The sequence below is a fragment of the Schistocerca americana genome, chromosome 6 (genome assembly GCF_021461395.2).
Source record: "Schistocerca americana isolate TAMUIC-IGC-003095 chromosome 6, iqSchAmer2.1, whole genome shotgun sequence".
In the NCBI taxonomy this organism is placed as follows: Eukaryota; Metazoa; Arthropoda; class Insecta; order Orthoptera; family Acrididae; genus Schistocerca; species Schistocerca americana.
Window position 1 is genome coordinate 409,414,257 of NC_060124.1, and position 144,179 is coordinate 409,558,435.

At 43.6% G+C, this 144,179-nt stretch overlaps 1 protein-coding gene across 1 annotated transcript; it reads left to right on the forward strand.

The window, feature by feature from the left end:
• Window positions 1-29,823: 29,823 nt before the first annotated feature.
• Window positions 29,824-77,335, forward strand: LOC124620176 (extensin-like). Its single transcript, XM_047146846.1, has 3 exons — window positions 29,824-30,037; window positions 33,017-33,423; window positions 77,135-77,335. The coding sequence occupies exons 1-3, from the start codon at window positions 29,824-29,826 to the stop codon at window positions 77,333-77,335; spliced, it is 822 nt and encodes a 273-aa protein (XP_047002802.1).
• The last annotated feature ends 66,844 nt before the right edge of the window (window positions 77,336-144,179 follow it).

The window sequence follows — 144,179 nt, forward strand, 5'->3', positions numbered from 1 at the left end:
ATACGATTGTTTTCGTAACATATAAGTTTTTCAGAAGCGAAAGATCAGGTTCCAGATGGTAAGTTTGCATCGGGAACTTCAGGTCAGCTGTGTTTGTGCCATGTTCAATGCAATGTTTCGTAAACATCTCGTGTTCACAGCTTCTCTACAGAAAAGCAAGAACCAATCATAGCCGTTGCACTTGCTTTACCTATAAGGAACAACATAGAAAATGTTTGTAGAATCACATATTATTTAAGTGACAGGGAGTTCACTCAGTACAAAATAGTAAGAATTAACGGTCATCATTACATTATTTTCTTCGAAAAAATACGGAACTCAACACCAAATTAAGCAACGGTGCACATGGTGGCTGAGAAGCAGTCGATGGTGTAGTTCATGAGGGTTTTCTGCTGCCCAATAGCGGAAATTTTATATAAAAGCTTCAGGAGTTATAGGATGCGAAGAATTGCACTGGAGAGGGCAGAACGGGGGAACTTGTTGAAGAGGCTAATTCCTGCAGGGCTGACGTGCCACGAGTAGACAAAGAAGATTAGACTTTTACCTGTTGTTGTCATGGCCGGTATAGAATATATTACGTTTGCCCATAAGTTCTTGTGTTTTTTTTAAAGTTACTACAAAGATAAACAAAATAAGCTAGAAATCAATCAATAATGTCATCTCCGTTATTGTTTAAAACTTCTTCCCAACGTTCTTCAAGCTGTTTAGTGCCTCGACGGTAGAAATTGCCTGGGTTCCTCTCGAAGAAATCGTCCACCCAAGTGTCTAATTCCACGTCATTACTGGCCGAAACACCACACAGTGCATTTGCGGGGTATCCGAACAGTTGGCAATCCGAAGGCGCCAGGGTGGGAGAAATACGAGAACATTACAGAACTTCCCAACCAACGTTTGAGTGGCTTCTTTGGCGATGTAAGGGCGTTGTCACGTTGAAGCAGAACTCCACATGCCGGTCGGGTCGTTTTTACTGGATAGCGTTGTTGAGTCGTTGCATTTGTTGGTCTTGAAGTTCCACATTCACTTTCTGGTTCCGATCAAGCAGTTCGTCTTTGAGGTCGAAATCGCCGTCTTTGGATCACTTAAACTAATTTCGGGCTGTCCTAAGAGACATTACTCGTCGCCATACACATAACCCTCTAGCGGCTCATGAGGCTTTGGCACCTTGGTTAAAGGCAAAAACCAGAAGATATCGAAAATGCCCTTTTGAGTTGACTTTACACTCCATTTTAATGACCTGAAAAGAACAGCAAATAGATCAGTATAAAAAACTAAACACACTATTTTGTAGAGCGCATCATTGTCTATCGAACAACAAAAAAACAGCTTTTCCAAAACATTTTACTTTTCACAAAGTATTTTCACTCAAGAAAAAACTGCAAAGGTTATGGGGCAACCCAAGTACGCATCAGCACGCATCTTCCAGGATTTAGGGAAATGTGCCTGCTCCAGGTAATTTCTACCCAGCGCACAGGGCGCCAACTCGCTTCAAAATCTAGATATAATAGAAAAATGGATATAAAATCTTGGCGGAGCAAAAATCATAAATTTTGTGGTTTGGAATAAAACTTCGTATGTGAAACATTTTGAGCTTGAATTTGTTTTATTCAATATTTTACATTTTTCAAATGAAACATAGACGACAAACAGTTTGGATGAAAAGCGAACAGAAGCTTTCGAAATGTGGTGCTACAGAAGAATGCTGAAGATTAGATGGATCGATCACATAAGTAATGAGGGAGTACTGAATAGAATTGGGGAGACACGAAATCTGTGGCTCAACTTGACCAAAAGAAGGGATCGGTTGATAAGACTCATTCGGGTTGTCCTCTGGGAAATAGATAATCAGACCTTTTTCCTCAGATGACATTTGTTTATCTTCTTCAAATATAATTTCCTGGAATCTAGAGATGAGCGAATCTGCTGATGTGAAAGTCAGTGGCATATATAATGCATTGTTTTCTCACGGGAATATTTGCACGTAAAATCTTCTCGGTAGCGCTGTATATTCTTTTTTTCTCCTGTGCATATTCAGATAGCAGACCAATAGGCAATGGAGCAGCCTCAATGATGACATATATGTACACCAAATTTATACAATCTTGTGTTGGCATGGGGCATTTCTGCAGAATATTATGTCTTGTAGCAAACTAATTGTCTACCTTATGGCACTACTGCACGGTAGAAAAATGGGGGTCCACTAAACATGCATAAATGTTGTAAGACATCGTGGTCTCCTGACCTACATTGCTTACATATTCCGCCCTCACAATCATATTCCGTACATCAAGACGCTTCATTCGAACCCAAACTCGATAAGATAAAGTCAATGTTGTATGAATTCATGTAAACGATAAGCAAATAACAAGTAAATCGCACATGAACACCGTGGTTGAAATACTCAAGGCTGGCGTACACATACACACACACACACATTCAAGACATGACGGTCACAAAAGCTTTTAGTTCGGGAGAGGTGAACCTCACGCCAGGAGGACGGTCCCTTCAGAGGACGAGTCAACCTATCTACGTCGGCCGGTGACCGCCCGTAGAGCAGACAGCGTTTGCCTGAGTGAAAGGGAGAACGACCCCGTGTTCGGCTTAAAAGTAAATTCCACTAGATGTGTGGGAGCGCCCAGCCTATGCATTCTTTACAAACATAGCACACAGTTTGAGAGGTTTTCACAGGGAGACAGCAAATGCGAAACGCCGATGCTACAGATTTCCAGATTGGTTGCCTTAAACGAAACGTCATTCTCCCATTTTAGAAGAGCAATGCTGATTGGCAGACGATATTCCTGACACCTTGAGCTGAAGGAGTAATGGAAGAGACTGAAAGATATACCCCTTCTCGTCTGGTGTGGAGAGGGGCCATTCCGTAGTCGCTCTTGGAGCAAGAACACATAACGAGAGTGTGTGCGCTCGTACGTGTACTCAAAGAGCGAGGAACAAGTCTCTCCTCAGTACTTCACTGGGAGAGCACTGCTGTCGAAGGTGAATTGGAGTGTGACTCTATATTGAGTCCTTGCGATTAAGCATTGTTCACTGTGTTGGCCACCACATTTATTGTGCAGTGTGAACGGACAGAGTTATAGTTAAATGGCTGCAAGCGAATTTTTGAGTCGCATCGCGGTGGACTGGTTATCTGACGGGTGTACCACACCAATAGTTAGACTAAGGGCGAATAGGAGTCCTTGACTTCGTCAAGGCGTAGGGAGAGTTTGATTGGAGAAGGTAAATCGAGATAGAATGAGAGTTATCTTATCTGTCAGCAGCGAGCGACACAGACAGCAGTCACAGCAGCTTACGGTATTGTGCGCTACAGCTCTTGTGAGCCCCATATTTCCTCCACAATACTACACTTCACTGCATTTCACACGTGGCAGCCTTGACCGTACCTAGCAACATTCTAATGGATAATTATTCAAGTCGAGTAGGTGCAGCTCTCAGCCATTCTGCCAAGTCAATAACAATCTTAAACTTTGTATAGAAATTTCATTAGTGAATCCTATTCTTAAGAGGTAACTTTACATTCCGAAAAGAACCCGGAAATAACTTGTTCAGTTCATAACTAAAAGTGCCATTGTAATTTCTCAGAATTTTTGCAAATAAAATATAATTTTTCGTTAGTTTGATGTTTTTCTTACACTAACTAGCATTACTCCTGTACCCAAGTATCCCACTAGTTACGTAAGAAATTTTGTGAATTTTTGTGTCATTTCCTTACAGCAGACGACTCCAGAAGATATTTAGTGCTGAAAGTTTTTCAGGCATTTCTCTTTAGAACGTTAGGAGCGTCTGTCTGACTTCTGTAGTAGTGTGTAGGTGGAAATTGCATCTTGCAGGAGCCACAGGGTAAAGGGTACATCTCAGATTAATCCGTTGCGCAGAATGACAGAGTAGCACCCACGCCGCTCACAATCTTCACACGCAGATATATTTGAATTCGTTAGCTATAGTATTAGGGTAGTAGGAGGGCCGTTTACAGAAGTGGAGTCAGACAGAGGAAACTTTGTAGCCAACGATTTCGGACAATATCGACAGTAGTTTAATTTTAAGTAGACATAAGTCATTACACCTGTTAATAACGTCGTAAACAAACCTTCTGGGATGCTATCCATCTAATTTAATCCTGACAACTGGGCAGGATCGCTGTCGAATATTAAACAGGCCACACAAACAATATCCCAAAAACATACTGTTGTCCGTTTTTTACCAACAACTGTCACAGCATGTATCATATCGATTTGTGACTGGAATGTTAGTGCAGTATTGGATAAGAAAGCATCAGTGCAATCAACATAAGACTTCCCGGTACTAAAATTGGATCACGCACCTTTCTATTTCTGTTTTCTGTTCTGCCCAGGTTTGGGAGCGAATTGTCCAACTGTGCGGCCTGTGCGGCGGATTAACTATGAGGGCCAGTATGCAGGCTAGCCTGGATCTATTTCTTTTTTTGCGGTTTCCCACATCCGAGTAGGTGAGTACCGGGCTGGCCCCATGTCTCGCTTCAGAAGGGGTGGGAACACGAAGGGCATCTGGCCTCTCTGTACCACTAACATTGCCGAAAACTAGGTTAACATGCCCACCCTGTGAAGGACGCGGCATAAGACCAGAGAAACGAAAAGAGAAAGAAGACTGTACAGTTACTTGATAATAAAGGACCAGTTAGTGTGGTGTCCAGAATTTTAGTTACGCAATGAGATATGCTAAATGTTGTGTACATAGCTCCGCGTAGTCAGCGCGTACACAACTTTCCCACTAGAGCGCGCCCCGCTAACCACAACAGCGCAGGCGCAGCGCTCGTCCGTCTCCGCACTACGAGATGGCGCTGTCTTAGAGACGCACCAAATTCTGCTTCCGCCGATCCGCGTATTAATATGTAACGCAGCCAATGAGATTGCTGCTAACATAGAACCTTTTCTCCTCGCGGATCCCACTCGTGCAGTGATACCTGAACGCGCGAGGTATTATAACAAGTGTACAGACGTCCGATCAGTCAGTCTGCATTAGTCTGTAGTCAAGTTTCAGTCTGCGCCTAATAAAATTACCATATTCCTGTACATAGCCATGAAGAGAAATGTATAGACACTTTGTCAAGTATCAGAGATATGTGAGAATAAGATTAACGTACCAAGACCAAAGGAACTTCAGATTGTCGATTGTAAACAGCATCCAGAATCAAGTTACGTAATGTCTATGTTATTTATTATTTTAATAAATGTGTGTGAAAACTAATCAAGTTCTGTTTAAAGTTGGTCACCGTCAATCTGCAACACTAAGCGTGCAAGTGGCATTTCTATCGTCTGACCTAACGGCAGAAGATAAACACGCCACGATTAAGACCACGAGACATATTGCTGACACTCGCCTACTTCGCTAGAGCGACAAGTCAAATAATCTGATGGTGTGTGTACCGAAGGTCTTACAGTACGCACACCACACTAAATATCACTTGTAAGTAATGGAAACGTGGACCTCCTGCAAGAGCTGTTCTAAGGGAAGGCATCCTTAAGAAATGGTATCGCATTCCATCTAAGTATATTTTTACGCACTCGAATCGAAATTCCAAGGTACGTTTCAATTTAATGCTCCAGGAGGTCGCAAGAGGTTATCGTCTTGCGTAGCATTTACGACCCGGAAATAAGGAAAATTCGAAAGCGGAAATTACGGCTGTTGGCAGGGGCTGGGGCCGTTTTCCGGCGCTATCTTTCCGGTCTGCTCCGGATGAAGGAGGTAGCGGCGGTGGTGGAGGAGGAGGCCCCTGTTCGGCGAGTGTCACGGCGAGTCCGCGGAGGGCACAAAGGGCCGAATATTCGCGGGGGTAATAAGCTGCCTAGCCGGCAGGGCGCAGGAGTAAAGGGAAGGGAAGGGAAGGGCACTCCTCAGGAACGTTAAATGAAACGCGCCCCGGACAAAGGACTGCTCTCACCGGGGACTCCAGCTAGTTCTAATAAAAAGGCCAGTCGCGGAAACAGAGCAAAAAAAGAAGAAAAAAGGAAAAAAAAAACAGCTCTTCCAATATCAGCCGGCATTCAGGCGCGATAGATTCTTCAGCCACCGCCGAATTCGGGTAATTGAGTTCTACCAGAAGGGCTGCAATTTGCCGGCCGAGCAACGGGACAAGAGAAGTCATTAGGGCGGCGATACGAGGCGGGGCAGAGCGCCTGCGCGGCGCTCGCCTCTGCTTCCCGCGCTACTGCTGCGCGGGATGTCGTCCAGATACTGACCGACAGACCGTTCGAGGACATCTCATCTTGTGACTCCTAACCGGCGGCTGACACCACGACTGTGCGTCTATCGCGGTTTCTAAGTTCCTCCATCACCTTGGTGAAAGATTGAATGCGACACCTTGAAGGAAGCATCCAAATCAGGTGAAATTTGCAGCATGCGTCTGTGGCGACGAGAGATGTACATGATAAGCATTTTGGCACAAGTGCACATCACGGGCGCCAATAGCGCCAGGAGGGATGGCTGACATCGAAATAAGTGTCCAAGGAATAGAAAAGCAATTGAAACCACTCAACAGAGGAAAGTCCACTGGACCTGACAGGATACCAATTCGATTCTACACATAGTACGCGAAATAACTTGCCCCCATTCTAACAGCCGTGTACCGCAAGTCTCTTGAGGAACGGAAGGTCCCAAATGATTGGAAAAGAGCACAGGTAGTCCCAGTTCTCAAAATGGGTGTCGAGCGGATGCGCAAAACTATAGGCCTATACCTCTGACATCGATCTGCTGTAGAATTTTAGAACATGTTTTTTGCTCGTGTATCATGTCATTTCTGGAAACCCAGAATCTACTCTGTAGGAATCAACATGGATTCGGAAAACAGCGATTGTGTGAGACCCAAATCGCTTTATTTGTTCATGAGACCCAGAAAATATTAGATACAGGTTCCCAGGTAGATGCCATTTTTCTTGACTTCCGGAAGGCGTTCGATACAGTTCCACACTGTCGCCTGATAAACAAAGTAAGAGCCTACGGAATATCAGACCAGCTGTGTGGCTGGTTTGAAGAGTTTTAGCAAACAGAACACAGCATGTTGTTCTCAATGGAGAGACGTCTACAGACGTTAAAGTAACCTCTGGCGTGTCGCAGGTGAGTGCTATGGGACCATTGATTTTCACAATATATATAAATGACCTAGTAGATAGCGTCGGAAGTTCCATGCGGCTTTTCGCGGATGATGCTGCAGTATACAGAGAAGTTGCAGCATTAGACAATTGCAGCAAAATGCGGGAAGATCTGCAGCGGATAGGAACTCGGTGCAGGGAGTGGCAACTGACCCTTAACATAGACAAATGTAATGTATCGCGAATACATAGAAAGAAGGATTCTTTATTGTATGATTATATGATAGCGGAACAAACACTGGCAGCAGTTACTTCTGTAAAATATCTGGGAGTATGCGTACGGAACGATTTGAAGTGGAATGATCATATAAAATTAATTGTTGGTAAGGCGGGAGCCAGGTTGAGATTCATTGGGAGAGCCCTTAGAAAATGTAGTCCATCAACAAAGGAGGTGGCTTACAAAACACTCGTTCGATCTATACTTGAGTATTGCTCATCAGTGTGGGATCCGTACCAGGTCGGCAAACTCAAGTGGCAGAATCTGCAAGAGAGGCGCTCTGCATCGAGGTGTAGCTTGCTGTCCAGGTTTCGAGAGGGTGCGTTTCTGGATGAGGTATCGAATATATTGCTTCCCCCTACTTATACCTCCCGAGGAGATCACTAATGTAAAATTAGAGAAATTTGAGCGCGCACGGAGGCTTTCCGGCAGTCGTTCTTCCCGCGAACCATACGCGACTGGAACAGGACAGGGAGGTAATGACAGTGGCACTTAAAGTGCCCTCCGCCACACACCGTTGGGTGGCTTGCGGAGTATAAATGTAGATGCAGATGTATATAAACGGCGAGCAGACGGCCGTGTGGACGTACTGGGAATGTTCTTTCGTGCGGTTGTCTCGCCTAAGCAGCTTCAGTATGCCTCGTAAAACACAGCGAGCGTCTTTCGAGCACGTTTCGGAGTTCAACCGGGAAAGAATAGTTACCTATAGAGATTGCGGATTATCCTTCAGAGAAACCGGTGATCATGTCGGACGGAACCAAGGCACTGTGTGCGGATCTGTAATCGCTGGATGCAGGAGGGAATGACCGACCGTCGGAACCGATTGCACCTGCCTAGCTCCACCACTATGCTGATGACAGCCATATTGTGCACATGCTCAGTGATGGATCACTCTGCCACATCGCAGACCATAACGCAACAAATTCGGTCTGTTGCGCAACAACCAGTGTCCGCGCGTATCATTCGGCTTCGTTTGCAGCAGAATGGACTGTCCTCAAGGCGTCCATTATTGGGTTTACCACTGAGTCAACGCCACAGGCGTTTGCGCTGGCAGTGTTGCGCTGAACGACGGACACGGACAATCGAATGGATCAACATTGTTTTTACCGACGAATCTCAGTTCTGCCTGCACCTCTCGATGGTAGAATTAGAGTCAGGAGACACGGCAGTGAGAGGCTGTTGAACTGTTACCTTACGCCTTACTGATCCTGCAACCGGTATTATGGCTTGGGGTGGTACTGGATTCCATTCCCGCACCCCCTCCCCCTCCCGCCCCAGCACACATTGCCGTGTTACATCTCTGAAGTGTTGGAGCCTGTTGTCCACCCATACCTTCGGTGCTTGCTGACGGGCATATTGCAATAAGATAATGCGCGACCCCACGTGACACGTAATCTTCAAGACTTCTTCGTCGGCTATCCGACTGCATTGCTGCGTTGGCCTCCCTGTTCTCCCGATCTCTCGCCTATCTAAGACGTTTGGTCTATGATTATGACTGGTTACAGCAGACGAATTTTGCCAATATGTGGGAGCAGCATGGACTCCACACATCAAGAGTCTCTTGGATTCAATGCCGGGGCGTGCAGCAGCGGTTATAGCCAGCAACGGCTGCGACAATCAATACCTATTTCATCATCTTCAAAAATGTTTCAAATGGCTCTGAGCACTATGGGACTTAACTTCTGAGGCCATCAGTCCCCTAGAACTTAGAACTATTTAAACATAACTAACCTAACGGCATCAAACACATCCATGCCCGAGGCAGGATTCGAACCTGCGACTGGAGCGGTCGCGCGGTTCCTGACTGTAGCGCCTAGAACCGCTCGGCCACTCCGGCCGGCTTCGTCATCTTCCTTACATCACACGGGACTGTATTTTTAATCATGTGATCTTTGTACAACTTCTGTTGTGTAAAGGAACAATCTGTCAAAATCTGAAGTCAATAACTGTCATAATTTGGAAGTTAAAAGAAAAAAAGTCGGTAAAAAACGTAATTATCCGACACTTAAAAAACTAAATCAATATATGTATGTTAATAGTTCACCAACTGTGACTATTTGAAAAGATATGATAACACCTTCAGTGTTTAGATTCAAATTTGGAAAGATCTCATTTCAGAACAACTTTCGTGATTTTGCCGTAGTATTAACTTTAAGAATTTCAAGTAGATATTTTTGTTTTCTGTTAGGGTGAGTGTGAAAGAGAGTACTTGTGTGAGTATATGTGGGACATTCGCCAATATTAAATTTTCAGTTTGTAATTCTCTATAGGAACTTGCAAGTGTTCGAGCTTTGTATCATGGGAACGAATCCACCAGTGGTTCCCCTACTAGTGGATGACGGATGTCCAAGCATGTTTGAATATGGAAGAGGCAACCAGAACGTTCGCGACTATATAGTTAAATTCCAGACGTAAAGTACAGCTTAAAGTTTATTTCATTTTATTTGTTTAACAAGAGAGTTTTGAGTTGCTTATTTTAATGACGTCAATGAGCTGAGAGCAGTGGTTGGTTCTTGCTAGATTTTGGCGCGAGCCGCGCCCTGAAAGTCAGTTCTGATTGGCCGTAATTCTGTACAGCCAATAAGAAGTGAGACGGATTGCCACCTAACGCATGAGATAGAGGGGCTTGTAGAGGCAGAGAGAAGAAGGAAGTGGTGGACTAGCTGTCGAAGGAGCCGGTCATGCTGAAAGTGTCCGAACGCATTACGTGTAAAATGAAGTGATATTGGGACTTCCGCGTTTCAGTACAGTGATAAAGGCAGCTGGTGTTTACCATTAACTATTTGTGAAATTTTGAGAGTCGAGAGATATTTTGTTCTGGAGAAAATCGCGTGCGTAAACTTTGAACTAAAAGCGTGGCGGTACTAAGTAAATTTTTTTGCTGAGTATTTATGGCGAGCAAAAACGTTATTAAAAGACAACCACTGAATGCCGAGTGCAAAAGTAAATAGCAGTTTATTGACTGTGTTACTCTCGTAAATTATTTCGGAATTGGATAGGAAACGTTCTGGCTGTTTGAGTGTGACGAGGACTGTGAACAGGAACTTTAATGATTTGAACACATGTGGGCTAATGATCTTACTTAATAGCAATAAAAAAATCGTAATGCAAGTTTAAAAGGACCTTTGAACTTAGAAATTTGAACAGCAACCCATTTCCGATTTATTCTTTAGAGTTCACAAGCCAATTTTCAGCATTTTGTACTTATAGCGGCCTCCGACGTGTAGTTAAGAAATCTCAGCGTCTTCAACACTGCTTTTCTGAGATCTCTTAAGTAGCTGCAGTCAGGAGTTACGTGTGCAGATCTGCAACAATATCGAGGTAGGTGGACAATTTATGTAGCAGAACCGCCGTCGATGCGCGAAAGAGCGCGTTACGTCGCAGACAGATTAATGTCTACAGCTAGGTTATGGCTTGCGAGTGCTCTAGTGGACATCTATAAGACGACAAGGAAGCAAACAAGCGTGAACAGTGACGTTTCTCTGGAGGGAGAGAATGATTGCTTCAGACATCCACAAGAGTTCTGTAGCCATGTCTCAGATCCGTGTTTAATTGTGTATCAGAGTTCATAGAGGGCATGGATTGGACTGAAAAAAGGCAAAAGCAGTGGGCGTCCAGCAACTGTGCACAAACCAAACAATGTCCAGCTTGTCAAAGACTTGACAATGTGACACAGGCGAATCACGTTTGATGAACTGATGAATGCAATACATCACAGGGTATCCTCCAAACTATCATCCATGAAGATTTGCAGATGAAGGTGTCTCCACAATGAGTGCCCGATTGCTTCACCATTGTGCAGAAATGGAAGCATGTTGGGATATGCCAACAGTTGGTGCAACAATACAGTGCAGATCCAGCTGAGTTCTTTGAGCGTCTGGTCACAGTCGACGAGTCATGGTTCTTCCAAAAAATTCCAGGAAAGAAAGGACAGTCTACAGAGAGAAAGCGTACTGTGAGTCTTCGACCGAAGAAGTCACGGCAGACACTATTCTTACTGCCACAAATGGCGACTGCGTTCTGGGATCAGGAGGAGATACTGCTGATGGGTTGGCTCCCTCCCATTAGGACCCTCAACAGTGAACGGTAGTGTAGTTCACTACTCTAACTCCGCCAACGCATTAAAAAAAACTGCCAAGGAAAATGGGGCCGTGGCGTTCTGCTCCAACACGACAATGCGCGGCCACATACCAGCCGTCAGGCCTTTGCCACCGTGCGTAAACTAGGGTTTACCGTGCTGCCACATCTTCCATATTCGCCGGATCTGGCTTCTAGTGACTATGCCTTATTCAACACAATAAGTTCACCACCAATGCAAACTTCGTCCAGTTGTCCACTAGTGGTGCCGGAATGCCTCTAAAGAACTGCCTGCTACGCAAATACGGTAGCTGCCAGAACGTGTACGAATACTGATGGGGAATACCTGTCATACAGCCTGTATTCTTGTGAACACAATAACATTTTAGTGTCAATAACGCACCAAGTATTGTTAGTACAATGCCTAACACAGTCACGTCGATTAAATATCTAGGCGTAACGTTATAAAGCGACATGAACTGGAACGAGTACATAGACTAATCAGCCACAACATTATGACCACCGACCTACTACCGATGTAAACCCGTCCAGGCTGTAGCAGCATCACTTGGTGAGGAATGAATGCTAGTCAGACACACGTACAGTACGTGTAGTATCAGTGTGCGTGTTGTCCGTGTATAGAATACGGAAGGCGCGCGAAACGTCTGAGCTTGACCGGAGGCAGAGTATGATGATCCAGAGGCTCGACACAAGCATTTCGGAAGCTGCACGACTTGTGGTGTATTCACTACGTGGCAAAACCAAGGACAAACCATGCCCAGACGTCGTGGGGTTGGGCGACCACCCCTCATTACACTTGTCGGTCGTCGCAGGCTGGACAGACTGGTAAAACAGCACAGGCTGCCAACTGCGGTGGAACCAATATCAGACTTTAATGCTGGGCAGAGTACAAATGTGTCTGAACACACAGTGCACCGAACAGTCCCAAAGATGGGCCTCCACAGCCGGCGATCCATTCATTAGCCATTGTTAACACCACAGCATCAGCAGCTACGACTGAAATGGGCTTGTGACCATAGGTACTGGACGTTGGCGCATTGGCAGAGCGTTACATGGTGTGATGAATTCCAATACCTTCTTCATCATGCCGACGGGAGGACACGAAGTCATCTGCAAGGGGAACAGCTCCTTGACATCTGTACTGCTCGACAGAGACGAGCTGGTGGCGGCTCCATTAAGCTCTGGGGAACATTCGTGTGGGGATCCATGGGTTCAGTTTAGCTCGTGCAAGACACCATGACGGTCAGGAAGTATCGTACACAGGTTGCAGACGACGTATACCCCCCTTCATGAAGATCGCGTTTCGCGAAGACTTTGGCATTTTTCAACACGCTTCCTTCATTTCCGTGTCCGGTCAGCTTTTTCAGAAGGTAGCAACTCCGATGGCCTTGTTGGTTCCTTCGATCAGGTCCTGTGTTGTGCAGGGTTGTTCAAGTTGAGGACAAATTAGCAGGTGGGCCGGGTCTTATGTTGTTCCGCTCTCGCAGGATGTACCTCCATTAGCTGGAAGAATGCCTCATTTTCGCATGTTGGTCTTGCATAGAGGAACGCGCACGCTAAAACGACTGAGCGATCTCCAAATAGGGTAGGGCAAGTTTCCTGGGGTTAGCTCTTCCTTTACAGGGATATCAGGTGGTAACTTGCTCTTCCACCTGGTGATGCGGTTAGACTCTGGTGATCCCTCTAGTGGTTGAGTTCTGGCGATGAAGCTCTTTCTCGACTTCAGCGACGGACTACAGCCTGATGATCATGCAGTGGATGTCGGGGATCATAAGTATGCTTAGCCCTCTCTACATCAGCAGCAACATCCCTTCTAATTGTGGGGGGGATCTATTCCAACAATCGGGTAGATTTTATCGACTGGAGTTGGCTTCATACATCCGGACAAGATTCGGACGGTCTCATTGATTGCAATATCAACCTGTTTGGTGTGAGCGGATGCACTCCACACAGGTGAAGCATACTCTGCAGCGGACACACACAAAGCAAGAGCCGAAATTCTCAGGATGGGAGGACTTGCTCCCCAGGCGGTGGATGTGAGCTTCCTCAAGATGTTATTCCGTGAACTAACTGTCAGTCTGGTGTTATGGCAATGTTTCTTGAAGTACAGAGTTTGGTCAAGAGTAACACCGAGATAGCCCGCATCTCGTGGTCGTGCGGTAGCGTTCTCGCTTCCCACGCCCGGGTTCCCGGGTTCAATTCCCGACGGGGTCAGGGTTTTTCTCTCCCTCGTGATGGCTGGGTGTTGTGTGCTGTCCTTAGGTTAGTTAGGTTTAAGTAGTTCTAAGTTCTAGGGGACTGATGACCATAGATGTTAAGTCCCATAGTGCTCAGAGTCATTTGAACCATTTTTTTGAACACCGAGATATACTGGTGTTGAACGATGCTCCAGTCGTTTGCCTTGCCATGTGACGTCCAGTTCCCGCCGACCTTCTCTATTCTTCAAGTGAAAGGTGCCATATCACAAGCCTAGGAGTGTGACGGCGTGATTAGAGGAACACTGTGGCGAATTCCGATTGACGTGCTGACCTATCAACTCGCCAGATCTGAACCCGATCGACCACATCTGAACATGGCGTCAGAGCTCATCACCCCCATCCCCCCAAAATTTACGGGCATTAGGCGATTTTTGTGTGCAGATGTGGTGCCAACTCCTTCCAGCGACCTACGGAAGTCTCATAGCTTCCACGCTACGACGCGTTATAACTGTTATCCGTGCCAAAGGTGGACATATTGGCTATTAGGTAGTTGGTCATAATGTTCTGGCTGATAATTGTAACGTCGGTTGTAGGGAAGACGAATGGTCGACTTTGGTTTATTGAGAGAATCCTAGGAAAGTGTAGCTCAGCTATAAAGGAGCTCGCTTTCAGGACACTTTTACGACCCATTGAACTCTACTCGAGTGTTTGCGATCTGTATCACGCCGGAATAAAGAATGACATTACAGTAGTCCAGGAGAATGCTGCTAGATTTGTTATTGATAGGTCCGACCAACAAGCGAGTATTACGGAAATGTTCTGAGAACTCAAATGGAAATACCTGGAGAGAAGAAGACGCTCTTTTCGCGAAAAATTATTGGAGAAGTTTAGAGGACCGGCGTTTGCGACTGACTGTAGAACAATTCTGTTGCCACCAAAGTAAATCTCGTGTTAGACAACATGCCGGAAATTAGGACACGTACGAAAGCGTATAGACAGTCCTTTCTCCAAAGGTCCATTTACAAGTGGAACAGGGAGTGGAATGGAATGACCAGCAGTGATATAAAATACCCTCCAATGTGCACCCTATCGTGACTTGCAGAGTATCTGTGTAGATGTAGATGTAGAAAATATTAATCACCCCCTTAGAAGAGCGCACTGCGTACTATGGACTGCTGTAGACGGTGTAGGATTGGTACCCCAGTGTGAGGTATCGGTAGCGCTGTTTCGCATACCACTGTGACGCTAAAGTACGATCTCCGATCATCTACAGAGAAGAGAAGGACCCTATATGGGCATGCAAATTAATTAATAATGTCACGCAACGGAAACGCCTTCTGAATGGAAATTAATAGGAGTGGCACAACCAAACATGACAATAGGGGTAGCACAGTACGCAGATACACATATTAAGGGGAGCAGGGGGAGGAGAGATCATATAATCTATAACAGAAACATTTGGCCACTATAACAGTCAGTTATTATCGTGGAGTAAAACACATGATGTGAACAATTGAATATTTGGACAAGGGGGTTCTACTGGTAAACTGTAGCTTCGACACTGGTGGGTGGACACGATAAATTCAAAGATATGCGATTAATACACGAGTACTACAAGTGATTGTAAGCATGTTTAGTAAATTACAGAAAAATAGGATCGAACACTCGTCAGATCGCCAAAGCGCATATTGAAAGGAAACTAAACATCTGCGAAGTATTAGAACAGTTGGCTCCTGAACGAGGTGGACTAAAATGGCGACCATACGGAATTGCCGACTGCAACGATGACGCATCTAATCACACTGACAACAGTGTACGATAGGCGGCGCCAGACCCTGAGTTCAGGTCCCTCCCTGCCCACAGTATTCAACCACTTTTCTGTGCTGCTGCAAGTCTCGTCTCGTCAGTCGCTCGGCAGCAAGTCTTTAGTCCATGATCTCCCCCGAGGCAAGAGTTTTCTCTGGTTGTTGTTGTTCGTCTACCTGCGACTGTCACTTCACCCCGGGTTTGGTACATTTTTATGGCAGTCAGTTCCTCTTAAAAGGGTTCTTATCTATCCCTATCCAGTCCATAGGCTTCCAACTGGGCAGTCCCTCCATCGTACTAAAAAGAGAAATGAACAGAGAGTAATAAAAGGAAAAGCCACTAGAGGTACTGAAACTCGGTTGCATTTATTATGCACCATCTGTAATCGACTATCTGATCAAGGGAAATGAGTATAAGATATTCTAAAACATGTTGGGGGACAGTACCGGAGTAGACTGGCCACGTAACACCAGGCAGTCACTTGAGCTTCCATCGCTGACGTATGTCGCGGCAGTGGAATGTTGTTTATTATACAGCGTACCTAGCAGCTTATCATCTGGTCATATATTAATACGTGAGTTGTTGCTAGCTCCAGATAGATCACTTCATGTTCTACCACTTAGACTGCCTAAATCTCTGATCTCCATTTACACAAAGATTCGAAACTAAGATAACCTTCCAAACTGAACACATTAGCGTATAGAAACATTGGAGAATCGCCACCAGACTCTGTCTGGAAGTCCGTCAACATGACTGAAACTGCAATTACAACTGGAAGGCATACTTTTAAAGCGTAGTTTTTTTATAACGACCCAAGTATTCAGTAGTGCCTACTTAACACATAGTCACAAAAATATATGTGATCTTAAATCTGCGATGTTAAGCTTAAATAGCGTCACTGCCCTAGCTGTGCCCTAAAACAGTTGATAACATTTTTCTGAGCAACTACATAGAATATCCGTGTGTCTTACTTAAACACGTTTGCTTCCAAACCCTGTCCGTCAGGAAGTGGAAGACTATGGGACAGTATAATGACACCTCTACCTCTGGGCAAGGTGAAGGTGCTCTGGACATTATCCAGTCTACTTCTGTGTCGATCGTTCGAAATTCTAAAGATGGAGAAGGCTGGTTCGCACAGAATTCTGCACTTGTCCGTCTTCGTCCAACCTATCTCATTGGAACATCATTCAGCCATAGTTTCAGCATTGCAGAACTGTACTTACGTCGTCAAATAAATGACGATAAATTATATGGAAAGTCAAAAACCTCTGGTCTCTAATACACTAATTTTCCCATATTCTCGTTTCACCACCCTGTCATCCTCTCCCTTTACTCTTCAGTTACAAGAGCTATGCGCCTACTCAACAACGATCTTGGTACATGCAGGGCTTTGCCGGAAGTGAGAATGACAGAAGCGGTAGTTCCAGATGGTAAAGCGATTAGAAAAAAATTGCATTTTTGACGCTGGTCGGGCAAGGCTTGAGTCATTTAAGTTTGCGTACTTTCCAGGGAGCGGTTGGCGTCGCAGAAAGAGTCCAGAATGGTAATGTGAGGGTGCTGGAGTCACGTCTCTGTGGGAAAGTTTTTCTATGTAAATTTTCAATTTTTACCTTACCTACATTGCAAAAAAAAAAAAAGCGAAATAATGCACATAATGTTACTTTTTTTAAATATTTTCATAAAAAACAGGAGCAGGAAAGGTCAACGAAAACTTGCGATTACAATTAAATTTGAGGAAGTAATAATGGGGCGTACAGGAGAAATTTGTGTACATAATTAGGTAGCTTTATTATTTAACATTTGATGATTGACACTTGCTGGGATATATTCATCGTAAAAACAAGAGAAGCAGTAATTTTCTTGGCATCTTTCACCCGTTATGAACGCCACATTATTACAATTAAACGGTGGTTTTAAAGTCTCTATAGAGAAATAAACTTGGTTCTCGTTTATAATAGGTTCTCAAACATTGCACAATACGGCAGCAATTGCGCATCACTTCACCAAATATAGACAATGGAATGTATTTTGATGTCTGTCTTCTCGAGGCAGGATTTCATAGCATTTGGGGGTGCGTTGGAGGGGAATCACTTTAATGCTGCAAGATGGCAACCTTTTCTGTACTGAAAAATCTCGTTTTATAACATGGATGTGTATGTATTTCCCACGAGTCAGTTAATAAAAGAAATTTGTTCTCTTGTGCGTAAGGCTTAATCATATCACTCAGTCTTTTTTTTGTATAAGACTGTTGTTAAGTTTTCCAGATTCTGATGAACCAATGACGACATTCCTATATTTTGCCAAATACCCACCGATAAAATTTTCCTTTGCCTTTCCTTTTCATGCCCTTTCTGAAAATATTAATAAATACAATATACTAAGCATTAATTCGGATTATTTACGGTTCAAGTAAAATAAAACAATAAACAATAGTTGCCATACAGGGACTCGTCCCCGCGATCCTCGAATTGTACGGTTTCCGCTGCGCCAACTGTTCCCTCGAAACTAGGCTCATATCTCGCCCAACCCACGCAAAAATGCTGTTATTTTTTTCTAAAATCCTTGTCATCTGGAGCTCCCTCCTGTGTCACTTCCACTTTTGGTCAAGCCCTACATATGTCACAAATTTGGAAAACCGATGATGACGAGTAGGCGCGGACCTCTCGTCAGCGCGAAATTAAATCAGTTACTAGGTGTTATCTCTCAGTGTTCCAGTCGGTTCTATGGAATGTGCGCAGGAAGATGAGTCGCTATGATTGTATTTCGTACCATGTCTTGGGCTCATGTAACTGTAAACATCAACCAGGATGTTTATATCATCGTTCTCGGTAATCATCTTGATGATGAATGAGCTGTGCACATACGTCTTCCAAGATAATGACAGCTGTGTTCACAGGGCTGTATGGATATTTTTCTGGTTTGAGGAACGCAACTCTCTCGATCCAGTAAATCATCCGACCTTAGTTCCACAGAAAATGTCTGGGACTACTTGGAACAACGGATGAAACATAGTGCTCCACCTCTCCATACCTCTGTGGGTCACTTGTGTTGGATAATTATTTCATCACCTTTTAAAGTTCCTCTAATTACAGTGAAAAAGATAAAAGATCTCATATCATTAGTATGGCAAAATTAATGGACTTTCAGGCACAGCCGGCCGGAGTGGTCGAGTGGTTCTAGGCCCTACAGTCTGGAACCACGCGACCGCTACGGTCGCAGGTTCGAATCCTGCCTCGGGCATGGATGTGTGTGATGTCCTTAGGTTAGTTAGGTTTAAGTAGTTCTTCGTCTAGGGGAAGAGCCATTTGAACCATTTTTTCAAGCACAGGGCAGGACAACATACTGTTGCAGCCACGTGTAGTAAGCATTGCTTCACGCAGTGGAGAATGGCAAAACAGAGGCACGCCGGCGACCGAGGTGTTGCGAAGTAGGCAGTCACAGATAGCCCTGCTGACAGCAGCAGTCTACCAACAGACTGGCGCAAGAACACACACAGACCGAGCTCCGAGTGAAGCCTGGAGAGTGGTGAGTAAGGGGAAGTGAGGCCAGCGCGCTAAGTTACGCTGCAATATACTGCGGGAGTAATAACAAAAAGCTATCACCGAGGGTAAAAAACGTCCTCCTGCCGGATGTGAATAGTTGAGCGCAGGCAGCAACAGACAGAAGCCATTAGGGAGCAGTTTGGATCTGAGGATGGACGTGGTCCGTGTCCAAATGTTCAATCTTCGTAGGTGACGATTCCAGAAGTCTGTTCCAGCTCGCAGGAGTCATCCGTTCACTGCCAAATGTCAACTTCAGCTCTGAAGGTCGGCCCGAGTTCGGTCGGCACCATGGCTGACTAACTACAGCGAGAACTTCCAGCAGGACCGGCCCCAACGCGGTCTTGGTCACAGGCGCCGCCGGGGACTGACGCCCGGATTTCACAGCAATCTGGCCCCATGGCGCGTGGTCCATGACGGGACCTCACGAACATCGCGACTGACGGCTTCCCAGCCGCCGGTGCAGTAGGCCTCGGCAGCTGACCTCACGGCGATACGGCTGCGTGGGCGGCGACGAGTTCATCTCAACCAGGGCATCCTGGCTTCAGCGCAGCACTGGTGGCCTGAGGCTCCCGAGTGCGATCAGCAGCGCATGTTCAAGGATTTGGAGGGCCTTGTAAAAGCGGGTGGGTGCGAAGATCGAGGCAACGCTGGCAGGATAGGACGGATGAGGGATTTGTAGGTGTGGAGGATGGTGGAAGGATGCAGTCGCCACGTCGGGCCAGACAGGAGTTTCAGGAGGCGGAGGCGGGAATGGGCTTTCTGCTGAATGGTCTGGAGGTGAGGGGTCCAGGTGAGGTGATGGTTGAGGGTGAGACCAAGGTATCTCAGGGTGGGGGTGAGTTGGATAGGAGGTAGAAAACATGGAGACGGAAGGAGCGGGTGGTGCAGTCTTTGATGATTGCCTGGGTTTTTGAGGGGTTGAGACAGAGGAACCACCAGTTACACCAAGTGATGAACTGGTTAAGGTGGATTTGGAGGGTGCGTTGGGACCACTTAAGGGTAGGATAGAGAACCAGGAAGGCGGTGTCATCAGCATACTGGAGAAGGTGGACAGGTGGGGGTGGCTTAGGCATATCAACCGTATACAAGAGATAAAGGAGAGGGGAGAGGACAGAGCCCTGGGGGACGCCAGCAGTGGGATAAAAGATACAGGAGTTGGTGTTGTGGAGGGTGACATAGGAAGGATGGCGCATGAGGAAGGTAGCGACCAGACGGACAAAATTGATATGCAGGGAATAGGTTTGGAGTTTAAGGAGGAGACCAGGATACCATACACGACCATAGACATTTTGGAGGTCGAGGGAAACAAAAATGTTGAGCTGGATGGAGAGAAGGTGAACGAGGTTAAGGAGTTGGTCTTCAGTGGAGAAGGAGGGTCGGAAGCCACACTGGGTAAGGCGGAGGAGGTGGTGCTCCGAGGCTGGGAGGAGCGGTGCTTATATTCACATAGTTAAGACATTCATTTTTTATTATCCAAGCAGATGTAATTTGTATACTTATTTTAGTTTTTCAGATAACAGGCTTAAATTATGAAAAATAAAGAAATGAATCACTACAGCGAAGTCCTGCAGTCGTGTTTAGAGAAGACCATAGATGTGTCAAATGTCATCGTAGGAAGTATTGTTCTACGTTGCATCTTCCTCTTTTACAACAGGTAAGTAAGTATTTCTAATTGTATTCTGACAAAGACTTTTACTCTATAGAGGAATGTGTTATTAAGCACTAGTAACACGAGTAGTATTGCAGACAGAGATGTTTACTTCTTTCTTCAAATTTGTGTTTAACTTGCAACAAGAGTAGTGAAAAAGAGGAATATCCTCGTTTTTATTAATTTCAAGTGATTGTGATTTTTAGTAATCCGTAAATGATGAGCATCCAGCTACCACTTAAACAGATATAAACAGCCTGTGAAATAAATCATTTCTCACATATTCTCATGGACACGTGTGGATTCCTTCGGCCACAGGTATCAACTACGATAGACGCCTCCCGTTCAAGGCGTTAGACCATGATTGAGGAAGATCTTCAAACCTCCTCCAGACCCACAGTAAGCCCTGCTGAAACTCAGTTAAGTGTAAAAATTTATCAAGCCACTATAGTAGTCAAAATGGCAGGCAACTCCTTCGGTCGAATATAGTTGTTTAGTGCTCAGTATCTACACGCTTATCATACACCGGTGAACCAAACCATTATGGCCACCTGTTTAATCGCGTGTTGTTCCACTCTTCAAACACTGTAGAACAGAGATTCTGCTTGGCATAGACTCCACATGCGCTTAACAGGATTCCAGAAATAGGTGCCACCACATGTCTAAGCACAGTTCAAGCAGTTCCCGCAAATTGCGGGATGGTGGTTTACGGACACGCAGCTGGCTCCCGATATGTGTTCCAGTGGGTACAGAACATGCACATTTGCTTGCCAAAACATCAGTATGAGTTCGGTATGATGCCCTCAAACCACTGTAGCACTATTCTGCAGCACCGGCAGTTATTTTGCTGGAAGATGTCATCGCCGTAGGGGGGGACTTCAAGCTTGAAGCGATGCAGGTGGCCCGCAATAATGTTCACGTTGTTTCCTGCTGCCATGATGTCTTCAGTTACCGCCACAGATGCCATGGAAGCCCAGCTCAATGTACCCCACAGCATAATTCTGCCCTCAGCATCCTGCATCTGTGGTGCGGTGCATGTTTCGTGCAGCCATTCGCATGGACGATGGCGTGTAAAGAACCAGCCACCGACCTGGTGTAACAAGAAATGCGATTCATTCGACAGACAACACGTTTCTATCGATTTACGGTGAAAACTCAGTGATGATGTGCCCAATGCAGTCATAACTGACGATGTCATTGGGTCAGCACTGCATGCAACACGTAGGGGTCGTGTGATGTGGATCTCCATGTTCAACAATGGCCTTTGAGCAGTGTGTTCAGAAACACTTGTGTCTGCACCGGCACTGTACTCTGCCACAGATCGCTGCCTATCCTGGATTACACAGTGGGGGATACTCTGACCTCTGCGTTTTGTGATGAGACGTGGTCGTCCAAAACCATGCGACCAACTCATTATTGCACCATCCTTCAACCGCTTTCCACAGGTACTCACGATAGTAGTACGCTAACAGGTGGTCAGCTTCGCCGTTTCAGAGATTCCGTTTCCAGCCGCATCGCCCCAACAAAGTGACCTTTGTCGAAATCGCTTATATCAGTGGAGTTTCGCAATAACACGAAATGGAAACTTGTATGAGTTTTCAAAATATTAGAGAAGCAATAAGTCTCAGGACAACAGAACAAGATCCACTAACCGCGGGTGCAGAAAACACTCTTCATTTTTGTTTAAATGCCACAGCCATGTTATTGTTCCCTTTGTCTTCGTCTGCTCCGATAGTGAGTACCGTTTCATGTAGGGCCTTTAAAACATTTGACAAAGTCGAATTGCGTTAATCAGTTTTTGGTCCATTTGAAATAGTGGCAATAAGATCATCTGCCTGTGAAAACTGACAAAACGCGGAACAGAGCAGACACGAATCAAGAACAGAACAAAGAGACTCATAACAGGTCCCAGAACATTTCGCTGAGCCCACAGACAATGGTTCAATAAGTGAATTGACAACGGCTCAGTTAATGTAGGAGACAGGATGGAATAAAACAGTTTGTGTAAATCAGTAGTGTAAGCTACAGTGGGAGAGAACGCTTTACTGGAGAGGCTAACCTTTTAGAAGTAAGCGAAAGAAAGAGACTTCGGTATTTTAGTCAAAGAGCGTCACAAAAGCCGTTACAGATAACGGAGTATGGGAGGGAAAAGAGGAGAGACAAAACGAGGACAAACTGCAGAAAGGCCACTATCTGTGTCGACTTACAGGAAACAATGTAGGACTCCGCTAAGAACAGCAAAAGCAACAACTGCCAGCTCGATAAGCGCAACGGAGCAGTCTCCCTGCTCTCAAATGCTACTTTTCCACCGCGGATTCAAAGTTCTCTGCAATCCTCCGTGCTCATAAATAATAATCCCAGCAAGAAGATAATTCTTTTCTGTATAGTATAGTACCCTTCAACGATTCCTGACTTACATCTGCTAGTTTTTCATCTCATGTGTTACCTGGATCACGTTAATCTCTCCAAAAAGATGGTTCAAAAGGCTCTGAGCACTATGGGACTTAACATCTGAGGTCATCAGTCCCCTACAACCTAAAACTACTTAAACCTAACTTACCTAAGGACATCACACACATCCAGACTGTAGCGCCTAGAACCGCTTGGCCACCTCGGCCGGCTAATCTCTTCACTCAAAAACCTGTACGAAAAGTCAGCTGACGCTGAATCATTAGAATAAGGTGAATGAAATACGAATTCGAACCCCAATTGATGACTTCATCCATTGTGATTGCTGCTATTTGGGGCAGAGCGTCATGGAGTGGTCATTTCTTAATCAAATCTTGGACGGAATCCTTCTTATCGTCCACTTTTATCGAGGGGTTATGGTTTGTTTCTGCTCTTAATGCAACCTTCTTGAAAAGGATTGATTGCAGCAAAAATGAGAACTATTTCAAGTCATATTGTAACAAATAAGCCCTCGGTCACAAATATTAAGTCAAAATTGACCTGGTTTCGACGCTACTATGAGCGTCGTCTTCAGAATTAGACTAACTGTACTAAAACATTAGGTATATAGTACATTAATAAAATTAAAGTTTGTACTGACTCGAAAAGATGCAGTACTTATAAGTCACATATTAAAAGAGATCTAAGCCGGAAAGGCGACGTCATGAACACTTGTGAGATGGCGAGCCGCTAAGGGCTACTCGTACTGTGAACAAGGGTTGCAACAAGAGTCAGCATTGAAATCATAGCATTTTCTTATGAGTGGCCGACGAAATCATTTCAGACGCATCGCTGCACAAAATCAGCACGTAAATACCTTAGGAGGTGCCATAAAGGGTTTCAATGAAATCATCGATCCTCTGAGGTGTTGACTCCCACGCATTTCCCAGACTAAAATGACAGTTCGTAGTGCGATGAGCAACAGGACAACGTTCTACATCTATACTCCGCGAGCCACCTTACGGTGTGTGGCGGAGGGTACTTATTGTACCACTATCTGATCCCCCCTTCCCTGTTCCATTCACGAATTGTGCGTGGGAAGAACGACTGCTTGTAAGTCTCCGTATTTGCTCTAATTTCTCGAATCTTTTCGTTGTGATCATTACGCGAGATATATGTGGGCGGTAGTAATATGTTGCCCATCTCTTCCCGGAATGTGCTCTCTCGTAATTTCGATAATAAACCTCTCCGTATTGCGTAACGCCTTTCTTGAAGTGTCCGCCACTGGAGCTTGTTCAGCATCTCCGTAACGCTCTCGCGCTGACTAAATGTCCCCATGACGAATCGCGCTGCTTTTCGCTGGATCATGTCTATCTCTTCTATTAACCCAACCTGGTAAGGGTCCCATACTGATGAGCAATACTCAAGAATTGGACGAACAAGCGTTTTGTAAGCTACTTCTTTCGTCGATGAGTCACATTTTCTTAGAATTCTTCCTATGAATCTCAACCTGGCGCCTGCTTTTCCCACTATTTGTTTTATGTGATCATTCCACTTCAGATCGCTCCGGATAGTAACTCCTAAGTATTTTACGGTCGTTACCGCTTCCAATGATTTTCCACCTATGGCATAATCGTACTGGAATGGATTTCTGCCCCTATGTATGCGCATTATATTACATTTATCTACGTTTAGGGAAAGCTGCCAGCTGTCGCACCATGCATTAATCCTCTGCAGGTCCTCCTGGAGTACGTACGAGTCTTCTGATGTTGCTACTTTCTTGTAGACAACCGTGTCATCTGCAAATAGCCTCACGGAGCTACCGATGTTGTCAACTAAGTCATTTATGTATATTGTAAACAATAAAGGTCCTATCACGCTTCCCTGCGGTACTCCCGAAATTACCTCTACATCTGCAGATTTTGAACCGTTAAGAATGACATGTTGTGTTCTTTCTTCTAGGAAATCCTGAATCCAATCACAAACCTGGTCCGATATTCCGTAAGCTCGTATTTTTTTCACTAAACGTAAGTGCGGAACCGTATCAAATGCCTTCCTGAAGTCCAGGAATACGGCATCAATCTGCTCGCCAGTGTCTACGGCACTGTGAATTTCTTGGGCAAAGTTCGACACTGCTGTCACCCCCTGGACGTTTTAATCCTTGTATAAGGATATCATGGGGCTGCAGCCCCAATGAATGTGCCCTGACCCCTTTCGAGTGTAGAACGACCGATAGTTTTGCTCTCATGCGCAGGGTGGAACAACTAGGGACTATTCAAAACCATTTGACGAAATCTGAACATGATCCAAAGCAGCAATGGGTGTTTATGCTTTTTCAGCTCTCTTGTTCGCGCCCTCCCGGGCGTGGCATGGGGAATCTAAAGTCTGTCGAAGAGATTGCCTACACTCAGGTGCTAGAGCAGCAGTAGAGTGCCACTCTGCTAAGTGGCAGTCGAAGTATCTGTTAAGTTCTGATCTCCGTCGCAGAGACGTGAAAAGAAGGGATGAAACGTGGTAAGAGGTGGTGTGACTACTTTACTACTGTGTGGCACGCCTACGGAGGAGCTGGACAGAATTGTGATGAAATTTGCTGCCAATGCGTCGCCAATAACCCAGATTACACCTCACCTCTGAGCTCTAGCCTTTTTTTAGAATGTGTCTGCATCTAGTTGTTTTAAGAGTCGCCGAGCCAGAGGACGACATCGCAAGGCATTAGGCACCTTTGAGCTAAATTTCAAACTTTTTCGTACCCGGGAGACAATTGCGAAGTTTCACAAAAGAGACACTTTAATTGTGTTATGCAGTGTAGAAGAATATAATACGTAATTACAATTCCAAACTAAACAAGTGCTTACAGATGTGAATACAATCGAATACGTTGCATAAGTCACAATTATTTGCAGAAGAATCGGAAAACTGGCAGAAGATAACTTTGGGGAAGATCATTTCATTTTCGAGAGAGACGAAGGAACACGTGATGCAGTACTGATCCTATGACATAGCATATTGGATAAGTTGAAGAAAGACAAATCTACATCTACAGTATCTGTAGATACAGGGAGAGACTTTGACAATATTGACTGGAATGGATTTACTGGGGTGAACTTTTGTAATTTTGAAGTAGGGGGGAAAGTACATGGAAAGAAAAGTTATCTAAAACCTGTACAGAAATCAGACTGAAGTTGTAAGAGTCAAAGGACGTGGAAGAGACTCTATAACTAGTTAAGAAAGGACTAAAATAAGGTGTTAGTTTATTCTCAATTTTATTCAGTCTGAGCAAGTAGGAAAGGAATCCAAGGACAAATTTGGTAAGGGAATTATTATTCACGGAAGGGAAATGAAAACTTTGATGTTTGCCAATGACATTGTGATTCCATTAGAGGTGGCGAAGGGCTTGTAAGAGAAGTTGAACGGAATGCACAATGTCTTCAAAAGAGATTATAAAATGAACAGCAACAAAAGTAAAATAAGGGTAATTGAGTGTAGTCGAGTTAAATCAGGAGATACCAAGGGAATTGTATTAGGAAATGAGACAATAAAAGTAGTAGATGAGTTTGGTTTTTTGTGCAGGAATTAACTGATTATGTCGGAGGAGAGACGACGCAAAAGCTAGACTGGCAACAGCCAGAAAAAATTTTGAAAAAGAGGAATTTGTTATGTATCACTTGAACTTAAGTGATATGAAGTATTTTATGAACATATTTGTCTGGAGTGTAACCATGTGCAAAAGTGAGACAAATACGATAAGCATTTCAGACAAAAAGAGAGCATCAGGTTTTGAACGTTACTTGCCATCACGCGAAGTGCCAGGAGTGAAGTACAGAGCAGATGGTATTAGGGTTTGGCGGTGTTTTTCGTAATTACGATGCGGTACCCTTACTGGTTTAAGAAAACACTATATGCAGAAGGATATGAATACATTTCATAGCACTGTGTACAGCGTACAGCACAAGAACGATTCGGAGATAATTATTGTATGTATCAGCACGATAATGTATTCTTTCATGAAGCAGCATCTGTGAAGTAATGGTTCTTGGACAACAACGTTCCTGCAGTGGATTGACCTGCCAAGAATCCCGACCTGAAACTAAAGGAACACTTTTGTGATGGTTTAAACGTCCAATTTGTGCCAGACCCATAGTGTTCAACATCGCTACCTTCTACGGTTTCGCCTCTTGAGGAAGAACAGACATTCAGACGCCTCATGCAAAGAGTCCCCATCAGAGTTAACGCTGTCATACACACCAAGGGTAGACACTCCCCCTATTAATCTCCACTAACAGATGTTCTGGTACTTTTGATCAGATAGTTTATGTATGAGGTGTGATGAAAAAGTAATGGTAACTTTTTTTTCCCTTAAGGAATCTTTATTTATTCATCAACATCGGCTTTGTCCCCTTCAAAGTAATCCTCTTCAGAGATAATATTTGTGCCATAGCTTTTTCCAACCCTGGAAGCACTTCTCGAACTCACTTTTCGTTATGGTGTTCAGTTCCTTTAGCGATACTACTTTTATCCCATCAATGGTGGCAAAACGACATCCTTTTCACGGTTCTCTTCAGCCTCGGGAACAGAAAGAAGTCACAGGGTGACGTGTCCGGCAAATACGGTGGCCGAGGGTACATAAAGAATTTGCTTTTTGCCGAAAAATCACGAACAAGCATTGAGGTGTGAGCGGGAGCATTATTGACATGAAATTTCCACGACTGGTTTTGCCTTAATTCTGGTCATTATTTTCGCATTGCACCACGAAAACGGCGCATAATTTCCAGGTAGTATTCCTTATTGACCGTATGACCGTATGACCATGACATGGAGTAGTGATGCACTACTCCACTGTAATCTAAGGAAATAGCACATGTGATCGAGATTGTCGAATTTTTTCGGTCTTGGCTCCTCGGGCAGTTGCTGTTGGGACGACTTGGCCGTGGATTCGATGTCATGCTCGAATACCCATGTTTCGTCGACTGTCGTAACCTTCTTTAGAAGTTTTGGATAATTTTCGACTTCATTCAACAATTCCCGAGCGATGTCTACGCAACGTCGTTTTTGATCGAAATTCAACCATTTCGGATCAAATTTTGCTTCTACACGTTTCAAGCCCAACATATTCCAAAAATTTGCTTGGTATGAGCCAAAGGATATGCTGTCGTCATCAGCAACCTCTCTGATCGTGATTTGGCGATTTTAAGGAACTATATTTTTCATTCCTTCCACATTGTCGCCAGTAATGAATGCGCTAGGTGTTATATCCTAGCCAGTAATGCCACCCGAGCCCGCTGCCAAAAGGTTGGCAGCATCAAAGTCCGGACGCCGTCCGCATAAGCAGCGCCAGCGAGACAGGAAATCGCCGCAAGTCTGCGCGCGCCACCGCTGGCTTCTGGGTTCTTAAGCGCTGGAGTCGCGAGCGCTAGGACAGTTCTGTATTCGCCGCTCAGTTGTATACTCGCCACCGAATTGTGTACTTGCTAGTCAGTTGTGTGTTCATCGCAGCAGAGTTGTTCTTTGTCGTCAGCCGACGCTGACCTAGCCGCTCCGACTCGAACTAGACAGATCTCTGTAGACACGGAGTTCACTACTGTGTTTCTGTATCTTCATTAATAAAGATAAGTACCGACTTTTATTTAATCAGAGTGTTTGGGTTTTCATCTTTCTGTTCACTGTTCCAGCGGACCGGTCGGCCCGCTATTAAAAGTGTGGCGGTGACTTCGTAAGCCGTTTCTACAGCGAATTGTTTGTCGCTACGAACACCGCCACAAAACTGGCGACGAGGCCTTCCGAACTCGTGTGCAGGGCTGGTTCAACTTGTTTCTGGTTATACTAATTATAGCGATAAAATTTTGGGGGCTGGTTTAATTTGTGTTCACTATGTCTGCCGAATTACAATAGTTGATCTTGTTACAGAGTCAGCAAATACAAAGTCTGGTGGAAGCAATCGCCAAACAAGCGGCTACTCCTCCAACACAAAAGGAACAAGCACGGGCAGCACCACCTTTCCGTGCTTTTGATGTGTCAAGAGAAGAATGGCGAGAATATTTCGCGCAGTTGCAGGCGCACATGAGTCTACAAAATCACAGGTACTGAGCGGCAACTTTATTTAATTTCCACTGCAGGCGTGGAAGTCTATCGACTACTTTGTAAGTTGTTCCCGGAATCCCAGCCAGAAGCTTTAGACTATGACGTTGTTGTCAACAAGCTTGCTGAGTATTTCGAGTCGCGAGTTCATGTGGCAGCAGCCAGATTCAAGTTCTTCAGATTAAAGAAACTGCCACATCAATCTAATGAACAGTGGTTAACAGATTTACGGGGCCTCACCCGTCAGTGCCGATTTAATTGTGTGTGTGGAGCTTCCTACAGTGATGTCATGTTACGAGACGCTATTACTCAAAACGTTGCAGATTCTCGTATTCGTGCTGCTATCTTAAAGTTGCCTGACCCGTCATTAGAGACTGTGATGAACATCATTGAAGCCCAAGATACTTTTGCCAAGCTCAGTGTGAGTTAGATCAGCCATGTATTTCTCAAATTGCCTGTGCTAAGCAAGTTATGTCACGCCCGCGGCCCCACCGGCAGAGTCAGACTATAAACACTAGCCGGCCGCGTCATGTTAAACACATTCGTCAGCCGCGTGTGCAAAATGATAGTTACGTCTTGCCCAAAGTGTGTTCTTGCTCATCCTCGTGAACGTTGCCCGTTAAGAAACGCGGTTTGTCACTTTTGTCAAAGGAAAGGACACATCCAGACTGTTTGTTTGCGTAAACGCAAGAACAATTCTAGTGCTGCCCAGCCCATGGATATTCATGTTCTTCAAAGCCAGGCCGCCCGGAAGGTCGCGTTTAAAGACTCTTCCACGGTTCGTGTGGGTAATAAACTTGTTCGCAATAAGCCACCCACCCAGCCCTCTGCTATGCAACCCAAGCTTAATTCCAACGCTGTAAAAAGTAATGTACAGACTGCAAGTGAAGCGGGAGTTGTTGTTCCACCCGCCCAACCCACGAGTTGTCGTAAGCAGCGAACACGCGCTAAACGCGCTGATTTTGTGTCTTCCGCCTCCACTGCACCGATCCAGAGACAGTGTAATAAACTATTTGTGAAGCTACGCATCCAGGATAAGACCTTCAATTTTCAATTAGACACTGGTGCGTCTGTGACTCTCATAAATAGTGGTACGTATGCGGCTATCGGCCGCCCTAAACTTTCAGCGGCAAAACATTCTTTGGCTACTTATAGTGGAGAACAAATTCCTGTGTTAGGTGTATGTAGCGTGCCAGCCACATTCCGTGGCAATACAAAAACAGTTTCATTCACAGTGCTCCGCGCTACAGACAGTGTAAACATTTTCGGATTAGACTGTTTTGACTTGTTTGGCCTGTCTATCCAAGACAATGTGTTGCAAATTAATTCTGTTGTTGTTCCTCAAGACAGCATAACCGATTTGTGTAAACGATACAGTGACATATTTAAAGACGAACACGGTTGTGCTGCGAACTTTGCCGCTCATATTACGTTAAAAGATAATGCTCAGCCTCGATTTTGTCGTGCTCGTCCAGTGCCTCACGCCCTCCGGGCACCTGTAGCAGATGAACTTCGTCGTTGGCAAAACAACGGTGTTATTCAACCCGTTTCAGCGAGCCAGTGGGCTTCTCCCTTAGTTATTATAAAGAAACCGTCTGGCAAGTTACGTTTGTGTGCTGATTTTAAGTCGACAGTTAATCCTCAGACTGTCATTGATTCTTTTCCTTTGCCTAGACCGGACGAGCTGATGGATAAGTTAGGGGAAGCTCGTTTCTTTTCCAAAATTGATCTCCGTGAAGCATATTTGCAATTGCCCCTCGACGAGCAATCACAACAGTATTTTGTCATAAACACGTCGTTGGGGTGGTTCCGTTTTCTGCGTTTGCCTTTTGGTTGTGCGTCAGCTCCAGCTGTTTTTCAGCGTTTTTTGTCACAACTTCTGGCTAATGTGCCATCGTGTTGCAATTATTTAGACGATATTGTTGTGTCCGGTCGGACGCCTGCTGAACATTTCCGTAATTTGGAGTGTTTGTTTAAAGTGTTGTCTCAGGCAGGCCTACGTTGCAACATCGATAAATGTTCATTTTTCCTTACGGAGTTGGAGTATCTGGGACATGTTATTAATGCTCAAGGCATTCATCCCTCCCAGTCACATTTAGCAGCTATTCGTGATTTGCCCGCCCCTCGCAATCTGCAGGAATTGCAAGCAGTTCTTGGCAAATTGACATATTATATTAGGTTTATACCTAATGCATCACATATTGCTGCACCGTTGCATCGTCTCCGCCGTAAGAATGTTCCGTTTGTGTGGTCAGCTGATTGCCAATCAGCCTTTCAGCAGCTTAAAGACGCTTCATTGAATGATCGTTGTCTGGTCCATTACGACCCTAACAAGCCTCTGGTGTTAGCTTGTGATGCCTCTTCTTTCGGCCTCGGTGCTGTGTTGTCTCACCGAGTCGGTAACACCGAACGTCCTATTGCGTTCGCATCTAAATTGCTAACCAAAGCTCAGTGTAATTATAGCCAATTGGACAAGGAAGCGTTGGCTATTGTGTTCGGTGTCACAAAATTCCATCACTACCTCTATGGTAGACCATTCTATTTAGTAACAGATCACAAGCCCCTGACGTCACTGTTTCATCCGTCTAAACCAGTTCCTCAGCGGACAGCTCAGAGACTACAACGTTGGGCTCTTTTGTTATCACAATACCAGTATGAGATACTGTATCGCCCTACAGCTCAGCATGCAAACGCTGATGCGCTTTCTAGATTGCCGATTGCTGCGGATGATGTCTTCGATTCCTCTGACGACTCTTGCCATCAGATTGACGCCGATGAGCATCAATCCCTCCGGGATTTTCCGATTGATTATCGTCAGGTGGCACGCGAGACAGCTACGGATCCTCATCTGAGTTTACTATTACGTTTTGTTCAACGTGGTTGGCCGTCCAAGGCAAAGGACATATCGGATCCTGTGGTTCGTCGCTATTATCCGCAACGTCATCTGTTGTCTGTTTCGCACGGAGATTTGCTGTTACGCACCGAGAATGACCAGCTTCGTGTAGTGGTTCCCCAAGTGCTCCAATCCAAGGTCCTCGACTTGTTGCATCAAGGTCATTGGGGAGTGGTCCGAACCAAGCAGCTTGCCCGCCGTCATTGTACATGGATCGGCATTGATAAGCAGATTACGCAGATGTCTACAGATAGTTCGACGTGTGCCGAACACCAAGCAGCTCCGCCTCAACGCTATTTTGAGTGGGCACGCCCTGCCGGTCCCTGGCAGCGAGTACGTATTGATTTCGCTGGTCCATATTGGAATTCTCGTTGGCTCATCGTGATAGATGCATTTAGTAATTTTCCGTTTGTTGTGCCCATACAGTCTACAACGTCTGCCCAAACTATACAGGCGTTGACTTCAATTTTTTGTATTGAGGGTCTTCCAGAAGTTTTCGTGTCTGACAATGGTCCACAATTTACCTCTGCTGAATTTGAAAGTTTTTGTTCTGCCAATGGCATTCGCCATGTTCTTACTCCGCCGTTCCACCCTCAATCGAATGGTGCAGCGGAACGTTTTGTACGCACATTCAAGGATCATATGGACCGCCTTCGTGCTACGCACTCTCGTCAGCAGGCCCTCATCACGTTCCTGTCGTCGTACCGGACCACGCCACGTGACGGCCCTTCGCCTGCAGAGCTTCTCCACGGCCGTCGTCATCGCACCCTACTACGGTTGTTGCACCCCCCGGATCGACCCGCCGCTTCTGAGCATCGCACGCGTTTTCAGCGCAACGACGCCGTTTTTTTCAGAGTTTATCACGGTCGCCGTCGTTGGGAACGTGGTACCGTGATAAGTGTCCAGGGTCGCGGTTTTTATACTGTTCAAGGTGCTACTGGGGTGCACAGGAGGCATCAGAACCAGTTGCGCCGCGCTGGCCGCCCGGATTCTGCCGCTCGTTCTTTGTCCACAGATTTGGTCCGCGGCGGGTTCCAGCCGCGCCTTCCGACAACGCTGCCGCCCCCAGGGCAGCAGCAGCAGCCGTCGCCGCTACCACGCCGACAGCCCGTCCCGTTGATGCCTCCCGCGCAGCTTCATCCGGGAGCGCCCCAGGTGGTCGCTCCGGCGCCTGCGGTCCCTCTTCAGTCACCACCGCCTTCGGAGCTGATGGACGTCGACCCCTCAGCCGGGCCGCCTTCCCAAGCGGTGGCTGTGCAGCCTGTCCTGCAGCCGCTTTCCTTGGCCACCCCCAAGGAGTCTGACACCGCAGCGCCTTGTCCGGCGCCCACTCAGCAGCCGTCGACACAGCGTCAGGAGACGCTGCCTCTCTTTGTGGGTCCCGACGCCCCGTCGCGTCCAGTACCAGAAGCTGCGCCCGTGGTCAGGCGTGCACCCTGACCTCGGTTTTCAGTCGGTGTTTCCCGAGGCCCCGCGCAGCCAATGCTGGGGTGCGGACCGGGGACTGCCACCGACAACAGTCTCCGCCCCGGTCTCTTCTGCTACGCCTGCTGCCAGACCCCTCCCCCGCCGTCGACGCTCGCCACGTCATTATTCAACGACGGTGCGGCGATTTGGGGGGGGGAGGAGTGTTATATCCTAGCCAGTAATGCCACCCGAGCCCGCTGCCAAAAGGTTGGCAGCATCAAAGTCCGGACGCCGTCCGCATAAGCAGCGCCAGCGAGACAGGAAATCGCCGCAAGTCTGCGCGCGCCACCGCTGGCTTCTGGGTTCTTAAGCGCTGGAGTCGCGAGCGCTAGGACAGTTCTGTATTCGCCGCTCAGTTGTATACTCGCCACCGAATTGTGTACTTGCTAGTCAGTTGTGTGTTCATCGCAGCAGAGTTGTTCTTTGTCGTCAGCCGACGCTGACCTAGCCGCTCCGACTCGAACTAGACAGATCTCTGTAGACACGGAGTTCACTACTGTGTTTCTGTATCTTCATTAATAAAGATAAGTACCGACTTTTATTTAATCAGAGTGTTTGGGTTTTCATCTTTCTGTTCACTGTTCCAGCGGACCGGTCAGCCCGCTATTAAAAGTGTGGCGGTGACTTCGTAAGCCGTTTCTACAGCGAATTGTTTGTCGCTACGAACACCGCCACAAAACTAGGATGTCCAGGATGGACGTAGTCTTCAACGTCTTCTCGACCCTCTTTGAAATGTTTATACCGCTCGTAAACTTTTGCCTTACTCGTAGTAGATTCGCCAAAAGCCACAGTCAACATTTCGAGTGCGATGCTGCACTTAGTTTCGTTTTTCAAGTAAAATTTAATAGAGGTTCTTTGATCCAACTTTTTCGAAAGTAAAAATTCGCCGAGCACTCGAAAACACTTAGAACCTTTTCGAGTGTCAAAAACAAACTAAAGATTCGAAACAGCTGAAAATGGAAACATACGTCATGAACATGTGTACCAACAACATGAAAAATTTTTGAAAATCGAATATATAAAGCCAGTGAAATTAAAAAAATCCCGTTACTCTTTGATCACATCTCGTATGCAGAGTTGTCTTGTCCTTATACGTTATACTGAATAAACGATTATTTTATGGCCGAGATTTTATGGAGTTAATTATTTTTATGAAGTCTATATGAACATTCTTATAAATGGAGGATAATTTATTTTCACATTTAGTCTGCGCCAATGGATCATGCAGTGCCTACAAGAGTAGATTTTTGTGGCATTTTTACGAGGGACGTTCAGTAAGTAATGCATCACTTTTTTCTGAAAGTAGCTAGTTTTGTTCCCCACTCTTTTGACTGCAAAACCCTATGTTTCAAAATAATCTCTGTTCAGTGCTACACTCTTCCGCCACATTACTGGGAAGGTCTGTAAGCCCTCACGGTCCCATTCTAGTGATCGACGTCGGAGCCAACGTCGTGCTACATCAATAATCTCCCCATCGTCCAAACCAGCCGCTGTGGACGAGCGGTTCTAGGCGCTTCAGTCCGGAACCGCGCTGCTGCTGGGGTCGCAGGTTCGAATCCTGCCTCGGGCATGGATGTGTGTGATGCCCTTAGGTTGATTAGGTTTAAGTAGTTCTAAGTCTAGGGGACTGATGACCTCAGATGTTAAGTCCCATAGTGCTCAGAGCCATTTGAACCATTTGAACCCATCATCCACGTACTGCTTTCCGCGGAGTGCATAGTTCATTGGGCCAAACAGGGGGAAGTCTGAAGGTACCAGATCGGGGCTGTAGGGTGGATGAGGAAGTGCAGTCCAATGAAGTTTTGTGAGCTCCTCTAGGGTGCGCAGACTTGTGTAAGGCGTTGAGTTGTCATGAAGAAGGACAAGATCTTTTGCATTTTTGTGGCGACTAAGAGGCTGAAGCAGTTTTTTCAATTTCCTGAGGGTAGCAAGCTACACTTCAGAGGTTATTGTCGCACCGTGAGGGAGGACATCAAACGGAATTATGGTGGCGTAAGCTGTCGCCAGCACACAGAGCGGCAAAGAGGTTGCGAAAAGATCAATAGTAGGCACAAGCAATGCGCCTATCATAAAGAGACCAAACAGAGACTGGCAAGCAACGCGCCGACAATACCCTCTCGACCGCCAGTAGTTAGATCGCCACCACCAACGGAGGGCCCAGTCAGTCATCCAGTGAGTCAAAGAGTCGAGTCATCAGCCGCAGCCCAGTCGGAGTCGCAGTCGCAGTTAGCTCAGCCTCTCGCTCAGTCAGTCAGTAGCTAGCGACCAGAGTAATGTACATAGCGGGATTTGTACTTCACCAGCAGTGAGGCTAACGTGGACTATGAAGGACACATGGACTATCTTAAGTTAATCAGCTTCGTGTTTAAGTTAATAAAGAACCCAGTGAACACATGCGTGCAGTTATCTTATAGAAAGAGGGTACCGGCCACGAAACAACATCCGCTCCTTGCTTCCCATGGTACAAGTCTACAGTGACAGTGAGACAACACAAAAGGAGTAACCGCTTCGAGTCCCAGAAGAATGGGATGAGAGTGCGGCTTTGAACTTTTTCTTTGGAGGAGAGGTGATGTGCCGCCACTCCATAAATTGACGTTCTGTTTCCGTTTCGAAGTGATGATCTGTGTTTCACCTGTGACTAAATTAGACAAAAAATTGTCACGCTCAACCTCGTAACGTCCAAGCAACTCCACACAGATGGTTCTTCGCTGATCTTTACGGTCTTCTGCTAGCCAGCGAGGAGGCAAGCGGGAACACGCCTTTGAGTACCCAAGTGGTGGTCGAGCGTGTCAACACTCCACAACACTCAGCAAACTATGTAAACGACCAAATTTCAAGTTTCGCAGAGAAGTTACAGCAAAAATTCTCCAAAACAAATATAACACCTGGAAATAATGTTGCACTAAATACAATGTTACTTCCAACCACAGAGAATGAAGTCAATACAGCTGTTCAAAAACTAAAAAAATAAAAAGTCAGTAGGCTTAGATGAAGTACCAATGAGTGTACTGAAACAATGCATAGAGATTATAAAAGGCCCCTTAACAAGTATAATAAATGAATCCTTCACATCAGGGACATTTCCAGAGCACTTAAAACAGGCAAGCGTTGTACCTTTGCTTAAGAAAGATAATGCAGAGGACATAGAAAATTACCGGCCCATTTCCCTGCTGTCACAATTCTCGGAAATAATAGAAGCAATTATGAAAGACATATTAATGAATTACATGAATAGATACAATCATTTAAGCGAATCACAGTTTGGTTTCCGAAGTGGAAAAAATACGGAGTCAGCCACAGCAGACTTCACAAATTTTGTACTTGATGCTCTTGACAAAGATGTGTGTGTCACAGGCATATTTTTGGATTTTTCTAAGGCTTTTGATACAGTCGTCGACCACAAGATTCTATTAAATAAATTAGAAGCAGTAGGAATAAGAGGGGTAACTAACGACTGGTTTCGATCATACCTAGCAGATAGGGTACAAAGAGTAGAGATAACATAGCCATCAAATAGATCTCAACATTTAGTAGAACACTTATCAGAAGCAAAATACATTAATATAGGGATTCCGCAAGGTAGCATATTAGGAGCAATACTATTCCTGATACACATAAATGACTTTCCCAGTAGTGTTGCTCATGGTAAAAAAATTCTATTCGCTGATGACAGCAATATTCTAGTCACTGAGAAAACAAGAGAACTCCTTGCAAAGAAAGCAAACGAAACTCTCAAGGAAATTTAAGATTGGTCAATAAATAATAAAGTGACATTGAACATAAAGAACATTAATGCCATGAATTTCAGTTTGAAGAGGGAAAATGACAATGTTAAGTTAAATACTGTACAGTTCAAAGAAAACGTGAGTTTCATTTCAAATAGGTACCCCACTCATACAATCATAATCGGTGGTGACTTCAGTCTGACGTAACATAAAACGTCATCCGAAATTGTGCTGAATGCTTTCTCAGAAAATTATCTTGAACAATTAGTTCATGGGCCCACTCAAAGCGTAAATGGTTGCGAAAGCATACTCGACCTCTTAGCAACAAATAATCCTGGACAAATACGGAGTATCGTGACTAATACAGGGATTAGCGACCACAAGGCAGTTTCTGCTAGGCTGAATACCGTAACACCTACAGCCATCAAAAAGAAACGCAAAGTATATCTATCTAAAGTCGTTTAAATGCTCTTAGCGCCTTTTTAAGAGACAGTCTTCACTCCTTCCGATCTGATCATGTAAGCGTAGAAAAGATGTGGAATGATCTGAAAGAGATAGTATCGACGGCAATTGAGAGATATATACCACATAAATTGATAAGTGACGGTACTGATCCCCCATGGTACACAAAACGGGTCAGATCGCTGTTCCAGAAGCAACGAAAACAGCGTGCCAATTTAAAAGAACCTAAAATACAAGAGACTGGCAACGTTTTGCAGAAGTTCGAAATACAGCGCGTACTTCAATGCGAGATGCTTTTAATAATTTCAACAACAAAACACTGTCTCGGAATCTGGCAGAAAACTCAAAGAGATTCTGGTCAAACCCCCTTAACCAAAGAAGACGAAGTAAATATTTCTGAATTCCAGTCAAGAACAACTGGTAAGATGAGAAACATAGAAGTACATATCCTCGATGTAGCAAAGCAGCTAAAATCACTTAAGGCCTCCGGTCGAGGTAGTATACCAGTCAGGTTCCTTTCAGAGTATGCTAATACAATACTTCCATATTTAGCAATTATATACAACCGCTCGCTCACAAGAAGATCCGTACCTAAAGACTGGAAAATTGCTCAAGTCACACCAATACCCAAAAACGGAAGTAGAGGTAATCCGCTGAATTTCAGGTCCATATCACTAACGTCGATTTGCAGTGGGGTTTTGGAACATGTACTGTGTTCGAACATTATGAAGTACCTCGAACAAAATGATTTATTGACACATAGTCAGCACGGATTCAGAAAATATCGATCTTGTGAAACACAACTAGCTCTTTATACTCATGAAGTAATGAATGCTATCGACAGGGGATGTCAAATTGATTCCAGATTTTTGGATTTCCAGAAGGCTTTCGATACCGTTCCACTCAAGTGTGTTCTAACCAAACTGCGTGCCTATGGAATATCGCCTCAGTTGTGCGACTGGATTCCTGATTTCCTGTTAGAAAGGTCACAGTTCGTAGCAACAGGCTGAAAGCCATCGAGAAAAACAGAAGTAATATCCGGCGTTCCCCAAGGAACTTTTAGAGGCTCTCTATCGTTCCTGATCTATATTAACGACAAAGGAGACAATCTGAGTTGCCGTCTTAGAGTGTTTGCAGATGATGCTGTCATTTACCGTTTTGTAAAGTCATCAGATGACCAAAACGAATTGCAAAACGATTTAGATAAGATATCTGTACGTTGCGAAAAGTGGCAATTGACCCTGCATAAAGAAAACTGTGAAGTTATTCACATGAGTACTAAAAGAAATCCGCTAAATTTCGATTACGCGATATGTCACACAAATCTAAAGGCTGTAAATTTGACTAAATACATAGCGATTACGATTACAATTAACCTAAATTGAACGATCACATAGTTCATGTTGTGGTTAGAGCAAACAAAAGGCAGCGAGTCATTGGGAGAACACTCAGAAGGTGCAGCAGGTCTACCAAACGGACTGCTTGCACCACGCTTGTCTGCCCTATTCTGGCGTATTGCTGTGCGGTGTGGGATCCGCATCAGGTGGGACTGGCGGACGACATCGAAAAAGTTCAAAGAAGGGGAGCTCGTTTTGTATTATCGCGAAATAGGGGAGATAGTGTCACAGACATGATACGTGGAGTGGCCATCATTAAAAACAAAGGCTTTTGTCGTTGCGACGGAATCTTCTCATGAAATTTCAATTACCAGTTTTCTCCTCCGATTGCGAAAAAATTCTGTTGGCACCTGCCTATTTAGGGAGAAATGATCGCCACCGTAAAATAAGAGAAATTAGGGTTCGCACAGAAAAATTTAAGTGCTCGTTTTCCTCGCGCGCTGTTCAAGAGTGGAACGGTAGAGAGACAGCCTGAAGGTAGTTCATCAAACCCTCTGCCAGGCACTTAATTGTGAACAGCAGAGTAATCACGTAAATGTAGATGTAGAAATGTAGATGGCACCTCTACAGACTGTATAACACATGCAAAATTTCTAGGAATGAATACTGATTCTCAATTGAAGTCGTGTGAAAACACTAAGGTACAGAATGTCTTCAGAATGTTATGCCCTTAGAATCCTCTCATCAGTGTGTAACATGCATTGTCTTTTAGTTACACACTATGATATGCACACTCAATTCCTAGCCATGGCATTATTTTTTGGGGAACAAATGCACAAAATATGAACACAATTTTCAAACTCCGGATAAGAGCCATAAGAATAATAACCAAAAATACTAGTCGAGCTCATTGTAAAGATCTGTTCAAAACACTGGGAATGTTAACTACTCCCTGTGAATACATTTACCAGTCAGTTCTAGACATCAAAAATAACATTGGTAATTACTGCACAAACAGCTCTCTTTATGGCCATGGAACAAGAGCTAGACTCAACTTACATTTATCAAGAAAAAATAAACGTAAAACTCAAAACAGTATTTTCTACCAAGGAATAAAACTGTAAAATAAATTACCAAAAGAGATTAAAGAAGTTGCAAAAATACACTTATTTAAAATGGCAGCTAAAAAGAACCTGTTATGCAATACATTTTATACAATGAAGGATTACTTAGATAAAACAGAGTACGGGTTTGGCAAAAAAGTTATACAAATAAATAAAAATAATGATTATAAAACATTCAACATTCCACGTAACACCTTCACACTATGTTTTTTCCCTTCTTTTTTCCTTTTCTAGGAAAACTTACCCCCAAGCTATGTGTAGCACAATTCTAACACTTCTGCCTCTTTCTGAGTTCAACATCTCACTCATTATAGAGGGATGATGACTCAGTTTTTCAGGATAGCAAATGGGAAGTTGTGGTACAGAAAATGGCCCAGTGATTACCAGTGTGTGTGTGTGTGTGTGTGTGTGTGTGTGTGTGTGTGTGTGTTTGTGTGTTTGTTTGTGTAGTGAGTGAAGTGTTATGAAACAATGTGTGTATAGTGTGTGCAGTGACTGATAATGAGATATGAGTGAACAGTGTGGCATTACATTATTTAATAAGTTCTTTGTAAAAAAAGTGTTGTAGATTAGGAGTAAATCTAACGATTGTCTCTAACCAGAAGTCTGTAAATGTATGTGTATAAGAATTAGCTTATTTTAAATTGGTCTAAACTTGTAAATACTTTGACATGTCCTATATCGTTGTAAAATGAGATCTACGGATGAATAAAGGTACTACTACTACTACTACTATCTGGAAGGACATCCACTTGAGCAGTGAGGTGTTTGATTGTGGTCCGTTGATCATCTCGAATGGGAGTGTCCGCATGCTCCAACACTGGTGTGTGTGGCCGGCCAGCACGCCGGAGATTGGACAGATTTGTGCAACCTTGTTGTGATGATGGCAGACGCCTCGCTCTACGACTCACCGTGCTTTTGTTCACTGTCAGGTCTCCGTAGACATTCTGTAAGGGTCTAGGAACATCTGCGATGCTCTGGTTTGTCGCCGAAAGAAACTCTATGTCAACTCTGACTGTAACACGCCTCCGTTACAGATGGCATTTCGAAGGCTGCATGTAGCGCTGCCACATAGCGAAATTTAATGAAACTATAGCGCCTAAAGCAGGAGTGTTCTATGATGTCCCACAGCAAATTCCGTATTTATTCAACCGAAAAAGAGCGTCCAAGAAATGTGTTGTCTTACTTATTAAATGTCCCTCGTAATAAGGCATACAGCTTCATTAACTGTACACTAATTTCCTTTGTTCTATCTGTACAGATATCGACAAAGTTATCCAATGTATCTTATTTTCTACAAGGAAAGAATTTAGGAGGCCATATATTACACTGCATTTGTATTTGTTGGTAGAGGTTCACATAAAATAAGATTGTTCAGTTACATATTTTCACGCTAATACGCAACTGTTACAATGAATCCTGCTACGTCATTAAATTCGATCATAGTAATGAAAATTTACAAGATTTGTGATGAAAAGTAAGTTTATTGTTTATATGGGATGCTAAACGTCTGATGTACTGAACTACCGTATCGTTCGAAAGTGGGATGTTAGCTATTTATTTGCATAATCTTGCGCCTAACAAGCATTTTACTATCAGCTTAGTTGAAGATTTTCTGGAATTGAGTAGGTCGGACAGCATCGAGATAGGTGATAGCTGGCTATGGAAAAAGCCATAGATGCTGTTTCATTCACCGTTTTTGTTGTTTGAACCATAAACTGTTTCATTTTTAAAAAAATTCGTCAGGCACTCGGATGCAGAAATCGACATTTTTTTTTCTAGAAGCTCGCTGTAATCAGATTCCGAATGAAGGCGTATTTTATTTGGACACTAAGGACTATCATCACGGATCCTAGAAACGTGTAACTTTCGTCATACTTCCTTAGTAATTTAGTAACTACTCTGCGTTGATCACCTGTAGATTGATTAACTGTGCTTACTTCTTTTGAGGCGAAGTTATTGGTATGGTTCAAATGGTTCAAATGGCTCTGAGCAATATGGGACTTAACTTCTGAGGTCATCAGTCCCCTAGAACTTAGAACTATTTAAACCTAACTAACCTAAGGACATCATACCCATCCATGCCCGAGGCAGAATTCGAACCTTCGACCGTAGCGGTCGCGCGATTCCAGACTGTAGCGCCTAGAACCGCTCGGCCACTCCGGCCGGCGAAGTTATTGGTATCATTCTCATTATTAACTCAATTATCATAGCAAAAGAGCTATCATTTCAGGCTGAAGCAGAAGATTCAAGTTGTGTAGCAGGATGCTTTAGAGTGCATTTATTAAGTCTCTCTACCTGCAACAAAATATCGAAAACCATTTTATGACTAAGCTAGTTGCGATAGCTGCCTTTCAAGTTCGTGTACAATTATTTACTTTCACTGATAAATAACAAAACTCAGTTGTTAGTAAAAACTTACAAATAACAAAAAACATTTTTATTTGAGGGCACTTATTATGCCAGTGCTAAATATGTCGCTAGAAACGAACTGGTTAAGCACTTTTGTGGATTCATCTGTATCTGATTCGTTTCATTTCAGACAAATTTTACACATAATCAATGGTTTCATTTGTCTGTTACATATTGCCATGGTGTTAAAACTTTGTCCTTTCCACTACAGAGCATATCTTTTAAAGAAGCGTATCTATAATTTTAAGTTTACTGAATGCATTTTAACGTTGTTAGTTTCATTCATGGTGGTATTCTGCGTTTTTATTATGTGGTTGTTCACATCTGTCAGCTCATTCTCCCGGATCCCATTTTTCCTATACGTGTTGGTACATTACTACATAGCACCTTGTCTCGTAGCCCTGTTGGGTTAGTAACATTATTTCTCGTATCTTCCGGTTGACAAGCCAGGATCTTAAAGACCAAAAGCTGTTCATCTTTCACAAATTTATTTAATACCCTCATATCCTGTCCATGGAATAGGGTTTTGTAAAACACACTTTTTCATTACCGTGAAGTCGTTGCTAATCTATTTGTAATTACTCCCAAGTTTATGTTTTATGTTCTTATTTCGCTATGTAACTGTGTTTAGTGTTACCCGGAAAAGCACACACTTCTTACATGTGCCTAGATTTCTAGAAAACTCAGTGATGTTTTAAATATTCAGTCGGTACAATGACATCATTTATGTAATAAAGATGCCTCTCCCTATTCCTGATTTCTTCCCTTATTTACCAGTCCGCTTGGATGTTTGTGTCATCTAGTGCCAACGATGGTTTTGTTGCTTTATGTTTTACCGTTCTTCGTATGATTTTTTTATTACGATTGATTTGTTAGTCTTCCAATATCAATATGCTGATTCCCCCCCCCCCCTCCTCCCTTCCCGTTTCCACCTCTGTTATCCTTTCCTCCTCTTCTCTACCGGCCCTAACTGAACCATATATAAACTGATCTGTATACTATTTAGAATTTTTATATTTAATTTTATATATCGGTCTTTGTTTCTGTTTCTGTACAATTTTTAATACAATTGTTATTGAGTTGTTCTTTTATACTTGAGGAAGCTAGCAACGCCACTGCACCGACATAACCTCTCCATATGGTGTCCTTTTCCGTTGGTGGTGATGACAGACATGTGGGGTCATACTTTATATGAAGGCCATTCGATTTTTGTAACACCTTCCATGCCCTTACTCTTAATTACTTTTGTAAATTACGCTTGTGCTTATGATTTTGTGTTTGGCTTAGCAGACGTTCTGAAGATGGTCTGCACCCGAAACGAGTCAATATGAAAGTTTCTGAACAAAAGGTGACCAGTTCAACACCACGGTCGCAGACATCCTGCGTAACTTTATGTAGCATCTTAATGAAAAAATCTCTTTTATACATTCTCTTAATGTGTAGAGAAAAGGTAGAAAGGATGGTACAGAATGACCGTCTTCTTTTTTTTGCAATTAGAGGAGTGAGTAGAAATATACAAATATACAAAATTTTATCAAGCTGGAACATAAAATACAGATATAGATTAAAGTTACAAAGCGTAATATGCGACTTTTCCTGATCACGAACAAAAGAGTGATACGCTGCGTACTACTGGACAGATGACGGTTTTGTTGACTGGCTCGCCACAATTACGCCTTGTGGCATCGTTCTCTCACTTTTCAATTTGCCATCTGTAAAGTTTTCCTCTGGTCTCTGGTAGTTACAGACTTACTCGAACCGACTATCCACATTAGTAAGCGGAAGTGAGGACTTTTGAATTTCGTAGAGGCGTTAATTTTCTTTTGTTTGTTTTTAATCTACTTTCTTGAATATCATGAAAAAGGTCACAAAGGTTTCGCGTAACCCTACGTAATCTCCATGGAATACAGGTTTTCGCAGAAAGTAGTTTATGAAATGTTACTGTAGATGAAGATGTAGTTTGATATTTTCTTGTGCTTACGTACGGACAGGGTGTAGGCAGGAAGGAGGGAGGAAGATGGTGAGAGGTAGGAAGGAAGGAAGGAAGACTTGAATTTAACTGCCCGAAGGGCAAGAGGGTGAAATTCATAAAGAGACTTCCGGTAACACGACCTTGGATCGCCGCCAAGCCACTTGGAACACTTCAGGTTTAACAATCCATCATCAAGACTTCTTATCGGGTGATTTAAAGCCCTCCATATTTGTTTTGGTTTCGTTCAAGCCAAAATATGGTTCCATAGCATTGTGTTCCAGATTACGACATCGCGTGCGCATTGCACGTTTTGAATTGCGTTTTGGGCATGTTGCTCTTTTTGTGCATGATATTTGCTGGCATCCGTAATACTGAACGGAGTAATTGATTCTATATTTTTTGTTTCATATAATATAGAAGCTGGTTTCGTCACACAGTGTTCCATGCATACGTATATTTGTAACTGTTTATGAATTAGTGAACTTATTTGCTGTGAAATTATGTTGTTTTTGTTCTACTTGATTTTCATTTGCATCCGTTTTCTCTGCTTTCTCGCATTTAAAAGAGAACTCCATGTTACCAGTTTGGGACAGAATTAGTATTCAGCTTCATTACATCTTTCCACAGAATGAGTAGATAATTCAGTTTCGAACAGTGTTGCTTCTTGACACCTAGTATGCTTTGTAGTAATACTGACTAGGGCGTTCTTCTTTGCAAAAGCTAAAAATTCAGTGGTAGCTATGCAGCTCTGTTCATACTTTATTGCATGTTAGCAGAAATCAATGTGCTAGAATCATCCTCTCCAATAAAAATTCCGGATGGGCCCAGTAAGTGCGAGAAAGTAGGAGAAACGAATGCTAACGGAAATAACACAGAATATGAGGAATATACTTATAGTTTATTTAAGTAGAGCAGTTCACAAACGAATTCTTAATCAGTAACGAATAAACAGAAGTCCACCAAACCAGCCTCTGTTTTATATGAAACAAAATCAAATACGGAATCATTGAAGCTACCCGATACGACGGATGCGAGTAAAAAGTTCAGCAGAATACGGTAATCATATTTACAACGGAATTCAAAGAGCACAAAGCAACAAGAGGGCCGTGTTAAGGAACACTATGCGATGAAACCAGTTTCTGTGTCATGTCAAGTCAGATAATTTTCGGCTTTTGACTTATGCACAAACGTAATCATTTCCAGTTGATAATGGCCACGCGAACGCAATTATAATATTGGGGGTAACAAATAAATAATTGTGCAGTCAATAGGCGTTCACGATGTAATTTACAAAATTTGATATGACTTTGAATCCTAGCTACCAGAAATCAGTGTTAGTTTTCGATTGAGATTATTCAAATATATTACTTTGCAGGGCAACAAAAACGTTTCCAAGTACACATTTTATCACCATATTCTCAGACCCACCCATAAAGTATAAATGAGAAACATGATCATGAAACGCTCGTATTTCGTAAAACAAGAATACAGACATTCGCGCTAAGCTTTCCTTTTTGCGAAGTTCATTGTCAGGCCGTTATGAGTGCTACTGTCGTTCGGTTTCCCTATTGTAACACGGGACTTGCATTTCTTATAAATTGGTGATCTGTGCCTACGGGGTCTTAAGGCATGGGGTTTTGATGGCAGATGATCCAAGATGGGAATCGGTGGTGTACTTTCGTAAGATACTGGCATCCAATTTAGCGAAACTATAGAAAACGTAAATCGTGATGGGCGGATGCCAGTCTGAAGCCTATTCCTGCCGACTGCCAGAGAAGTGGCGACGCGCAGCGCCATCTCGTTCGTTCGGGTGGAGCAGCAGATGGGAAGGCCAGCTGCCCCTGCTTAGTACTAATGCAGCACTTGTGTCTTGTACTAAGAACTTTCTAGCTCAAATAAACCTACAGCCTTGCTGTAAAAGGTCGTCGCAGTGCAATGCCAAACCATCTATGAAAGAGTTATATCGAGGATAGCAACGTGAAATTCTTCCTTTAGTGTACCGTACTTAGTGGATTACGTTATCACCCGTTCCAACTTTGCGCTGTAGTCCATCTTTTTTGTGGTCTCTCTGAAGATCTCTCATCCATCAGACGATATGGGATACATATGTTTAATGTACGGTTGTCCTCTATTCTTTACAAATGACTTTTCCATTCCTGCCCACTTTCCAGCCTTATAGATGTCTTTGATATTACAGAAATTTTGTTTTCTTCTTTTTTGTGTTTATTACTCAACGAGCCATTGCCGGCCATGCGTTGCTGAGGCTCAATCTAGTTAAATGGAAAAGAGAGAAAAGAGCAAGCACAGGTTTCCAGTATGTATGGGTATTGGATATAAGCACTGATCTCCTTCACCCACTGTCTCTGTCCTCCTTCTCCTTCCCGCCCTCTCTGTCCATCTTCTCCCTCTCCCCCTATCTGTGTCTAACACCTCTTATCCCCTTTCTCTGTTCATTTTCTCCTCTACCGTCTCTGTACATCTCCTTCTGCCATCTCTCTCCCCTCCTCTCTGTCCACCACCTACCGCTCCCCATCAACACCTCTTCTGTCCCCCCCCCCCCTCTCTCTCCATCTTCACATGCCCACTCTCTCCGTCCATTTTCCCCCACTCTACCGTCCACCTCCTTTTGCATCTTCTCTTTGACCTTGAGCCTTGTTTATTGTTATTACAAATTCAAATTCTGTAGTAATATTCTAATGATAAGACAATAAATATAGCCTGTGCGTCGATACATTTATTACAGTTACGTGCAAAAATTTGAAGTCAATCGGTCAATAATTTTTCAAGATTGTTGGTAAGAATGTTCTTCCATTGTATATTATACCTTTATTTATGTGTTATATGTATATAAAACCACACGCGTATTCGAATGCAACGTTGTGTCAAAATCTGAAAGCAATCGGTGAAGAGCTTTCGAAGATTTAAGAGGTTTCCGCTAGCAACGTATCTCCTTTATTGTTATATACATATTTGCATACCAAACGCCGCTCGAGTAAGTATATAAAAACACGCTCGTATTCGAATGCAACGTTGTATCAGAATTTCAAAGTAATCAGCGAAGAGCTTCATGAGATATACGATTTTCAACAAACGAACATTTACATTTTTGTTTATGTAGGTAACCTAAATCTAGTAACAACTTGATACGCACAATATTTGCTTTTCTGCCACGAAACTCTTTGTTTTGAGTGGTTTGTAACCAACGGCGTTTCATCTAAAATTGACGACGTTTTATAAGGAGCCTCATCGTTCATACTCAACATCAAAGTAAAGGGTGTCGTGTGTTTCTTGAGAATGACTCACGTCAAAGATGCCTCAAAACTGCAAATTCAGATGAGAAAATAAAGAAAGTGAGATTGAAATTGTAAGAAAATACGGTACGGCTATAAACAGTAAGGACAACACTTATAAAGTGCTTAGAACTGTTACATTATTGATAAAAGTATTCTTACTGTTTGCTTCAGTTGAGCTACTGTCGAAGCCATACACATTTTCAGGAATGCAGAAAGAAATATTTCCATTAAGTTCAATAGAGAGAGAGATGGTTTGCCTGTCTACTTAACTGCAAAGTTTTCGACAAAATCACAATAAGACAGATGGTGGACAAGTGGATTCTTATTCCCTGAATAAATTCCTCGCTTTGGGTTGCATGTCGTCGTTCAGGAAGCAGGCACCATACAGCGCTGTAGGGCTCTCGGTGACACTCGTATACAACTCATCGACAACTCGAAGGCAACTCACTGTCGTTCGGCTGTGCGGCCTCCTAAATACCCGACGAGTGTAAGGATACTGTCACGCTGTAGTTTGGAGCGTTTTACTGGCGTTTAAAAAATAGTGCAGCCACAACGGTGCCCTGTGGAAGAGTTGGTACAATCCAGAACTGTAAGGGTCGGTCAAATGAATATCGAACACCCCTGACAACAGGAGCTCGGAATGGTTCCATTCAAAAGTAATCACTACACGTGTTACAACACTTATCCCACCAGGAGACGAGACAATCAATTTCTATTTCACAGAACATGGTCGAGTGCTGACGGATCCACATCTGCACCCGGTCTTGCCATTCCTCTGATAGTTCGAATTCGAAAGACATCCAGAATGTATGGGCCTAGATGACAGCCGCTAGGCAGCGCTCTTAATATTTGCGAGAGCTGCTGTCTGCACCGCAGCGTTAGTCGTGGGTCGCGCTACACGCTCCAGCTTTCAGCGTCTGCGGCCGCGCTATAAAGGTAGTACTACAGTGATCCGGACCTCAGCCGTGTTCCGATTGCCCTCTCCTGTCGTTCCTTGTATGGGGCGCTGCTTGGTTCCAGATATTGCTAGGCCTAATTTCTCGACTTCGGTTTTCACTCCGACTTGTCACTCTGTCGTGTCGTTGTTCTGTCATCGCTGTTATCTTCCGTGGTTTTCGGCGAGTCACTGTCGACCCCCTCGGCCGGTCGACCAACATCTATTGATCGTGTCCGATTCCGGTTACTATAATTACCGATGTGGGGAAAGTTTAACGGTGTCTTATGAAAGTCTAACTCCTGTACCTTGGTAGCTTGAGAAACAGGAACATCAACAGTTGCTCGTGCAGCAGCAATTGCAGCAACAGTTCCAACAGGAATCAGACTTGTATCATCAGGAAATTCAGCTTTGGCCAGAACGCTTGAAGGTTGAGGGTTCACAATTCATTCAGGCTGTGATCAGTTCCCAAATGGAGTCACACCCACTCACGTTTCTGCTGTTTCATGACACCAAAGAAGACTGGAACACGTATTTCCAGCAGCTGGAACAACACTTCGCTGCTTTTCGGGTTTCTGATGACGCTCCCCAGTGGTCGCTCTTTTTTCTTGGGCTTCCCTGGAGACATTTTCCTTACTAAAATAGCTGGCTCCCCTCCCCTCTCAAACCCGGTTGCACTCACATTCAGGGAGTTGTGTTTGCTGCTGTCTAACTATTATTCACAGCGATGCCATGTGGTTGCATCGTGCCTTCAGTTCCATAAATACTATAGCAACTGGGTCAGTCATATCGCTTGCCACGGATTTCCAAGGACTAAGTCGACTTTGTGATTTCACTTTCGCATTCATGACTTGTTAAACCTCATATGCAGATTCCTTGATTCGAGGTGTTGAGGTACAATTGGTCCCGATCCGGAAGTAGGCACGTTAACCTCAAGCTGGACAATCCTTCCTTGGACGGTATTTTGAAATTCACGCAGTCTTTTGAGATTGTTCAGGCAGCAAATGATCACCTCAGGCTCGTCCCCAGGTAGGAGCGGTTCAATGGCCGACAAGGGGTCAAAATTCTCTTAAGTCCATTCCTGGCGATAGCGTCGTTATTCGTCACTTTCGGACGTGTCAGTGACCTTTGAGCTACCAATCACACTACGTCGGCGTAAGCAGCGGGATCTTCCATCTTGTCGTGACTGTTTACTGACGTACCGAATTGTAGACTGTCCAAATCGCTTGGCGCACTGTACCCGTTTTGGAAATGTCTCCCGTCAAGCATCAGGACAGTAGAACACCACCCTTGTATCAAGGGACGGAGCATAAACTCCAAGCCATTGTTCCCCAGGACAATCCCCCTGCCACTGAGTTGTTTATTGTACTCACGATTGCACATCACGACGTCCGTTCCCGAGTAGACACGCCAGGGCGGTTTCCATGGCGAACCTCCCAACATGCTCTCGTTTGGGTTACCTAGCGTTGTCCCCACCCTCCCACAAATTGGTTGCTGCATACAGTAATAGCTCAAGTCCTCTCTGAGGTCCATTCACATAGCTCAAGTCCTCTCTGAGGTCCATTCACAACTATATACAGTGAGGTTACATGGCCGGTAATAGTCAATAGTCACTCAGCTGGCAATATTTTCGGCCTGGATGCCTTGTCGCTATTTGTGTCTTCCATAAAGGACAAAGTTCAGGTCGCCTTACACACTGTTACCTTCAGGGAACTTTACGACCTTCATGCCTCTTCCAAGTCTCTGTTCGATCTTGGAATGGGGCGCATCACTAGTTTCGAGGCATATACTTATCTATGTCCAGATGTGGTGCCCCATTTCTGTCGGGTAAGTCCGCTTCCTGTCTTCCTATGGACTGAAGCTAAGCTCGAACTCGATCGCCTTCACGAAGAGGGAATAACTGAACCTATCAGAACTAGTGCTTGAGTCACACTTCTGGTGGGGCTGATAAGCGAAATTTCTCCCTTCTGCTCTATGGAGATTTTGATCAACAATCAATGCCCAGGCACACGTGGAAACCTACCCCATACCACATCCGGACGACTTCCTCACGAAACTTGTTGGTGGTGAATATTTTTCTAAGATAGAACTTGCCGATTCTTATTTACAGATCCCTGTGGATGAGGAATCACAGCGCATTATAATCATCAATATACCCTTTGGCTTGTACAAATACAAACGTTTGCACACTTTGGGATCCCTTCTGCTCTGGCAGTATTACAGAGATCTACATCTACATGGATACTCTACAAATTACGCATAAGCGTCCGGCGGAGGGTTCCTTCACAAAAAATCTCTATTATTCCAGTCCCGAACAGCACGCGGAAAAAAACAAACACCTATTTCTTTACGTGCGAGCTCTGATTTCCCTTATTTTACCACACTGATCGCCTCTCTCTCTATGTAGATCAGCGCGAACAAAATATTTTTGCATTCCGAGGAGAAAGTTGGTGATTGAAACTTCTTAAGAAGATTCCGTCGTAAAGAAAAACACCTCTTCTTTAATGGTGTCCGACCCAAACCCTGTATCATGTCCGTGACGACACTCTATCCCGTGTTTCGAATAATACAAAACGCGCTGCTCTTCTTTGAACTTTCTCGATGTACTCCGTTAGTCCTATCCGGTAAGGATCGCAGACTGCACAGCAATACTCCAAAAGAGAACGGGTAAGCGTACTGTAGGCAGTCTTTTTAGTAGATCTTTTACATTTTCTAAGCGTTCTTCCAACCCTTTGGTTTGCTTCCCCACAACATTTTCATTGTGTTCTTTCCAGTTTAAATTGTTCGTAACTGTAATTCTTAGGCATGAAGTTGAATTTACAGCCTTCAGATTGAACTAATTTATAGTGTAATGGAAGTTTATCGGATCGCTTTTAGCACTCATGTGGATGACTTCACAATTTTCATTATTTAAGGTCGATTGCCAATTTTTTCTAAGTCGTTTTGCAATTTGTTTCGATCTTCTGATGAGTTTACACCACGATAAACGACAGCATTATCTGCTAAAAACCTAAAACGGCTCCTCAGATTGTCTCCTAAATCGTTTATATATATGAAAAACAGCAGAGGATCTATAATACGACTTTGGGAAACGCGAGAAATAACTTCTGTTTTACTCGATGACTTTTCGTCGATTACTACGAACTGTGACCCGTCTGACAGGCAATCACGAATCCAGTCACATAACTGAGATAACATTCCATAAGCACGCAATTTCAATACAATCCGCTTGTATGGTACAGTGTCGAAAGCCTTTTGGAAATCTATAAATATGGAATCAATTTGAAATCCTTGTCAATAGCACTCAACACTTCGTGCATGTAAGGAGCTAGTTGTGTTCCCCAGCCGGCCGGAGTGGCCGTGCGGTTCTGGCCGCTACAGTCTGGAGCCGAGGGACCGCTACGGTCGCAGGTTCAAATCCTGCCTCGGGCATGGATGTGTGTGATGTCCTTAGGTTAGTTAGCTTTAATTAGTTCTAAGTTCTAGGCGACTGATGACCTCAGAAGTTAAGTCGCATAGTGCTCAGAGCCATTTGTGTTCCCCAAGAACGATGTTTTCTAAATCCGTGTTGACTGTGTGCCAATAGATTGTTCTCTTCGACATAATTCATAATGTTCTAACACGATATATGTTCCAAAATTCTGCTGCATATCGACATTAATGATATGGGCCTGTAATTTAGTGGCTTATTCCTACTACCTTTCTTAAATATTTGTGTGACCCGTGCAACTTTCCAATCTTTCCTCGAGCGAGCAGTTCTATAAGGTTGTTAAGTAAGGAGCTATTGCATCAGCATACTCTGAAAGGAACCTAACTGGTATACCAGAAGACTTGCTTTTATTAAGCGATTTAAGTTGCTTCTCTACTCCGAGGATACCTACTTCTAAGTTACTCATGTTGGCAGCTGTTCTTGATTCGAATTCTGGAATATTTACTTCGTCTGTTTTGGTGAAGGAAGTCAGAAAGGGTGTATTAAGTAACTCTGCTTTCGGACCACTGTCGTCGATAGTATTTCCATTGCTATCGCGCAGAGAAGGCATTGACTGTTTCTTGCCAATACGACCAGAATCTTTGGATTTTCTGCCAGGTTTCGAGGCAAAGTTTCATTGTGGAACCTGTTATAAGCATCTCACATTGATGTCCGCTCTAAATTTCGAGCTTCTGTAAAAAACGGCCGATCTTGGAGATTTTGTGTTCGTTTAAATTTTTCGTTGTTTCTGCAACAGTGTTCAGATACATTTAGTGTCCCAAGGGGAATCAGTTCCGTCGTTTGCTAGTTTATTTGGTATAAATCTCTTAATCGCTGTCGATGATATTTCTTTGAATCACAGCCACACCTGGTCTCCACTTACACTGTTAGTTTGGAAAAAGTGGAGATTGTCTCTCAGGAAGGCGTCAAGTGAATTTTTATCTGATTTTTTGAATAGCTATATTTTTTGTTTATTTTTTTGAGGATTTGGGGGCTACAATGCTCAGTCTCGCTACGACAGCCCTGTGTTCACTAATCCCTGTAACCGTTCTGATGCTTGTCATTAGCTAAGGATTATTTTTTGCTAAGAGATCAAGTGTGTTTTCACAACCGTTTGCTATTTGAATGGGCTCATGAACAAGCTACTTGGAATAATTTTCAGAAAATGCGTTTAGCACAATTTAATATGATGTTTTTTGAGTACCTACGGAATTAAACATGTATTTTCACCAACATATCCAAGGTAAATTAAAATCACCACCAACTATAATCGTATGAGTTGGGTACGTGTTTGAAATCAAACTCAAGTTTTCTTTGAATCTTTCAGCAGTTGTATCATTTGAATCGGGAGGTCGGTGTACGGATCCAATTATTATCTTATTCTGGTTGCCAACAATGACCTCTGCCCATACTAACTCACAGGAACTATCTACTTCGATTTCGCGACAAGATAAACTACTTCTAACAGCAACAAACACGCCACCGTCAACCGTGTTTAATCTATCCTTTCGGAACACCGTTAGGTTCTTCGCAAAAATTTCGGCTGAGCTTATCTCTGGCTTTAGCCAGCTTTCAGTGCCTGTAACGATTTGAACATCAGCGCTTTCTACTAGGGCTTGGAGCTCTGGTACTTTCCCAACACAGCTACGACAATTTACAACCGTTATACCGATGGTTCTTGTATCTATGTTCTTTCTATGTTCGGCCTGCGCTTTTGGTAACTGAAGCCCTTTTTGTGTTTTCCCGAGACCCTCTAACCTAAAAAACCACCCAGTGGGCGCCCTACAGGCCCTGCTACCCGTGTATAGTGGACTCGTGACCTATTCAGCGGAACCCGAAATCCAACCATCCTATGGCGCAAGTCGAGGAATCTGCAGCCTACACGATGGCAGAACCGTCTGAGCGTCTGAGACCCTCCACTCGGCTCTGTACCAGAGGTCCACTATCGGTCCTGTCGACTATGCTGCAAATGGTCAGCTCTGCTATCATTTCGCAAGCAAGACTGGCCGTATCTGTTTGCCGCTCGAGACCAGAGAGAATCTCTTCCGATCCAAAGTGACACACATCATTGGTACCGACATGAGCCACCACCTGCAGTCGGCTGCGCTCTGTGCTCTTCATAGCATTCGGAGGGATTATTTCCATGTCTGGAATGACCCCACCCAGTACGCACATGGAGCGCACACTGGCTTTCTTCCCCTTCTTGGCAGCCACGTCCCTCAGGACCCCACAACATACCTAACATTGGAGCTCCCAATCACCAATAATCCCAGCTTGTGTGATTGATCGGATCTTGTAGCCTGAGAGGTTCCCTCTGAAACAGGACAAGTGACTGCATCTGGCTGAGGGACATCGTCAGCCACAGACAGCGCCTGGAACCTGTTTGTCAGACTAACCAGGGAGGCCTTACAAGCAGGTGAATGGTCAATCTCAGTGTGAGCAGTAACTGGGCTAGTCATCGGTGCAGACCACTCGGTGTACGACTCAGATGTGCTGGACTTCCATTGGATCTGCACAGCTGGCTCACAACAGTGATGCTCATCCACTGCAGCTTCAAGCTGTGTAACCGAAGTCATCACAGCCTGTAGCTAGGAGTGAAGTGTCACCAACGCAGCTCGCATCTGCACACAGGCTTCACAGTTCCTATCCATACCAATGAGCATGGAAAACTACACAACACAGACAGACAAGGACAATCGACACGCTACAGAACTCTGCTGTGGACACGGGAAAAAACGCAAGAACTGTGACCAATAAATTAGATTAACATGCAGAGATTAAAAAACTGAAATACCAAAGCACACAGGTGAGACTAAATAATTCTCTCTTGATTAGAAACTTGTAATATGTCATAAAATCGGTTTACTTTCCGACCCAAATGAAAACGCGAGAACCTTGTCTATTAAATGTTAAATTAACACTCAGAAACTCAAGAAACTAATCTAACAAGGCATGCAGATGAAACTATGCAATTCGCTCCTGCTTAGGAACTCGTAAAATATCACAAAATCGGTTACTTCCTTGTGGCAGCTTGTGTCTCAGCCGATTGGTGCTAACTGAGATACCCAGAATAGTTAACTGTGTCCATTCTCACTTGTGCCAATTACCTAGATGACTTAGGAGTTATAGATGCTACACGCCAAGACCAACTGTACAACCTCTGCATGCTCTTTACTACTTTGCATGATGCAGGATTCAAAAGTCGCCAACGTAAATACCAGTTTTTTCAGGAGCAAGTGGAATATTTTGGACACTTGCTCAACAAAGTTGGGATTCAACCCACTAACTGCAACTTTTGGGCTACTTACTCTTTCCTGCATCTCCAAGTTCACCCTCTTTACTGACCACAAACTGCTGGTAGCGTTCTTTGTAGCATACTCTCGACTTCCAGAGTGGATGGCTCAAAAGCTCCAGCGTTGGGCTCTTTTCGTTAGTTCTTGCAGTTACATCAATAAGAATACGGCTAGTGTGCAACACGGCAATGCGGATGCACTCTCTCATCTACCCTCAGGACCAGACCCGGCATTTGACCAACAGGAAATCTGTTTCCACATGGAATTTCAAAGCACCTTTCTCTTTACTGCTACTCACATCACCAGAAACACACAGTGACCCTCTCTCACAGCGCATCATGATGTGCTATGTGGGTGGCCCATTCATTCTTCCAAATCTGCTGATACAGGCCAGGGCACGCCTTTGTCATCGTTTGGCTGTTGTCTTCAATGTTATCCAGTTAGATGTGGGAGCAGATACCCACTGTGTCGTCATCCTGACTGCGTTGCGCCCTCATATCTTGTAACTCGTCCATTGTGGGCATTGAGGTTTGTTGCGGGTGAAAGCCCTTGTCAGGAGACATACTTACTGGCCGAGACTGAACAAATATGAGGAGGCCACGGTGTGCAGCTCTTCTGCATGTGTCCAACATCAAGCTGTTCCTCCTCAGCCTTTCGCCCCCTGGCCCATTCCCTGGCGCCCCTTGGGCTGCATTCATCTGGACTTGCTGGCCCCTTCCTGAGCTCTATATGGCTGTCTTGAATACTTATTCCAACCACCCCTATATAGTTAACATGGCATTGAGCATTACAACCACCACACTCAATGTACTTATGTACATTTTCGCCATCAAATGACTTCCCTGCACCCTTATGTCAGACATGGGCCCCAATTCATGACGATGGCCTTTGATCAGTTCTGCAACGCCAGCGGCATTAAACACTTACTTCTCCCACCTATCCTCAAAAGGCTAAGAGAGCGGATGGTGCGTACATTTAAACAACAATGTTGAAAGCTTGGGCACGTACACCACTGCAGCAGCACTCACAATATTCCTGTCCATCACCACAACCCGGCAGAGAGCTCCTCCTTGGGCGACAGCCACACACTCTCTCCCACCTCCTGGCACCACAGTTCTCAGAACCCGCGATCCCACATGCTGGACGGTACACCCCCCCCCCCCCTACCTCCACGTTCTGCGGTTCCTATGGAACAAAACCTTCGTGGATGGTAGCTACAGCGGTGGCCATTCATAGGCGGCGCCTTATGACAATTGAATCTCCTTGGGGTTTGGAGTATCGGGACACCAACCTTCTCCGCCCCTGCCTACTCACTGCGCCCCTATCGATGGGCCTCTTGGAGTTGGACTGCCAGGCCATGCAAACTCGTCCACCTCACAGGTACAACTTGCAGCCCAGGATACCAATCGCGGTTCCTGTGGATGAGGGTTTAGAGGTTGAGGACTCACAGCTGCATTCATCCACTCTACAGTCGCATTGCCTGAGGTCCCGTGTTCCTTCTCCCAGCCGGAAGGCTCCTCAGAACACCAGCTGTGTCACCGGTTCCTTCATGAAACATCATCCAGGGCGCTTCAGGCCCTATATGCCAGTTTCGGGAGGGGTACCTGATGTCCCAGCCTGAAGGGTTCGAAATCACGCCAGAATGAATGGAACTGGACGAGAGCCGCTGGGCGGCGCTCCTAATGTTTGAGATCGCTGCTGTCGCCGCCTTAGCACTATGCACGGGCCATGCCCATGCGCCAGCCTATCGACGCCCGTGATCATGCTGTAAAGCTAACAGCACAGGGGTCCAGACCTCAGTCGTGTTCTGACTGCGCTCTCCTACCATTCCTTGTATGCAGCATTGCTTTGTCCCAATATTGCTGTGTCTAGGCTCTCGATTTTGATTTACATTCTAGACTTGTCATTCTGTTGTGTTGTTTTTGTCCATCACTGTTGTTGTCTTTTCTGGTTTTCGGCGACTCACAGTAGACGACCTCGGGCGGTCGGCCAGCGTCTCCTGGTGGGATGATTCCATCCTACAGCATTCGTGAGAGTTTCGACTTCATGGCGCGTTGCAGCCTCTACAAACTGTCTTCATAGGGCTGCGTATTGATTGTTCTTGCACACTCGAGGAACTCGACGAGAAGAGGAGCCCTGCAGTCGTAGAAGGCCATCAAGGCGTTACTGGAACTTGTGTGAACAGCTTTGGATTTCTTTTCCAGGAGAGACGTGGTATGTTTCCATTGTTGGCTTTGCCTTTTGCCCTCTGGCTGTGGGAATGCTGTTGGACGGAATCATCCTGTTGCGCGGTAACGCCCGTACCTACACTATCATCTGGACGAAGACTACGCTCCAGTGATTTGGTTGGGAAACACTGCAGTATTCTCCATGTATGGAGGCTCTTCCACCACATGACCTTTTACATCTTCAGCGACCTGAAGAAAGACCTACATGGACGTCTGTTTCAGTTGGACGAGGAAGTCCAAAAGTTGGTGCGGTTGTGGATCCATCAACAGTCGGCTGCTTTCTACGAAACAGAAATTGATCGTCTCATCTCCCAGTGGGGTAGATGTCTTTTGAGTGGAGGCATCCCTGGTCCCATTGTAGTGGGTGTTCGGTTTTCATTTGACTGCCCCTCGAACGCTGCGCAGCAGGCGGCCCTGGAGACATGGTTTGACTGAGGGAGGTCGCAGTGCCCGTTGGATACAGCAGTAATGAAGGTGGGGAGATATTATTCAGGTTGGATGTGATGTCGGCCTTTCCACAATTCCGCTAAATGAGGTGGTGAAACAGCGAAATTTAATTTTCCCTGTCTATACTGCATAGTTATTTAAGTAATGACCGACGATCAATATCTCAGATTTAGTGACTGCTGATATAAACGAACAGATGCAATGGCTGTGGAACATTTCTTTATGGAAAATGTTTAATGGAACAAGCAGTGGAGACTGCTACGAAATGAACGAGGCACTTTTCACGAACACCGTTGTAAACTTAAGATTCAGTTCATCAAATACCTAAGAGATGTACGGGAGACTACATTTTCATTTTTCAGGAAATTAGGTGGTAGGTGGAGCAACAATGTGTGTCGAAAGGGGTATCGAAAACCCGTTAGTTACTTCGAGATTCATGTTATCATACCCAACAGAAGCGTGAGATAGTAAAAAATTTAGTACACCAAGCGAGAAAAATATATGTATCGGAGATTCTAGGAGTGGACTGACTCATCATTTCTCTGTACAAGATGGAGATTGGTCCTCGTACGTACGAATAACATTTCAAGCTTCACGGACTAATGACAGTTATATATAGTCACTTGCAAAATTAAGAGTTTCTTTATCCATTAAAATGATTCCCATAAAATTGAAAGATTATTGGAGAAAGAGTGTATTACTAGTAAACAAACCCAAGAGTAAGATGCAGACTTGTTTAAGGCTGGGCAAGGATGCTCGCCAGTCACAGAGAGGGCATACAAAAAAAAAAAAAACAGGTATATTGAATACCATGTAAGAAGTGGTAAGTTGTGCGTTAGCACCACGAAGAAAACGATGGAGAAACGAATGAAGGGGCTTCAAGGCAAATGTCGATGGGGAGGAACGGATAGATCAGTTGTAGCCGAACATGCAATGCAGACAGTGAATCAAACGACTTACTTTTACGAGACCGAGATCCTGGCAGCCATGGGCGTGTGCTATCGCAGACTGTACGGAAAGGCAATAAAGACTGCCAACGCGATTCTACTTTCAATCGGAAAGAGGTAAGAGTTAAGCTCGATGGTACCCGGCTTCAAGTACTAAAGAGGAAGTGCACCAGTTTCGCACAGTGAGGCGGTACCGTTATAGTATGTCAACCGACAATGGACAACTGCGCTCGAATTTAAAAAGCACATGAAGTAACGTGTCTCTCGAGAGGATCCCTACTGCAAAATTTTATTTCATTCAGCAACGAGCAACATACTGAATGCAAGCCATGCTTGCCACCCTGAAGCTTGTGACGAAATGTCAGATTTATATAGAAAATCCGACCATATGATAATAGCCCAGAAAAATTAGTTGTTTTATCTTCTTCGATCGTTAAAGTTTAAATATTAGGCAATTTCGCTAGAAGATGTTGATGAAAATATACAAAGACCCGTTCTTTCACTGGGACAGTGTGCCTCCAACATAGGTGATCGTCTGACTTCTATCTGTCCCCAAATCTAAGGAACTTAATGGCTGAAAAAAAATTCAGCACACTAAAGACATTTAGTTAGTTTTAGATGTATATTTTTCATATCTTCGAGAAACTCCAAAGACGGAATCTACCAATTGAAACAATTATTGATCCAAGGCAGTTAGTGTGGGAGGAGACCGCAGCGAATAATATCAATTTCGACCTTGACTGTCAGCCTGAAAGTCACTCATGCCAAACGTCATGCCGGCCTCTGTAGTCGAGCGGTTCTAGGCGCTTCAGTCCGGAACCACGTGGCTGCTACGGTCGCAGGTTCGAATCCTGCCTCGGGCATGGATGTGTGTGATGTCCTTAGGTTAGTTTGGTTTAAGCAGTTCTAAGTCTAGGGGACTGATGACCTCAGAAGTTAAGTCCCATAGTGCTTAGAGCCATTTTTGAACCATCCGTCATCTGCGCTGTAAATAGCGGAAGTATTGACACAAGAAGGACAGCTGAGACACACACACACACACACACACACACACACACAGAGAGAGAGAGAGAGAGAGAGAGAGAGACAGACAGACAGACAGACAGAGAGAGAGACAGAGAGGCAACCGCCGTGCACTAACTTGTGCTCCGCCCCTCCCAGCTGCGTGGGCCGCGGGCTGCCAATTTCCGCGGACACGCCTCTCGCATTATGCCTCCATGACCATCCACAACCTGAGCAACTCGTGCTGTCCACTTGTCTTCCCGTGGAACGGCGCACACGGCTACACAGACAGGAAAATCCTTCCTTATTTCACATACTCAAATTCCTTAACTCAGTAGCATTCTTTTGGTGTCAAACATAACGTAAAGCGACTTTTGAATCAAAGTGGACGAGAAAAGTGTAACGTACCTTCGAAATCGGCGGTATTAAGAAATGGATCACATCGATTATACTAAAACAGGGAATAATTCAAGTATCCTGACATTAACTTGAAGTTAACAATGGAGAAAATAACTCAGGATGCCTGAAAGGGGATTTGAACGTTACCCTCTTGAACAGGAGTCTACTCCCTCGGTTCTGCATCTACATCTAAATGCACATACATACTCCGCACGCCATCGTACGGTGCGTGGTGGAGGGTACCCTGTACCACTACTAGTCATGTTCTCTCCTGTTCCACTCGCAAGTAGAGCGAAGAAAAATCTGTTGCCTATATGTCTCCATACGAGCAGTAATTTACTCTTATCTCCGTGATCCTTACGCGAAATGTATGTTGGCGGCAGTAGAATCATTCTGCAGTTAGCTTCAAATGCCGGTTCTCTAAATTTTCTCAATAGCGTTCTACAAAAAGAACGTCGCATTCCCTCCAGGGATACCTATTAGAGGTGCCAAAGCATCTCCATACTATTTGCGTGTTGTTCAAACCTACCGGTAACAAATCTAGCAACCCGCCCCTGAATTGCTTCGATGTCTTCCTTTAATCCGAGCTGGTGTGTATCCCAAACACTTGAGCAGTACTCAGGAATGGATCGCAGTGGTCTCCTGTATGCAGTCTTCTTTACAGATAAATCACACTGTCCTAAAATTCTCCCAATAAACCGAAGCCAACCATTCGTCATTCCTACTTCAACCCTTACATGCTCGTTCCATTTCATGTTGCTTTGCATGGTTACACCCAGATATTTAATCGAAATGACTGTGTCAAGCAGCACACAAATAATGCTGCATGCTAACATTAAGGGTTTGCCTTTCCCACTCATCTGCATTAACTTACATTTTTCTACATTTAGAGTTAGCCGCCATTCATCACACCAACCAGATGTTTTTTCTAAGTCATCTTGTATCCTCCTACAGTCACTCAACGACGACACCTTACCGTACACCACAGCATCGTCAACAAACAGCTGTACACTAGTGCTCACCCTGTCTGCCAGATTATTTAAGTATTTAGAAGGTAATAGTGGTCCTATCACACTTCCCTGAGGCACTCCTGACGAAATCCTTGTCTCTGATGAACACTCGCAGCCGCGGACAGTATACTACATTCTGTTATTTAAGAACCACTCAGATATCTGGCATATTATTCCTTGTGCTTGTACTGTCGATGCCAATGGTTTGGCGCAGTGGTAACACTGGTTCGGTTCCCGTCAGATTGCCGAAGTTAAGCGCTGTCGGGCTTGGCTAGCACTTGGATGGGTCACCGTCTGGGTCTGCCGAGTGCTGTTGGCAAGAGGAGTGCTCTCAGCTCTTGTGAGGCCAATTGAGGAGCTACGTGACTGAGAAGTAGCGGCACCGGTCACGAAAATTGACAACGGCCGGGAGAGAGGTGTGCTGACCACATGCCCCTCCTTATCTGTACCCGGTGACGCTTAAGGGCTGAGGATGACATGGCGGCCAGTCGCTACCGTTGGGCCTTCAAGGCCTGTCCGGACGGTGATTTTGTACTGTCGTTAATGTCTGCAGTGAAACACCGTGTCAAATGGTTTTCGGGAGTCTAGGAATATGGAACTGCCTGTTGCCTTTCATTCGTAGTTCGCAGGACATCATGCGAGAAAAGGGGAACCTGAGTTTCGCACTATCCTGTGCTTTCCAAAACTGTGCTGATTCATGGACAGAGGCTTTTCTGTCTCAAGGAAATTTATCATCGAATTGAGAATATGTTCAGGAATTTTGCAGCAAACTGTCTGTAATTTTGCGTGTTTATTCTGGTACTCTTCTTATATGTAGGAGGCTCCTCTGCTTCTTCCATGTCGCTTGGTCGTTTGCTCTGGGCGGGAAATTTGCGATAAATGCGAGATAAGTAAGGGGTCAATGCCATGCAGCAAGGGTTCTCAAACTTTTTCCTTCGCACGCCTCTTCAGAAACATAAATTATTTTGTCCCCCTCCCCCTCAATTTCCTTTCCCTTCCCAGCACTTTTCATAATGGCACAAATACGGCCCACGATTTTTATTTACTTCTGTTTTATGTGTAACACTAATAATAACAATAATAATAATAATAATAACAGAGGGTCCATCGGGTACATCAGAGTGCATCATTTGTAAATTATCATACATTTGTATTATTCAGGCGGTGAAAGTTCAAAGTTAACAATTACAACTATTTTATAAATAACCATGCCTAATTGTACCATTATTGGAATTGAACCAATGTATGTGTTTCACTTCATTTTTTTTTTTTTTTTTTTTTTACAGATTAGTTCACATATTAGTTGTCTGAAGTTTAACTGTTTCCATCTACATGGCTTTTAATTCATTTAGAATATCTTAAAATTTGAAATATTACGAAGTACAATAGCTGTCATTTAAATGTCAATTTAAAACCTGTTGTGTTCAAACTAATCATCCAAATATAAATAAATAAGAGGAAAATGCAGACAGTCCATAATTCGGAAATTTGAAAACATTTGCACGTTTAGTGCGATGTTGGAATTTGTGATGAAAGGAGATCCAGTCTTGGTTTGATCTCTGAAACAGCAACTCGCAGATCCCCTTCTAGCTGCAGTCTAGGCCAACGTTTCGTCTTGATTAATGCCTTTGCAGAAAATGTTAAGTCGAACACGTAAGTTGAAGCGACAGGTGATAACACGTCTACTACCTTTCTTACTGATTTGGGATATTCATTCAGAGCCTGTACACAAACGTTTTCAAGACACTCCCATGTGATTCATTTCGAGGTGTTCTAGCACTTGAGAGTTCTATTAGCTGCTTCTGTTCTACTGTTCACAGGTGATCTGTTATGATTGTATAGAACGGATTGTGGATTCTGTCGTACTCAGAAGAAGGTTCTGGAAATTTATCCTCGAATTGTTGACGAAGGTTTTCGAAACGTATTACGTCAATTCTACTCATTTTACCTACATCCAACTTATTTTCTTTAACGAAGTCATTCAGACAAGAAAAAACTCGCAGTTACCCTTCTCCATATGGGTTTTCCAAGCTAAAAGTTTTCTTTTAAACGCAAGCACTTTCTGGCTTAGAAAGTTGATATTACTATTCCGGACTTGAAGTGATACAGTAAGATCATTCAGTTTCTCAAAACTTCTGCCAAATTGTACACTTGAAGCCGTTTTTTTTCATCCAGAAACAGAGCCACGAGTGTATGACTGCTGTTCAGCAGGGACAGGCGAGGTTTGTCCCTCAGCTTCATAATGCAACGAAGAACTTACCACTGAGACAACCAACGTACCTCCAGGTGCAATAGAAGCGAATTATGAGTAGAACTTATCTCCTTTCAAAGAATGGAAAGTAGTGTACTGTTTAAAGCTCGTGCTTTCGCAAAATTTACAACACTCACAGCGTCGTTCAGCAATTTATTGACTTTCTGTTGTACTACTTTAGAAGCTAATGCCTCCTTATGTATCACACAATGCGCGAAGTTTACAGAAGGAGAAACATCACCCATTCTTCCCATAACCCCCTTTTTAGATCTAGTAAATTCTTGCGCCCCATAGGTACATATACCACCACAATTTGTCCAAGACAGATTGTTGTTAACAAAAAAGGAATTCACAAGAAATAAAAAATCTTCGCTAGTAGTCCACCCTTCCAGAGTATTACAGAACAGAAAGTCCTCGAGCATTTAATTTTCGTAACCGTTGGGTACAAAAACAACAAGCTGGAAAAGATTTCCAATATCAGTGCTGTCATCGAGTTGAATGGAGAATTTTGGGCTATCATGAGGACGTGGTAAGAAATGATATTTCATGTTTGTGACCACTGCATCAATATGACGAGCCACAGTGCTTGGCTATTACGATTTTCCAGTTAAGTAGGATACTATTAGGGGTTTCTTAGGAGCTGATACTTGTTTTTTGAGGAATCTGATATTTCATTTTAGATGTTTCTCTCGACGAGTGTAAAATTCAATGGGTTTACTTACGTGTCCTGGATGTTTTGTCCGCGGGTGTCTCTTTAGTTTTATAGTCCTTAAGTCATCGTTGGCTAAAATCTGCAAACAATGAACACATTTTGATCATGCGTCGTTACTCAAAAGAATGCTTGCTGGCAACACCTAATCTCAGGTAATCAATTTGATATTTGTACATCTTGGTTTTGGGTTCAGGACTAACGTTGCTGATCGGAACAGAGAGAGATGCGAAAGAAGAACGCACTTTAATTAAGTTCGAATCTTCTTCCTTATTAGAACTGCTTACTTTCAATGGGGAAGAGGCATTCGGTGAATCACTTCCACGGAATCTCTTGTTATCACTGAGAACCAGCCACTTATCCGTAGGAATTGCGAAACGTTTATCAGTTTATTTTAAATCCAGTTAACTACTTGCACAGAACAGGAACTGGAATTCTGCTTCTAGCTAACTCACTGACGAAGTCTGGCTGAAATCAACTGTGCACTCACGAGGGCTGTGATTAAGAACCTATTCTTCCAGCTAGTGTTACAAGCACCGAAGTGGCGGTCACATTGGCAAGCAGCTTATTGTCATTAGTGGTTGTTAAGCCTTCGGTAAGTAGTTAAACCTGCTGGCATTCGGTGACGGGGGCTGTGTGGTATATTACTCGCGATTTTTCTCAGCATTCCTGCTGACAGGATCTGCTGGTCATTTCTTGTGAGTAAGCCAGCAAAATAACGGTGGAGGAGCTCCCTAAGTTGGTTCATGGAAAAGAGAATCCGACGCTAGCAATATCTGTTCACCAGAAGTCTTTTTGTTACATATTATTAAATATAAATATTTCATTGAAAGCTGGCGCCCCCCTCCTCCATCTATTACTCTCTGCACCCCCTGCCCCCCCCCTCCAGGGCGCCATACCCCCCCCCGCGCTCACCCTCGCACTTTGAAGACGGCTGCCGTGGAGTAGTCTTTGTTAAACCGAAATGAGATTCGTGCGGGAAAGATGTAGGGGTGATTTTCAGTTGTGACGTAAGGAAAAGTATGACCGACGAGTGAATTTAAAATACTGCTTTCAGGAACTAACCACGCTGTCACATTCAGGATGCCGACCAGACACTGCTGCACCAATGGACGGCAGTGGCTCCGTTGCTCGTACGAAAATAACTGGGTCGAGTGCCTGTACTCTCAACAGGGAAAAATCTTCGACGGTTGTAGTTTTCGAGACCGGATTTTCCGTACTGCGTAGTTGGCAGATATTTCGAGTGATCGCCTACGAACACGGAAAATACAATGATGATAATCGTCACCCATTGACATCCACCGTTAAAAAGAGGCCTCATGTAGAGTCATCTAATGTCAGCGACCCACCTCGGATTACGACGTTGTCTCGGTCTCTTCTTTTCTCTTCGAATGCGGCAAAGAATTTCATTGATTCGTATGCTATCTATTGGAGTCCCCACTCGTTCTCCTCATCCACGTTCATTCACGTTTCGGTCGTAGTTAGATCTCCTATTCCAGCCGTCTCTCTTCACTCATTCGTTTGTTTTCTTGTCTCTCCAGATAACTCCCAACAGGTATCACTCCACTGCTTGCGGGGAAATTGTTTGCGAATTGTTTTCAACTACAACTCCATGACTTTTGCATGAATCAAAATTAGAAATTCCCTCTGACTCAAAATTTTCCTTTTCAATAGCATTAAGTCTTGAAAACCGTATTTAATTACCCAAAAGAACCTCAGGTCAGTTTTACTCTTCCTTTTATTCATTTTTGCTGCCCCTCTCTCTACTGTCTTCAAATTCCAACATAAAATAATCATTACTTGATCATTTGTACTGTTTTCTTTCCGTCATGATGCTGGTGCTTTAGCGGTCTTCAGTCTGAGGACTTGTTTGATGTAGTTCACCGTGCTATACGATCCTGATGTAAACAAGTACATGCGCGGCGATTGGTCAGCGGTCGTAGACACGTTCTCGCAAGTTGTTATGCGACTGGAAATAGACCCTAATTATATATTAGATATTTTGTGCTATAGGGTAAATCAGGGTGATATGGTGAACAAAAAATTGTGTATTTAAACAAAATAAAAATACTCTCCTTTCACAAAATACATAAGTAACACATGAACAGTACCACATCCTCTTTAAGGCACTACAAAAGTTAAAAAAACGTATTTTTATCAACTTCACCATTTCACCCATGTATATGGGTGAAATGGCGAATGCCATTTGGGTGAAATGGTGAACTTATTTCCACTGCTTTTGGCCACATACGTCACACATAGATTCATATTTTGAACAGTCTTCATGCAGCCAATGTTGGCAGCTAATACATTTGATCCGATCCACATCCTTTTTAGTGCAACTGTACAGTTCACCGCACCCTACACTATAACACTCTTCATCATTCGCGTCGTCATCATCGTCTTGCAATTGGATATCCAGCGACGAGTCGGATTCGGTGTCAGTGGTAGACGATTTTCGTTTCTTAGGCTGCTTCTTTTTGATAATTCCTTTGGTAGTCTCTTTGGTTACGGTTTTCCTTTGGTTACGGTTTCTCCTTTGGCCCTCTTTTTAGCAATTTCTCTACTCTTCAGTACTCATTTTGTCATTTTCTGTTTCGCAGGTTGTCGATGTTTTCTAGAGAAATCAAAACCTCAGCTAAAGCTCTGGACTACTTCCAACTTTATCTAGGATAGGTATCGGCGAAATATGGTCCAAGAGTTTGCCAGAGGTTATTTGAGATTCTCCTGTTGCCACTGTCGAGATCATATCTGTTACTTCTGATGAAGACTGCATGTTTCCCTGTGGATTTTCTGCCCGTTGCGAACAGCCCAATTGTGGTGAAGCTTGTATGTGTTCAATTCCCTGATCGCTATCTACGTCTGCAGTTGCTTCTTCCGAGGGATTAGGTATCTCCTGCCAGTGCGAACAACTTGGTCGAGGTGAAGTAGGTCTGTTTTCATGTCGTTCGTTGTTTTCCTGATGTTGATCTGAAGCTGATGTTAAAAACGCGTATTCGGGGATGACATCAATATTAAACGGGATGATTCCTGTGCTTCTGAACACCGATATTGCATTCTCTGCCGTAGCTGCTTGTACCCGTGCCTTTGTAAGCAGTCCTCCGAACACTAGTCTGGAAATTTTTCTATTTGGATTCATTTTAATGTACGAATTTCAAGCATTGTAATAATAGGATTTCCGAGCTTTAAAAAAATGATCTGTCTATCGGCTGCAGATAGTGTGTGGCGTGGCTAGGTAGACAGAGCAAAATTATGTTTTTTTCTTCTTCAAACTCTAATGTATCCACGCTGCTGCAATGAGAGCTACGTCCATCCAAAATAAGCACGACTGTTCCTCGGTGCAAAATAGTTCCTTAGCCACAGAAGAAAAATATCAGTTGTTACGTACGCCGACTTTTGTGACATGAAAATCGTGGAACCCGGCGGCATACCGTCCTTGTGCTCGGCCTTTTCATTTTTTTCCCTTCAAAACGCAAGCTGGGGGTGAAAACATGCCCTCTCCATTGCAACAATCGATTACAGATATTGTTTCACCCTTTTCACCGGATGTTATCGCTGGAACGCTCTTAGGCCCCTTTGCTGCCAACACATAACCTGGTCTATTATTCAGCTGAAGTCCGGACTCATCTACGTTGAATATATTTCCCTGCTTATCAAGGAGGTTATGCTCTACCAAGATGTTGTGCAGCAATGAAAAATAGTCTGAAACGTTTTTCGTACTTAAACCCCTTGACCGTGCTTGTGAAACTCCTTCCCATTTGCGTATTGAGAGTTCCGAATTTCGTTTTAAGAATAAATGTAGCCAGTTCGTTGCAGCAATTTACTTTTTTCGGATAAATTTGTGATGTTGGTTATATTTCTCAGCTAGTTTACATGCCATGGTACGTACTTCTGTCCTTGTGGGTGGAAATCCGAAGTTTTGTAATTTTATGATATGTTTTACCAACTTTTTCTCACATTCTTGTATTAGTACAGGCGGCCAACCCAAAGGTTTTTCGTAAAGCACCCGTTTGCTAATCGTCTCTTCAGCGTTGGCCATGGAACGTGAAACTCCTTTGAGGCTTTATTCAGGCTCATTCCATTTTGAACCGCTTTTGCGGCATCGTTAAGTTGCTCCTCTGTTCAATAAGCACGGCTGGATCCGTTTTGTCTTTTGTAAAATGTAGGCATCTTTGCCTGAAACAATGGCGGTAGTCAGAACATTTACTTTTGTAATCCCTGACAGAACAAAGTGTATTCGCAAAAAATACGTATAAAAACTAATTTTTAAATTAACGATTGTATTGAGACGTCGGATAAAGCAGAATATAACTCTGAGATAGGAAACGCTAACATTTCATGACTTGTCAAAAACCCTGGTTGGGATGTACCTAAATGAAAGCTTTACGCTTTACACATAAGAAAAGTCCTTCACCGTATCACCCCTGCCCGAGTTCACCATTTCTCCCATTTGCTATGGGTGAAACAGTGAATTGCACGGCAAGAAGTTCAAAACACTAGACGCAACGATTTCTAGGTTATGTAGTACATAAGCAGTAAAAGAAGGCAGAATATATCAAAAAATACCCCGCGGACTACGCTACCTGAAGTAACATCTAGAAATGCATGCAGCATATAAAAATTATTTAGCATCGAAAATAGTTTTGTAAAAGTACTTGCGGTTTTTAAAACGGAGCTGATTTTCAACACGTGCACACTGCACAGATGATCAGACACTGTTGGCATGCAGACATACAGAGACATCTGTTTAACCAGTAAAGAATTAAAGCAATTCACCATTTCACCCGATTCACCATATCACCCTGACCTACCCTACTACCGCTAATGAAATTTTAAGGCGTTCTAATCCATTAACAGCCAGCATTGGATTTGCCCATCAGCATGCTAATCGCTTACGCCATGTGTCTCTTATTTCAAATTTCAGTATACCATCGCTTTTTCTGATCAATTCTGTGCACAACGTTATGGCTAGTTCCTATCGGCGTATGTCGGCTTTCTTTGTAAATACTCTTCCAATTTGTCCTTGGAACATAAAATGTCGAATCGCTCAATTTTTCACCTTCTTTTTAACAAACTTGAGGAACTCGGTGTAGTATCACTATAAGAATATCAGAACATACACGCAGTTGTGATAGCATAGTGGATATAGTAATGTATATGTATACGCAAGGTTGCAGGTTCGATTCCATTTTAAGTCAATTTTTTTGTGTGTTTATCGAAATGACACCCTGTATTGCTCACTTGAGAGTAAATGGTATGCCCAAAGAAAAATGAGCCGTTGTGTGGGACAATGCAATACACACCATTCATCAGTTTGTAAGTGGTGATCTTCCTGTACAGGAGATTTAGTTATATACCTCATTCTGAAGATACATCCGGAGAATAGGAGGATGCAAGGAACCTCACCTGTTGTGAATGCTAAAGAAAATGGAGAGAAGTATTCCCGTCCCGCACCGCCCCTAACCGCTTCTCAACAATCACGCAGGCAGTCATTGCGGTTCTTCTCACTCGTTCGTGTTTCCCATGTGCACGGTCAAAATGACTGAAACTGCGTCGTGTTGTGAAGCATAGAAGAGAAAAACCGTTGTGGTAAATAATGATGACGACTTGCCTATTTTTAAAAGAACAACATTTAATGAACTGATAAAAGGTACTGATTTTCCATTCGAAAGCAGGAAATGAAATAACATAATTACAGATAGAGATTTTCACTCTGCAGCGGAGTGTGCGCTGATATGAAACTTCCCGGCAGATTAAAACTGTGTACCGGACCGAAACTCAAACTCGGGACCTTTGCCTTTCGCGGGCAAGTGCTCTACCAACTGAGCTACCCAAGCACGACTCACGCCCCGTCCTCACAGCTTTTACTTCTGCCAGTACCTCGTCTCCTACGGGGTGTGAGTCGTGCTTGGGTAGCTCAGTTGGTAGAGCACTTGCCCTCGAAAGGCAAAGGTCCCGAGTTCGAGTCACGGTCCAGCACACAGTTTTAATCTGCCAGGAAGTTTCAGATCAGCGCACACTCTGCTGCAGAGTGAAAATCTCATTCTGGAAACATCCCCCAGGCTGTGGCTAAGCCATGTCTCCGCAATATCCTTTCTTTCAGGAGTGCTAGTTCTGCAAGGTTCGCAGGGGAGCTTCTCTAAAGTTTGGGAGGTAGGAGACGAGGTACTGGGAGAAGTAAAGGCTGTGAGGGCGGGGCGTGACTCGTGCTTGGGTAGCTCAGTTGGTAGAGCACTTGTCCGCGAAAGGCAAAGGTCCCGAGTTCGAGTCCCGGTCCGGCACACAGTTTTAATCGGCCAGGAAGTTTCTTAGATAGAGATGATTTTGCTTTGTGGAGTAGGCGTTATCTCCGGCGGATTGAAAAGTTCACACGCAAGAAACAGAAGATTTATTACCTTAACGAGGCATGGGTTAACGCAGGACATCTGACACAAAAAACGAGAACTGACAAAATAGTAACTTTTGTTGCAGGTCTATCATCGGGGTTAAAAAGTCCGATAGGAAAAGGAAAAGGGCTAATGTAGTATATATAGGAAGCAACTGTATTGTTTTGGAATGTGCTGCACTTTTTTCTGAATCAAAATGCGGTATCGGCCATTATTCAGTCTTTTAAATACCCGCACCGAACGCCACGAACGATTACGCCGCTGCCAATGAGATGCAAGCATCCCCTCTCCGGAGCTCCGGCGGCGGGTCTGCTTGCCCCATTTATGTGTGTTTGCCAATGGAATAGCATTTACAGGCTTTCATAGTTGCCAGGCCTCGACACCTTACGAATAAACATTGTACTGAAAAGAGTGACAGAATTATAAAACTTTTGTATCTGTATATATTTCTACATTAAAAGCTGCTGTTAACAACTGACGCTGCCAATAAAGCTACAAAGTTATGTATTATTTTTACTATTTGATTTTAGATGAGAATAAATAAATATATGTATTCTCTGTTCGCGAACAGCATCTGTTCCCCGCTCCTGTATCCACTAAAGAACCACACAGCGCTCGAAGGAAGACAAAATAGACTGGCGACGAGCAAAAGGAAGTTGAACAAGAAGCTTTGGGCACCAGAGCAGGACAGTTTTTTTCCTTTATATTGACTTCTTTTTTGTTTGTGTGCTTATATTAAATTGAAATACATAGGTTGAAATATTTGAGATACTTCAGAAAGCATGGAAAACAAGGGAGGGCAACATCTGAGAGCTGAGCAGCGTCTACACCTCTTGTTCAGTTCCAAATAACAGAATTGCTGTCGGCAGTTTCTTGCCTCGTACAACCGCATGCAGACCAGCATCAAAAGGCGCCAGAAGCTATAGAAGGAATTCACCCTTCCGCCAGTTCGATGAGACGAAGAAAACATGGAAAGAATACATAGAGCAGCTGCATCAGCATTTCGACCCCTGCAAAATCGCAGGTGGATCACGTCTTGCATTTTTCTTTTCATGTGTAAGAGTGTACAACTATGGCCTCTTAGTGAAATTGTTTCCCCTCGGTGAGCCTCAAACCCACCCTATGAGGTCATAACTGTCAGATTAGATGAATTTTTTGAGAGTCAAATACACGTTGCTGCTGCAAGGCACAAATTTTTCCGCACGCCACGTCATAGTTATCAGTTCTACAAAGAATGTATTGCGGAATTGCAGGGTATGACTAGAGACTGGAAAGTCAGATGTGTCTGTTGTCTGTGGCACAAGTTATCGGGGTGAAATGCTTCATGATGTTATTATTCAGAATCTATCAGAGTAGAGACTGAGCGCCGAAATTCTACAGCATCGCAACCATAGCCTCAGTGAAGTGCTAAAAGTATGCGAATTTCAAGATTTAGTCGAGCAAGATTTTGTCTACTAGTTATTGCTTCACTTGAGAAAAACAACTCGCGCCCCAGCCACAGTTCCGCCACCAGCACTTGAAAGTCAGCACCTCTTAAACAACGCCAGACGCACTACATACAGCGTTTCTTGCGCCGGCGCAATGCTAATTACACCGACCCAGCTCTGAGCAAAGCAAAGACATTTGTGCAATGTTATATCATCCATGATCGGAAGAAGTGCTTCCTCACACAAGTTGAACGCAAATTTAGTCATCGCACGGGACATCCAGGGCTGTCTGCCTGCAAACGGCTACAAAGCCCACACGTGGGAATAAAGCAAAGCAGGATCGGATGGAAATCAATGTCATTTCATATTTAGATTCTGCGCCTCCTCTTGCTAAATAATCAGATAAGCGAAGACGCAGAAAACTCACGTACACATGTTTAAACCGAATACCACTTCACTTCAAAAACGCTTTCCCAACCTCGAAATTCACGAAAGCGCACTAGTGCTCAGGTGGAAACGGAATAGTTTTTCATAACATGGATTGGACAGTTGCATTCGGGGAACACACCGAAAACTGTGGATTACATTGCAAATCTGTAACCAGTCAGTGCCTTTTCAACTAGATACTGGTGCCTCTATCACGTTGTTTAATCTACATACATACGTTAAAGTTCGCCAACTATACTTTCAAACATGGGGTCCGCATTTCGCCGCTTATAATGGCGACAGCAGCTTGGAACGTGCCGCTTATCTGCAGAATAAAAAAAAAAAAGAAAGCTTAAGGAAGCTCCTTTCACTGTAGTAGTCCGCTCACGCACGACCACAAATATTTTTGGTATGGATGTGTTTGATTCCTTCGGGTTAGACATACAAGACAATGTGCATGCCATTGACACAAAAGATCAAAAGATTCCCATACTGCAGTTCAACAGCTCTATAACAAGTATCAATATTTGTTCGACTCTACTCTAGGATATGCAAAAGATTTTCATGCTCGCTATGCGCCAAAAGCTAATGCGCACCCCAGATTTCGCCTCGCACGCACTGTGCCGCAAGCATTGCGCGACAACGTCGCTACAGATCTTCAGAGACTGGAATCCGTTGGTGTCTTAAAATATATTTTAGCAAGTCAGTGAGCATCATCCTTAGGCGTCATTCGTAAGCCAAATTGGTAGATTCTCCTGTGTGCGGATTTCAAACGCACGGTAAATTCACTGACATTGATTCCTACTTGCTCCCATGTACAGAGGAAATTTTGGATCGTCCAACGGGAGGAGAGTTCCTATGAAAAATTAATCTTGCAGAAGCCTACCTTCAACTACCACTGGACGAAGAGACAAAGAAAATTTTTCTTGTGATTCCTCATATCGGCTTGTTTGAAAATCAACGTCTACTTTTCGGAAGCGTTAAAATTTTAAACATGGTTGCGTTGACAGCGACCGTTACAACGTAAATTTAAAGCAATAAACAGGCCTCGGTAGCAAAATTAAGGCATTCTTAGAATTGGCCGAAACCTAGGTCAAAGGACTTCATTTTTCGACCGAGGGCTGTTCATTGCTTTAATTTTTCGGTGCTTTCACGCTTGCATTGTTTCAAAAATTTCTCGAACAAGTAGCGTCCAATGTACCTTTTTGTTTTAATTTAAAAAATTTTGAACTATCTTTTTCACGTTTTAACTGAGACGGACCTCAAATGTAACTAGCAAAAATGTTCTTTTTTCAACAGAACAGCTGAATACTTAGGACATTTCATCGAAGCCAATGGTCTTCGTCCTTCGACGAAATATCTGCGAGTAATTCAACGATAGCAATCTCTTAAGAATTTACGTTAACTTCAAGCTGTTCTCAAAAAATTCACTAACTACATTAAGTTCTTTGCTAGTGCGGCGCAAATTGAAGCTCCCCTGGACCGCCTCAGCCGCTAAAATGTTCCGAGCCATTGGACAAAAGACTGTGACCAAGCTTTCAAACACTGAAAAATACATTGCTTCGTGAACCTTGTCTTATGCAGTAAGATCCGCTCGAACCACTTGTGCTTGCAGTCGTTGCCTCATTTCATGACATCGGGGCGGTTTTATCCCACAAAATTGGCGAAACAGAACTCCCCATCGCATTTGCTTCCAAAACTTTGAACAGTGCTCAGACTAATTACAGTCAGCTGGTGAAGGAAGTCCTGGCTAGAACATATGGTATCACCAAATTTCATCATTATCTGTACCGCAGAAAATTTTTCCTGGTCACAGACCGTAAGCTTTTGACTGCACTCTTCCATCCGTCGAAATAAGTTTCCGACCGCACGGTGCAGAACCGTCAACACTGGTAGCTGTAATTGTCCAATTGCCGGCCGAAGTGGCCGTGCGGTTAAAGGCGCTGCAGTCTGGAACCGCAAGACCGCTACGGTCGCAGGTTCGAATCCTTCCTCGGGCATGGATGTTTGTGATGTCCTTAGGTTAGTTAGGTTTAACTAGTTCTAAGTTCTAGGGGACTAATGACCTTAGAAGTTGAGTCCCATAGTGCTCAGAGCCATTTGAACCATTTGAACCAATAGTCCAATTACCAGTGTGACATTTTGTATCGCCCGACGCCGCTACAACTACACGCCGTCACACTGTCTCGTTCACCTCTTGGCACAGATGCAACCTTCGACGCATCGGAAGCTTCTTGTTTACATATTGGTTCTTCTTATTTACAGTCCTTGGATTTTTTTCCTGCTGATTCACGGCGGATCGCACAAGGCACGGACCATGACGAGTCACTATGATTGCTGAAAAGTAACACTTACAAAGGTCGGCCGAGGCTCAGAAATGTATTCCTGATTCTTTCTGCACCGCAACGGTGATTTGATTCTTCTTCACACGCCTAACGAACAGGCAAGTGTTAATCCCCACCTTGTTGCAACAGTATATGTTAGATCTTCTACGTAGTCGTTATTCGGGAACAGTTCGCACTAAGCAGCTGGCGCACTAACATTGTACGTGGCTTGGTTTGGGAAAGCAAACAGAACGTGTGACGGCACAATGTCGCCAATCAGGTCGTTTCGTGACAGGAATTTTTCTCCTGTCCCCATTCTTATACTTTATGGCAACACCTCCACATAGACTTTGCTGACCACTTTTGGCAAACACGTTGGTTGATTATCGTCGATGACTACAGCAAATATCCCTTCTTTATCTCAGTGCATTCGACGAATGCCGCCAGCGCTAAGATGCTCGCTTCTGTATTTTCTCTCGAAGGCTTGCAACAAACAATTGTTTCTGACAATGGACTTCCTTTTTCTTCCAACGAACTTGCACAACTTTGCAAACCCAATGGAATACAGCATGTCAGGACAGCACCATTCTCATCACAGTTTAACGGTGAGGCCGAACGTTTCGTTCGAACGTTCAAGACGCAAATGACAAAACTTGGAGTTTCCCTTTAATATAAAGATGCCTTACTGATGTTTCTGAGTTCATATTGTACTTTGACTGCTGTCTGACCTTACTTCAGAATTCACGACGAAGTTTCACCCGAACGTTAGAGTTCAATATCGAGTGTACAACAAGCTACATTTACGTGAACCTTCTCCTATCATAATAAAAAAGGAATAAAGAAATAATAATTGGAATTATACTAGATTTAGCACTCACGATAATTTCTTTACCATTTTTTGGTGCAGTTTGGAGAGAGAGAGAGAGAGCAGATTTTGTGAACTGCGTTGCGTCGGTTCTCGATTGTGTTCAGGAGGAATAGATTTTGATTACACAAAGGTAGTTTGAACCTGACATTTAACCCGTATTGCCTTCATACAATCTGATTCTTCGATACAAATACCCAAGGAACCCAACTTAATACCGAAAGGAAAATGTGTGAACAAAAGTGGGTTATGGTAATGGTTATCAATTCTGTGATTGAATATATTAACAGCCTCCCGAAAACAACCAAGATACCGCTATAAAGAGGTGGCCTATAACATATTTTGCATACAAAGAAAAACACTGAGGTCATTTAAAGAAAAGAATGGAAAGAAAAAGATTTCATTATAACACATGAATATATTCTGAGATATTACTAAGCATGAACAAATAACCAAGCTATATAAAACTTACATTTAGTATTTCTTTCGCACATTCCGTGCTACGACAATGTCCTCTCTTGTCGGTCCAATATTTCTTAAGCCGGCCGCGGTGCTCGAGCGGTTCTAGGCGCTTCAGGTCGCAGGTTCGAATCCTGCCTCGGGCATGGATGTGTGTGATGTCTTTAGGTTAGTTAGGTTTAAGTAGTTCTACGTTCTAGGGGACTGATGACGTCAGATGCTAAGTCCCATAGTGCTCAGAGCCATTTGCGCCATCAATAAAATATATATACTTCTTAAAATAAGTTCTGCTGGCATGCGCGTGAATATTACATAGCGTCGCACTGTTTGTTGAAGTGTTAGTTCGAAAATTTACATTTGCTGGTTCACTAAAATGATATAAGTTGTAGCGATGCTACATTGCACTTCTTAACACGTCAGCAACGAAACAATAAAAGGTAATCAGGTCTCTAGAACTATTCACAACAAAATACAAATTTTCCTTTTTTTGTTCATATGTTTCGCATCTGATTAGGATCGAGAGCTGCGGCAGTTATTTAAATATCTGCTCTCGGCGGGTCGTAGTGTTTATTTGAAGCAGTTAATGCTGGACTCGCGTCTTTCTGTAGACGCACATTACAAAAATATTCTTTTCCTAACATTTGCGCTGTGATGCGTAATATTCTACCAACTACAGCTCAATGGCTGTTCTTCTCTTTTATGACAAATATTTTATATACAGAGCATCCTAAACCCAACAATATTACAACCTGGCGTTATTCTCAGATCAGCTGGCAGAGAACAGTATACTACTCGCAGCAGCGCAGGCACCATCAGCGCCACCAAAATCAGCTACGGCTCCGTGAATTCAGTGATCCTGTAGTAGATCAAACTGTTTCAGTTTTCTTCACTGCACGACGTCCGGCCGCTGTGACGCAGCCACATCCGCCCGCCGCAACGCCACCCCCTGTGCAGCTTACCAGGTAGGTGTTTCCACCTGCGGCCGTCTCACCTGTGGAAGTCTCCGCGTGCCCACCCGGGACCCCGCTGCCGCCAACGCCGCAGGTCGCCTCTCCCACAGACATCGACGCCGTCACCGTCGGCTAGTCGCCGGCACCCTCTGCAGCACCCTCCACCCTCCTACGTGTACCGTCGGAGGCATCATGCGCCTGGTTGGTTATTCCGGGGCAGTTTCTCTGGCGCTCGCAAGACGCAGTGTTCGAACGTGGGTTGGTCTGCACTGTCCCCAGCCAAGCAGTCGGCCTCATACTACACACGGCACAGAACTCCCACCATACCTACCAAGTTGGGCGGCGAGGGGTGCGGTATCGGCCACTCCTTGTTCAGTCGCACTTTCAAATACATGCATCACCAGTTACGCAGCCGCCACTGCGTCACGAGAGCGCCGCCACGAACGATTACGCCGCTGCCAATGAGATGCAAGCTTTCCATCCTCGGAGCTCCAGCGGCAGATGTACTGAAGTTAGAACATTCACGCACTAACCCCATTTTGTGTGTTTACCATTTGAATAACAATCTGAGACTTTCATAGTGGCCAGGGCTCGATATCTTCTGTATAGACACTATTGAAGACTGACAGAATTATAAATCTTTTATTTCTGTATATATTTCTACATTCAAAGCTACCGGTAACAACTGACGCTGCCAATAAAGCAACAAAGTTACACTATGTGATCAAGAGTATTCGGACAAAATGACTTACAAGTTCGTGGCGTCCTCCATCGGTAATGCTGGAATTCAATATGGTTTGGCCCACGTTTAGCCTTGATGACAGCTTCCACTATCGCAGGCATACGATCAATCAGGTGCTAGAAGGTTTCTTGCGGAATGGCAGCCCATTCTTCACGGAGTGCTGCACTGAGGAAAAGTATCGATGTCTGTCGGTGGGGCCTGGCAAGAAGTCGGCGTTCCAGAACATCCCTAACTGTTCTATAGGATTCAGGTCAGGACTCTGTGCAGGCAAGTCCATTACAGGGGTGTTATTGTCCTGTAATCACTCCACCACAGGCCGTGCATTATGAACAGGTGCTCCATCTTGTTGAGAGGTGCAATCGCCAACCCCAGAATTACTCTTCAACAGTGGGAAGCAAGAAGGTGCTAAAAACATCACTGTAAGCCTGTGCTGTAATAGTGCCACACAAAACAACAAGGGGTGCAAGCTCCCTCCTCGAAAAACACGACCGCACCATAACATCAACACCTCCGAATTTTACTTTTGGCACTACACACGTTGGCAGATGACGTTCACCGGCCATTCGCCATACCTACACCCTGCCATCGGAGAGCCGCATTGTGTACCGTGATTCGTCACCCCACACAACGTTTTTCCACTGTTCAGTTGTCCAATGTTTACGCTCCTTGCACCAAGCGAGGTGTCGTTGGCATTTATTGGCGTGATGTGTGGCTTATTTGCAGCCGCTCGACCGGGAAATCGAAGATTTGTCACCTCCCGCCTAAATATCATTGCAATTACAGTGGATCCTAAGACAGTTTGGCATTCCTGTGTGATGGTCTGGATAGATGTCCGCCTATTACACACTACGACCCTCTTCAACTGTCAGCGGTGTCTGTCAGTCAACAGACGAGGTCGGCCTGTACGCTTTGGTACTGTACGTGTCCCTTCACGTTTCCCATTCACTGTCACACCGGAAACAGTGGACCTATGGATGTTTTGGAGCGGCGAAATCTCGCGTACAGGCGTGTGACACAAGTGACACTCAATCACCTGACCAAGTTCGGAGTCAGTGAGTTCCGCGGAGCGCTCTATTCTGCTCTCTCACTATGTCTAATGACAGCTGAGGTCGCTGACATGGAGTACCTGGCAGTAGGTGGCAGCACAATGCACCTAATATCAAAAACGTATGTTTTTGGAGGTTGTCCCAGAAACTTCTTTTTCTCCAATTACATTCAACATCTCCTCACTAGTTATTCTATATACTCATCTAATCTTCAGCTTTCTTCTGTAGCACCACATTACAAAAGCTGATCTCAACTATTTATTGTTCACTTCTTATTTCTGTTCGAGGTAAAATGCAGCAAATCATTCATTTATTTATAATCCGTTATGAGACTGGGGAAGAGTGGAGTTAGTCAGTCAGACCTCTGTAAACTAAACGCACCCAATCTATTACTACAAACAGTACATACGTTCTCTATAGGTCATTGTTCTTGAAAAAATTTCTTCTGTGTCTATCATTTGCAATTCTCTCTAGACCAATATGTATACTACGTATGCTCGTACTAGTTTGTTAATAATAACAGCATCACGCTTGTTACTAAAGAACTTAAATTCGTTCTTAATGTCATAATGGGATAAACTTTGAAATTCTTAGCTTATGTACGATCGATCCATCGGTTACTGTCCACCCATATTGAAACGTTAATTGTCAATATTATTGAGCTCCGTACGGCACTTGCACATTTTTCCAATTACAGGCCTAATCGCAGTAGTCAAACGCCTAGGACGAATCCGTTTGCGTCGCCGACGACGAAACCTTTGCGTCCTCTTCTTCTTACAATGGCATGCATCCGTATGGAACAAAATGGTTCAAATGGCTCTGAGCACTCAACTTCTGAGGTCATTATTCCCCTAGAACTAAGAACTAGTTAAACCTAACTAACCTAAGGACATCACACACATCCATGCCCGAGGCAGGATTCGAACCTGCGACTGTAGCGGTCTCGCGGTTCCAGACTGCAGCGCCTAGAACCGCACGGCCACTTCGGCCGGCATCCGTATGGAACCTCGACGCTGGATTGGGTCTCTGTGGTAACCATCTTCTTCTTAATATTACAACAACGAACAATATGACTGTATGTGCTGATTTCATTTCCTATTTTAAATATTCTTTAATCTAATCATTGCTCTTCTGGGTGAGTTTTGCGAGTGAAGAGCGTTGCGAATACGGGACAGGTGACGTGTGGAGAGACTCGGCAAAACGACCCCCGATCTGTTGAGGGAAAGCGGCACTTCGTAGAACTGCGAGCAGTGGGCCGGCAGGTAATCGGATCACGAAAGAAAAAAGATATTCGCATATGTTATAAAAATGTAAGTAAGTTCCACATCTCCTCCGAGAAAACTGGACTCGCTTCATCCAAACTTCGTACACATATCACATTGTCCGGAAAGGATCGCTGTGGGTGTAAGAACTAACTACCTATCAAAGGTGGGCTGGGAGTGGGGGTGGGGGTCATGATAAGAGAATAACCAGGTTCTGTTAACCCCGTATTTGCCAACGAGAGCACTAAGTGACTTGCAACAAACTTCTCCCCTGACACCGCGTACATAATGCTGAAACAAAGAAGTTTATCGCCTACTTCATTTCCGCTGACTATTTTCGCGTCAGGCATGACGTTTCAATTCGTATCAGTAACTATATTCGCAACACATTTTATCCACAGCGTTCACATATACGACTGAATGTACATGCAAAATTACATATATGTACGACACATAGTTGAGGAAACCCGACGTCATAAACACCGAGATGCGTGAAAAACTGCCACATTATGCTTGACATTTAAATTCTTCTTACTAACCCGCTGAACCGGTTTAGATGAACTTTGGTACTGTGATAACTCGAATCCTGAGGAAGGACATAGGCTACTTTACAAGTGTGAAATACAAGATACTTGATTTGAAGAACATTATGCGAATTAGGGAAAATATTTACTCTTTGAAGAAGCTATTTACTGATTGAGTTTTGAGGTTTATCATATCTGTGAAGCCGCCCGCAGAGGCCGTGCGGTTCTAGGCGCTCCAGTCCGGAACCACGCGACTGCTACGATTTCAGGTTCGAATCCTGCCTCAGGCATGGATGTGTGTGATGTTCTTAGGTTAGTTAGGTTTTAAGTAGTTCTAAGTTCTAGGGGGCTGATGACCTCAGATGTTAAGTCCCATAGTGCTCAGAGCCATTTGAGCCATATCTGTAAAAATGCTTTTCTCGGTTTACATGTGCTACGTGATAGGATTCAAAGTAATGAATGGAATACTTATAGAATCTTCAATGTGTTTATTCCATACTTACACCCAATTAATTGTATATTGCGCAATGAATAACTACTATGCCCACTATCCAGCACCAGTATTTGAGAACGAGAGAAATTAGTGACTCGCTACAAACTTTACATATAACTTCAAAGTTTTATGAAAATTCTTTCGTTGACAGCCCCACAAAATGAAGAAAGCATAAAAGTTTACTACATTTTCGCTGTTCATCCAGTAAAACTGTCGCATCAGGGGTGATGTCATGACGTTTACGTTTATGGCTTCTTTGCTACTAACACTACTGGCAACAAATTTAGCAGACAGTATCCACATACGCTGCTGAATGTATGTACAAAATGGTGAGTGTGTGGGGAAAGGGGAGTGGGCGGTGTAAAGGAGTTGGACAGAGAGAAGGGAGAAAAGATGTCGGGCAGAGATGGCGGCGGAGAAAATGGGCAGATATACGGGGGAGGGGGAGATGGACTAATAGAACTGAAATAAATACATGCCAAATCGCTGTGTACTCAGCTAGTATTGACCATATCATTATAGGACGCTATAGGGAAGTTCACCACTTCAGTTCACCAACGAACGCTACAAGTATGTGGGTGGAGTACTGAAAAATCAATGTGACAAACGGTCTCTCCTGGCTCACGGCACATCAAAGCGCTGAAAAAGGTCGGATAACCAGCCTCGCTCTTACCATTAATTTGGTTCCGCGCTTCCTCTGGATACTGAGGTAGTTTATAGTTCCCCAAGTCACTTTCCCGAAGCAAATACTAACCTGTCTGAAGGGATAATTTCTCGACCAAATCGTAAAACGTGTCTGTTATTGAAGGGAAAGCAGAGTACGAAGTATTGGCTCAGTCCTAGAGTGACCAACTCTCTCATATTTCCCTGCACATCGCAATGTTTTTTTGTCCTCCAAGCTCCCTTGTTGAACGTCTGTTTGTTCCTTATATTTCGTCAGTGAGCACTGTCATAAATATTAATCTATAGTTCAGATTTCCTGGCCTTCATATCTCGAAAAGTCTTCTTATAATAATCGATACTGCTGACGACATGCAGTCTTTTTTCTGTTCGTGCTTCTACGGAAAGAAGACGGTATGTCTCAAGCGAATGCGAAGAGTTGAGAAAGAATGATATATCCTGTGTCTGCCGAGGGGGCGTCAGTGGCAGATTTTTACTGGGACTGTTGATATTTTTTAAAAAATCAGGAAACCGATGTATCAATGTTTAAAAAATATCATTACCGGCTCTCAATATACCGAAGAAAGCCTCGATGTGTCGATATATCTGTGGAGAAAATGTCGACGTACCGGTCTATGAAAATATCGGCTGCACAATGTAAATATACTGCCGGTTGTGGAGCTGAATATTTAAATATTGATTTATTATTAGATATTCTACAAATCATCAAGCTAGTTGGCTGTCTACTCCGTTAGAGCAAGAACTGAAATGAAAAAGACGCACGTTCACTCTTGGCGATAACCACTTTGCTAACAATGGTAACTGCAAGTAAGTGACAAAATAAAAGGTGTCTGATGACCATCGTTCAGCTTCGTCGCGTATCGTATTTATTCGGAAAATTTCATGTCGACTTTCGTTTTTTCATTTCTGCGACCTAGCAGCTGTTGTGTCAAAATTGCGTGGTTAAGCTAAATGTTGCAGTTTCTGTTCGTAGCACCGAGCGCCGATTACGTCAGCTTTTCTCACCTTACGTTCCGCCCATCGCAACACCAGTCCTGTCATTTACCGTATTTACTCGAATCTAAGCCGCACTCGAATCTAAGCCGCACCTGAAAAATGAGACTCGAAATCAAGGAAAAAATATTTTCCCGAATCTAAGCCGCACCTGAAATTTCAGACTCGAAATTCAAGGGGAGAGAAAAATTATAGGCCGCATCTCCAAATCGAAACAAATTTGGTCCATTGTAATATGAGACACAATTTAGGTCGAATGAATGACGATACAGCTACAGTAGTTTGGTTCGAGTCGTAAGTTAGCCGTTAAGCTTTACGAGGTAGCCATTGCTATGCGTCAGGCGCTCCGTCCGTATTTATACGGGTACCCTTCCTTTTCCACGTGCTTCGTCTGGTTTGAATTGATAGCTTATTTTTCTTTGATCTGATAAGCGCAGTTTTCTTTGTTAAAGGTGTTTACGTCATTCTAAGCTGAAAATGCGTTAATGTACTGTGTCATGCATTGTTTGTCGCATTCTGATAGTGCGTGTTTACGGCCTGTCGCCGCTCGCGGCATGGCTTGCTTTTGTGCGCGCTACCGCCGCTTTTTTTTTTTTTTTTTTTGAGGAATCGTCTAATTAGCGAAACAATGGCAAGAAACTGCTATTTGTTGTTACTTACATTGCTGCTTTCTTTGATAATGATCAACAAGATCCAAATAATAGACTGCGTATGATAGAAGATGTTCTGAACGAGAGTTTAGTGAAAATTTTTCTCCGTTTGAAAATCTTTGCAGGCGCCTCTTTAGTACATTACATTCTACACAGAAATTAGAGTCATCTTAGATTTAAAAATCTAGTCAATTGCCGTGCTTCATTTCTGACTGTATCACTATTAAGCATAAGAATAATACGAATATAAACATGACATGATATGTATATTCTTCAGCGGCAGCCCGGATTTAAATGAGATTGCAGCAAACATGAAACAATACATGGCAAAATGTTTATTTGCGTAGTATTCTTATGGTGACGAGAATACTGCATGTGATTCACAATTTATAAAAGTTCCTGTTATAGCAACCATCTTTTCTCACAGATAGGAAAAAATTCAGAACGAGTTGGCCATATTGACAAACATCCCAAACAGTCTTTCCAGTCGGATTTTCGTAGTACATTGAAATGCTGCTACGTTCGAAGATGAACCATACGGAATTTGTATTTACTTCGTTGGATAATGTATGAAAATGCAGTGGTCGAAACTCGGGGCGGAGAAAATAGCTAGTCTTCCACCATTTTTTTTTTTAGTTTATTTACTGACGCAGAGGTTTTGGCGCCAGTATTTACCTTTGTGCCTACAAAGCATGCCTGTGTAGCGCTACATATATTCGACGGCAGAAGTAAGTTGTGGCGGCACCCACCAATTTTTTTCAGAATTTTCGCTGGCTTTGCACTTGATTCTAAGCCGCAGGAGGTTTTTTGGATTACAAAAAACGGAAAAAAGTGCGGCTTAGATTCGAGTAAATACGGTAGATTGTTGTTCATCATTTTCAGCAACTGCTTTTGAAGAATGTCGATTGAAGAAATAGCACACTATTTACTCTAAAAATTGTTTTTTAATTCAACTGGTGCGTTGTTTCTTCACATTGGAAATCTTGTTTTCCATTCACACCCTCCCCCCTCCCCCCTCCTCATCCTCAATGCAAACGGAGTTCTTCCTTTGTGCCACATGTAATTGCTTCACACAGTCAAAGAGAAAAGTTGGACGTAATGAAAGCTCAAAGGGTAGTAAGTGAAAGTAAAATTATGTCCTACTACAATTTCAAAAGAACAACTTCAAGTATTTTACGAAAACTATGAAAAAATTATAAAATAAAATAAAAATATCGACTCTCGATAAGGCCGTTTTAACATTGGAATGAAATATCGCTGACATATATTTTGGTAAAAATATCGAAGTATGATATTTTATCAACAGCTCTAACGTTTACTTTCTTCTGTCAGTGCTGGTGACCCACAGATGCTCTCGCCTCGTACCGATCAGCGGCTGTAATATAAATTACAGATGGAAGTCACAAGGGCTTGAGAAAGTGGATTATAGAGACGTTCACATTCAGACACATTCGATACATTACATATTTCTCAATTGAAACACATTAGACTACATTTTGCAAGGCTTCGAAAGAGCCAGTACTGATAGATCGCTTAAGATGGCAGCAGTAGAAAACAAATGACAGTCAACAAAAAATGTTCCGATATGTATGGTCTTCTTTCTCTGATCGTAGCTACTACACTGTTCAGCATCCACTGTTGTTTTAATTTGCTTCTATAGTGAATCATTTTTCATTATGTGCTTTCACACTGAAAGTGAAGTTATCCCAAATTATGATAGAGTGTGACATAATACAGTAAAAGCAAGCAAAATATGCCAGTATTTTTATATTTATATCTCCATTGTCACCCATTCGAAGGAAATACGAAGTAGGTGCGAAGCTGAAAATTAATGCTTTTAAATCCCACTCAAACTTCTCTTAAAACCATTTTAAAATGTTTGTTACCTCCCTTGAAACGATGATCGAATTTTGGCGGTCCTACCTGACCCTGAAAAGGAAATTATTCGTTGATGTGCAAGTTGTATAAACAAAGTGTAGCAGTGAGGGGGCAAATGTGATACAACCAACGATTATATGGCGAATAATGGCGCCGGTAAACTATTATAATTTCCTGCCCCCATACTGTCGAAATCTGGTCTATGTAAAACTCTTTAAGAGAGAAAGCTTTCAGGTTTTTAATGTTAAATTAATTAAACGCACTAATGTGATAGTGTCCAAGAAGGTGATGCTAGAATCACAAACTCACGTTACCAAAAAATGCGTAAATTAAGCGCATTCCCTGAAGACATCACGCCTGGGTGTTCGTAAAATCAGAAACGAATGCGTGCAGTTTCGTGAACATGGATGTTGCCACAAACTGGGTTGAACACAGTATACTCATCTTGAAGAAAGGGTACACTTGGTTACAGGGAATGTTGAAATAAACCTACTGGTCATGAACACGGTAATCTGAGTGGAACAAAAAACATCACAGAACCGCCTCGGTCTTGAATTACAACCTCCACACATGGCTGATTAGACGCCTCGTTCGGCACTCCACGACTTGCTGCTATGTTTGGGCGTACAGCGAACCAACAGAACGGTATGTCGCCATCGGCAGCACATTCGCGAGAGCACCGGGGCCAAGTCAACGAGAGTCTAAACAACGCTTGTCCGTGCGACGACGACGACGACAACAACAGTAACAACAACAGGCCTGTTACTGAAGGGAAGTCAGAGTGCCACCACTGCGACTCAGGACGCCGACAGGAGACAGAAGCATCACTCTTAGAACGTAGAGCTAGAGCGGACCTATTTGGTTCCGTCACATCACCCGGCCGCGATTACTACGCAACCATTTCATCCGCCAGCTGATACTCGAGCCATCGCGCGCCCCTTATTCGGTATCTGAAGCCAGCTCACTAGTCTGGTAATGCCAAACTGGAGCTACGTGGAGCCCCCAGCAGTCTTCATCCTTGCTGAGCTGAAACTTGGCCTCACGACACTTGGCCTGCCGGCTTTGGTTTCTTGACTAGTTACTGTGACTGTGCTCTGAGACAGTCGTCTTACCTTGTGGTCCTTGAGAGGTAATTTCATTAGACAGTCGGTGAACTAGATCTTCTAGGCGAAATGTCTAGGCCTTAGTGATCCTACTGGGAGTGTTAAACTGAAGCAGTTGCTTTGACTGATAATCTTTTTTTTTGTTCTTGGTCATTAATGCTCCAGGATGAATTTATGTTGTTCTTCATACACAGCGACTAGCTTGGGCAGCTTTATGTGCTGCTGCAAGCAATGGTTTGGTTGCAGTTATCTTCTTTATATTTGTTCGGATAGCATACGAGACAGATGTTGATTGACTGTTAGCTGCAATTTCCCTAGAGCTTGGAACCAAATGTCATACACCACGGGTAACACTCTTTCTCGGTCTGTGTCGGTTAGGAACTTTTTACTACCTCGACTTTTTACTTGGCCGGGTGTAGAATACTTTGGGCACGTCGCGTTCATATGCCTACAGGCAATTCCACTCACGGTGTAGTTACGAGCATGCCATTCTGTCACGTCTCTACGTCCACCCATATTACTACACTGATTCCAAACAACCGACTGCCACATACACACCACTACCCGACCATGATATTATTGCACTTTTTTTTTTTTTTCTTTAATGTGATTTCATGCCCCTGCCCCATATGGGCAGGGGAGGGCTGTCAGCAGCACAATCCGCCGCTCTTCAGCCGAGTGACATGACAACTAAAACAAGAATAAAATAATACATACATAAGGAGGTAAAAAAAGGGGAACATAAAACAGAGTAAGGGGAGAATTATTGCACTTGGTCCGTGTGGCCTTTATCGGAAACACACGCTCGCGTTACAGTAAACAAGTACAGAGGTGACTAAGGAAAACATTTCGCACTGTGAAGGATTTCAAGACAGTTGTGCATATAGTGCCATGTGTTTCAGAGTCTCCACCATAAAAACTCGCAACAAGCCGACCAAAGTGCCCTGTCTCCTAGGTGCAATAATATAGTAATCGACTAATGCGATGACTTGCGTCGGTGGTGGACCGCGTATAGCACTTCTATAACCTGAACTGTGCTCCAAAGTTATCTATATACCCTTGCAGTTGGATGACTAATATTTTGTACGGTGAACTTGTATTTTTCTTTGTTATTCAGTAAATCTCTATTCAAGTTTGTACAGAACATCTGACTGTTCCAATGAAAACAAGTATTTCCTTTTTATAGCTTGGTAGCTAGCGTAACACATTCCTTCAACAACATTTCTGATGCATCGCCTCTTTTGCTTCACAAGTTTGGAATTCTCTGCGCAAGAGAAGCCAGAGCATAGCTTCGCACCTGTTACGGACTGATATGAAACAAAAAAAGGGAAGCTGGAAATGTTTTATGCATTCCTTATTCAGCTTCGAATTAGTCCCGCTTTTGGAAGTAGGAATTATTGATGAAGAACCAAAGGCGATACATAAGAACGCCTGCTCAAAGGAACACGAAGGGCGAAGTAGTCAGCTATGGAGAGAAACGTCTTTCAAAGTAGCAACATGTCCTTTCCTGCTTTCGGGTCTTATATTAATGGTAGTATATGCAAAAACCGAAAAGTATTATTCACAACTGTTTTCAGAAAAGGAACAGAGACAGGCAGACGCTCGTAGGAAAATGTAAAATATTTGAAACGAATTATCTCTTTTCTCATTTATACCTGTTAACACGGTACTACTGATCACACACTAAGTGTGGACAGTTCTTTTCAATTCTGTATATATCACTTTCGAGAACTGATCAGTTTCAGTGAGATAATAGGTGTAAAAGACGCTCTTTGCATGGTCTTTCTCTCCATTTATTTTCTGAATTGGAAGGAAAATGTGAAATTAATGTCGTTTGTATGAAATAAAAGGCAATTTTCAACGTTTAAAAGCTTTTCTTCATTTTTATTAGTACAATAGTATCTAATTTAATCGAAACATATTCATATAAAATAAGTTTGGTGTTTTGCTTACGGAAGCAAAAGGAATAAGTTTCGTGCTTGTGTAGTCCGTGAACACATCGTCTGTTACTATAGTTGTCCGCGCGACGAACACGATTCTTTCGAATTCACTCCGTAGCGTTGTAACCGTCCTATTACTTTATTCATAACATTGCAGAACAATTTGTAACTTAATTTCTGTTGACTTCGATTCTTAGGCTGTTTCAGAGGTAAATGGACATGCTGATTCCAAAACTGTAATTAGTTTTTTTCCTGTCACGTCAAGATTTGTTTCTACAGTTGTTGCGGATGCGATTATGCTTCTGACAGGTAACTTGTTTGTTACAGAAAGCACTGCTGCACTCTGTCGGCAAAACTTAAACCAGTGACGACTGGAGGGTATAGTGACGCTGCACGAGAGGTTTAGATTCATGTTGTCTAGACTAATGTGGTCAGTTACGCATGAGACGCTGTAGTAAACAGGTGTACTTGTCGTTCTGATATAGTGAAGCCGGTTTCCGACGCCTAGTGCAAGAATTTGTATTTACACAAGATTCGCAGTATTTACTTCTTCTTTATACACTCCTGGAAATTGAAATAAGAACACCGTGAATTCATTGTCCCAGGAAGGGGAAACTTTATTGACACATTCCTGGGGTCAGATGCATCACATGATCACACTGACAGAACCACAGGCACATAGACACAGGCAACAGAGCATGCACAATGTCGGCACTAGTACAGTGTATATCCACCTTTCGCAGCAATGCAGGCTGCTATTCTCCCATGGAGACGATCGTAGAGATGCTGGATGTAGTCCTGTGGAACGGCTTGCCATGCCATTTCCACCTGGCGCCTCAGTTGGACCAGCGTTCGTGCTGGACGTGCAGACCGCGTGAGACGACGCTTCATCCAGTCCCAAACATGCTCAATGGGGGACAGATCCGGAGATCTTGCTGGCCAGGTAGTTGACTTACACCTTCTAGAGCACGTTGGGTGGCACGGGATACATGCGGACGTGCATTGTCCTGTTGGAACAGCAAGTTCCCTTGCCGGTCTAGGAATGGTAGAACGATGGGTTCGATGACGGTTTGGATGTACCGTGCACTATTCAGTGTCCCCTCGACGATCACCAGTGGTGTACGGCCAGTGTAGGAGATCGCTCCCCACACCATGATGCCGGGTGTTGGCCCTGTGTGCCTCGGTCGTATGCAGTCCTGATTGTGGCGCTCACCTGCACGGCGCCAAACACGCATACGACCATCATTGGCACCAAGGCAGAAACGACTCTCATCGCTGAAGACGACACGTCTCCATTCGTCCCTCCATTCACGCCTATCGCGACACCACTGGAGGCGGGCTGCACGATGTTGGGGCGTGAGCGGAAGACGGCCTAACGGTGTGCGGGACCGTAGCCCAGCTTCATGGAGACGGTTGCGAATGGTCCTCGCCGATACCCCAGGAGCAACAGTGTCCCTAATTTGCTGGGAAGTGGCGGTGCGGTCCCCTACGGCACTGCGTAGGATCCTACGGTCTTGGCGTGCATCCGTGCGTCGCTGCGGTCCGGTCCCAGGTCGACGGGCACGTGCACCTTCCGCCGACCACTGGCGACAACATCGATGTACCGTGGAGACCTCACGCCCCACGTGTTGAGCAATTCGGCGGTACGTCCACCCGGCCTCCCGCATGCCCACTATACGCCCTCGCTCAAAGTCCGTCAACTGCACATACGGTTCACGTCCACGCTGTCGCGGCATGCTACCAGTGTTAAAGACTGCGATGGAGTTCCGTATGCCACGGCAAACTGGCTGACACTGACGGCGGCGGTGCACAAATGCTGCGCAGCTAGCGCCATTCGACGGCCAACACCGCGGTTCCTGGTGTGTCCGCTGTGCCGTGCGTGTGATCATTGCTTGTACAGCCTTCTCGCAGTGTCCGAAGCAAGTATGGTGGGTCTGACACACCAGTGTCAATGTGTTCTTTTTTCCATTTCCAGGAGTGTATATAAACGAAAAAGTTTCTTTATGTCTGCCGCTGGTAGTTCGCGTCGTAAGTGCTTAAACAGCCCTGATTCGTTTTGTTATATATGTGGCAGTCAACGGACAAACATCCGTAGTTTTGTCATGGAAGCCTACTTTCATTATTTTAAATTAAAAATTGGTGACCAAGATAAATCATGGGCCCCACCAAAGTCTGCAAGCAGTGTGTGGAGGGTTTGAGAATGTGGACAAAAAGAACACGCGATTATCTTCCGTTTGGTATACCAATGATTTGGCGAGAACCCAAAGACCAGCCGGCCGAAGTGGCCGTGCGATTAAAGGCGCTGCAGTCTGGAACCGCAGGACCGCTACGGTCGCAGGTTCGAATCCTGCCTCGGGCATGGATGTTTGTGATGTCCTTAGGTTAGTTAGGTTTAACTAGTTCTAAGTTCTAGGGGACTAATGACCTCAGCAGTTGAGTCCCATAGTGCTCAGAGCCATTTGAACCATTTTTTGAACCCAAAGACCACTCCAGTGATTGTTACTTTTGTATAGTAAAAACGTCAGGATATTACAAAAAAATATAAAATAGATTACCCTAGTTTAAAATCAGCTATACCCCTGTGCCGCATTGAGCTGAAATTCCAGTGCCAGTGTTTCAAGAATTACCCTCTTTGGAAACACAAGAAGATGCGTCGGGCGAAGATCTAAGTGACCGCATCGACGAAGATTTTAAAGGTGACATGATTCTGTTCGTAAAGGATTTAATCAGCATGAGTTAAATGACTTGGTACAGGATTTGGGACTATCCAAAAAAGCATCAGAACTTCTAGCATCAAGGCTGCACGAAAAAAAACTTGTTAGAAAAAGGAACTAAAATCACCTACTTCAGATCGACAGAAAGTGCATTTCTGCAGTTCTTTCGGAGTGCTGATGGATTTGTGTATTGCCACAACATACCTGGTTTAACGAAGGAATCGGGAATTTCAGAGTAAAACGCAACTCAATGGCGATTGTTTTAGATAGCTCAAAACGTAGCTTGAAGTGTGTTCTCCTCCACAATGGAAATTTATACAGTTCAGTCCCAATAGGCCATTCGGTTTTCTTGCATGAAAAATACAAAGACATAAAGAAGGTCATTGACGTGTTGCAATATAACTTGCAGCAATGGATCATCTGTGTTGTTGCCTTAAAATGGTTTCTTTCCTTCTTGGCCAGCAACGTGGATATACCAAATATCTGTGTTTTCTGTGTATGTGGGACAGCAGAACTCGTGAGAAGCATTGGGTGCAGTCAAAGTGGTCCCCAAGATCTGACCTGAAACCTGGTGATCCGAACATTGTAAATCATCCACTTGTCCACAGAAAAAAAAATTTATATTTCCGCCTTTGCATATAAAACTAGGTCTCATGAAGCAATTTGTTAGAGCTCTGTTAATTAAAGGGGACTGTTTTAAGTATATCATTTCGGCATTTCCTAGCTTGTCATATGAGTAGATGAAGGCTGGTGTCTTTGATGGGCCACAGATTCAGAAACTTTTTTTTTTTTGGTCATCAGTCTACTGACTGGTTTGATGCGGCCCGCCATGAATTCCTTTCCTGTGCTAACCTCTTCATCTCAGAGTAGCACTTGCAACCTACGTCCTCAATTATTTGCTTGACGTATTCCAATCTCTGTCTTCCTCTACAGTTTTTCCCCTCTACAGCTCCCTCTAGTACCATGGAAGTCATTCCCTCATGTCTTAGCAGATGTCCTATCATCCTGTCCCTTCTCCTTATCAGTGTTTTCCACATATTCCTTTCCTCTCCGATTCTGCATAGAACCTCCTCATTCCTTACCTTATCAGTCCACCTAATTTTCAACATTCGTCTATAGCACCACATCTCAAATGCTTCGATTCTCTTCTGTTCCGGTTTTCCCACAGTCCATGTTTCACTACCATACAATGCTGTGCTCCAGACGTACATCCTCAGAAATTTCTTCCTCAAATTAAGGCCGGTATTTGATATTAGTAGACTTCTCTTGGCCAGAAATGCCTCTTTTTCCATAGTGAGTCTGCTTTTGATGTCCTCCTTGCTCCGTCCGTCATTGGTTATTTTACTGCCTATGTAGCAGAATTCCTTAACTCCATTGACTTCGTGACCATCAATCCTGATGTTAAGTTTCTCGCTATTCTCATTTCTACTACTTCTCATTACCTTCGTCTTTCTCCGATTTACTCTCAAACCATACTGTGTACTCATTAGACTGTTCATTCCGTTCAGCAGATCATTTAATTCTTCTTCACTTTCACTCAGGATAGCAATGTCATCAGCGAATCGTATCATTGATATCCTTTCACCTTGTATTTTAATTTCACTCCTGAACCTTTCTTTTATTTCCATCATTGCTTCCTCGATGTACAGATTGAAGAGTAGGGGCGAAAGTCTACAGCCTTGTCTTACACCCTTCTTAATACGAGCACTTCGTTCTTGATCGTCCACTCTTATTATTCCCTCTTGGTTGTTGTACATATTGTATATGACCCGTCTCTCCCTATAGATTACCCCTACTTTTTTCAGAATCTCGAACAGCTTGCACCATTTTATATTGTCGAACGCTTTTTCCAGGTCGACAAATCCTATGAAAGTGTCTTGATTTTTGTTAGCCTTGCTTCCATTATTAGCCGTAACGTCAGAATTGCCTCTCTCGTCCCTTTACTTTTCCTAAAGCCAAACTGATCATCACCTAGCGCATTCTCAATTTTCTTTTCCATTCTTCTGTATATTATTCTTGTAAGCAGCTTCGATGCATGAGCTGTTAAGCTGATTGTGCGATAATTCTCGCACTTGTCAGCTCTTGCCGTCTTCGGAATTGTGTGGATGATGCTTTTCTGAAAGTCAGATGGTATGTCGCCAGACTCATATATTCTACACACCAACGTGAATAGTCGTTTTGTTGCCACTTCCCCCAACGATTTTAGAAATTCTGATGGAATGTTATCCATCCCTTCTGCCTTATTTGACCGTAAGTCCTCCAAAGCTCTTTTAAATTCCGATTCTAATACTGGATCCCCTATCTCTTCTAAATCGACTCCTGTTTCTTCTTCTATCACATCACACAAATCTTCACCCTCATAGAGGCTTTCAATGTATTCTTTCCACCTATCTGCTCTCTCCTCTGCATTTAACAGTGGAATTCCTGTTGCACTCTTAATGTTACCACCGTTGCTTTTAATGTCACCAAAGTTTGTTTTGACTTTCCTGTATGCTGAGTCTGTCCTTCCGACAATCATATCTTTTTCGATGTCTTCACATTTTTCCTGCAGCCATTTCGTCTTAGCTTCCCTGCACTTCCTGTTTATTTCATTCCTCAGCGACTTGTATTTCTGTATTCGTGATTTTCCCGGAACATGTTTGTACTTCCTCCTTTCATCAATCAACTGAAGTATTTCTTCTGTTATCCATGGTTTCTTCGCAGCTACCTTCTTTGTACCTATGTTTTCCTTCCCAACTTCTGTGATGGCCCTTTTTAGAGATGTCCATTCCTCTTCAACTGTGCTGCCTACTGCACTATTCCTTATTGCTGTATCTATAGTTTTAGAGAACTTCAAACGTATCTCGTCATTCCTTAGTACTTCCGTATCCCACTTCTTTGCGTATTGATTCTTGCTGACTAATGTCTTGAACTTCAGCCTACTCTTCATCACTAATATATTGTGATCTGAGTCTATATCTGCTCCTGGATACGCCTTACAATCCAGTATCTGATTTCGGAATCTCTGTCTGACCATGATGTAATCTAATAGAAATCTTCCCGTTTCTCCCGGCCTTTTCCAAGTATACCTCCTCCTCTTGTAATTCTTGAACAGGGTATTCGCTATTACTAGCTGAAACTTGTTACAGAACTCAATTAGTCTTTCTCCTCTTTCATTCCTTGTCCCAAGCCCATATTCTCCTGTAACCTTTTCTTCTACTCGTTCCCCTACAACTGCATTCCAGTCGCCCATGACTATTTTCGTCCCCCTTTACATACTGCATTGCCCTTTCAATATCCTCATACACTTTCTCTGTCTGCTCATCTTCAGCTTGCGACGTCGGCATGTATACCTGAACTATCGTTGTCGGTGTTGGTCTGCTGTCGATTCTGATTAGAACAACCCGGTCACTGAAGTGTTCACAGTAACACACCCTCTGCCCTACCTTCCTATTCATAACGAATCCTACACCTGTTATACCATTTTCTGCTGCTGTTGATATTACCCGATACTCATCTGACCAGAAATCCTTGTCTTCCTTCCACTTCACTTCACTGACCCATACTATATCTAGATTGAGCCTTTGCATTTCCCTTTTCAGATTTTCTAGTTTCCCTACCATGTTCAAGCTTTTGACATTCCACGCCCCGACTCGTAGAACGTTATCCTTTCGTTGATTATTTAATCTTTTTCTCATGGTAACCTCCCCCTTGGCAGTCCCCTCCCGGAGATCCGAATGGGGGACTATTCCGGAATCTTTTGCCACTGGAGAGATCATCATGACACTTCTTCAATTACAGGCCACATGTCCTGTGGTTACACGTTACGTGTCTTTATTGCAGTGGTTTCCATTGCCTTCTGCATCCTCATGTCGTTGATCATTGCTGATTCTTCCGCCTTTAGGGGCAATTTCCCACCCCTAGGACAAGAAAGTGCCCTGAACCTCTATCCGCTCCTCCGCCCTCTTTGACAAGGCCGTTGGCAGAATGAGGCTGACTTCTTATGCCGGAAGTCTTCGGCCGCCAATGCTGATTATTTATCAAAATTCAGGCAGTGGCGGGGATCGAACCCGGGACCGAAGACGTTTTGATTAAGAACCAAAGACGCTACCCCTTTTTTTTTTTTTTTTTTTTTTTTTTAGTTTAGCTTTTCGTATTGAAAAGGAAAAGTACTCTTGATTACTTTATTTCTCGCAGCCGATTGTCGTACTTCTCCTGTCATATCGGCCCCACCGCCGAGCGGCAGCGAGCGGCAGTCGAGCAAAGTCGGGCCAAGTCGACACACGATGAAGTGAAATTAATCCACTTAGCTGGAACGAGGCAGGAGACGAGGAGATACTACCTGTGCCGCGACACGTGGCAATTTAGAGGATCGCATGGTCTAGAACACACACTATTGCGCTACGCAAAAATGACAATCCTCCTGCGGTGGCCGGGAATCGAACACGGATCAACAGCTTTTTTTTTTTTTTTTTTTTTTTTTTTTTTTTTTTTTTTTTTTTTTTGCTGCCGTAGCGCAATATAAGAAATGAAAAGTCTTCTTGAGGTTTTTTTTTTGTTTTTTTTTTAATTTTTTTTTTTTTTTTTTTTTTTTTTTTTTTTTTTTTTTTTTTTTTTTTTTTTTGGCCAAGTAGTAAACAGAAATTGTTATGGTGCACAAAAGACTATCACTTCATAATTGAAGGAAGGTTGCTGAGAAGGGAAATGTGAAAGCGAAAATGGGAAAGAAAAAATGCCTTCTGCATTGGTGACCATCTGAATAGTATCGTAAAATTGCGGCATGTGCTAAAGTCCCAGGAAGCAAATGGGAGTCATACATACAGGTCACTGGCAACCTCTGCGATCCGAAAGATTGTATTTGAAGCATTTAACCGTTAATTATGATGTTCAGCATATTTCCAAATATCCTCCTGTAGTCACAGTGTTGTCTCATTTTAAAGTGTTCAATTTCTATGTAAGAATAATAGTCGAGGAAAGTAGCATGCCTATTCTGCATAATAAACGATGCTGTGTGGCCCATGATCCACGTTGCAGCGTTGTTTTTTGCTCGTGGATATCTCAGTTTTTGTGGCTGAATGATCTCTAAAAGATCTACACCACAGGGCGTCGTACGGTCTATCACCGACAATCGTTGACGAAGAAATGTAGTAATTTCTTCTGCATGTCCGCACGTGAACCTATGAAGAAGCGTATCGACCCTTCCGCATGCGTCACAGTTGGGCGTTGGATGAAGGCCAATTTTATGTAGCTTTTCATTCGTTGCTACTTTATCGTTGACTGTTAGATACCAGTCGGCTATGACGCGTGACGGTAACACGTCGCTGTGCACATTCCGCCATACTATACTCCAATGTGTATGTGGATGTTTTTCTTCGAGACGATTCCTGTGGTTTGTTGTCGTGAGAAGGCCATAAAGCTTCCTGTTCGTCAGGCTTCCGTTATCGACGATGTTGTGTCGAATGTAGCTCATTTCCATGTAGTACATTCGCACATGTCGGTAAGAAAGTGGAATGCCGGCGATATTAACGGGTGGGTCAAGGCTATGAGGCTTCCACCGCTGAATGAGGTTTGTGATGATACTGGTCCTCCGGGTACGGAACTCCTTCCTGATGCGATTTAGGAGCAGGGTGACACATTTTTTGTGTACTTTAATGAGGTTAAGGCCACCTTTGAACGAAGGTAAGGTTAAGGTATCGAATTGAACTTTGAAAATGTGCCCCCTAAAAAGAAACCAACATAACGCTTGTTGTATACTCTTGGCTAGATGGTCGGAGATTGGAAGAATTTGCGCCAAATAAGTCATCTTGCTCGTAATGGCGATCTCGATGGTCTTAACTTTCTGTAGTATGTTCAAGTCACGGTCGGAGTGAAGTATCAAAGCAGCACGTAATTTATTAAGCATGTGTGACCAGTTCTTCGTCAGGAATTTGTCTGGTTTGGCCTCAAAAGTAACACCGAGGGTTGTGTGAGAATCCTTGACCTTGCACCAGGTAACATGGGATATGTCTCCGATACCGCCACCGATCTGCAAAGCTGTGGTTTTAGTTCTATTGAGTATTGCTCCTGAAAGAAACGTGAATTTTTGTAAAAGAGTTTCCGCTGACAGAAGTTGTTGCGATGATGACACAGTTACGCAGATATCGTCAGCATACGCAATGCATGGGATAGTGACAGACTGGACGCTAAGTCCGATCCCGCTATGCGCCAAGTTGTTCAGTAGCGGCTCCACTGCAATGGCGTACAAAATCATTGACAGAGGACATCCTTGGCGGACGGATTGCTCAATGGAAACTTCTTTTGTAAAATGGCCATTAATGAGAATCCGTGAAGAGGCGTTTGTAGTAAGTTTGCGAATTAATTCTATGAGATGAAGTCCAAAACCTAGTTTCTTCATGCTTTTAAAGAGGAAGTCATGACGTACACGGTCATAAGCCTTCTCAAAATCTAGAAAGATCAGAGCGCCCTGTCCTTTGGTTTCAGCATACGAACAGATGATGTCCCTCAAATCGCAGGCTGCTGAGATTGCACTTCGGCCTTGCACTGCACTGTACTGGTAACTGCCCAAAACCTCGTACATAACGGTTTGCATCCTTAGCTTAATCGATCTGGTGATGATTTTGAAATCGGCATTCAGGAGTGTGATGGGTCGCATGTTTTCGACCTTCCTGCTGTTCCCTTTTTTCGGTAAGGGCAGGATGATACCTTCCGTAAATGCCTTGGGTATAACTTCCAGGTGCCAGAGTTCATTCGCGATCTCGAGGAGTGTAGGACCGAGGAGGTTCCAGTAACACTGGTAAAACTCAGCGCTGAGACCGTCGGGTCCTGGTGACTTCCCTTTCTTTGCACTGTGGACCGCCAGTCGGATTTCGTCCTCTGTGAAAAGAGATTCCAGATTTGCAGTATCCTGTTGCGACAAGCGACAGCTCAAGGTCCTAAGAAAATCGTCGCACGAGTGTTCATCAACGGCTTGCTTCTTGTAAAGTTGACTATAATAGTCGTAGACGTGCGAGATGATGTCACGTTGCTTCGTGATGGCATTCTCAGCGTCATCAACAACGGCTTCAATCAACATGGCCTTACACCGCTTCGTCGTTCTCAGGATGTGGTACAGAGAGGCCCGTTCTTCGGCGGCAACGTCCTTTGGGTGGGCTCGCACGATGATGCCTTGCATTCGTTGGCGTTGTATCGCCGTGATTTTCGCTTTATATCGTTTGATCTTTATGTCGATATCGCCAGAAGGATTGTTAGCGCGACTGTACAGTTCTCTCAAACAGCGATAATAAAACTCAATAGTCTGTTTCTGCCAAAAGCTTTTTTGTCGGGCGTAACTCATGAGGGTGAGGCGTAATTTAGGCTTAGCACACTGAGTCCACCACTGGAGAGCGCTATCGTAACGACGTCGTTGCCGCTGGAGCTGTTGCCACGTCATGTTCACCTCCTCTTCAAGTTGGGCATCCTGCAGAAGGCTGACATTCAATTTCCAGTAGCCTTTCCCGCGGTATATTTGCTGGCGGTGTAGGTTAAGGTAACACTGATACGCACAATGGTCGGAGATGTTGACAGGAGCTATGTCACAGTTCACAGCGTGCCGCTGGAGGGCCTCGGACACATAGATCCTATCCAGCCGACTGGCAGAATGACTAGTTACGAAGGTGTACGCTACCCGTTCACCGTGCAGTTGTTGCCATGTATCGTGAAGACGCATGCCATGAATTAAATGTTCAAGTTCGATACATCTGTTCGTGTGAGGAGTTTGGTCTCTGTCGTTAAGCACACAATTGAAGTCACCACCGAGGATGAGATGTGCACGATAAGCGCTAAGAAGAATGGGAACCTCGTTTTTATAAAATGTTGAGCGATCTCTCTTATGAGTGCTACCTGAGGGAGCGTACACGTTAACAATCTGCACACCATTCACTCGAAGAGAAATGCCACGACCACTAGGCAGCCGCTGCACATCCGTAAATGGTATACCGTCACGCAGAAGTATGGCAGTGCCTACAGCATCCTGGAGGTTGATGTTATCAATGAGAACGTAACCGGGCACTTCTAAGACTGTGACTACCTCCTGTAGGAGGGCAATGTCAACGCTGGTACCATACAAGAAATCAGTTAGCGAACGGAGTTTCACTGCACTTTGAATTCTATTGACGTTAAGTGTGGTAACGTTGTAGGTTTGGCTATCGCACATGATGGTTCAGAGGACAATGAGCTCTGTGTTGGATCGTCCTTCTCGTCGTCTTTGAATCAAACTCGTTGAGAACGTCTGGAGTACTCAGAGAGTGGAAATGTCGCAGCGCGATGGTCATGCGCGAGAGCAGCTACTGCTGCATCTCCTCGTCCTGCTGCCACCACGGCTCATTGCTGTCGGGGTGCTTCGCGGTGCGCGCGCCGCCCTGCCCGCCACCGCCGGCTGAGTCTGTCAACGTGGTCGCGTCCGCCTGACCACCACGCGGGGCTGCGACGGACGTCAGCGAGTTCCTGCGGGAGCGCTGCTGCAGCTGCTCGCTGCTCTGCTCGCTCTTCCTCTTAGCCGTTACGGTGCTCTGTTCCCTCTCAGCGCTCAGTAGTGCCTTCAGGTGTTTGGTCTGTTCACGAATGCGTTCTTGCCTCGCGGTGTCCTCGCAGCGCACGGAGCAAGAAGATTGAGGTTCAGTCTCGCTGCCACTTTCTGACATGTGTACGGGTCTCAAATCATCCGACTTTTCCTCTTTGCTACTATTCCCTTTGCTTCTCCTTCGGCGGCCTTTCTTCGTGTCTGCTGCAGTCTCTACCGATAGGGGCGGTTCAGGCAAACTGATCTGCACCCGCTCCTGTATCTCACACGGCTTAGTTTCAGAGGTGGCTGGCGCATCGTTGTTATCCAGCGGTAACTGCCCCGGTGAGGATGACGGTGCCGGATCGACGTCCGTCCTACCGCAAATGTCTTGGGCACTGCATTCCACCTGAACTGGTATCTCCGCCTCGCTAACACGTTCCGGCTGCCGAGGTGGTGGTACCGTCCCCGCGACTACCTCACTCAATAGCGGAACAAACTTTTCACTACCGTCTGCAGGACGTTCCCGTGGAAGTTGAAATGGACGTCGGCGTGTACAGTTCATCCGCAGATGTTCTGTTGAATGGCAGATCGAACAGGTAGGGGGTTGTCCAATGTAAGTTACCTGTGCACGACAGCCGCCAATGGCAACATACGAAGGTATATGCTTTTTTAAGTCCACACGGACACTTCGCACCCCGCTGTTAACTTGGTAGCGATATGCACTCGACCATTTTTCATTGGTAACCGACAAAACAACGCCGTACAGTGACAGAGAACGTGCTATCAGGTCATTAGGGCACTCAGGTGGCACATTAAATACCCTGACGGTTCTCACTCCGTATCCCGAAGGCACGATTTGGACATTGCTAATACTGCCATCATTATGACGAAATGGCCTCACACCAGCATGCTCCTCAACGAATTTCTCATAAGTGTCACTCGAAATAAATTTGATAAATAATGAGTACTGCACAAAGTCCAACTGGAACGTGTCGACTATATCTTCCGGCAATTTCAGATCTTCAAAAATCCACTCATGGATTTCGAAAGCCGTCGGTCGCAAGGCAGCACGATCGAAAACACACTGAACGCTGTTCGCTCTGTTAATTGTCGACATCTTACTTACAACAGTGGTACAGAAACAAACGTTAACAGCGCTCGCACACGCTGCGCAGCTCTCCACCGCAGCACTGCTCGCGACGTAAACACTGGCCCGCGCTACCGCCCGTCACCGCGCAATGTGCACTGGCCGAGTGCCTGAGCACGACTTCTTTTTTGATTAAGAACCAAAGACGCTACCCCTAGGCCACAGGTACGTTCCGTAGGAACAATGGCCGTACTTGAAAAGAATGCTTAGTTGGCATTCAAAAGTACTGTCAAGGACTTTCTGGGAAATACACGTTCTCAGAATTACGTCGAAATTGTTCAACAACTCTTCGGGAGCTTTAAAAAGCTTGACTTTAACATGAGTATCAAACTGAATTTCTTAAATAGCCATCTTACTAACTTTCCAGAAAACCTTGGTGCTGTTAGCGATGAACAGGGTGAGCGATTCCACCAAGATTTGAAGGTCATGGAAGCAAGGTGTCAAGGTAGATGGGATGTCGGAATGATGGTTGACTACTGTTGGAGCATCAAGCGAGAATGTCCCCAGATGGAACATTGTAGGAAAAGTTATAAGCGAAAATTTGTACCCTAATATCTTTGTTTTTATTATTTGTGTAAACACAATGTAACTTTGAATATTATAATAACCTTTGAATGAATAAAATATTCTAATATTCTACTAAGTTTGATTAGTACTCACTTTATTTTCCTTTGTGCGCCCAGTGTTAATGACTTTTAGGGTAAAGAGAGAGTATCCTGTAGTTTAAAACTTCTAACAGTTTTCAATTCTGAGACCAAAAATTAGTTAAGAACAAGTCACAGGTCTAGGACAACAAAATAGCTGTTCCCCAGTGTAATCATGCTATACTTCGATCTCATCGGAAATTAGAGCTGTTTGAAGCTCAGTGGTAAGTTAGCTACAATGAGTGGAACGCAGTGAATGCGGATTTACCGTTTTTTTCTGGTTAATAGTTCCACTTTTATGATGTTAAGAAGCTGTTTACTGTGTGTGCAGCACACTTTCACAATGTTGGTGAATTGAAGTTTCTGAGCAATCGATTTCAAACAATGTGAGGGCGTGTCGCAAAGATTGAGCGAATTTAGGAATCTGTTGGGAAGTTTACGCTTTCATCTTGCTCATGTATTATGGATTTTAATATGTTTCCTTTCCCTTCGTCATATTCAGTTTTCGCTGATTTGTTTCCAAATCTGCGTCATTTTTTGTTGCAACAACTGTTCGCTCACGCAACCTTTCTTTGTTTATGTAGGTTTTTTTTCTATATGCAGATACACTTCTTCGATGAGTTGGTCCTCTGTGTGTACTACGTTGCACAACTCATTGGTTACGATGATTTAATCAGACTGCAGATGAATGCGAGATGTAGGGTTTTCAAGTCGAAAAAAGTTTTCGGTATCTCCTGTTGTCAGTGAAGTATTGTTTCCCGTCAATGAAAACTTTTTGACGGGATTCCAAATGATATACTTCTTTACACATTATTTATTTCTTCTGCCGACTTGGATTTTTTAATCAGCGGCACCGTTAGTCGAAAATCTCCTAAGAGTGTCAGTAAAACATCTATTAATGTCTTTGTTACTCCGAAGATCCTGTCATGTCCTCTCCAGACCCTCGAGTGACTTCTTACGGGCTAGATATCGATCTTCTAACGCAATAAGGGCTTTATTAAAAATGTCCTCCTTACACTTCATTTCCAAATCAGGACTCTCTTTCTGCACTCCGACTGAAATTTCGTCACTAATGTCTCGATATTGTACTCACTGTCTATTGGGATTTAATCGTTTAAATGACGTTAGAATAACTATAAAAAGCTCTCGCGCCTGAACAGCTGATGCTGGGTGTGCAGCATCCCTCGGTGCTTGCTCCCAATGACTGTCATCGTCTAAGACACAAAGTCATTAACAAGTCCGTTGATGTGTTTCACAAATGTAGCCGAAGGTGTGTGAACGTCTTCCAACGACAACTGTCGATGTTATGCGTTATAATATAACTTCCAAACCTGAATTATCTTTCTACAGTGAACGCAACTAGATACATTCAGCGTTTTTCGGATGTACCGCATATACTTAACCAATTGATTTATCGTTGAATACACCGTCCTATCCTTCATGCAGAAATCCTATCCTCCGTTGATTGAATTTCCCCGACTCTTGTGTTCCATGAATAGTACTTCGAAATTTATTGATTCGATAATGTTCCTGCAAACGGATCATTTTTCCAATTTGGCAAAACGCTGTCAGGGTTATATTGATGGAATAGATTGCAATTTCTGTTGTTTACCGATTTTCAAAAGGACAAATGTTTGATCAGTGTCGCATATGGGGAAACTTAGTATGTGCTTTTAATATGTCGTCTCATTTTATATGGTAACATTTCGTCGTAATGATTTTCTTCAATTCTACATCTACATGGATACTCTGTAAATCACATTTAAGTACTTGGCAGAGGGTTCATAGAACCACCTTCACAATTCTCTATTACTCCAATTTCGTATAGCACGAGGAAAGAACGAACACCTATATCTTTCCGTACGAGCTTTGTTTTCCCTTATTTTATCACGGTGATCTTCTCTCCCAACGTAGGTAGGTGTCAACAAAATATTTTCGAATTAGGAGGAGAAAGTTGATGATTGGAACTTCATGAGAAGATTTCGCCGCAACGAAAAACGCCTTTGTTTTAATGATGTCCATCCCAAATCCTGTATCATTTCCGTGACACTCTGCCCCATATTTCGCGATAATACAAAACGTGCTGCCCTTCTTTGAACGTCCGCAGCTCGTGGTCATGCGGTAGCGTTCTCGCTTCCCGCGCCCGGGTTCCCGGGTTCGATTCCCGGCGGGGTCAGGGATTTTCTCTGCCTCATGATGACTGGGTGTTGTGTGCTGTCCTTAGGTTAGTTAGGTTTAAGTAGTTCTAAGTTCTAGGGGACTGATGACCATAGATGTTAAGTCCCATAGTGCTCAGAGCCATTTTTGAATCTTCTTTGAACTTTTTCGATGTACTCCGTCAATCCCATCTGGTAAGGATCCCACACCTCGCTACAGTATTCTAAAAAAGGACGGACAAGCGTAGTGTAGGCAGTCCCTTAGTAGATCTGGCCTGCCAATAAAACGTAGTCTTTAGTTAGCCTTATCCACAACATTTTCTATGTGATTCTTCCAAATTAAGTTGTTCGTAATTGTAATTCCTGAGTATTTAGTTGAATTTATCGTGTAACCGAAGTTTAACGGATTCCATTTAGCACTTATATGGATGACGTCACACTTTTCTTTATTTAGAGTCAACTGCCAATGTTCGCACCATACAGATATCTTTTCTAAATCGTTTTGCAATTTGTTTTGATCTTCTCTTGACTTTACTAGTCAATAAACGACAGTGTCATCTACAAACAAACTAAGACGGCAGCTCAGATTGTCTCATAATCGTTTATATAGAATAGAGACATCGGATGGCCTATAACATTACCTTGGGAAATGCCAGAAATCCCGTCTGTTGTACTCGATGACTTTCGGTCAATTACTATGAATTGTGACCTCTCTGACATGAAACCACGAATCCAGTCACATAACTGAGACGACATTCCATTAGCACGCAATTTCACTACAAGCCGCTTGTGTGGTACGGTGTCAAAAGCCTTCCGCAAATCCAGAAATACGGAATCAATCAGAAATCCCTTGTCATCAGCACTCAACACTTCATGCGAGTGAAAAGATAGTTGTGTCTCACAAGAACGATGTTTTCTGAATCCATGTTGAGTGTGTGTCAGTTGACAGTTTTCTTCGAGGTAATTCATAATGTTCGAGCGCAATATATGTTCCAAAATTCTGCAGCATATCGACGTTAATGACATGGACCTGAAATTTAGTGGATTACTCCTACTACCTTTCTTGAATAGTGGTATTTGGAACCAACTTTCTGGTCTTTGGGTACGCATCTTTCGTCGAGCGAACGGTTGTATATGATTGTTCAGTATGGAGCTACTGCATCAGCATACTCTGAAAAGAACCTAATTGGTATACAGTCTGGACCAGAAGATTTGCTTTTATTAAGTGATTTAAGTTGCTCCAACACTCCGAAGATACGATGTTTGAAACTTTCCCGGCGTACTGATTGGAACACTCCGAAGATATTTAATTCTACGTTACTCATGTTGGCAGCTGTTCTTGATTTGAATTCTGGAATATTTACTTCGCCTACTTTTGTGAGGACATTTCGGAAGACTGTGTTTAGTAACTCTGCTTTGGCAGCACTGTCTTCGATAGTATCTCCATTGCTATCGCGCAGAGAAGGCATTGCTTGTGTTTTGCCGCTAGCATACTTAACATATGACCAGAATCTATTTGGATTTTCTGCCAGATTTCGAGACAAAGTTTCATTGTGGAAACTATTATAAGCATCTATCATTTAAGTCCACGTTAAATTTCGAGCTTTTATAAAAATCGCCAACCTTGGAGATTTTGCATCTCTTTAAATTTAGCATATTTTTTTCGTTGCTTCTGCATCAGTGTTCTGACAAGTTTTGACCCGTTTTGCTAATTTATTTGTTATAAATCTATCATTTGCTACCGATACTATTCCTTGAATTCAGGCCACATCTGGCCTGCAATTAACATTGTTAATTTGAAGGAGTGGAGATTGTCTCTCAGGAAGGCGTCAAGTCTGGTTCCGGCGGAGGTTCGAGTCCTCCCTCGGGCATGGGTGTGTGTGTTTGTCCTTAGGATAATTTAGGTTAAGTAGTGTGTAAGCTTAGGGACTGATGACCCTAGCAGTTAAGTCCCATAAGACTTCATACACATTTGAAGGCGTCAAGTGCATTTTTATCTGCTTTTTTGAGTAGGTAAACTTTTCGTTTATTTTTGGAGGGTTTGCGAGTTACAATATTCAGTCTCGCTGCGACAACCCTGTGTCATTAATTCATGTATTTGTTCCGATGCTTGTTATTAGCTAAGGATTATTTGTTGCTAAGAGGTCAAGTGTGTTTTCACAACCATTTACTATTCGCGTGGGCTCATCAATTAACTGCTCGAAATAATTTTCGGAGAATGCATTTAGCACAGATTCGGATGATGTTTTATGCGTACCTCCGGATTTAAAGATGTAATTTCGTCAACATATCGAGGCTAAGTTTAAGTCACAACCAACTGTAATTGTATGAGGCGGATACGTGTTTGATATTAAACTCAAGTTTTCTTTGAATCTTTCAGCATTAGGAGGTCGGTAAACGGGTCCAATTATTATTTTATTCCGGTTGCGAACAATGATGTCTGCCCATACTAACTCACAGGAACTATCTACTTCAATTTCGCGACAAGGTAAACTACTTCTAACAGCAACAAACACCCCACCGCTAACTGTGTTAGCCTATCCTTTTGGAAGACCGTTAGGTTCTTCGCAGAAATTTCGGCTGAGTTTATCTCCGGCTTTAGCCAGCTTTCAGTGCCTATAAGGATGTGAGCATCAGCGCTTTCTACTAGTGCTCGGAGCTCTGGTACTTTTCAAACACAGCTACGACAATTTACAACTGTTATACCGATGGTTCCTGTATCTATGTTCTTCCTGTGTTCGGTCTGCTTTCTTGGTAACTGAAGCCATTTTTGTGTTTCATGAGACCCTCTAACCTAAAAAACCGTCCAGGCCACGCCACACAGCCGCTGCTAGGCGTGTAGCCACCTCCTGCATGTAGTGGACACCTGACCTATTCAGCGGAACCCCGAAATCCATCCATCCTATGACGCAAGCCGAGGAATCTGCAGCCTACACGGTCTCAGAACCGTTTGAGCCTCTGATTCACACCCTCCACTCGGCTCTGTACCAGTGGTCCGCTACCGGTCTTGCCGACTATGCCCCAAATGGTCAATCGAAGTGATCCACCACCTGCTGTTGGCTGCATATATACGAAAGATAAAAGTACAGTAGTGTTATGTGTGGTGAATGAGCAGAGCATCTCGCGTCTCAGGAACGGCCGTTCCGCTGCTGTCCAGATATCGTGCTTTATGTCCGTTGGGATGTCTACCAGTAACTGCGGCAGCAGCATATCTTTCGAACTCGGGATATCTTAGTCTATTTAGATTTCCACCAAAAAAACAGGGCCAGTGATGTGCGTTTTGAAAAACACGCACCAAACGTCGATAAACCAAGAGCGTTATTATTAGCTTTGAGTCAGTGTGGATTTTCAACTGACGATAAGTATATATTCCAAAGGTTGACTTGCCCGTGGTCTGTAACAATGCTCCTTCCTTAAACGAAATTTTGCATAGATATGCACCATCACATAGCAGTAGATGGCATTTGGATATCTGTAACCAATTTTTGGAATCATTGCCATGACTCTATAGATGAAGAGAAGAGTGGAGAGAATGAAATGTGATGGAATGTAGAGTTCGCAGGATACTCGTTTGGTTGACCCCTTTCGCATTTCTGAGGTGCCTCTTAGAAACATTTGCATTGAGTTTTACTGTTGCTAAAATGAAGTTTCATTTGCTTCATCAGATATTCTTCTTTTTCTTTGCTTATTTTATTCACCACATTTCCTCTTTCTAGAACATTTTTTTGACATTTACAAAGGTAGATAGTGAGTATTTGGCACCATATGGAGATTCTTCAGCATACAACCGAATCTTTGCTCTAATAGTTTGGCGATATTCGCCAAAACTGTATTCAGTTTTTGAACTGTCGTGCACGTTATAAATGCCTCAGTAGCTTTAAGGGCAAATTTTCTGATTGCTGCAACAATAGAACACAGACTGATGGGCTTCAAGTGCACGGGTAATCACAAGAACAATACATGAGTGACGTGTCTGCTTATATTCCGTGTAATGGGGCACAATTTTGTGAAACCTCTTCTCCTGACGGTGGGCCAGTGGTTTGCGGCGCTGCTGTCTTGGTACTATTTGATCAAGTCCCATACATGCTAAAGTCATTGATTTCCTCTTAGAAGCTTCCTTCAAATGTCACACAGAAAAGTATTTAGTTCCATTAGGAAGTAAAAAACGAAGTCGGTGTCGTAACTGGCGACTATTAGTGATAAAAATTACTTACGAATCTCAGGAAATCTCAGGAGATTCGCCATATTGTCTGTTTTAAGCTGGCGAAAACCGCACCTCGATATATTTATTAATTCTAGATATATTTAGGCGATCTGTCTTAGCGGCCTCAATCTGTATATACCGAAAAGTGATGGTTTTTAACACTCGCTAGGGGTACAGCCGAAGTCACTTTTACGTCTGAAGATTTCTATCCGTTAAGAACAATATACTGTGTTCTATTTGCTAGGAACAGTTCTGTCCAATCACAATGCTCATCTGATATTCCGTACGCTCACAATTTGTTCATGCGGCGACAGCGTGGAACAGCGTCGAACACGTTGTGGAAGTCAGCACACACGGCATCAACTCGGTCACTGGTATCTGCTGCCCTCTCAGTCTCATGGACGAACAGAGCAAGCTGGATTCATATGGTCCTTGTTTGCGGAATCCGGGCTGGTTCCTGCAGAGAATATTTTTAATCTCCAGAAATATCACAATAAAATGTATTCCAAGTTTCGACGACTTATGGACGTCAACGATATAAGCCTGTAATTTTCTGCCTCTGTTTGACGACCGGTCTTGAAAACGCACTTTTCCAATCTCGAGAAACGTTTCGTTCCTCCCGCGACCTATGGCATATTGCTGCTAGAGGAGGAGTAACTTCTTTTGCTTACTCTATGTAGAGTCGTATGGGCTGAAACGAGTCTACTTGGGTACACTTACATGTGGCACCCGAACATTGTAATGAAACTATTATATTCTGAACGAAGTATGTCTGATTGGCTCTAAAAGGCGGATCACTGACTTTGCACGACCGCAGAGCCAAAGATGCTGCTTCTGGTCTGAGATTGTAGTTTTGGAGCAAGAGAATACTTGGTGCACAGCAGTCAGTGTGTAACACACTGTGAGCGAAAGCGGATGCAGTAGGCAGTTTTTTTTTGGTGTGCTCTGTAATGCCACCAAGTGTTAGATTATAATGTAGGATTTTTCTCATACCAATATTTTGTTTTACACCGCACGTAAAATAGGTATTTAAAATGATGAGTGATTTTATATTGAAATCTAAAGTTAAATGTTAAAATGTAAATTTAATTGTGTCAATAAAGTTTTACTGGATTGATATTAAGAAGAAGATTTACGTATACATGTATTATTAGAAAAAAAATGGTTCAAATGGCTCTGAGCACTATGAGACTTAACTTCTGAGGTCATCAGTCGCCTAGAACTTAGAACTAATTAAACCTAACTAACCTAAGGACATCACACACATCCATGCCCGAGGCAGGATTCGAACCTGCGACCGTAGCGGTCGCGTGGTTCCAGACTGTAGCGCCTAGAACCGCTCGGCCACCCCGGCCGGCGCATTAGTGCAAATATAAATATGGAAGCAGAAGTCTTCTCGCAGTTAAGGTAAAGAAATTATTTTTTATTACTTCTTTTAGCCAGTGCGATAGTGTAAATGAGTTGGCTGATAACTGGTAAATGTGAGTTCTGTGTTAAGTAACCCCAGAATGTACGTAAACAGGTTTGATGTATAGCTATTTAGATATTTCCCTTTTGTAATGTTTCTAAGATTTGTTAACAGAGGTATATGTAATTTAACCATTTGTCTTTATGCTTTTTACTGGTATTAGATAATACCTGCTGTTCAAATCTCATTGTTTGTGACTACGTCAGCAAAGAAAGATTTTCATTTAGTAAAAAGTATGTAATTTTTCTGAGTAATGTAACTTCAGTTGTCAGTTGTTTTGAAAAGCCAAACTTAACCTCGAATACAACTTCACTATTGAAAAAGTCAGTGTTAGTAATCACCCAAATCAATATCTCCTGCCTATCCAGGTCACATGTTTCTCAAAGATATAAAATTTTTCTTAAATGTTTTCATTTATTCTTCTTCATGAGAGAGCTGAATATAACGCGATCCACCGTTGCTGCTCTAGAGGCAAGACAATTTAATTTATTTGTTTTGTGCACAGGGAACAAAGTTATCATTTTTGAACAGGGACAGACGATTCAGCGCCTTAGGGGCTGAATGTATTTTGTAGTGACTGTATTTCTTTATTGGGAGTTAGTTGTATTGCCCAATCAGTTCGTATAAAATTGTACTAACAATGACATAGAGTAAGCACACCATTTGCAGTGAAATTTAAAATTTTCACGGCGAATTAAATGTTCGAAGAGATACCGGGACTGCAGCTGGTCGTCGTAAACTTCATATGATATTTGAACTGGACACCTGCCAGTGGTCTTCAGGTGAGCCATCGAAGACTGACGAAAAGTTCTCTGCTCCGCCTTATATAGCGCGCTGATGGTATCGCTGCTCATGCACCGGAGTCTCGGTGACAGAAGGACCACACCGCCCGGTGCGGCAGCGCATTTCAACTGAAATACTCATCGCGGAAAATCTAATGAACCGCGACAGCGGCTACCAGTTGGATAACGCCTGGAATCCCGTCATCTCCGAGATTTGCTCCAGACGAAGAATACTCCGATAACTACGGCGAGCGACAACGCCGAAGACAGCTGATCCTTACAGTTCCACCAGCGAGGGCGCTGCCACCAGGCTGTATAGTCCTTCTGTCACCGTGACTCTGACGCATGCGCGGCAGTACTATTAGCGCACTATATAACGCGGAGCCGAGAACGTCTTCATGATGTTGAACTTCGCAGTGAAATCTACCACCCTTCGTTCCAACTGTAACATGGCCTTATTCCCCCACCATTCCTCCCCAGGCCCCCTTTTTCCTCTCTCCTCCTTCTCCCAGAGCGGATTTTCCGCATTCCCTCCCGGAGTCCCTGCACCCTCTCCCCTTGACTGGTTCCCTTCCACGTCCTTCTCTCTCCAGCCCTCTTCGACGCGACCCCCCCGCCCGTCTCCCCCCTCTCCTCCCCTCCCTCCCTTCCTCCCTTCTCTCCCCTCTCCGCCCCTCCCTCCCTTCTTCCCTCCTCCCTCGTCTCTATGCCCCTGGCAGATCCTCTCAGTATGCTCATCGTAATCAGTGTGCTACGTCAGTGTTGTGTTTGTGCTGTTCTCCCATGCATCAAGAGCTGTGATTTTAATTGTGTGCTGGTCTTGTACATAGTGCTACTATCAGTGATTGTTATGTGCTATGCTGCCATCGATACTCTTATGCTCTGGTCATACTTCGCTTTGTGTTCTTTAATTGTCCCTGTGTGTGGTTTTTTTGTGTGCACTACGTTTTTACTGTTTTTATCTCCATTTTACAGTCGCCCCCTTTTTGTCTGTTTTCTTCCTTTCTGTTCCAGATTTTTGATATCTATGTACGCCATATTTTATCCATTCTATTATTTTAAATGTCCTCTTTGATAATTACTGCCTATCGGCTGAAGAGCAGCGCATATGCTGCTGCCTGTCTGCCCCAGATGGGGCATTGAAACACAAGAAAGGAAAAAAGTCTTCATCCCATCGTCCACTCCTCGTTCTTTCTTCAGAAGGAGGTCTATGTTCCTACTGAAACCATCCACCCCCACTGTCCCACTCTCCCTCCAAGTGCTCTCCTCCTCCTCTGTGAATTCTACCACCTCTATCGCTCCTTCCTTTGCACTCATGACAGGGATACACTCCAACGCCACCGCCAAATACAGTGATGTGCACAGAACCTTATAACAGCATAGAAACACTGGGACTGGTGATACACGTGTACACAGCTAACGCCACCCTCCCTACCGACTCGTCCAAGTACTGGTCCTCCTTCCATCACCTTACTGGTTCCCATTCCGAACCCTATTACCCCCTTTTACATAACGGCCGCCTCGTTCCTGACAACCTCAGTGAGGCCAACCACTTCGCTTCCCACCTTTCTGAGGTCTTCTCCGTCCCTGATGATCCCCACTTTGGTTATTCTCTTTTCTCCACCATCATGGAACGTGCCAATACCTCAGTCACTCCACTTGCACCTCGTCTCCAGTACTTAGGACAGTTGCCCCCCCCCCCCCTCTGACATCAACACTCCAATCACAGCACAAGACATTAAACTTATCCACCAATCCAAACGCAACACGGCCACTGGTCACGACTGTGTCACTTACCCCCACCTTAGAGATAGCCCCTTCTCCTTCCTGACTGTCCTTGCCAATCTCTGTAATGTCATCCTCTCTACTGGCTTCTACCCCGACCTGTGGAAGACCTCCCACGTCCTCTTATTCCTCAGCCCAACAAACTCTCTTCAGTCTCCTCTTCTCACCATCCCATCTGCCTCACCTCCATGTTCAGTAAGGTCTTCGAATCCATCCTCTCCTATGTGTATACATCAGCACCTTAATCAACACCACCTCCTCCTCCTTACCCAGTGTGGCTACCGACTTTCCTTCTCCGCCGAAGGCCAACTCCTTAACCTCATCCGCCTTCTCTCCCTCCACCTTAACTCCTGTCGCTCCGCCATTTTTGTATCCCTCGACCTCCAAAATGCCTATGACTGTGTATAGCATCCCAATCTCCTCCTTAAACTCTGATCACTTCCTTCCTCTCATGCTGTCCTTTCCATGTCACCTCCACAACACCGACTCCCATATCTTTTAACAACTGCTGTGTTTCCCAAGGTTCTATCCTCTCCCCTCTTCTCTATCTCCTGTACACCACCGATATGCCCAAGCCACCCCCACCTGTCCACCTTCTCCAATATGCTGGCTTGCTATCCTACCCTTCAATGGTCCCAATGCACCCTCCAAACCCACCTTGATCAGTTCACCACTTGGTGTAACCAGTGGTTCCTTTGTCTCAACCCCTCCAAAACCCAGGCAATCATCGTAGGCTGCACCACCCGCTCCTTCCATCTCCACTATTTCTACCTCACCATTTACGGCATCCAATCCAGCTAACCCCAACCCTGAGATACCTTGGCCTCACCCTTGACCTTCACCTCACCTGGATCCCTCACCTCCTGACCATCCAGCAGAAAGCCCATTGCCACCTCCACCTCCTGAAACTCCTGTCTGACTGGACACGGGGATTACATCCTTCCACCATCCTCCACACCTACAAATCCCTCATCCATCCTATCCTCTGTTATGCCACAATTGCCTGGATCTCTGCCCCACCCCACTTTTACAAGGCTATCCAAATCCTCAAACGCCATGCGTTCTGCCTTCCCTTCTGTATCCGCCTTCCTGCCCTCACACAACTCCTGTATGATGTCATCCCCTTCCCCCACCTTCTCCTTTTCCTCCAACATCTCCATATCCTTTACACTGTCCGCAGGCTTGATCCTCCCCCCACCCCCTGGTTTCCTCCTTCCTTTCCACACCCAATCTGTTGCTGTGCCTTTATCACTGTATCCCTCCCTCTCTCCACATCCACTCCCCCCATCTCCTTTATCAGGGCAATTTCCAGCACCTCCCCCACCCGGATGTTGAACTTTACCATGACGTATACCCTTCCTACCAACTTGTTCCCCCGCCTCCCCAGGGCCCCCTTTTTTCCTGTCCCCTCCTTCTCCCAGAGCAGATTTTCCTCCTCCCCTCCCTGAGTCCTTGCACCCCCCTCAGCTGTTCTCCTCTACTGCCCCTTTCCTCCTCAGCTCTCCTTTGGTGAGGCCCCCACCTCATCCCCTTTTCTCTTCCCTCCTCCTCGCCTCCTTTTCCTTTTTCCCTTTTGCCTTCCCCCCCCCCCCCCCCCCCCAGCAGATCCTCCCAGGTTTTTATTTGTTATCAGTGTGCGTTAGCGTTGTGTTTCGGTGCCGTTATACAGTATCATCTAGTGATGTGGTTTTAACTGTGCGTGAAATCTGTTTATCGTCCATGACTGTTCCATGCTATGCTGTCCATCACGTGGCTGTTTTCATCTTCTACGACTTTTATGCTCTGGCTGTACTTGGCCTGGTGCCTTTTAATCTAGTGTGTGTTTTCTGTGTAACATACTTTTTTAGGTTTTTCTCTCTGATTTACAGTCACCTCTTTGTAAGCTATTTTCCTTCTGTTCCGCTTTTTTTGTTTCTATATTCCGCCATGTTTCCTTCTTTATATTGTTTTACATGTATTCCTGCTTAGTTATGTCTCTTGGCTAAAGAGCAGCGCTTATGCTGCTGCCAGCCCAACACTGATGGGGAATGGAAATTACAATAAAGAAAAAAAAAAGGTTTTCGTCAAAGCCCACCATAGACTCCGCTTCCTGAAACTCCTGTCCGGTCACACATCAGGACTGCATACTTCCATGATCCTTCACACCTACAAAACCTTGGTCTGCCCCATCCTTTGTTATACCAGCGTTGCTTGGATTTCCACCCCTCTCAGATTCTATAAGGCTGTCCTAAACCTTGAACGCCATGTACCCTGCCTCGCCTTCCATATCAGCCTCCCATCCCCCACGTGCGTCATCTATGACCTTATCCTCTTCCCACATCTTCTCCTTTTCCTCGAACACATTTTCACCTTGTACATCATCTGCCCACTCGATTCCCCCCACCCCCTGGTGTCTTCTATCCTCTCTACCCCTAGCCCATTGCCGCGCCTTTACCGTTGCACCCTGCCCTCTCTCCCTCTCCACACCCTCCACCTCCTTTCCCAACATAACTTCAGCTCCTACCCCTCCCCAGTGATGAGCTTTACCATGATCTCTACCTCTCTAACCAACTCTAATTCCACGTTCCCCCATCCTACTTCTCAGGGATCTCTCTCTCCTCCTCTTCCCTTCCCCTGAGCGGTTTTCCTCCCTCCTACACCCACCTCTCCTGTGCTCCCCTTCTGTGTCCTTGCACTCCCTCCTGACTTGCCTTCTCTCTCTATCTCCCACCCCGCCTGTCTCCAGCCCCTTGGTGCACCTCCAACCCATTTTTCTTTTTCTCCCACCCCCTCCAGCACCCCCTCCCCAACTGCACTTTCCTCCACCTCTTTTTCCCTCCACTCAGGCTTCCTCCCTCTCAGAAGGTACCTCCCAGCCGTTTTCTTCAGGTGTGCTCCATCACTTACCCTCTCCCTCGGTAGGTCCCTCGTGGCTGTTTTTATTCTTTTTATGTGCTCCATCACTTACAGTGTTTTTTTAAGTACCTCTCGTTCTAGTGTGTTTTTCTACTGTGGCCAACTTTTAACTTGTGCATATGACTCCAGTGTATTTTATGTGCTCTGCAACTCGCCAACTGTGTTCGTTTAACTTTATGTTGACCTTTTTTGAACTGCCCCACAATGAATGTCCCCAAGTCAGTATATATTTTACCCCCAGTGTCTCCACTTATTATGTTTTTATGTCACCCTTTTTCCTCTTTTTTATGTACTGTTTCCTCTTTTTATTTAACTGTAACATCACTTGACTGAAGAGTGGTAGATTGTGCCGCTGTCAGCTCTCCCATACCCATATGGGACAGGGGAATAAAATCACAAGAAAGAAAAAAAATCTTCGTCGTTATTCGATGGCTCACCTCAAGATGACTAACACGTGTCCAGTTAAAATATTGTGGAATGAAGTTTACGATGACTGGCTACAATCCTGAAATTGCTTCAAACACCATTTGCAGTTACAACATAGTGCACGATAACTCCAGTTTTATATGCACTCCCAGTTCAGACGTCCATTTATGTGTTTCAATATTTATTAAACAACGTTACAAGTATTGCATTAGGTCCAGGCACCTTTCCTCTGATGTCTCATTTCATTGATTTTCTGTCCCACAGCCTCTCATTCTGTCATCTGTCGTTTTGACTTTTAATGCTGTTTAAAGATGTTGATCATATTCCCAAGATCATTCACGCCCATGCTGGCGAGGCCCAGTCAATTGAAATAAGGCCTTCAAGTTAGTATAATTACGTCAAAGGAAAGATTCTCCAGTTTAACGACATTTAAAGATGCGAGTAAATCAAAAGTTTCGCATACACTTTTGCCGCATCATGAAAGCATTTTCCAACACCCGTGGATTTCTTCTCATAGCCTGCGTAGTTAACTATTAGGATCTTAAATAACTTCATTTTTTTCTCCCATCGCTGAACGTTCAGGCCAATGCGTTGTGGATAGCTTACATAATTATTCATTGACATTTTTGACCGCGGATTTTCGATACAGCTCTCACACCGCGAAAATGTAAGAAGAGAAAGAAAATTAAATTATTAGATTTCGTCTCTACAAAGGTAGGTTCAACGAAAAAGCCAAAATAAAGATCATATCGTTTCGTCATTGAACAATGGTGATTGCAGTCCTGTTGAAATTGGCCTATTGTGAAATAAATGCGTGTTTCCAGTAAGTCTACTAATTAAGCACCTCGACATAATTGAATAATTATTCAAAAAATGCTTTTACGTGAGAGACACTTACAATATATTGCCAAACAAGTCGAAGACAGAGAATCTAGTGATACAAATTGTCTCGGCAGAAGAAGATTAGTATTTCGTTGTTTTAAAAGATAAACGATAAAGATGTGCAAGCAGCATCTTACAGTGTACAAACTAATCTTAGGTACTAAAAATTCATGACATTAGGTAATTGCTGATTTTTTGAATAAAGGAAGAAGTAGTGCTATATTGCCGCCTTGAATGCTAGAATTATGCGCAGAGAGAAACCACATTCAGTTCGAGCATTCAGTTACAAAATTGGTTTACTTGTTTTGCGCTATAATGCCACGTGTGATTTATTTTCTGGTTACAATTTGAATACTTTAGTGCCTGATGGGATTTGGAGTTTATTAACTCGCCACAGATTCATTATGTTTGTCTTGCATATCTATTTGGGCATGGACCAAGGAAAACCACGCCTAAAATGAAGTCGGGCCTTCAGATCTCGTTCTGTTATCCTTGTTTTGAAATATAAACTTTCTTCCAGAAGAGAAAGGAAATGTGATTTTACAATCACTATTACATTTTGAATTGTAAGTATGTTATAAGTCATCTACTGTCTTTAAACGATTTTAATTTTTTGTAAGCAGTTTATCACTTCCGCATTGCATGCAAAGTAACAGTACTGTGATTTCTTCATTGGCGGCCGCGAATTCATTTTGTGTGGTGCGGAGGTTTTCGAAGGATTGCCTACGGGTTAGAATGGCAGTCGCTGACCCCGTGACCTTTTAGCAGGAACGACGTCGGATAAATTGGCGAAACAGTCGACAGTCGTGGACTTCAGGTCGTGCTTACTGATCTTCTCCGCAGCTGATCGTGCAGCTCTTCAAGTATGAACATAAAACATTGTTCGAGCACTGTCAGTGTTGGATACAAACAATTCTGTTCCAAGCTGAGGTAGAAGAAAATTTTCGTCAAAACAGTTATAGTAACAAAAGAGTCTACAGCTACATCTACATCTACATCTACATACATACTCCGCAATCCACCATACGGTGCGTGGCGGAGGGTGCCTCGTACCACAACTAGCATCTTCTCTCCCTGTTCCACTTCCAAACAGAACGAGGGAAAAATGACTGCCTATATGCCTCTGTACGAGCCCTAATCTCTCTTATCTTATCTTTATGGCCTTTCCGCGAAATATAAGTAGGCGGCAGTAAAATTGTACTGCAGTCAGCCTCAAATGCTGATTCTCTAAATTTCCTCAGTAGCGATTCACGAAAAGAACGCCTCCATTCCTCCAGAGACTCCCACCCGAGTTCCTGAAGCATTTTCGTAACACTCGCGTGATGATCAAACCTACCAATAACAAATCTAGCAGCCCGCCTCTGAATTGCTTCTATGTCCTCCCTCAATCCGACCTGATAGGGATCCCAAAGGCTCGAGCAGTACTCAAGAATAGGTTGTATTAGTGTTTCATAAGCGGTCTCCTTTACAGGTGAACCACATCTTCCCAAAATTCTACCAATAAACCGAAGACGACTATCCGCCGTCCCCACAACTGCCATTACATGCTTCAAAATGGCTCTGAGCACTATGGGACTTAACTTCTGAGGTCATGAGTCCCCTAGAACTTAGAACTACTTAAACCAAACTCGACCGTAGCGGTCGCGCGGTTCCAGACTGTAGCGCCTAGAACCGCACGGCCACCCCGGCCGGCTTACATGCTTGTCCCACTTCATATAGCTCTGCAATGTTACGCCCTAATATTTAATCGACGTGACTGTGTCAAGCGCTACACTACTAATGGAGTATTCAAACATTACGGGATTCTTTTTCCTATTCATCTCCATTAATTTACATTTATCTATATTTAGAGTTAGCTGCCATTCTTTACACCAATCACAAATCCTGTCCAAGTCATTTTGTATCCTCCTACAGTCACTCAACGACGACACCTTTCCGTACACCACAGCATCATCAGAAAACAGCCGCACATTGCTATCCACCCTATACAAAAGATCATTTATGTAGATAGAAAACAACAGCGGACCTACCACACTTCCCTGGGGCACTCCAGATGATACCCTCACCTCCGATGAACACTCACCATCGAGGACAACGTAGTGGGTTGTATTACTTAAGAAGTCTTCGAGCCACTCACATATTTGGGAACCAATCCCATATTATCGTACCTTAGTTAGGAGTCTGCAGTGGGGTACCGAGTCAAACGCTTTCCGGAAGTCAAGGAATATGGCAACCGTCTGATACCTTTCATCCATGGTTCGCAAGATATCATGTGAAAAAAAGGGCGAGCTGCGTTTCGCAGGAGCGATGCTTTCTAAAGCCGTGCTGATGCATGGACAGCAACTTCTCTGTCACAAGGAAATTCATTATATTCGAACTGAGAATATGTTCGAGAATCCTGCAACAAACCGATGTTAAGGATATTGGTATGTAATTTTGAGGATCCATCCTTCCACCCTTCTTATATACAGGCGTCACCTGCGCTTTTTTCCAGTCGCTCGGGACTTTACGTTGGGCAAGAGATTCGCGATAAATGCAAGCTAAGTAAGGAGCCAATGCAGTAGAGTACTGTCTGTAAAACCGAACTGGAATCCCATCAGGACCTGACGATTTATTTATTTTCAACCCATTCAGCTGCTTCACAACCCCAGGGACGTCTATCACTGTGTCCTCCATACGGGAATTTGTACGAGACTCAAACGGCGGTATGTTTGTACGATCCTCGTGCGTGAAAGATTTCTCAAATGCTAAATTTAAAATTTCAGCTTTCGTTTTGCTGTCTTCCGTTGCCAGACCAGACTGATTAGTGAGTGACTGGATGGAAGCCTTCGACCCGCTTACCGATTTTACGTAAGACCAGATTAGTTACTTATAGAATATTTATTTGATGTGCGTGCTGGGCCCTTTGAATTCTTACTAGTTCTTGATTTGTAAGCATGCATACTGGCAAATACCCATTGCCTTAGTTACATATTTAATCGTTCCTGTGGGTTCATAATCTGTAATACAGTCAACTGACGCAGATCTGTTGACTTGAGTGTCCTCCACAACTGCTAGTTAAGCGCCTCTGTAAGGCACAGCTAATATTTAAAACATTTAAAGTGTTTGTAATTGAACACACAAGATTACTGCTTACCTACTTCACTTTACGGGACCAGGCCCAATGGACCGCGCGCTCCTTTGAGAGATTGCCTCCACTTCAGCCTGTCTTCAACTGCTTTCTGCTATCCTTCCAGCAGTCCCACTCTCGGAAGGTCATTGGATACGCAGTCACTCCATCGAGTTCAAGGTTTTCCTACGGGCCTTCTGCCGGTTGGCTTGGTGTTGAGTACAGTTTTCGGCCATCAGTTGTCCTGCATTCGAGCAACACGCCCTGCCCACTGCAGTCGTCGTGTCTTCATTATAGCCACGATGTTCGGCTCTTTGTAAATATCACACGACTCTGTATTGTGACGAATCCTCCATTTTTCACTCATTATCGTAAACTGGTCCAAAATCTTCCGAAGGACTTTCCTTTCAAGTATCATCAGTCTGTTCATATCTTTCTTGGCTGAACTCCAGGTGGAACATCCATGTGGTGTGGCTGTAGGAGTGTTTTGTAGATGTTTATTTTTAAATGTCTTGACAAACTTCTGGTTTTGAGGAGAGCATTAAGACTGTGGTAACAGCGATTATCTGCCTGTAGTCTTGCCTGTATTTCCATTTTACTGGATGGCTCATCTCTGAATACATATATATTTGACCTCCCTAACTTGACAACAAGAACCTTCAGTTGTCTGTAAAGGTGGAAGTGTTTCTTGAGTTTCATTATGTCTACGGTGTTGAACCATGCATTCCATCTTGTCACGATTGATTTGAAGTCCAGTTTTCCTCGCTGTTGTTTTCAGAATGTCAGCCATTTCTCCTAATTCTTCTTGCGGTCCAGATAGTAGCACTGTATCATCGGCGTATCCGAGAGGTACTTGATGTTGACAGGCCTGGTCTGGACTCCTCTGAGTTCATTAGATGACATCTCTCGCATTACCTTCTCTAATGCGAGATTGAAAAGAACAGATGATAGTCCATCGCTTTGCCGTAGCCCAGTTTTTATTTTGAATGCTTCACTCACCTTATTTCCAATTTTTACTTTTCTGTAGTATCCATCAGGCAGGCCTTCGTGAGGCTTACTAGTTTCTTGGCAAAACCGAACTCTTACAGACACCTCAGCATACTTTCTCGATGAATGCAATCATGTGCTTCTCTGAAGTCGACAAACAGCATGTGGCGTAGGACAAGGATTCGGTCGATAATAGATCTCTCGTGACGAAATCCTCCTTCATATTCTCCAATGATGGTGTCTGCCAACGGTTGGATTCGATATAGAAAGTTTGAGAAGATCTTATAACAAATATAGAGCAGAGTGATTCCACGGTAGTTTTCACATGGCATTCGGTCATTATTCTTATGAATGGGACAAATCAGTGCGTTCTTCCAGCCTTCTGGAATGTTTTCAGTGTTCCAAATGGTCTCTATTAATTTGTGAATCCTTGCGACAAGGTATTCACCCCATTCCTGAATTATTTCAGCATGGATGCCATCTTCTGCTGGGCTTCTGTCCTTTTTAAGCCATTTTATCTGCTTCCTGATCTATTTTACAGTTGGCTGTAGGTATTTAGGGTCTGCTGTCTGTGGCAGGGGGGAGTTAAGGAATGTCGTTGGGTCTTCACAATTTAACATCGATTTATCTCAAGACAATCCCATACTTTCAGTTCAGTAAAAGTAAGTGAATTTCATTGGGTTGCCTGTTATGTGTGGAAGGTTTTTTGTCGTTCATTTTACCTTACAGCTCACTCGTCTGAGTGTCCTATATCGCGAGCTTCACTTGTTAGGATGGACTAAGATGTCCACTTATTTAGCAGCACTAAGTTCACTTAAGCGTTCAGTTCAAACACATTTACAAATGGAAATAAGCTCTGCGTATATACTTTCATATTTTAACATTAATTTTTACATAGGAACTAACTCATATTACTTTTTTCATAGACTTCTCTCTGCAAGTAGTTTCGTCTGTTTACAATTTATAACCACTTATTTATCCAAGGGTATTTTCATTTTATTTCAGTTTGTTCATCTGCATAGCCGTGTTGGATTATTTATTACCTTTCTCATTAATTAGACAGACATGTAGAAACGGAGGACATTATTGTCTCACCTTCAGAGCAATGAACCCTAAATTTCCACTACATTTCGGAACGTAACATAAAAAGACAAAATCCGCGTACGCGGAAACAAAACACTATGCACAGCAATGGGCAAGGAGAAACTGCCTGAGATAACTGCAGACAGGCACACATTAAAAAACGCATGGCCCACACTAACGTAATATCGTACCTTGATATTACCTTAACGAGAAAAGCAATTTTTTAAATAATCATTCTATATCGTAAATGATGAAAATCAGTAATCTTTAGTGTACAGAACACAAAGTATTTACATATACACAGTCACAAAAATGGAATAAGACTATGATTACTCTTAGACCTAAAATGACTTATTCTACATTCTTTCTTGGACTAATGGTTCCGTTGATACAAACAATTCTCTTTATATCGGCTGCTTTTTATATGTAGTATACCTCAGTGCTTCACTATGCACTGTGTATCACGTATTTTATTATTATTTCTCAGCACTCATCATTCTGCACCTCTATACACGTACACTGATTTGCCAGAACATTATGACGACCGACCTACTATCGATATAAACCCGTCCAGGCAACAGCAACGTTACCTGTCGAGGAACGCGTACTTGTCACACTCACGCACGGTGTTTGTAGTATCTGTGAGTATGCTGTCCGTGCCTAGGTTGGGGAAACCGCGCGATTTATCTGAGTTTCACTGAGGCCAGTTTTTGATGGTCTGGAGGCTCGACACGCGCGTTTCGGAAACAGCACGACTGCAAATCCAGACTTCGTGGGGTTTGGCGGCCACACCTCATAACAGATGTCGGACGTCGTAGGCTACGCAGACTGATAAACAGGGCAGGCGACGAACCGTGGAGGCACTAACATCAGACTTCAATGGTGGCCAGAGTACAAATGTGTCAGAACACACAATACACCGAACACCTCTAGCGATGGACCTCTGCAGCATACGACCCATGCAAGTGCGATGATCACGTGACCATCGGCATTGGACGTTGGAGCAGTGGCAGAGCTTTGCAAGGTCTGATCAATACCTTCTTCCTCATGCTGATGGAAGGCCGCGAATCCGTCTTCTTCCTGGGGAACAGCCGCTTGACACCTGTACTGCGGCAAGGAGACAAAATGGCGGCGGCCCCATTATGCCCTGGGAAACATCCATGTGGGCATCCATGGTATACTGGTTGCAGACTACGTACACCCATTTATGACGATAATGTTTCCCTACGGCAATGGCATTTTTCAGCAAGATAATGCGCCATGCCACAAGGCTAGGAGTTTGAGTGACTGGTTCGAGGAGCGCAGTGGCAAGTTCTAATTGATAGGCTGCCCCCCGCCCCCCTCCCCCCCTTCCGAACACTCCAAGTCTGAACCCGATCGAACACATATCTGGGATGTGATTGAACGTGGCTGAGCCCCCTCTCCCAGGAATTTAAGTAGATGTGATACCAACTCCCTCCAGCGACCTCCCAAGCATTCATTGCTTCCATGGCACGACGCGTCCCTGCTGTTATCTGTGCCAGAGGTCGACATACCGTCTAATAGGTAGCTGGTATAATGTTCTGGCTGATCAGTGTACATTCTTCACTTTTAAAGTCCAGTTTGGTTTTTCGCAGCCTGCATAGCGTAACAGTTTAGTAATACCCAGAAAAATCGTTTTATTTGCCGTTTAATAACACAGACATGCAATAGAAAATCATCTATATCAATCTGTATATTCCAATGAGCTTAAAATGTTACGACCTACGATCTAAAAATCCATGAATGTTAAAACTACAGTATACAGGGTGGTCCATTGATAGTGACCGGGCCAAATATCTCACGAAATAAGCATCAAACGAAAAAGAACGAAACTCGTTTAGCTTGAAGGTTCAAATGGCTCTGAGCACTATGGGACTCAACTGCTGTGGTCATCAGTTCCCTATAACTTAGAACTACTTAAACCTAACTAACCTAAGGACATCACACACAGCCATGCCCGAGGCAGGATTCGAACCTGCGTCCGTAGCAGTCGCAGCTTGAAGGGGGAAACCAGATGGCGTTATGGTTGGTCCGCTAGATGGCGCTGCCATACCTCAAAAGGATATCAACTGCGTTTTTTAAAATAGGAAACCCCATATTTTATTACATATTCGTGTAGTACGTATAAAAATTTGAATGTTTTAGTTGGACCACTTTTTTCGCTTTGTGATAGATGGCGCTGTAATAGTCACAAACGTATAAGTACGTGGTATCACGTAACATTACGCCAGTGCGGACGGTATTTGCTTCACATTTCCCGTTTACCAATTGCGGGAAAGGTCGATATCATGTTGATGTATGGCTATTGTGATCAAAATGTATGCTGCTCGGTATCCTGGACGACATCATAAAAGTGCTCGGGCCGTTCGCCGGATAGTTACGTTATTTAAGGAAACAGGAAGTCTTCCCCCAAATGTGAAACGTCAACCACAACCTGCAACAAATGATGATGCCCAAGTAGGTGTTTTAGCTGGTGTCGCGGCTAATCCGCACGTCAATAGCAGACAAACTGCGCGAGAATCGGGAATCTCAAAAACGTCGGTGTTGAGAATGCTACATCAACATCGATTGCACCCGTATCATATTTCTATGCACCAGGAATTGCATGGCGACGACTTTGAACGTCGTTTAGAATTCCGCCACTGGGCACAAGAGAAATTACGGGACGATGACAGATTTTTTTCACGCATTCTATTTAGCGACGAAGCGTCATTCACTAACAGCTTTAACGTTAACCAGCATAATATGCACTATTGAACAACGGAAAATTCACGATGGCTGCGACAAGTGGAACATCAGCGACCTTGGCGGGTTAATGCATGGTGCGGCATTATGGGAGGAAGGATAATTGGCCCTCATTTTATCGATGGCAACCAAAATGGTGCAATGTATGCTGATTTCCTACGTAATGTTCTACCGATGTTACTACAAGATGTTTCCCTGCATTCCGGAATGGCGATGTACTTCCAACATGATGGATGTCCGGCACATAGCTCGCGTGCGGTTGAAGCGGTACTGAATAGCTTATTTCATGACGTCCTCGGATTTCTTTTTGTGGGGAAAATTGAAGGATATTTGCTATCGTGATCTACCGACAACGCCTGACAACATGCGTCAGCGCGTTACCAATACATGTGCGAACATTACGGAAGGCGAACTAATCGCTCTTGAGAGGAATGTCATTACAAGTATTGCCAAATGCACTGAGGTTGACGGACATAATTTTGAGCATTTATTGCATTAATATGGTATTTACAGGTAATGACGCTGTAACAGCATGCGTTGTCAGAAACGATTAGTTCAGAAAGGTACATGTATCACATTGGAACAACAGAAATAAAATGTTCAAACGTACTTACGTTCTGTATTTTAATTTAAAAACCTACCTGTTACCAACTGTTCGTCTAAAATTGTGACCATATGTTTGTGACTATTACAGCGCCATCTACCACAAAGCGAAAAAAGTGGTCCAACTAAAACATTCAAATTTTGATACGTACTACACTAATATGTAATAAAAAATGGGGATTCCTATTTAAAAAAAAAACGCAGTTGATATCCGTTTGACCTATGGCAGCGTCATCTAGTGGGCCAACCATAGCGCCATCTGGTTTCCCCCTTCAAGCTAGACAAGTTTCGTTCTTTGTAGTTTTTTCGTTTGACGCTTATTTCGTGAGATATCTAACCCGGTCACGATCAATGGACCACCCTGTATTATTATTATTTCTAGACTTCAAGACTTTGTGACTAAAAGTCTAAGAAGCTGACTTTATCTAGGGTATTGGACTCAAATTGTCAAAGCTATCTTGTTTTCTGACCCACAGGCTCATTCTGTTAGTACTGCACATGCACACTCGTCATATGTACAATAGGCGTCTTCTGAAAAATATATCAGTTTCTTAAATGAACTAGAGTCACAAATATTCTATTTTAGAAATAACATTATGTGAGGGATATAGATTTTCATTCTTACTGTTAGCAGTTACAAGTAAATATTTTTTGTTATACTTCGGGCTACATGTCTTTGTATCCCTTTTCAGAGTTTAGAAACTGGATCCTTATTTTGCTGTTTTGTACGTAACAATTTTAACCGACCAAGTTTGAAAACTTATTAAAAAATAGAATTAAGGTTATAAAGCTCTTTAATTCTTACAGTCTATATTGTTAAAGAAGACAATTAACATTTTACACTTTTTTCTTTTTCGAGGAAACGGTTTTGTCAATGTTTGGTACAATATTCCCTGAGACTGATAACCTCAAAGAATTAGTCAAATGTTTATCGCCAAGTAATGAACGGTTCTTAGTTTTAGCAAGCTCTAAAAGAGAGAAGAAGCGATCACAGATATACGTGGAACCAAACATTGACAGAACTTAGGCCACGTGCTTGTGCAAAAGAGGATATTTCTCTCGTGGAAGACAGCTGTAAAAGTCATCCAAAGTTTTACACATGAGAAAGCGGCCCTTCAGGCGGATATCGCACTGCGGGTCAATCAGCTCTAGTTAAAGCACTTATGAGACGTCCTATGCCGATGGGAAAACAGGCGAACAAATATATCTCAGGCCGATTGAAGCTCACTTATCTCCAAAAATCTGTTTTCAAACCGTTCTTGTAATTCGCAAAGGATTGCAACATAATCTGAAAAATCCACATCTTCTTTAACGATGTCTAGTGCAGAAAAGTGTCCACAATTCTACATCTACATCTACATTTACACTCCGCAAGCCACCCAACGGTGTGTGGCGGAGGGCACTTTACGTGCCACTGTCGTTACCTCCCTTTTCTGTTCCAGTCGCGTATGGTTCGCGGGAAGAACGACTGTCTGAAAGCCTCCGTGCGCTCTCGAATCTCTCTAATTTCACATTCGTGATCTCCTCTGGAGGTATGAGTAGGGGGAAGCAATATATTCGATACCTCATCCAGAAACGCACCCTCTCGAAACCTGGCGAGCAAGCTACACCGCGATGCAGAGCGCCTCTCTTGCAGAGTCTGCCACTTGAGTTTGCCAAACATCTCCGTAACGCTATCACGGTTACCAAATAACCCTGTGACGAAACGCGCCGCTCTTCTTTGGATCTTCTCTATCTCCTCCGTCAACCCGATCTGGTACGGATCCCACACTGATGAGCAATACTCAAGTATAGGTCGAACGAGTGTTTTGTAAGCCACCTCGTTTGTTGATGGACTACATTTTCGAAGGACTCTCCCAATGAATCTCAACTTGGTACCCGCCTTACTAACAATTAATTTTATATGATCATTCCACTTCAAATCGCTCCGCACGCATACTCCCAGATATTTTACAGAAGTAACTGCTACCAGTGTTTGTTCCGCTATCATATAATCATACAATAAAGGATCCTTCTTTCTATGTATTCGCAATACATTACATTTGTCTATGTTAAGGATCAGTTGCCACTCCCTGCACCATGTGCCTATCCGCTGCAGATCTTCCTGCATTTCGTTACAATTGTCTAATGCTGCAACTTCTCTGTATACTGCAGCACCATCCGCAAAAAGCCGCATGGAACTTTTGACACTATCTACTAGGTCATTTATATATATTGTGAAAAGCAATGGTCCCATAACACTCCCCTGTGGCACGCCAGAGGCTACTTTAACGTCTGTAGACGTCTCTCCATTGATAACTACATGCTGTGTTCTGTTTGCTCTTCAATCCAGCCACACAGCTGGTCTGATATTCCGTAGGCTCTTACTTTGTTTATCAGGCGACAGTGTGGAATTGTATCGAACGCCTTCAGGAAGTCAAGGAAAATAGCATCTACCTGGGAGCCTGTATCTAATATTTTCTGGGTCTCATGAACAAATAAATCGAGTTGGGTCTCACACGATCGCTGTTTCCGGAATCCATGTTGATTCCTACAGAGTAGATTCTGGGTTTCCAAAAACGACATGATACGCGAGCAAAAAACATGTTCTAAAATTCTACAACAGATCGACGTCAGAGATATAGGTCTATAGTTTTGCTCATCTGCTCGACGATCCTTCTTGAAGACTGGGACTACCTGTGCTCTTTTCCAATAATTTGGAACCTTCCGTTCCTCTAGAGACTTGCGGTACACGGTTGTTAGGAGTGGGGCAAGTTCTTTCGCGTACTCTGTGTAGGATCGAATTGGTATCCCGTCAGGCCCAGTGGACTTTCCTCTGTTGAGTGATTGCAGTTGCTTTTCTATTCCTTGGACACTTTTTTCGATGTCAGCCATTTTTTCGTTTGTGCGAGGATTTAGAGGAGGAACTACAGTGCGGTCTTCCTCTGTGAAACAGCTTTGGAAAAAGGTGTTTAGTATTTTAGTTTTACGCGTGTCATCCTCTGTTTCAATGCCATCATCATCCCGGAGTGTCTGGATAAACTGTTTCGAGCCACTTACTGATTTAACGTAAGACCAGAACTTCCTAGGATTATCTGTCAAGTCGGTACATAGAATTTTAGTTTCGAATTCACTGAACGCTTCACGCATAGCCCTCCTTACGCTAACTTTGACATCGTTTAGCTTCTGTTTGTCTGAGAGGTTTTGGCTGCGTTTACACTTGGAGTGAAGCTCTCTTTGCTTTCGGAGTAGTTTCCCAACTTTGTTGTTGAACCACGGTGGGTTTTTCCCGTCCCTCACAGTTTTACTCGGCACGTACCTGTCTAAAACGCATTTTACGATTGCCTTGAACTTTTTCCATAAACACTCAACATTGTCAGTGACGGAACAGAAATTTTCGTTTTGATCTGTTAGGTAGTCTGAAATCTGCCTTCTATTACTCTTGCTAAACAGATAAACCTTCCTCCCTTTTTTATATTCCTGTTAACTTCCATATTCAGGGATGCTGCAACGGCCTTATGATCACTGATTCCCTGTTCTGCACTTACAGAGTCGGAAAGTTCGGGTCTGTTTGTTATCAGTAGGTCCAAGATGTTATCTCCACGAGTCGGTTCTCTGTTTAATTGCTCGAGGTAATTTTCGGATAGTGCACTCAGTATAATGTCACTCGATGCTCTGTCCCTACCACCCGTCTTAAACATCTGAGTGTCCCAGTCTATATCTGATAAACTGAAATCTCCACCTAAGACGTGCTGAGAAAATTTATGTGAAATGTATGCCAAATTTTCTCTCAGTTGTTCTGCCACTAATGCTGCTGAGTCGGGAGGTCGGTAAAAGGAGAAATTGTTTTTCCCACAAAATAATTTTTTTTAAATGCTTGAATCGTCTGCACTAAATCAACGACATAGTGATTTTCGAGGTTGGTGTGAAATGTTCAAAATATTTAAATGACCAGTAAGGTCACTCAAAAAAGCCAAATTCGCCACCCACTTAGGATGACAAAGTAATTCTTCTGGACGTCCTTTCATTTCCATAAAGGTATTTATTTCACCCCTCAAGGAGAAAAACCGATGAAGCACCTTTCCTCTACTCAGCCATCTGACTTCGGTGTGGTAGGGGATGTCCGGGTACTCCGCTTCGATATCAGCCAGAAATTCTTTAAACTGGCAATGTGTGTGTCCATGTGAGCGAAGATAATTAACCGTTCGAAGAACTGTGTCCATAAGATTTTTTATGTTGACAATCTTCGCACAAAGTGCCTCCTGGTGTATCAGACAATGGACTGTCGCGAATAAGGAACAGCCAACTTCAGCCATTTTTGACCTCACGTAACTCAGAAATCCAGTGCGTATCCCTCGTAGCGCAGGGGCTCCATCCCTTGTTAGATTGGTCAGGCGGTCCCATTTTAAACCCATTGACTCTAACACGTTTTCCACGGCTAGAAAAATATCCAAACCCGTGATTGTGTCTTTTAATGGTATAAGATCGAGAAATTCTTCGGTGACACGCAGATTGTCGTAGACACCTCGACTGAATATGACGAACGGCGATATGTCCGCAACGTCCGCGGACTCGTCAAGAGCGACAGAAAGTGAAATGAAGTTTGCCGCTCTCTCCATTAATTGTTGCTCCATATCTGAGACCATATCTTCTTCAACTCTGTGAGCGCTGGCGTTGTGGCCATGCGGTTCTAGGCGCTTCAGTCTGGAACCGCGAGACCGCTACGGTTGCAGGTTCGAATCCTGCCTCGGGCATGGATGTGTGTGATGTCCTTAGGTTAGTTAGGTTTAAGTAGTTCTAAGTTCTAGGGGACTGATGACCTCAGATGTTAAGTCCCATAGTGCTCAGAGCCAACTCTGTGAGCAACAGTTTGAGGCGAAGGAGCTATTTTTTCAAATTTTTCCTTGAGGTCTGGTGGACAAATACAAGCCGCCGAGTCGACCAGGCAATCCTTGATGAGATTCCCAGCAGCAAAGGGTTTCCCTGCTTTCCCAACTCTCAGCGATCATTTGTAACTTGTGCACAAACTTTGCCCACCTGTTTCCTGCTCGTACCACGCCAAAAAAGAACATACAATTAATTTTGTACAATCCTGTTTTTAAAACACTTTATCACTTTAAAAATTGATTATTTCATTCATTGAAACTCAAATAAAAAACTAACAAAAAGATTGGTTTTAGATGCGTTTTCCCCCAGTTCCGCTGAAAAGGACAGCGATGTGTGGTCGCAAAATAAATTTTTATCTATTGCAATATTTGCGTAAAGCGGCATGGCGAGGCTAGGCGGGCGGTCTGCACGGCCAGCTAGGCGGCACGGCTCGGCCACTGCAGCAACATACGAATTCGCCCGGGGCGCTGGCCGCGGGCGATCGCGGGCGCTAGCGCCCCAGGGGCACAGTTTGGACGAACCTGGTGTAGAGCTATGAACGAGACTCACAATAGCCTTAGTTTTCAATAAGATTTCGGAAAGTGATTCTAATCTGAAACAGTGTTCGACTGACAAACTGATGTAGCGGGCAACACAGAGTGAATGTCGAATCCTTAATGTTTCAGAACTTTCTCGTCCATAACTGCAGCGTTGGTTTGTAACCACTACAGAATCACGAATATTTTATTGTAGTAAGACTTTACTGAAGATCTGAAAAAAGATGTAATGTTAAAATCTACTGACAATACTTCCGAAATTTTACGTAAAACTCTCAAAAAATTCTTTTTTTTTCAACGTCTTGTTATCTTAAAAATTACTTTCATATATGACAAAATTATTCCTATAAAAATCAGGCGAATATACTACTTGTCGATGTTAAGTTCAGCATCGGCGTCTTAGAAGAATGGAGGAAGCAGGAAGATGAAGAAGAAAAAGAATAAGGAGAAGAAAGAGTTCACCACGAGTAATAGGTATGCGAGAGGAGAAATGTTTATTGGTCTGTCATTCAAAACTGCTACCTTAGGTGTGCGTGCTCGCTGATGAACTACAGCAGATATGGTATAAACTGCACACGGGAGTGACAAAGTTTAGGACAAGCGCATTGAAGAGATCAGGGGTGTGTTCGGCGCTCATTATGTTGTCTCTCAGTCGATTTGACACTCAATACAAAACAATAGGACCGTCATTATACTGTAGTGGTACAGCTGTTACATCGCTGAGATCGGCAGCGATTCTCCAACACAATGGGCACACCTTCATATAAATCACACACCAAACCACGCTGTTTACGTATTCGGATGACAGCAATATAATTATTGAAACGCCACCCAGATGATTTTGCTATGCTGTATTAATTTTGGTTCAGACGGTGTTGGGATTCGCGTTCGTTTCTCACTTGTTACTCTGTGACCATACAAACCACAGTCTAACAGAACAATCGCGACAATCCGTCTCATTTTTCTCACCCACAGCGATAGCAGTGGCGTAAGTGGCCAGCAGATGACACTTGTAAGTACGTTGTCGGATGAGTGAGAATACTATGATTTATATTGATTTGTAACATAGTTTCTTACAATAGAGAGTGTATGTAGTGCCCGAAAAATCGACAATAACTAAAAAATTGTACATTTGTCATTCTTTGTTTTGTTAAGGACCGTGGGAGGTTATGAAACTAGATTACAGGACTGTTTCTTTACGACTCTCTTGTAACGTACGGATACTTACTGAAGAACGTCATCCTCCTTTAATAACAAAAGAATTGCCAGTAAACACTGGAAGACCTGACCTTTTACAGCAAGACGTCATAGATCTACACAACAAGGTCAAGTTTTGTTCGCTACACTTCCAGCCTAACCTGTGAATGTGGAACGTAATAAACCAGTATGAAAGGTAATACCTACATTATTTAACGCACCAATTAAGCCACCGCACGTACAGCTGAAGGGAAAACCGCACAGACGCCATAATAAAACGTCAGAAAACAATAAAACTGTTTCGCAGCAGGGAAGAATCAAATTCCACAATTGTTGCTACATCTGACCCACAAACTGCAATAATCTTCAGCATATTCGCGTCTGAAGGAACAGTAATTACATTTACAAAAATATTCTTGTATCAGAAAGTCGAATGAAGTCCCAGAATGGGCGACTCACTACTCCACAATTTTTTTTTTTTATATGTCGACGGAAGTGACTATCACAATAAGAATAGACAACAACAGATGTATATGATTCTTGGGCATGAAATATGTATTTATATTCTCCTGTTGTCAGCGACGTAAGCTGCAATTATTCACAAATTCAAAGGTATTTCTTCATGTACAAGTTGTACCTTACATCATTGAATCAGTGAAATTCGGATGTTTTTAAATTTATTTCACGATAATTCATGCCCCTTGGTAATTTAGCAATGCATGGAACGCAAAAAAATAACAATTATTTCGTTACTTACTCAGAAAAATAAATAAAACATAGATTATCCTTCGACACACGTTACTTTCTGCTTTCTCACCGCTTGGAGTGCTAGTGTCGCTGCGGCTGTCAAACGATAACAACTTACATACCAGAGGGAGTCGTAACTGTATTCATTAACTGTCGTACAAATTGAAATGCATGTCCCAAGTGTAAACTTTGGGCGGTGAGCTATAAATGGCATGCCGAAGTAACAATGTTTTGAGAAAGCGCATTATAGAGATGCCCACGTTCAAATGCGTTGCTTAATTGTAGCAAGGAATATGAAAGTACGAGGGTTGACTGAAAAGTAATGCCTTCACCTTCGTAACTCTTCAACAGTTGGCAGCTTTGGTATGTGGCAGGTACTGGCTTGTTCCATAGCCTCTTCTCTACAGCTCTAGTTGGCGGGTTGCCTTAGCACTGAACAGTTGTGTTGTTACAGTGTAAAGTATGGAACCCTGCGTAGATGGTCGGTCAAATAAACAACGTGCTGTCATTGAATTCTTGACAGCAGAAGGTGTCACCTCAAAGCAGATTCATCAGAAAATGAAAGCAGTTTATGGTGATTGTGTTCATGTGAGTACTGTGCGTCGTTGGGCGCGTAAGTTTGAAGACGTTGAAGCGGGAACATCTGACCTGCGTGACAGGCAAAGAGTTGGACGTCCTGTGACAGCAACCATCGAGTTCCACAAGCAGAATGTTGACAGATTGTTTCAGTACGATCGTCGTATCAGTCAGAGAGAAATTGCGAGGACAATCGGCATTTCACAAGATCGTGTGGGCTAACAAGGGTCCGAAAGGTAAAGCGAAATTTTTCCTGCAGCATGACAATCCCGAACCACACACGTCACGTGCCACCACAGCAGAACTTCAGAGACTGAATCTCACCACCGCACTGCATCCTCCGTACAGTCCAGATTTAACACCGACTTCCATCTGTTCCCAATAATGAAAGACGATCTGCGGGGACATCATTATTCTTCTGACGAAGACGTTGAGAGAACTGTGAGATTGTGGTTGCGGAAACAGTGTCGACTTATTCTGTGACGGCTTCAGAAAACTTGTATATGGCTCAAACGGCTCTAAGCACTATGGGACTTAACATCTGAGGTCATCAGTCCCCTAGAACTTAGAACTACTTAAACCTAACTAACCTAAGGACATCACACACAATCTGCGACCGTAGCATCAGCGCGGTTCCAGACTGAAGCGCCTAGAACCGTTCGGCCACCTCGGCCGGCAAAACTTGTTTATGCTGGAAGAAATGTATGCAATTGGCTGGTGATTGTGTGGTAAAGTGAATATTGGTAATTAAAGATCACATTCTAAGGATTATTTCTGCGTTTGATTTATTAAAATATTCCCATCCAAGCCCAATTAACGAAGGTGGAGGCATTACTTTTCATTCAACCCTTGTAAATTAAGCCCGTTGTAACGCAATTGTTGAATGATTTGTTAAGGTTGCCAGTGTCCGTAAACAGAACACAAGTGACACGACGGCTTCAATTTCTGTCGACTAGAGGTGGCGCGAGGGTGGGGCAGGAAGTGAAGCTAACAAGAAATACTTTACAAGCTATACCGACATGTACTGATCACAAGAATGATCCAAAACTCAGCGTGAGACTGTCAAGTTGAAGAAGGAAACATTTTTTAAAAAAATTTGCTTACATATGCTATAAATTCTGTGTTGTCACTTTTAAAATTGGATATACTACTTTTTCGTCTATTATAAAGTAGCAAGTCAATGCCAGTATGCCTTCATTTGCGTTACCTGTCCACATGTCCGTAATAGCAAAAATTGCGCTCTGTAAGGGCTTTTTCTAATCTATTTTTAATCTCCTCGTACAGTTTTGTATCAGTGAACATTTAAGGGTGGTTTTGTCTGGCAATTCATATCTGCTATCTAAGACATGAACAAATTTTTTCAAACATTAATTTTCGGAAGTCCTGTACGACACCATATCAAGAGCAACCATTTGTGCATAAAGAGGATCAACCTCTTGCACTTGCTCTAGCTCACAAATTGACCCCTCACCTTTCAGTTCTATTACTCATCCATGGTTCTCTAATTTTTCATCATACTTTCTTTTTAAGTGGTCTCTTAAATTGGTCGTATTCCTTGAATGTTTATATTTTTTACTGCAGATGGTACACTTCACAAGCTGGCTATTGTCCCCCACTTTCTTGGAAAAATTCCACACAGATGATTATTGATTTTTACGATTCGTTTACAAAACACTAACAAAGAACTCTACTTATGCACAACACGCATAAACGATCTTCGAGGCGTGGTATTCTCTCGACCAACAGAGAAGCGGGCGAAAGGTACTGATTGTTTCCTGTCGGTATCATTCGAAACACTTTAGGCGACTGTGCTACTTGTCTCAACGGTGGCAACGACAGTGATTCAGTAATCGTGGCATTACAGTTGCGCGAAAAAGAATAATTCTGTTGTCATATGGCGTTAAACCAATGAAATGAGTCACGAGAAACCCATTGTTGACACATTGAGGTCACCTCCTATTATACCCCAAAGAGCAAGAAGATTTAGGGGCAGTATTCTTCATTATTAATCAGATCGCAGAATGCTGTAGACTCGAAAACACAAAAATTATGGTGAGCTAATTCACCGCTTCAGAAGTTTCAAACAAGGCATTACACCATTACCGCGCAACAGCTTAAGAAAGGTCTACAGGATTAGGGGTATTTGCAAAAACATTCCAGTGCATTCACAGTTAACTCTTGGCAAGAAGAGGTTAGTTTTGTCTCACATCTGTTGAAACAGTCACATTGCGCTCGAATTACTTATAAATTTGCAATGCAATACCGCTCAAGCCGATAGCATATAACTACAGCTGTATATTTTAATGACTAAGTCCAGCCACCATACAAATACAAAGCTTGACACTCGACAGGTTGCGATTTCACTGTATTCAATTTTGTGGGTACTTATGCATCCTTGAAGGATCAAGCTCCGTTAATTGAACACAGCACAAGCAGCCAACAATGAACGATGTTTGTGCTTCTACAAATAGAAGTGCCACAAGAATGTTAGGATTGCGTCGATGTTTTGCATTCTCGATTCACCTTATACACTGACATGCACAACTGAAGACACTTGTAAGAATAATGAGGACTCAGAAACAGAAAACGTCAATAGAGGGTTGCCTCATTAACAACAATAATAATCGTATTTATGCTTTACACAGTACAATCACAGAAGTTCAATAAATGTTTAAAATGTCATTTTTCCTCTACTGACTGCTTTGTATTAGAACAGCCTTATTTACATTATATTCCTTGTTACAAGTAAGTATGCTCAAACATTTGAAGATGACACTCTGTATAATGCGCATTCATGGAGCCATGTTATTTAGGTGTGTAATTTTTACCATAAGCATCTGATCTGTACGACATACGCAGGACGATGAGTTGTCTATCATCACTGGAAGAAAAATAAAAAAATTCCCTCTCACACGTTCCCTCCCCCACAGCGGCCAATCTATTAACAATATATGTTTATGAACAGTATCATATTTGATGTTGATTAAATACCTCCATACAATCTACTTTCCCTCTGCACTCCACATGCAATGGAGGTAACAGGATTTGGGAATATTGATGGATCCAGTTAAAGAATAATTGTATTATAAATGATATGACTATCGATAGTCAGACCAGACTATCAATAGAGGTGAGAGTGCAGAGGCCATCGGAAGTTTATCGATCTTTAGGTGACACTACCTTCCATCCTCAGTCCATTTTTTGTTTTCTGTGGGACTTTATTCTTTGTCCTAACGTTCCACATATATATCTTGTCTCTGTATAAGTTTCTGTCTTCAGTTTTCATTGGACTCATTTGTGCTTTTTATAGGTCAAGTTTGACTTGTATGATCCATGGTATTCTTGACTTGACCCCTTGCATATATATCAGACGTTCATTAAATAAAAAATTTAAAAATAATACTTTTAATGCGTAGAGCGCAATTTTCCTACCACAATTAAAGTTCAGATCTTTCAAAATATGAAAAGGCGGTGCATAAGCATTGGAAAGCATCGTTAGCTGTAGTCATGCAGCAACATGCATTCGTAAGTACCAAAACAATGACTGTATGTAGTTGAAACCGTCATCGTAAGCAAGCCAGGCTGTAGACGGTAATTTCGCAAGTTGACGGTCATACAGGAATTTGTCTAGTTACATGAGAAGAAACTGGATCAAACAGCGGCCACCATGGTGCCGAGCACTAACCTCTAAGATACACTATCTGATTTACGAAACGTGATCTGGAAGCAGTTCAAAAGTCATATACTGAACACATCCGCCAAGTAAGCCTCAACAGTCATTTAACTCTTCCTTTCTGAAAGCGAATCTGAGAATTTTTCTTTAATATCAGAGGATATTACGGATATCTTATTTCAGTCATAGTGATGAAAAGATATTAACATTTTTGTAATTGTGTTTTGCAAAGTGTAACAGAAATAATCCAAATGGGGCGCAAAACAGAATACAAATAAAATGATTGCAACTTCCAAAATAAAATGCAGTTGCCTCATAATGAATAATCTAATAAACATTACGTAACTCCCTCCTTGATAGTCGTAGCTAAACAAAGTTCCATCAATACATAACTGACACCAGACATGTGACCTTAGCTTGAACGAATCCGTCACCACTTAAATTGGCGACCAGTGTGGGGCATGATTTATTATTGCCTGCTCACGATAGTACGATTTGTCTTGCCATTCACTCTGTTTGTTGTGAAGTGCCAATATTTTGTGGCCTAGAAATATTAATTTCTGTATACCACACATTTGCTTGGAAATTATTGTACGCGAACGGAGAAACTAACTCATATGACAAGTAGTTAACAGTACACTCCTGACCACAATGCATAAACGTATGTTGTTGATTGTGTGGTTACGTATGTGATATCAGACATCGTTAGCTTGTGATTTTCTTGTGTCTGATCATTCTGTGTCATTTCTCTTGTCCCGTCGTCGCATAGCAGCTCTTTGTTGACGTTGTTGGTCTCTGGGAGAATGTCTTTTGCTTAACTGACTGGAGAGAATTGTACAGTTAAGAAATTGGTGTACTTGACCAGTTTGAAGTCAGTCACAAATGAACATGAGTTTAGGCGGGGCAACGTTCGAAAAGAGTGTGGAAACGGAAGGAATGACGAAGTTCAAGTAATCATAGCGAGAATGAAAATATGAATGTGGGAGACAAATCAGTCTCGAAATATGATTGGAAACGAAATGTTACCGGGTTGTGTGCGGTGTTAACGGATGACGCAGATATTAAGAGATGTGACAGACATCTGTTACATTTTTAAAAGATATCAGACACGAACAAGATCACAAATTTGAGCAATAGAATTGTGTAACGGAAGATCCGATAGTCGACGAACGTCGTCACTTCGCACAGGGAATAACAGATGTAAAAGAATGTGATCATCTTTCTCATGTATGAGAGGGAACAGACGCAAATGAACAAATTATAAACAGTATCTGTGAAGGAAACTTCGATGTCGTAAGTCTGTTGACGGGGCCCCTAAGAAATCAGTCAAGCACGAGATCTAGAGATGCTAAGAATACTGCAGTAAGTTGGACCGAAGCAAGGGGAAATTGTGAACGAAGTTAACAGCAGACCTAGCTGCGAACGGATGAATCGATGTTTGCCTGTAATTGGCAGCAGGAAAATGCCTTCCACTGAACAATTGTTAGTACCTCGGTACGCACTTTAATGCGCGTGTTTACTTGACTTTTTTTCTTGTTTTGGTTCATACAACCCCCTCCCAAAATATGGAAAGCAAAGATCTTGCAGTACAAGAGCTCTATTTTGTAGTATCGAAGATAAAAAAGTGCCCCTACCTCTTAATGTTGCGGTTTAGAGTCCACATTTACTGAGACTTTTTTGCTTCTAGTATCGTGTAAAGTTAGTAATGCTCCGATCCAACTTCCTGCAGTATTCTTAGCATTTCCCGATCTCGTGCTTGACTGATTTCACGAGGGGCCCCCATCAACTGATCTACATCATTCAAGATTCCTTCACAGATATTGTTCATACTTTGTTCATTTGTGTCTGCTCCCTGTTATACACCAGAGACATGACCACATTCTTTCACATTTGTTATTCCCTGTGTGAAGTGACGACGATGACTATCGCATCTTCCGTCACAGAATTCTATTGCCAAATCTGAGTTAGGTTCATCTCTTCAGATCTGTGTCATCCGTTGACACCGCACACAATTCAATAACGTCTCGTTTCCAATCGTATTTCGAGACTGATTTTTCTCCCACGTTCATATTTTCATTCTCGCTATAATTCCCTGAACTCCGCCATTCCTTCCACTTCCACACTCCTTTAGAACGTTGCCTTGTCTACACTTATATTCGATTGTAACTTGCTTCAAACTAATCAAGCACACCAATTTCTTAATTGTACAATTTTCTTCAATCGTTTAAGCAAAAGACATTCTCCAAGAGAGCAACAACGTCAAAAAAAATAAAAAATAAAAAAATAAAAAGAATAAAAATAAAAAATAAAAAATAAAATAAAATAAAAACAAAAAATGCTGCTATGTGACGACGAGACAAGACAAATGACATACAATGATCAGACACAACAAAATCACAATTTAACGATGTCTGAGATCACATGCTCAATCAAACAATGAACAGCTTACAGTTATGCATTGTGGCCAGAAATCTACTGCTAACTACTTTTCATGTTTGATAGTTTTTCCGTTCGTATACGATAACTTCGAAGCAAATGTGTGATACACAGGAAATTAACGTTTCAAGGCCACAAAATATTGGCACTTCACATCAAATAGAGTCAACGGCACACTACAAATCGTACTATCATGAGCATCCAATAATAAATCATGCCAAACATTGGACGCCAATTTAAGTGGTGACGGATTTGTTTAAGCTAAGGCAGCATGTCCGGCGTCAATTATGAGCGTACGGAATATCAGATAAGCTTTGTGATTGGACAGAACAGTTCCTAGCAGACAGAACACAGTATATTGTTCTTAACGGATAGAAATCTTCTGACGTAAAAATGTCTTCGGCTGTACCCTTAACGAGTGTTAAAAGCCATTTCTTTTCAGTATATACACATTGAGGTGGCTAAGACAGACCGACTAAATATATCCAGAATTAATAAATATAAAGAGGTATGGTTTTCGCCAGCTTATAACAGACAATATGGTCAATCTCCTGAGATTTCCTGAGATTCGTAAGTAATTTTTGTCACTTATAGTAACCAGTTACGACACGGACTTTTTGTTCTTATGGAACTAAATACTTTTCTCTTGACATTTGAAGGAAGCTTCTGAGAGAATATCAGTGACTTAGCATGCATGATATTTGGTCAAATAGTGTCAAGATAGCAGCGCTTCATACCACTGCTCCACCACTAGGAGAAGAGATTTCACAAACGTGTGCCCTGTTATATGAAATGTAAGCAAACACGTCACTCATGTGTTGTTCTTGTGATTATCTGTGCGCTTGAAGCCCATCAGTCTGTGTTCTACAGTTGTAGCAAAAAGAAAATTTGCCCTTAAAGCTACTGAGGCATTCATAACGTGCACGACAGTTCAAAAACTGACTACAGTTTTTGCTAATATCTCCAACTATTAGAGGAAAGATTCAGTTGTATGCTGAAGAGTCCTCATATCATGACAAGTACTTACGATCTGCCTTAGTAAACGTCTTAGAAAAGTTCTAGAAAGGGGAAATATGGCGAATAAAATACGCAAGGAAAAAGAAGAGCAACTGGTGAAAGAAATGAAACTACATGTTAGCAACAGTAACACCGAATGTAAATGTTTCTAAGGGGCACGTCAGAAGTGCGAGAGTATTCTGCGAGCTCTGCATTCCATCGCATTTCATCCTCTTCACTCTTCGCTGCGTCTACAGCATCATGACAACGGCTTCAAAAATTGATTACAGTTATCCAAATGTGATATCTATGCAAAATTTCATTTGAGGGAGAAGCATCGTCTGCAAACCACGGGCAATTCAATCTTTGGAATAAACACTTATCGTCAGTTAAAAATCCACACTGACTCAAAGAAGTGGATAAAAATAACTCTCTTGGTCTATCACCGTTTGGTGCGTGTTTTTCAAGAACCCCATCTTTGGCCCTGTTTTCTTGGTGGAAATGAAAGTAGATTCAAATATCCTGAGTTCGTAAGATAAGCAGCTGCCGCAGTTATTGGTAGACATCCCAAAGGACACAAGGCAGTCAGTGTGGTACCAAGATGACGGAGGTCTCTCCTAATCCGGACATGTAATGGCAGATCTCTTAAGCGGAAGCCGTTCAGGAAACACAAAATGCTCTGCTCACTCACCACACTTAACGCTGCTGTACTTTTATCTGTGGCGAAAATTAAAGCGAGTGGTTTATTAGGAAACACCTACGACTCGCGAAGGTATGAAATTCCTTATAACACAGGCTTGAGCTGCCGTTAACTCCATGTGAAATTCAACGTACAGTATAGTTTCTCCAGAATTACGTTATAGTGTGTAGCAATGCTCAAGGTCAACATTTTGAGTACCTGATATGACAGCCATGATAACAAACATTCGAACCGTACCTGAGTTACGTGTTTGATTACATTTGGTGTATTAGGGCAGGGGTTTGTGGATCTTTTCTCCTGACTGCGGGACAGTGGTTTGTGGCGCTGTTATCTTGATACTATCTGATGAAGTTCCATATATGATATGTCGTAGAAGGAGGAGGAATAGATTAGTGTTTAACGTCCCGTCGACAATGAGGTCATTAGAGACGGGGCGCAAGGTCGGATTAGGGAAGGATGGTGAAGTAAATAGGCCGTGCCCTTTCAAAGGAACCATCCCGGCATTTGCCTGAAGTGATTTTAGGGAAATCACTAAATCAGGATGGCCGGACGCGAGTGATATATCGTAGAAGTTTTCTTAGAACCTTCTTTCAAACCCCATATAGTTCCATTAGAAAAAAATACAAAGTCCGTGTCGTAATTCGTCGATTACGAACGATAAAAATTACTTGCGAACGTCAGGAAATTTGCTATAAATTTCGGCTATAGCTTGGTGGAAACAGCAACTCGATGTATTTATCATTCTGGACATATTTGAGGCGCTATGTACACTCCTGGAAATGGAAAAAAGAACACATTGACACCGGTGTGTCAGACCCACCATACTTGCTCCGGACACTGCGAGACGGCTGTACAAGCAATGATCACACGCACGGCACAGCGGACACACCAGGAACCGCGGTGTTGGCCGTCGAATGGCGCTAGCTGCGCAGCATTTGTGCACCGCCGCCGTCAGTGTCAGCCAATTTGCCGTGGCATACGGAGCTCCATCGCAGTCTTTAACACTGGTACCATGCCGCGACAGCGTGGACGTGAACCGTATGTGCAGTTGACGGACTTTGAGCGAGGGCGTATAGTGGGCATGCGGGAGGCCGGGTGGACGTACCGCCGAATTGCTCAACACGTGGGGCGTGAGGTCTCCACAGTACATCGATGTTGTCGCCAGTGGTCGGCGGAAGGTGCACGTGCCCGTCGACCTGGGACCGGACCGCAGCGACGCACGGATGCACGCCAAGACCGTAGGATCCTACGCAGTGCCGTAGGGGACCGCACTGCCACTTCCCAGCAAATTAGGGACACTGTTGCTCCTGGGGTATCGGCGAGGACCATTCGCAACCGTCTCCATGAAGCTGGGCTACGGTCCCGCACACCGTTAGGCCGTCTTCCGCTCACGCCCCAACATCGTGCAGCCCGCCTCCAGTGGTGTCACGACAGGCGTGAATGGAGGGGCGAATGGAGACGTGTCGTCTTCAGCGATGAGAGTCGCTTCTGCCTTGGTGCCAATGATGGTCGTATGCGTGTTTGGCGCCGTGCAGGTGAGCGCCACAATCAGGACTGCATACGACCGAGGCACACAGGGCCAACACCCGGCATCATGGTGTGGGGAGCGATCTCCTACACTGGCCGTACACCACTGGTGATCGTCGAGGGGACACTGAATAGTGCACGGTACATCCAAACCGTCATCGAACCCATCGTTCTACCATTCCTAGACCGGCAAGGGAACTTGCTGTTCCAACAGGACAATGCACGTCTGCATGTATCCCGTGCCACCCAACGTGCTCTAGAAGGTGTAAGTCAACTACCCTGGCCAGCAAGATCTCCGGATCTGTCCCCCATTGAGCATGTTTGGGACTGGATGAAGCGTCGTCTCGCGCGGTCTGCACGTCCAGCACGAACGCTGGTCCAACTGAGGCGCCAGGTGGAAATGGCATGGCAAGCCGTTCCACAGGACTACATCCAGCATCTCTACGATCGTCTCCATGGGAGAATAGCAGCCTGCATTGCTGCGAAAGGTGGATATACACTGTACTAGTGCCGACATTGTGCATGCTCTGTTGCCTGTGTCTATGTGCCTGTGGTTCTGTCAGTGTGATCATGTGATGTATCTGACCCCAGGAATGTGTCAATAAAGTTTCCCCTTCCTGGGACAATGAATTCACGGTGTTCTTATTTCAATTTCCAGGAGTGTATTTGAGGCGCTCTGTCTTAGACGCCTCGCCGTGTATATGTAAATGAGGTAGTGAATAACGTCGGAAGCCCCGTGAGACTTCGCAGACGATGCTGTTACATACAGAGGAAGTTACAACCTGAGAAAATTTTAGTGCAATGCAGGAAGATCTGCAGACGATCGACGCTTGATGCTGGGAATGGCAGCCGACCTTCAACAAATGTATCTCACTGCTCATAAATACGTCGACCCACTATTGCACGGTAGATTAAAACTGAAGAAACTGCAAAAAGGTGGGAATTTAAGGAGATGGGGCCTGGATAAACTAAAAGAACCAGAGGTTGTACAGAGATTCAGGGAGAGCATAAGGGAGCAATTGACAGGAATGGGGGAAATAAATACAGTAGAAGAAGAATGGGTAGCTTTGAGGGATGAAGTAGTGAAGGCAGCAGAGGATAAAGTAGGTAAAAAGACGAGGGCTAGTAGAAATCCTTGGGTAACAGAAGAAATATTGAATTTAATTGATGAAAGGAGAAAATATAAAAATGCAGTAAGTGAAACAGGCAAAAAGGAATACAAACGTCTCAAAAATGAGATCGACAGGAAGTGCAAAATGGCTAAGCAGGGATGGCTAGAGGACAAATGTAAGGATGTAGAGGCCTATCTCACTAGGGGTAAGATAGATACCGCCTACAGGAAAATTAAAGAGACCTTTGGAGATAAGAGAACGACTTGTATGAATATCAAGGCCTCAGATGGAAACCCAGTTCTAAGCAAAGAAGGGAAAGCAGAAAGGTGGAAGGAGTATATAGAGGGTCTATACAAGGGCGATGTACTTGAGGACAATATTATGGAAATGGAAGAGGATGTAGATGAAGATGAAATGGGAGATATGATACTGCGTGAAGAGTTTGACAGAGCACTGAAAGACCTGAGTCGAAACAAGGCCCCCGGAGTAGACAATATTCCATTGGAACTACTGACGGCCGTGGGAGAGCCAGTCATGACAAAACTCTACCATCTGGTGAGCAAGATGTATGAAACAGGCGAAATACCCTCAGACTTCAAGAAGAATATAATAATTCCAATCCCAAAGAAAGCAGGTGTTGACAGATGTGACAATTACCGAACTATCAGCTTAATAAGTCACAGCTGCAAAATACTAACACGAATTCTTTACAGACGAATGGAAAAACTAGTAGAAGCCAACCTCGGGGAAGATCAGTTTGGATTCCGTAGAAACACTGGAACACGTGAGGCAATACTGAACTTACGACTTATCTTAGAAGAAAGATTAAGGAAAGGCAAACCTACGTTTCTAGCATTTGTAGACTTAGAGAAAGCTTTTGACAATGTTGACTGGAATACTCTCTTTCAAATTCTAAAGGTGGCAGGGGTAAAATACAGGGAGCGAAAGGCTATTTACAATTTGTACAGAAACCAGATGGCAGTTATAAGAGTCGAGGGACATGAAAGGGAAGC

Bases quoted from the DNA above. Each gene is read 5' to 3' on its own strand.
- LOC124620176 (XM_047146846.1), top strand. From the start codon at position 29,824: ATGGATATTCATGTTCTTCAAAGCCAGGCCGCCCGGAAGGTCGCGTTT. The intron at 30,038-33,016 runs GTAAGCAGCGAA...CTTTGTCCACAG, and splicing joins CGCCCAACCCACGAGTTGTC to ATTTGGTCCGCGGCGGGTTC. The intron at 33,424-77,134 runs GTCAGGCGTGCA...CGTTATTCTCAG, and splicing joins TACCAGAAGCTGCGCCCGTG to ATCAGCTGGCAGAGAACAGT.